Source organism: Schistocerca piceifrons, chromosome 3 (assembly GCF_021461385.2).
Source record: "Schistocerca piceifrons isolate TAMUIC-IGC-003096 chromosome 3, iqSchPice1.1, whole genome shotgun sequence".
Taxonomy (NCBI): Eukaryota; Metazoa; Arthropoda; class Insecta; order Orthoptera; family Acrididae; genus Schistocerca; species Schistocerca piceifrons.
This window is the reverse complement of record NC_060140.1, coordinates 358,342,129-358,486,307: the sequence shown is the minus strand read 5'-3', so window position 1 is coordinate 358,486,307 and position 144,179 is coordinate 358,342,129.

Below are 144,179 nucleotides of genomic sequence, written 5' to 3'. Positions count from 1 at the left end.
TGCAAAGCTAATCCTGTGACGCATTGTTTTTGAATGTAGCAATACTGGCATTCTTAGACACTGCAGTTTGCTGCTACCAGGTGCTTTGTTCCGTTGTGTGAATTACGTAAATAAAATGAAGGCACTTTGCTCCCTACATGAAGTGTGAACCAAAAGTCCGTTAACATTTGAAAATGCACTAATTCAAGGAATAACGTAGGCAGAGAGGTATAAACTGACATTCGTGCTGGAAAGGACAAGGGATTTATTGAAACAAAAAACGAGTGCAAAAACTATATGGCGCTGGACAGCGAAACGTCATTGTTGCCACATGAGAATGGAGTATAAAAAGAGTTGTAGTGGGAGAGACAGTCAGATTATCTCTAGCTTGGCTGATAAAAAACTTGGTGGCAGGTACGACTTACATGCAAGATACATTAAATGAATTTGAAATTGCGAGTATAGACAATTATCAGCTGTATAATGGAATGTCCAGAATGAAAATTTGTGCCGAACCGAGACTTGAACCTGGATTTCCTTCTTATCGCGAGCGGTCGCTTTACCGTTCGGCTGTCTGTACAGGACTTACTGCCAGACCCAAACTACCATATGTCTTCAAGCGTGTGTCAACAGCCTGTAGTCGTACATCGTTTATGTATATTCCCGTACAGGCAGAATAACACAGGCACTGCAGTATCGTATTTATCCGCCAACACCGGGCAAGTGGCTTTCAGGTAAAATGTCTCGCCTGTACGGAACATACATAACATCTGTATGAGTACAGGTTGTTGACACATGCCTGACGACATTTGAAAGTTTGGGTCTGACCGTGAATCGTGCACAGATAGCCAAAAGGTAAGGTGTCCGTTCGCGATAAGCGGGAAATCCGTGTCCAGCTCAAAATTTCACCGTCGTCATTCCATTCCAAAGATGATTGTTGTCCATATAAGCAATTGCGAATACATGTACTGTATTTCGTAACAGCTATAGTCGCCGCAGTACCTGTTCCATTGGCTGCTTGTTCATGTCCAAAGGAACTCTGCATCGTATTCAGAATAACACAGGCGCTGCAATATAGTATTTATGCAAATGGCGCTTCACCCCATATTGCTGCATGTGTGAAAGATCTCTTGTGCACATCATTTGGCAAGGATCGCGTGCTGAGTCACCACGTCCGTAATGATTGGCTTCCCAGGTCCCCAGACCTCAATCTGTTTGTGTTGGTTGTGGGGATACGTGAAGTCGTAAGTCTACCGCGATTGCCCTACCTCATTGGGGATGCTAAAAGACAACGAGCGACGGCCGTTATTCACCATGCTTACTGATATACTATACATTTCTGTTCACAACTTATTTGATCGACAGGTGATGAATGACGGCTGACATACTGAGCTCTTGCTATAGAGAACATCGTCTTTGCTACCAACAAATTGGTATGCTAATTACGGTTTTTGTATCACATTAAGCACCATTAGTTTGTCATTTTGTGCGCTTTTTTTGGTTTCAGTAGAACCTGATGTCGTTTCAGGCATGTTTGTCGATGTTTTTCCGTTAAGCATTGAATTTTCTAATGTTAACGGACTTTTGGATCACCCTGTATCCCAAGATACAGAATTTCGGAATCCCTGCTGCTAAATAAGTCACCTGGATTGGCTTGACACAGCTGCAACACTTGCGCTACAAGCGAAAATGAATTACAACAAAATACTCCACTCTGCCAGAGGGCTGCCTCATTTTGTTCTAGCCCTTTAGCGGCGTGCTGTAGTACTGTGGTGCAGTGATTTCAGTGTGTTCCAGCATTGCAAACAAACAGAAACTTAATTAACAATCATTTTACCTAGAAACTCACGCATTGGTCCACTGTCGCAAAGATAAAATAAAATAAAATGGTATTGTGGGCCTGCCTTGATGGAAAACACTTTTGTTTTATCTATTTTCTTTCCCAAACTAGTTTCAGCTACAGTATCGCCATCATCACAGGGTTATTTGGTAACCGTGATAGCGTTACGGAGATGTTTAACAAACTCAAGTGGCAGACTCTGCAAGAGAGGCGCTCTGAATCGCGGTGTAGCTTGCTCGGCAGGTTTCGAGAGGGTGTGTTTCTGGATGAGGTATCGAATATATTGCTTCCCCCAACTTATACCTCCCGAGGAGATCACGAATGTAAAATTAGAGAGATTAGAGCGTGCACGGAGGCTTTCAGACAGTCGTTCTTCCCGCGAACCATACGCGACTGAAACAGGAAAGGGAGGTAATGACAGTGGCACGTAAAGTGCCCTCCGCCACACACCGTTGGGTGGCTTGCGGAGTATAAATGTAGATGTAGATGTAGATCAGTGGGCTTTTTTCTTTATTCTAAAACATGCAAAATTAGTATCACTGGAAAAATTACAAAACGTTATTATAGTGTACTTCTTGGTTCCAAATATTGTATTCTGTAAATAGTTTTATAATACTTTATTTACTTTAAGCCACAGCAAGGCTTCTACATTTGTTGCCATTATTTGAGGTATATTTTCTGTGTTTTGTTGTCATTTCTTCGTCATTCAGCGCGTATTCCGTCGTGGGTCGATACCTAGTACCTCACTGTACTGACTGTACATGTTTTCATATACTATGTATGCACTGTTGCAGCAATAAATCTTAAGTGAATTGGAAACTTCTGAAAGGGTGTTCTAATTTTTTCACGGCAGTCTAGATGATGCCAAACATCAATACATAAAACTGACAGAATGTTCAGGCGCCCTTGATGCTTTCTCTCAGAGCTGGAACGAGATATCTACTGCATGTGACGTAGGTGGTATCCTTCCGTTTCTATGGCCCACGTTCGAAAGGACGTTCAAGATATCTCACGTGCTTGACATTGCCCCGCACTTTTGGAAAGACACCGCGGCGTCAGAAACTCGTCACGTAGCTGGTTGACCATCGACCTCAGGGCCCGTTTGAGAACGGCTTTACGGAAACAGAGGTAGGGCGGGGAGTGAGGGCTACGCGTTGCTAGGCGACGCGCGCAGAGGATAGCCGACGGCCGGCCATTACGGCGGCCACAACATCGGGCGTGGCGCTGGGCGACGTGTCGCAGGAGCGAAGACCGCAGCGGGCAGGTGGCAGCTGCGCCGACACGGCGGCCGGCCTAAACGGACGTGCTTCCTACAGCGGCGGCGCGCCCTGCCACCACGTGCCGGCCCTGCGCACGCTTCATACGCAAGGGCGACCCCGTCTGCGTCCGGCCAACCGTGGCCGACAGCCTGTGAAGGGTACAGAAATCGACTCGACTGCGATGTGAGCTGGTGCTACTTTTACAGTAGATGCTTCTAACATTTTTTTTAATATAAATACTGCATAATTGTTAGCTGTGCCCTAACTACACTATTGGCCAGTAAAATTGCTACACCACGAAGATGACGTGCAGCAGACGCGAAATTTAACCGACAGGAAGAAGATGCTGTGATATGCAAATGATTAGCTTTTCAGAGCATTCAGACAAGGCTGGCGCCGGTGGCGACACCTACAACGTGCTGACATGAGGAAAGTTTCCAACTGATTTCTCATACACAAACAGCAGTTGATCAGCGTTGCTTGGTGAAACGTTGTTTTGATGCCTCGTGTAAGGAGGAGAAATGCCTACCATCACGTTTCCGACTTTGATAAAGGTCGGATTGTAGCCTATCGCCATTGCGGTTTATCGTATCGTGATATTGCTGGTCGCGTTGGTCGAGATCCAATGACTGTTAGCAGAATATGGAATCGGTGGGTTCAGGAGGGTAATACGGAACGGCCACGTATCACTAGCAGTCGAGATGACACGTATCTTATCCGCATGGCTGTAACGGATCGTGCAGCCACGTCTCGATCCCTCAGTCAACAGATGGGGACGTTTGCAAGACAACAACCATCTGCACGAACAGTTCGATGACGTTTGCAACAGCATGGACTATCAGCTCGGAGACCATGGCTGCGGTTACCCTTGACGCTGCATCACAGACAGAACCGCCTGCGATGGTGTACTCAACGACGAACCTGGGTGCACGAATGGCAAAACGTCATTTTTTCGGATGAATCCAGGTTCTGTTTACAGCATCATGATGGTGGCATCCGTGTTTGGCGACATCGCGGTGAACGCACATTGGAAGCGTGTATTCGTCATCGCCATACTGGCGTATCACCCGGCGTGTTGGTTTGGCGTGCCATTGGTTACACGTCTCGGTCACCTCATGTTCGCATTGACGGCACTTTCAACGGTGGACGTTACATTTCAGATGTGTTACGACCCGTGGCTCTACCCTCCATTCGATCCCTGCGAAACCCTACATTTCAGCAGGATAATGCACGACCGCGTGTTGCAGGTCCTATACGGGCCTTTCTGGATACAGAAAATGTTCGACTGCTGCCCTGGCCAGCACATTCTCCAGATCTCTCACCAATTGAAAACGTCTGGTCAATGGTGGCCGAGCAACTGGCTCGTCACAATACGTCGGTGACTACTCTTGAAGAACTGTGGTATCGTGTTGAAGCTGCATGGGCAACTGTACATGTACACGCCATCCAAGCTCTGTTTGACTCAATGCCCAGGCGTATCAAGGCCGTTATTACGGTCAGAGGCGTTTTTTCTGGGTACTGATTTCTCAGGATCTATGCATCCAAATTGCGTGAAAATGTAATCACATGTCAGTTCTAGTATAATATATTTATCCTCTGAATTTCTTGTTGGTGTAGCAATTTTAATGGCCAGTAGTGTAGATCCGGGCTTCATGGACATTCGCAACCGTCGCTACGGTGGTTAAAAATACGAGGGGCCTTTAGTAAGTAACGCGACACATTTTTTCCCTCGGTCAATTTCGGATGGAAAAATCCTGAATATATTGTGGGATTTAGTTTTCTACATTTCTGACTGGTGGCGGCGATTACGCGTGGCCTTCAATATGGCGTCTGCAATGGAGGCGCGTTTCGAGCAGAGAGCTGCATTGAGTTTCTTTTGCCGGAAAGTCGTAGCATCGTAGCTATTCATAGGCCCTTCCAGAATGACTACGGAGGTCTATCAGTGCACAAAAGCTTGTTGAATCGTTGGGCAGGGCGTCTATTCACATCGCAACAAGTTCACGCAGACTTGTTCGATCTACCGCGCGCCAGCCAGCTGTACACGTATGTGACTCCTGCAATGTTGGAATGTGCGAACACTTTCATTGGAGGTGATCGACGGATCACAATCAAGCACCTCGCCGCACGACTGGACGTGTCTGCTGATACTGCTGACACACCCGTCTACCAGTTGGAGGTACTCAAAGGTGTTTGGCCTCTGCGTTCCTCGCCGCCTAACAGAAGACCATAAAAGGCAACGAAGGACCATATGCGCGAATTTGCTTGGCGTTACGAGGCTGATCGTGACAATTTTTTGTCGAACATCGTCACAGTCGATCAAGCATGAGTTCTTCGTTTCGAACTGTAAACAAAACGGCGATTCACTGAGTGATGCCAACCACCTCTCCTCTGAAGAAAAAAGTTCAGAGCCGCATCCTCATGCGGTAAAGTGGTAGCGACTGTTTTGTAGAACTCTGGAGGGGCTGTTCTCTTTCATGTCCTCACTCGTGATGCAACTATCGGCGCGCAGAGTGGCCGCGTGGTTTAAGACGCCATTTCACGGATTACGCGGCCCCTCCCGCCGCAGGTTCTAGTCCTCCCTCGAGCATGGGTGTGTGTTTTGTTCACAGCATAGGTTAGTTTAAGTAGTGTGTAAGTTTAGGAACCAATGACCTCAGCTAGTTGATCCCGTAGGAAATGGCTCTGAGCACTATGGGACTTAACTTCTGTGGTCATCAGTCCCCTAGAACTTAGAACTACTTAAACCTAACTAACCTAAGGACATCACACACATCCATGCCCGAGGCAGGATTCGAACCTGCGACCGTAGCAGTCCCACGGTTCCGGACTGCGCGCCTAGAATCCCTTAGGAATTCACAAACATTTGAACTTTTTTTTTGACGCAACTATCAACTCCGAACTGTATTGTGCTACTCTAAGGAAACTGAAGAAATGACTTTAACGTGCTAGTATCCACAAAAAAGTAATCGAATTTCTCCTTCTCCATGACAACGCAAGACCTAATACAAGTGTGCACACCCGAGAGGAGTTCAAAAAACTTCACTGGACTGTCCTTCCTCATCCAGCTTACAGCTAGGATTTCGCACCTTCCCATTTTCATAAATTTGGCCTAATAAATGATGCACTCTGCGGGAAGCAGTGCGTGGATCCTGGGGACGTTACTCGTGTAGAAAGACGTTGGCTCCGATGTCGATCAGTGGAGTGGAACCACGCTAGCATACTGACTCTCCCGGTAAGGTGGCATAAGACCGTCCCATTGAACGTAGGTTATGTTAAAAATAGATTTTCGTAGCCAAAAGAGTGGAGAATAATATGGTGTATTGGAATCATGAATAAAACCAAACTGCCAGACGCCGACGCCAGAAGTCGGCCGATTAAATTTTCCGACAGGTTGGTCACACTGCGTCCGATTTCCTTCTTGGCCGGCATCAATGAGGTTTAGGTTAGGCTACAATGTAGTCTATCAAAGTCACAATCTATTGTAACCTCCTTGGGCAGGCTGATGTCATAACGTCTGTGTTGGTCGACGAGTTCTACGTTGTGCTTTTGCTACTGAAAAGACATCGAATGAATGTGAATGAGCTACACTATCTGATCTAAAGTATTCGGACACGCCCAAAAACGTACGTTTTTCATATTAGGTGCATTGTGCTGCCACCTACTGTTAGGTACACCATATCAGCGATCTCAGTAGTCATTAAACATCGTGAAAGAGCAGAATAGGGCGCTCCGCGGAAATCACGGACTTCGTACGTGGTCAGGCGATTGGGTGTCACTTGAGTCATACGCTGGATTTCCACAATCGTAAACATCCCTAGATCCACTGTTTCCGATGTGAAAGTGAAGTGGAAACGTGAAGGGACACGTACAGCGTACAGACTCACATTGACTGTTGACTGACAGAGCCCGCCGACAGTTGAACAGGCTCGAAGGCAGACACCTATCCATACCATCACACAGGAATTCCAAATTTCATCAGGATCCACTGCAAGTACTATGACAGTTAGGCAGGACGTGAGAATACTTGGATTTCATGGTCGAGCGGCTACTCTTAAGCCAGACATCACGCCGTTAAATGCCAAACGATGCCTCGCTTGGTGTAAGGAGCATGAACATTGGATGATTGAACAGTGGAGAAACTTTGTGTGGAGTGACGAATCACGGTACACAATGTAGCGATCCGATGGCAGGGTGTGTGTATGGCGAATGCCCGGTGAATGTCATTTGCCAGCGAGTGTAGTGCCAACAGTAAAATTCGGAGGCGATGGTGTTATGGTGTAGTCGTGTTTTTCATGGAGGGAGCTTGCACCTGTTGTTATTTTGCTATGCATTATCACAGTACAAGCCTACATTGATGTTTTAAGCACCTTCTTGCTTCCCACTGTTGAAGGGAAATTGCATCTTTCAACACGATCTAGCACCTGTTCATAATGCACTGCCTGTGGCTGACTGATTACACGACAATAACATCCCTATAATGGACTGACCTGCACAGAGTCCTGATCTGAATCCTATAGAACGCCTTTGGGATGTTTTGGAACGCCGACTTCGTGCCAGGCCTCACCGACCGACATCGATACCTCTCCTCAGTACAGCACTCCGTGAAGAACGCGCTGCCATTCCACAAGAAACTTTCCAGCACCTGATTGAACGTATGCCTGCGACATTGGAAGCTGTCAACAAGGCTAAGGGTGGACCATCACCATACTGGATTCCAGCATTACCGATGAAGGGCGCCACGTACTTGTAAGTCATTTTCAGCCAGGTGTCCGAATACTTTTGATCACACAGTGTATGTATCGAAAAGAACGAGACGAATTCTATACACTTTTTCCTCAGTTATTGCAATAACCGGACAAGTTTTACGAATGTACGACATGAAGAAAGAAACTTTATATTACATGCTCGAGATGATTCGTGGTGACACTGAAGAGCAAAGCTACAAACTCTCTGCCCTTCCTCAAACAAATTTTGCAGAACAAACACATGTCAATCAACCTTCAATAACTTTCGTTTAGAAAATGTACCAAAGACAAAAACAAATTTTTGAATAAGATGATCCCTTCACTTGAACGTGGAGACACATACTCCAAATTCACAAACCATTTCATACGACATAATTACCACCTTACTACCGTGAAACACCAGTAATAATTCGTAGATAGCTAATTCCCATCTACTACAACCGAAGAAAGATTCGCTACAGTAACTTTAAGCATCAAAATTGACATACGCCACCTTTCTCAGTCAAACATATATTTTTTTGAGGTTATTATCTTGGCCTAAAATTTCGGATACAGATGTTGCCATTTTTGCTGATGCTCTTCTGTATTAAATACATACATGGATCGGAAACAGCTAAAAAGGCACAGGACATGCATAATGTAATGTAAGGTAATGTGAATTTAATTATTATTACAATTTTAAGTTATTCGAAAGCTGTGGTTTCCATCAAAGTAGTGATTTCAGGCCACAGATACCGAGACATATCCCTGGCATTATCTTTCTCATCATCAGGATTCCACAAACTCCATCTTTCCTGTATTAAACGTAAACATGCCTTTGAAGAAAGAAAAAAAGCATTTCTATAGCCATCAGTCGTAAATATGCAACTCCATTGTTTACTAGTTTCTCTTTTTACAGCCATTATCATTGGAAGAGCCAGCGGCCTTGTCGCATTGGTAATACAGGTTCCCGTCAGATCACCGAAGTTGAGCGCTGTTGGGTTTGGTTAGCACTTCGCTGGGTCACGATCCGGCTCTGCCGAGCGCTCTTAGCAAGCGGGGTGCACTCAGCCCTTGTGAGGCAAGCTGAGGAGCTACTTGATTGAGAAATAGCGGCTCCGGTCTCGTAAGCAGAAATGCGGCCGGAGAGCGGTGAACCGACCACATGCCCCTCCATATCCGCATCCAGTGACGCCCATCGGCAGAGGAGGACGTGGCGGTTGGTCAGTACCTTTGGGCCTTACGAGCCCTGTTCAAGAGGGATTTATCACTTAAAGAAAAGCAGTACGTGAGACGGACCAAAATGCATGGTCCTCACACAGGATTCATTAGCATACCAACTGCAACGATGTCTCACAATGGTATTTGAATTGCGCATGATTCAGCCAATGTTATAAATCAGGAACACAGATTGTGTGAAGGCAATATGACTTATTAACTGTCAGTAGACTTAACGGAAAGTGTTTATGTGATATGCGACAGTGGATAAATTACGTGTATTTCACATACTATTGTGAGACATCGTTGTATTTAGTATGCTAATGAATCTTGTATGAGTGTTATGCATTTTTGATCCATCTAATATACTGCTGTTCTTCCAGTGATGATGGTCGTAAGAGACGAAACCGGTAAAGAATAAAGTGGAATGTATGGTGGCAGAGCGGTTCTAGGCGCTACAGTATGGAACAGCGCGACCGCTACGGTCGCAGGTTCGAATCCTGTCGCGGGCATGGATGTGTGCCCTTAGGTTAGTTAGGTTTAAATAGTTCTAAGTTCTAGGGGACTGATGACCTCAGCAGTTAAGTCCCATAGTGCTCAGAGCCATTTGAACCATTTTTTTTTTTTTTGGAATGTATGCAACTGATGACTACAAAATTATTTTCCTTCAAATATTTACAGCTGTAGCAGGTTACCTAGGCAAAAGAATTAAAATTTTCGCACAGTCCATGTTTTTCGTTGGGAACATTGGCCAATATGGAAGAAAACGAACTGATCTGAATTCCACCAACCGTCGTCCGAAGTCTGTACGCTGGGGCGCTGAGACCCGTTCCACTGAGATCGTGTATGTACTGGTGTAATGATCTGAAAAGATCGTCCGTCTTCGGCAGCACTGTGACCGCAGCCTTACACACAAACCACAGTTTCTCAGCTAGAAACTTCTGAATTACGTAACGCTGGAGATGAAAGCTTTTATAGTTTTACTTCTGGCAAGTTCTGAGTTGGTTCTATCGAAACGTCAAGACCGAATCCGAGCTCATTCTTTTGTTATCAGGGATGACCACAGCAGCCACTCGCATATAAATCTGTATTTCATTGCAGGTCTAGGTAGATTCCAGCTAGAGTATAGCCACAATCAGTGTATTTAATAGCGAGTGACGTATGCCCAGAAAGCTTGTATGTGCACATGTTGTTAAAACGATTTTATCCTATCCATTTTCTGCGTCTAAGTGACTCTCTATCAAACACGCTGTTGATGGCTATATTGTAGCTGAAATCTTGGTACATCTGCCATAAACACTGATTTATGTGGGACTGTTTGCTAATGTTCATCCCTGCTCATAACATACTCACAATAGATAATTTACGATTCATTGGGCCCGAGGTGTAGAAGATATCTCTAAGAGATATTATGTAATAAAATCCGTATTGTACAAGATTTGGTATGTAGATCTGCTTCAGTTGTACTAATTATTTACCGAGCGAGGTGGCGCAGTGGATAGCACACTGGACTCGCATTCGGGAGGACGACGGTTCAATCCCGTCTCCAGCCATCCTGATTTCGGTTTTCCGTGATTTCCCTAAATCGTTTCAGGGAAATGCCGGGATGGTTCCTTTGAAAGGGCACGGCCGATTTCCTTCCCCGTCCTTCCCTAACCCGAGCTTGGGCTCCGTCTCTAATGACCTCGTTGTCGACGGGACGTTAAACAACACTAACCTAACCTAACCTACTAATTATTTATTCAAACCACGATCTGTTTCGAGATTTTAGAATCAAATCATCAGGTGCTGCTACGGTAGTTGATTTGTGTATTTATTGTGATGGACCCATTTCAGCTAGATTGCCATATTCAGACCATCTGCAAAATTTATAACATTTTTATTTTATTATAATGTTGGTTAATGATATTTTCGGATATACAAATTTTGTACTTAGGTCCATATATCATCATCAGTTGTCGCTGTCACTCCGTATTGTATCCAAACGAGGTGCTGGTTTCGGACTCCTATGCTACAAGCTGTATTGTAGTTCGCTCCTGTTGTTAATGGTACTTTTGTGTATTTTATAATTTGACGTTTTATCGTCAGACTTGAGAAGTTGACAGTTGTGACAGTTGGTCTAAAATGCTACATGATTATACACAATACAGCGCCCTGATGACATTTTAGATGAACAAATGGATTTAAAACTCAAACATTTCATACAAAATTTTATTGAGTTTCTAAGGAAAGAAGACGGGTAGACACAAACAACTACCCACAGACACAACGATTACAAGCATCAAACACACAGGAATGAAATTTTCACTCTACAGCGGAGTGTGCGCTGATATGAAACTTTCTGGCAGATTACAACTGTGTGCCGGGCCGAGACTCGAACTCGGGACCTTTGCCTTGGAAGGTAGGAGACGAGGTACTGGCGGAATTAAAGCTGTGAGGACGTGGCGTGAGTCGTGCTTGGGTAGATCAGTCGGTAGAGCACTTGCCCGCTAAAGGCAGATGTCCAGAGTTCGTGTCTCGGCCCGGGACACAGTGTTAATCTGCCAGAAAGTTTCATCATACATTCAGTCCGAAATCATAACATCAACACACCACAGCGGCTGTTAGCATAAGCTATAGCATCTTTAGTAAACTGTTACAACTGTCAAATTCTCAAATCTGACGATAAAACGTCAAATTATAAAAATACAAAAGAGGGCCATTAGCAATAGGAGCAAATCATAAGAAAGCTTATAGCATTAGAGTCCTAAACCTACACAATGGTGTAACACATTACAGAGTGACTGTCACCACTGATGATATATGGACACTAAGTACCAAATCTGTGTATTCAAAAATATTATTAACCAACATTGCAATAAAAAAAGGTTATGTAACTTTCGCAGATGCTCTGAAGACGGCAATGTATCCAAAATGCGTCAGTCACAACAAATATGTCATCAAACTTCTAAAGCAGAAATCTGGATATTATTACATAATTTTCACCATCGCTGTGCGCAACAGTTCCTAACGAAATCCAGCCACATTCTTTTCTAATCCAAAGGAGCGTTGGAAGATTACTGCCTATGCCTCGTCGACAATATTGAAGATGAGGCACGAGGTCAGTTTGAGGAAGAACAGGATGGGAAATCTCCCGAGTACTTTTCAAAGCAAGTACTTATTTTGCCTTAAGCGGATGAGGGAAAGCACGAAAAACTTAAAATGTGGATGCTCGGGTGGGGATTTGAGCCACCGCGCTCGTGAAATCGAGTCCAGTTATCACTGCACCACATTACTCTGTGTGTCTAATCGGAGACTGAACTTCAAATCTAATGAATTTGCTATCGATGGGAAGTTTACTCAACCTTCTTTTTCCTGGAGATATCGCACCATAGTAGTTGCACTCTTCTAGTGTACTCCTTACTTTTATTGAATTTCAATTAAAGTAACTATTTCATCGTGTTTTTATAAAAGAAAACATTCATCGTGCTTCAACCACCCACTGAGTCGATAGCCCTCCTCCTGTCATTGATCTAGTGGCCTTTCTCCGTCTCTACGGGTGTCGTAAAAGTGGCATTTTCTGATTATCACCAGAACTATGGACAGAATGAGTCGCGTATTGTAGTAAATACAATACTAGAGAAACACCCACGAAGCCGCGAAAATCAACATTGCAGGGGTCACAACACAACAAGGAAGACGGTGCCAGACTGGCAGCAAAGTAGCTCCCACACACCAGGGTAACAAAAAAATGGACCGCAGTCTGTGTTGTGCCCCGGAAGAGAAACGGTGTAAACACTCGCAGTCTCCAGGCAGTATTCCAGTAGGTAGGGGACGCTTGTAAACAAGCAGATGTTTACATCAGAGGTTGACAATACATTTCTCTCAACTCATCCAATGGAGGGAAGAAAAGACATCGGAGCAATGACAAACAATGGATTTACGAAATCAATAGCAACCATGACGGTGTAAAAGCTGGAGATACACTATGTGATCGAAAGTATCCCGACACCCCCAAAAACATACGTTTTTCATATTAGGTGCATTGTGCTGCTAGGTACTCCATATCAACGACCTCAGCAGTCACTAGACACCGTGATAGAACAGAACGATCGCGCGGGGTAGCCGAGCGGTCTAGACGCCTTGTCACGGTCGGCGCGGCTGCCCCCGTCGGAGGTTCGAATCCTCCCTCGGGTATGGGTGTATGTCTTGTCCTTAGCGTAAGTTAGTTTAAGTTAGAATAAGTAGTGTGTGAGCTTAGGGACCGATGTCCTCAGCACTTTCGTCCCATACGACCTTACCACAAATTTCCAAGAACAGAACGGTGCTCTCCGCGTCATACGTCTGTAAGCGATATTTCCACACTCCTAAACATCACTAGGTCTACTGTTTCCGATGTGATAGTGAAGTGGAAACGTGAAGGAACAAGTGCAGTACAAAAGCGTACAGGCCGACCTCGTCTGTTGACTGACAGAGGCCGCTGACGGTTGAAGAGGGACGTAATGTGTAATAGGCAGACATCTATCCAGAACATCACACAGGAATTCCAAACTGCATCAGGATCCACTGCGAGTACTGTGACACTTAGGCAGGACGTGAGAATACTTGGATTTCATGGTCGAGCGGCTACTCATAAGCCACACATCACGCCGGTAAATGCCAAACGATGCCTCTCTTGGAGTAAGGAGCGTAAACATTGGACGATTGACACACTGGAAAAACGTTGTGTGGAGTGACGAATCACGGTACACAATGTCGCGATCCGATGGCAGGGTGTGTGTATGGCGAATGCCCGGTGAACGTCATCTGCCAGCGTGTGTAGTGCCAACAGTAAAATTCGGAGGCAATGGTGTTATGGTGTAGTCGTGTTTTTCATGGATGAGGCTTGCACCTCTTGTTATTTTCCGTGGCACTATCACAGCACAGGCCTACACTGATGTTTTAAGCAACTTCTTGCTTCCCACTGTTGAAGAGCAATTGCATCTTTCAACACGATCTAGCACCTGTTCATAATGCACGACCTGTGGCGGAGTGATTACACGACAATAACATCCCTTTAATGGACTGGCCTGCACAGAGTCTTGATCTGAATCCTATAGATGACCTTTGGGATGTTTTGGAACGCCGACTTCGTGCCAGGCCTCACCGACCGATATCGATATCTCTCCTCAGTACAGCACTCCGTGAAGAACGGGCTGCCATTCCCCAAGAAACCTTCCAGCACCTGATTGAACGTATGCCTCCGAGAGTGGAAGCTGTCATCAAGCCTATAGGTGGACCAACACCATATTGAATTCCCCCATTACCGATGGAGGGCGTCACGAACTTGTAAGTCATTTTCAGCCAGGTGTCCGAATATTTTTGATCACATAGTGTATGCTAGTTTAATAAGATGACAATGCAGAGTTCGAGTTAGAGTGAAAAGTAAAATCAAGGGAGCAACATCCTATAACAAGCCTCTTGCAACGGACAGGACACTTTGGTAAGAAACGTAAGGGAAACAAGGCGTTATTGCAACCTGAATTTAGATACAGGGGTCACCGACGTCCTGCGTAGGTCGAAGGGTACATTTACTGCTTCAGGTATGGGTGCGAATTCTAACAGGATACTTTGGTAAGAAAAGTAAGGGAAACAAGCCGAGCCGGCCAGAGTGGCCGAGTTGTTCTAGGCGCTACAGTCTGGAACCGCTCGACCGCTACGGTCGCAGCTTCGAATCCTGCCTCGGGCATGGATGTGTGTGATGTCCTTAGGTTAGTTAGGTTTAAGTAGTTCTAGGTTCTAGGGGACTGATGACCTCAGAAGTTAAGTCTCATAGTGCTCTGAACCATTTGAACTGAAACGCCCCTTTGAAAAATTATACATGACTGTCCTTAAACTGACACACAATATTTTTAGCGCAACGCAATCTGTCTTTCAAAAATCCCTACAAAAGAGTGGCCCTGAGTAACATTAACCTATACCTTTCACAAATCACTTACCTCACAAAATCTTCGTTACTCGAACTACTGCAATACAGCGAGCGCCACTACTGCCAGCTAAATAAGATTCAAACTACGGAAGGCACTAACTACTGATAGGCATAGTTAGCAAATGAAAGATTTTAATATAGAACAAACAATGTATTTACCTTAATATCATCATATATATATATATATATATATATATATATATAGCAGTTCATGACAAATTTCAAAACTCCGCCATCTCTCTCCCCACATCCACCACTGCTGGCGGCTCACCTCCAACTGCGCAACGCTACGCGCTGTTCGCATCCAGCTGCCGCTGCCCAACACTACAATGGCAGACAACAATGCAAACCAGCCACAGACTGCACACAGCACAGCCAGTGATTTTCAGAGCGCTACGTGGCGTTACCAATATAAGAACCTAAACAGCCTACTTACAGAACCAAACAAGCCGATATTGTAACCTGAATTTAAATACGGGGATCACCGACCTCCTGGGTAGGTCGAAGGGTACATGTAACGCTTCAACCATGAGCTCGAATTCTAAATATGTTGTTACTGTGTCTCTTCGGTATCCATACACAGATATGTAAAAACTAAATAAAGGGGGAGACGATTACACCATAGATGGCTCATTGGAAAAACTAAGGAAAAAGATGGGTTTAGGACTCTGCTTAAGATTCAGAGGACAACAGTATCAATTTCTTCATGATATTGCAACTCTCAGCGAAAGCGAGGAAGAATCACAGAATATACTGAATGGAACGAACAGCCTACTAAGCATAGAATGTGGATTGAAACTAAACCGAAGAAAAACGATGGTAATGAGTGGCAGAAATGAGATTCGTAAATCCTTCAAAATTGGTGACCATGAGATAGATGAAGTGAAGGAAGTCTGTTTCCCTGCAAGCAAAATAATACATTTAAGAAAGAAAACATGCCCCAAAGAAGTTTTATTATATTTATTGTTCGCGCTATTAGTTAGTCGTTTTCAAGCACATTGGACTTAATACCCAGTTAGTAAGTAAAGGCATATGTGATGTGAAGCTTGTGACGAGTAATTATCGAAATTAGAAACTAGCACTGACAAAAATAGATTACATTCATTTTTGGACCATGTTTTCTTTCTCAAAATATAATGAGATTGTGGATCCCCACAAGAACAAAATACTAAAATAATATGTGGTGGACGAACCAAGGAGGGCATAAAATTCAGACTTGCACATGCAAAGATTGATTTCTGGTCAAAAAACTCCTCTAGTGTTTGAGGGAGAAATTCCAGAGACTGCACGTCTGGAACATAGCATTGTATGGAAGTGAATCATGGGCTGTGGGAAAACTGGAACTGTGACACCATAAAAGGAATGTCGATGACAAACGAAATATGTGGAAAACACTGACAAAAAGAAAGAACAGTATGAGACAGACATGTGTTTAGACTCAGGAAATAACTGCCATGGTACTGGTGTAGAAGATAAAAACTGTAGGGATGGCAGAGTCTGTAGTATATTAACCAATAATTGCCGACGTTCGGTGTAAGTGCTAGTCTGTGATTAAGTGATTGGGACTGGAGAGGAATTCGTGGTGGACCCCATAAAACCAGTCAGAGGACTGATGAACTCCCTTCCCCTCCACAAACAAAAAGAAACACAAAAAAAACCAATGACACAAAGAGTATAGGTCCAAACTACTAATCAATCCCAGGCCAAGAGATTTCGGCGGTAGGGTTCAGAGTAAGGAATGACAGTTTCTCACATTTGCACTAAGTGCTACACTCCATTAGTCTGAATCCGTAGTTATGTATAAGTGAGTAACTTTGGTTTATGTAACTAAAGCTTCAACAAGTTTCAAGCGGCACCTCACACGAAGAAATTTCAACAGCAACAAAAAAGTCTTTTGTAGTACAAAATATATTTGTAAACTGAAAATGTGTGCGGGTGGTCAGAAAGGGCATAATTTAGTTTTAAGGAGATCATTGTTATGGTGCGTTTACAAAGGCCCGACAATATTCGCCAGTTTTCCATCCACTGTTGCCCAGCAGCGTTGCTAAAATCCAATTCCGGGACAGAAGTGTTTACACAGTGCACGATATGGCCGGAAATGGATGAAACCGTCCTATTGTGAGTGAGTGCCGCTCTATTGCTTTTGCATTTCACAAAGAAAAAAAATCAAGTAAATCAAGAGAAAGAGAAACAGGGCTCTGTAGGTGTGTTCTTTTTGAATAAAGAGACTGCTTAATGAACTGATGCCGGATGTATGTCTGTATTTGTGTATATTACTTTCTACGTCCCGTTCTGAGAAAACGGGCATGGAAGTTTTCGACGTCAGTTAGATATCATTTAGCGGTCGATCAATTCAGCCCAACTGGTGGCACAGTGGCTACGGTAGCGATCCCTAACTTTTGCGTCCCGTGTTCGAAACCCAATTATTGTTTTTATTTTATTTCTTTCATTTATTCGCTCACGTCCGTAGAAGATTACTACACGAATGTTTCTTATCAAGTTAGGGGACACAAGGGCGTTACATTAATTGTAAAATTACAACAAAGGTTCACAGAAGTGTCATACCTTTATTCTATAACACATGTGTGTATGGTGTTTTCAGGCGTCACAATCTTTTTAAATTCTCATGTTCTTCTGTTTCATCCCTATTACAATTCTTACTTTTTATGTTGTATGATTATGTTTATTCTTCACGAAGATTCTGTACATTCCCTTGCATTATACTAATCGTAGAAACATTCGAAACATAGGCAGGTTTGCCGCAGCGACATTTCTTCGTATAAATATCACTCGGGAAAGAAACGTCGTTAATACTGCTGAAGATTTTAGGCGTTGGCAATAATTACGCGGCAAACCTCACAAATGGATCTCTTTTCATAAAACTGCAATTTGAAACACTAATTTCGCCATACATACTGTTAGTATGTGTAAGGGCAATGTTATTTCAGTATTCATTGGGAAACATTCGAGTAGTACTCTTCTATGGATTTGGGTAGATAAACGAAAAATAAAAAAAAAAGAATCAGGTTTCGAGCATAGGGAGCAAAACTGAAAAGCCGCAGCTGTACCACCCCTTCGGTCGCGCTTCCCATGAGCTAAAAGGCACATAGAGCAAGCCGAAAACTTTGACTGTCATTTTCTCAGAAAAGGTCGAGGATCTACCGATAAATCGAGACACGAGTTCGGTTATTTTGAGCCCTCTTTCGATGAGCCACGGCGTGACGGTATTATATTGCAAAGCAGACGAGCCGTGTTCATTCTGTATCTGTGTCGTAGTGTAGCGTCCGTTTAAAACATCGAAGTGTAAAGAAACGACCTATAATGAAAGCTATGAAAGCTGGTTCTGCGCAGCTCCTCTATTAGCAGCCGAAAGGAAGTGGCTTTCGAATAATGACAAGGCGGCAAGTCAACTGAATACTCCATCTGCAAATTCGTCTAGTGTGTCATAAACGGCGTTAGTGACGGTACGTGTGTCATATGATAGGAATCTCTTATGGACGTACCTAACTTGTACGCCTGGTGGATGAGTGAGGTATGCCTCCTTGCCCGATTTAGGTGTTCGTATGAATGTGAATGTGATCACTTCCAAGGAAACGATGAAAACATTACAGTAAGTCACATAAGCTGCAGCAAGTGAAGGCAAGAGTTTCACAATTACACAGTTTTCTCTGTGCTCTGTCCAAACATATTTTTAATCGTTTCGAAGTTGCGTTCCGTTTTGGACGTTTTGACTCTTGAATTCCTTTGTTGTAGCACCCGTATATTTGTTGTTTACACTTCTGTAAGATGTCTATTTATTATTTCGCCGGCTCTCACTATTCATGAGATTTAATTGCGACGGTAATGTATTCTTACCAACGGAAATGTTCAAATGTGTGTGAAATCTTATGGGACTTAACTACTAAGGTCATCAGTCCCTATGCTTAGACACTACTTAACCTAAATTATCCTAAGGACAAACACACACACCCATGCCCGAGGGAGGACTCGAATCTCCGCCGGGACCAGTATTCTTACCACATGACTCATATTTTATAATCAATGTATAGTATGACAGCTGCCAAGACTACAAAAGAGAATAGACATTTCAATGACAGGACAGACAGTTCATAATTCTGTAAAGAAATTAAATAAAATAAAAATAAAGGCACGAAAGTGTTTTGATCCCGCGTCGTCTGCATAGCAGTCTAACACCATGACCACTTGTTTTTCAATTATTTTTTCTTCATTCCTAGAGCTCTTCCACTTCAGGCGTTGGCCCCTAATACCCTACCCCCAAAAACCTATCTAACCTACAAGCAGAAACAATAGCTAGTGCTACCGCCACTTTCACCCTAACCACGAAACCACAGCTCTTCCACTACACCCGATGTTGCACTTGTTGACATTGGACCACTCACTGTTTCTATTTTGCTTTCTTTTTCAGACTTCAGTACACCTTCTTTCTGTTTTCATGCTTGACCTGTGTTGAGTTTTTGACGGGATATGCACTGGGCCATCTTACCACTAAATCTGAGGAGGGTGCGATGGGGAGTTTCCCTCGCTAGCATTAAACATGACACAGCACGACGACGAGAAGGAGATGCGGGCGAAGGAGGAGGGGGAAAAGGAGTTGGTCCTGTAATTTTTTTGGACTGTGGAATTGCCCCCTTGCAGTTTGTAACATATGGTGACAGGAATCGATAGCACGGGCACTGGGGAGCGCAGTCTGCGTCACGTGTCATGCGAGGAGTGAGCGCGCATGACTCACGTGACAAACAGAGCGAGAGCGGACCGTGCGCGATCTGCTGTTTGCTGACGACGCGTCAGGCTGACGACAGCGACAGACGGCGCGGCCCTCCGTCGGATACACACCTGTCACCAGACACCGGCCACCGCCCGCAGCTGCTATCGCGTGACACAGAATTAGGCGCGCGCCGCATCTGCGCTTGCTCTCCTCGGGACCAGACTGATGGCTCTGCTGGAGCTCGCCTGAGAGGGAGCCGGTCTAGGGAACGGAAACGGATCTAAGGAGGCTCCCTTATACGTCTCGAATGACGCACTTTGGCAAGGTGCTCCTGTTCGCTACTGACACCACATTCTGAGGCAGTTATTGTATAGGATACAGCGTGGTTATTACACTCATTTCAACTGTACACCCTATACACACCGATGCGCGAAAGATGCTGGCACAGACGTGCCTATTGAAATACAGATATATGTAAATAGGCAGAAGAAGGCGCTGCGGTCGGCAACGCCTATGTGAGACAAGTGTCTGGCGCAGTTGTTACACTACTGGCCATTAAAATTGCTACACCAAGAAGAAATGCAAATGATAAACGGATATTCATTGGACAAATATATTATACTAGAACTGACATGTGATTACATTTTTACGCAATTTGGGTGCATAGATCCTGAGAAATCAGTACCCAGAACAACCACCTCTGGCCGTAATAACGGCCTTGATACGCCTGTGCATTGAGTCAAACAGAGCTTGGATGGCGTGTACATGTACAGCTGCCCATGCAGCTTCAACACGATACCACAGTTCATCAAGAGTAGTGACTGGCGTATTGTGACGAGCCAGTTGCTCGGCCACCATTGACCAGGTGTTTTCTATTGGTGAGAGATCTGGAGAATGTGCTGGCCAGGGTAGCAGTCGAACATTTTCTGTATCCAGAAAGGCCCGTACAGGACCTGCAACATGCGGTCGTGCATTATCGTGCTGAAATGAAGGGTTTCGCAGGGATCGAATGAAGGGTAGAGCCACGGGTCGTAACACATCTGAAAGGTAACATCCACTGTTGAAAGTGCCGTCAATGCGAACATGAGGTGACCGAGATGTGTAACCAATGGCACCCTATACCATCACGCCAGGTGATACGCCAGTATGGCAATGACGAATACGCGCTTCCAATGTGCGTTCACCGCGATATCGCCAAACACGGATGCGACCATCTTGAATATGTAAACAGAACCTGGGTTCATCCGAAAAAATGTTTTGCCATTCGTGCACCCAGGTTCGTCGTTGAGTACACCATCGCAGGCGCTCTTGTCTGCCATGCAGCGTCAAGGGTAACGCAGCCATGCTCTCCGAGCTGATAGTCCATGCTGCTGCAAACGTCGTCGAACTGTACGTGCAGATGGTTGTTGTCCTGCAAACGTCCCCATTTGTTGACTCAGGGATCGAGACGCGGCTGCACGATCCGTTACAGCCATGCGGATGAGATGCCTGTCATCTCGACTGCTAGTGATACGACGCCATTGGGATCCAGCACGGCGTTCCGTATTACCCTCCTGAACCTACCGATTCCATATTCTACTAACAGTCATTGGATCTCGACCAACGCGAGCGGCAATGTCGCGATACGATAAACCGCAATCTCGATAGGCTACAATCCAACCTTTATGAAAGTCGGAAACGTGATGGTACGCATTTCTCCTCCTTACACGAGGCATCACAACAACGTTTCACCAGGCAACGCTGGTCAACTGCTGTTTGTGTACGAGAAATCGGTTGGAAACTTTCCTCATGTCAGCACGTTGTAGGTTTCGCCACCGGCGCCATCCTTGTGTGAATGCTCTGAAAAGCTAATAATTTGCATATCACAGGATCTTCTTCCTGTCGGTTAAATTTCGCGTCTGTAGCACGTCATCTTCGAGGTGTAGCAATTTTAATGGACAGTAGAGTAGATCGGTTACTGCTGCTACAATGGTAGGTTATCAACATTTCAGTTACTTTGAACGTGGAGTTATAGTCGGTGTACGAGCGTTGGGGCACAGCGTCTCCGAGATAGCGATGAGGTAGTGATTTTACAGTACGATCATTTCACGAGTGTATAATGAATATCAGGACTCTGGTAATACATCAAATCTCCTACATCGCTGCGGCCGGAAAAAGATCGTCCGAGATCGGGACCAACGACGACTGAAGAGAATCGTTCAACGTGACGGAAGTGCGATCCTTCCGAAAATTGCTGTTGATTTCATTGCTGGGCCATAAACAAGTGTCAAGCTTGGGAACCGTTCAACGAAACATCGTCGACATGGTCTTTCGGATCCGAAGATCCACTCGTGTACCGTTGATGGCTGCACGACACAGAGCTTTACGCCTCGGCTGGGCCCGTCAACAACGACATTGGAATGTTGTTGACTGACAAAATGTTGCCTGGTCGGACGAGTCTCGTTTCAAATTGTATCGAGGGGATGAATGTGTACGGGTATGGAGAAAACCTATAAATTCATGGACTCTGCATGTGAATAGGGGACTCTTCAAGCTGGTGGAGGCTCTGTAATGGTGTGGGTCGTGTGCAGTTCGAGTGATATGGGACCCCTGATACGCCGCCTACATTCGATTCTGACAAGTGACACGTACGTAAGCATCCCGTCTGATCACTTGCTTCCATTTATGTCCATCGTGCATTCCGAGGGACGTGGGCAATTCCAGCACGACAATGCGACATCCCATACCTCCAGAATTTCTACAGAGTGGCTCCAGGAATACTCTTCTGAGTTTAAACACTTCCGATGGCCACCAAACTGCCCAGACATGGACATTATTGAGCATATCTGGGTTGGCTTGCAACGTGCTGTTCAGAAGAGATCTCCACCTCTTCGTACTCTTACGCATTTATTGATAGTCCCGCAGGATTCATGGTGTCAGTTCCCTCCAACACTACTTCAGACATTAGTCGAGTCCAAGCCACATCGTCTTGCGACACTTCCGTGTGCTCGCGGGAACCCTACACGATATTAAGTAGGTGTACCAGTTTTTCTGGCTCTTCAATGTAATATAACATGAAACCTTTTTAAAAAAATCTGTCCGTGTGATGGAATTGTGATATTTTAAATGTGAATACATTCCACTATATGAAAGGTCGAAATTCCTGTACGCGAACAAAGTATCAAACAAACATCTGAAGAAGGCAAAAAACAATGTATAAAAATGGCGGAGCTATTACACTGAGTCAAGAGGCTATTCCGACCAGTGTATTTCAGTGTTAAAATCGCAAGCATTTGCGACAAGTAAACATTTTTCGTCCTTTTGCTTCCACACACATTCGTGAAACTATGTAGCACATTGCTGGCACTTTATCCAGATGAGCTGCCTACAACACTTGTTACTTCATGTCTAATATCTCTCTAGGGCCATAGAGCACATGACTTCTGCCTTTTATGTGTGCGAACCGTCTATAAAAATGAAACCAATAATTCCTCAGTTAAACTAGTAATTTTACTGAGCGGAAATAACCCCACGAGTACAGGGCCAAACAGCCCCATCAGCAGACATTTCGAAACATGCGACAAATCGGACTTCTGTGGAAAAAGTCAGCAATATTTGTTGATACACACACTGGGTAACCTTTGCTCTTATAGAGATAACAATAAGAGTTTAAAATTTCATGTTATTGTCCAGTATACACCTTCATTTGTTAGGCTGTTATTCCTTAACTAAGGCAATAATCCATCACAATTCGCTTACCTCTAGAGTCTGTTCTTCTGTTTTGTCAATAACGAAACAGAAAAAAAACCTTACTAAAACGACAAGCGGCGACACAGAGATACTGGTTCATATTGAAGGCAAAACGACTTTGAACCTCTGAGGAACTAGTGCACTGTTGCAACATTCCTTTATTCCAGGTACAGTACACTGCGAGCGGAATAGCCTCGCTTAAGGTGCAATCAAATGAAAATGAGAAAATAGATAAAAAAACTGGTTATCTGCGGGTAGGATAGCGCACTGAAGCTTTCGTGAACAGTTCAACCATTCTGAGAATCGAGAATCTCAACGCGTTTTTGCCTGTTTTCGGTGTAGACATTGGTAAGATATCTGTTCCAAGGAATTCCAAGACTGTATCGAAATCTCCACAGTAGTTCCTCAGACTAGTCCGGACATACAAAAAGAAAAGAACGGGGACTTCATACGTGTAGATACAGAAGATATGACTAGAACTTACCTTTTGTTTGTGTGCAGTGATTTTGTCTGTTATGGTTTTGACGGACGAAAAAATGCAATGTTTGTTCTAATAGCAAGAAGGTATTTCTTGTGTTGTGTAATTACAGTTTAAGAATTACGTAATAATTTTACTTTACTTGTACAGTGAAACCCTGCTTCTTGCCAAATTTCATGATTCTAGGTGAATGGGAAGTACACTATATGTTTCGATGAGTCAGTTTGCATCGAAATGTGTTTCATGAAGGCACTATCTTTTGACAGAATTTTCTTAGAAGCTTAAAATATTTGCAATGCCTAGGAACCATGGTCCTTAATGGGTGACATAAATTTGAACTTGATGCATGTACCTGTTCGTGAGAAACACAGTTTTTAACAGTCGGACGGACGGACAGAGAGATAGACAGACGGACGAACAACAAGCGTCCTTTAAGTGTTCCGTTTTTGTAGATTGAGGCACGGGAGCCTAAAAAGTAAGTAAACTTTCTGTTATTTCAAAAGTAATCACCACGACTGTTAACACATTTATCCCACTGTGAGGCAAGACGCACAACGCATTCACGGAAAAATGTTTGCGGTTGCCTACGGAAGGTTAATTGTATCCAGGCATGTATCCGAAGCAAAGTAACGGCCACGAACGTCTTTCTTCAGGAATCCAAAAATGTGGAAATCACTTGGGGACAGGTCATAACTGTATGCAGAATATGTGTGGGCTCCCCAGCGATACTTCTGCATGCGGGACCGCCCACATGTTGCCAAGGCTATTTCGATACGTGCTGCAGAAGTTTGGCTAGGAGGCCCTCACACATCTTCCAGACAGTCACAAACTCTCCTCGTGCGATTTCCATATGTCTTGGAACTCCGAAGAAAGACATTTGTGGCCGCTGGTTTGCTTCGGACGAAGAGGTGCACGTCTGGATACAATCATGGTTTCCCAGGCAACGGCAAGCGTATTTTTCATGAAGGCATTGACCGTCTTGTCTCACCGTGGGATAAATGTATTAACAGTTAAGGCGATTACTTTTTTCTATCTGTCTTGTTTTCATTTGACTGTCCTTACAGCAACCGAAGTGAAAACGCGGGTGGGTTGCAGATGTCGAAGTGAATGTCGGGAAAGTGGATCAGGCTCATCATTGGTTATGTAGGATTTGCAGCAGAGATAGGACGATAGTGGAACAGGAGGGGAAAATTGCTCCCCTTCAGGCTGAGCTAGATCAGGCTGCGGAAGATCTGGACAGGTTAAGGAGGGAGAAGGGCAAAGAGAGGTGGGAAGTGTCAACAGGTAACAGAAGGAACAGGCCTAGAACTAAGTCTGACAGTTTTGTGGTGAATGTCAAAAATAAGTTTGACCTGTTGCTTCAGTTAGAAACTGATGAGCCTCAAGCAGAGTTAGGTGTAGACAGGACACAACAAACTTTCAATAGGAAATTGAAAAAGAATGCAGGAAAGTCATCGAAAAGGAAGAAAGTTTTGTTGTTAGGCAGTTCTCATGCCAGAGGTGTAGGCCAACTTCTGCAGAAGGAATTAGGACCAGAATACCAGGTCACAAATTTTTTCAAACCAAGTGCTAGTCTGGATCAGGTGACAGGGGATTTAGGTTCACTCTGTAAAGGATTTACCAGGGAAGACACCGTGGTTATTGTGGGAGGGCCAGGGAACAGTATCGACAGAGATCCTGGGTACAGCATAGAGTGTGACCTGGTAAAGATTGCGTCGGCATCGAGACACACCAATGTTGAATTTGTATCTGTCCTGAGACGCCATGTCCGGCCTCATTTGAACTCTTCTGTTGGGAGAGTTAATTTGGAGTTGGAACGGCTGCTTGGGTCGGGTGCGGGGGCTTATATTGGAGTGGTTCCTGTTGATTCCCTCAGTAGGTGGGACTATACCAGGCACGGCCTACATCTCAACAGGAAAGGGAAGGGTAAGCTGGCTGGGATAATAGCAGGAAATTTAAGGGTGGGAGGCACAGCCATGAATGGTAAAATACCAGTGATTACAGGTGTTGGAGCAGCACCTTTTTTAGGATAGGTAAGACAGAAAGACGTCAAGTTCTACGAGAGGTCAGGATTGAAACAAATCTTCCGTTTAGGAAAGAAATTAAACAGCACAATTTTAGCACATTGGATCACCAATAACAGCTGTCAATTATAAATTTTCACCAATCACCAGAAATTTTATCTCCACCAAGTTGTACCTCAGTCCTAGGTAATTGCATTAATGAATTAAAGTCACCCAACCTAGTTGACATAATCTGCCTCTCTGAACACCATGTGACCACTGGTATAGGAACTAGGCCTAAGCACAATGAGAAACTCATGCAGGAGAGTACTGCAAATGTTAGAATAAGGAAAGGTTCTCATAAAAGTACAATTAAAAATAATGTAAGTATATTTCATCAAAATATTGGGAGTTTAAAGAGTAAAATTGATGAACCTCTGGTTTGTTCAGAAGATTTAGAAGCTGAGGATGAAATGGATATACTATGCCTGTCTGAGCATCACATTGTTACTGATATGGATAAGGTAAATGTAAGTGGATATAAGCTCTCTGCACATGTAATGAGAGAAAATATGGAGAAAGGAGGAGTTGCCATATATGTCAAAGTTATCATTGTGCAAAAAGTACAGAAACAAAAAAGTTTTATGTAGAGAAACATATAGAAGCATGAGCCTGTGAGCTTAAATTAAATAAAGGCGCATTTATAATTGTAACTGTATATAGGTCCCCATCGGGAAATTTTCATCTATTTCTGAAAAATTTGGACTCCTTGTTGTGCTATCTGTCAGACAGGGGGAAGCAAATTATTATTTGTGGGGACTTCAATGTAGATTCTCTGAAAAAGGGTAATAGGAAAAATGACCTTGAAGTGTTACTCGGTTCTTTCAATTTGACACCCGTTATTGACTTTCCTACTCGGGTGATAAAGGATAGTAGCTCACTGATAGATAACTTCTTTATAGACCAAGATAAGTTTAACCAGATAAATGCTCAGCCTGTTGAGAATGGTCTTTCTCATCATGGTGCACAGCTAGTTACAATATATGACATAGCTCCATTCAGCAGTACTAAACAGTCCTCCAAAGTAGTACGTTCAGTCAACGATTTAACAATTGCAAATTTCAGGGAAAGCCTACAGAAGTTAGACTGGGATGAGGTGTACCGTGAACCTGATGCCAATTTAAAATATAAATTATTTCATGACACTTTTGTAAATGCATTTGAAAACTGCTTCCCCAAGAAAATAGTTAAATATACTCGTAAGAAACCATGTATCAGACCATGGCTTACTAAGGGTATAAAAAATCGCGTAACCGGAAAAGGGAAATGTATCTGACAGCAAGAAAGAGTAGTGACCCAGAAACTATCAAACATTATAAAAACTACTGTGCTATATTAAGAAAAGTTATTAAAAATCCAGAAGTATGTGTATCATGTCTGAAATCAGCAACTCTGATAATAAAATTAAAACAATTTGGAATATTATTAAAAGAGAAACAGGTCAACATAGAGCACAGGAAGACAGTATTACCATCAAATTGAATGAAAACTTTACGAACAAAAAGTCAGAAGTTGAAAATATTTTAATAATCATTTTCTAAATGTTGTGGATATAGTAGGATCCAGGTATTCATTAGAAGATGCTAGGCTGTTAATGGAAGAGGCCATACCTATGCAATTTGATACAATTGAAATCTCACACACTTCTCCCTCTGAAATTAGGAAAATAATAAACTTGCTTAAAAGCAAAAACTCACATGGAATTGATTGCATTTCCAGCAAAATACTAAAAGCTTGTTCTCAACAAATAAGTAAAATTCTCAGCCACCTGTGTAATAGCTCTCTGGACAGGGCATTTTCCCTGATAGACTGAAATATGCTATTGTTATACCTTTGCATAAAAAAGGGGATAGATCTGATGTCAGCAATTACCGTCCAATCTCCATTCTAACAGCCTTATCCAAAATTTTTGAGAAAGTAATGTATTCAAGAGTAGCTTCACATATCTGTAAAAATGAAGTATTAACAAAATGTCAGTTTGGTTTCCAGAAAGGTTTTTCAACAGAAAATGCCATATATCCTTTCACCAATCAAATTTTAAATGATCTGAATAACCGAACACCACCCATTGGGATTTTTTGTGATATCTCAAAAGCTTTTGATTGTGTAAATCATGAAATTCTGCTAGACAAGCTCAAGTATTGTGGCATGTGTGGGATAGTGCACAAATGGTTTAATTCGTACCTAATTGGAAGAGTGCAGAAAGTTGAAATAAGCAGTTCTCATAATATGCAAAGATCAGCACATTCCTCAAACTGGGGAACTATCAAGAATGGGGTTCCACAAGGGTCGGTCTTGGGTCCTTTGTTGTTCTTAATATATATGAATGACTTGCCATTCTATATTCATGAAGAGGCAAGTGGCAAGGCGCCTACCACGCGCGGCTAAATTTCTGAGAAATATCAGTTTGGAGCACAGAATGGTACAGAAGTGATTCACGAAAAATTGGAAAACTAGTTAAGAGGTCAGGGAATAATTTCCAATGGTAATAGAGAGATTTGTGTAGGATAAAAACTGTACGGGAAGGTAGAGACTGGAATACATCCAACAAATAAGTGATGGCGTTGGGTGCGCTAATCTGATATTAAATGGTTGTTACAGTAAAGGAAGTCGTTCCGGGCCTTATCAAACCAGTCAGATGATTGAAGATGCTCAAAATGAAAAAGAAAAATGTAGAAAAGAAGAGGTAAATTGTTTCAGTACCTTTAAGGACACTGATTAACTAAATGGACATTGTAAAGAAGCAATATAGGTTCCCCTTTCACCAAATAATCAGGAGAGGCAATGAGGATAGGGTTGGTGTTGGTGTAGGGGTCTGGTTGGAGGTTGGACGGGGAGGGGGGGAGAGTTGGAGCTGGGCTATGGTATGAAAATTCTGTCGTACCGACATTACCTTAAAACTATCCGATAAATTTACCTGTAAGAAGCTAAATACTCCAGTTCGTTTTGTCATCACAGGAGAAAATTATACATAACCAACGGTAGCCTTTTGACAACCGGATAACAATGCTCGTTATGGACCTTCTTCGTAATTCTCCATGGAGCTTCCTTGGTGTGTCTGTTATACGTTCACCTGTAACCTATACCTAAGTCTCACGCCCATCTTCATGTTGGATTTTTTTGCTGTGATAACTACTTCTTCTTCATATTTATTTGTTTTCCTCTCAGTTGTGTCAATTTCCGACATGCATCTTAACATTAATCAGTGGAGAACCCTCAGTTTTTAAATTTGTCAGATGGAAAACTCCATATCTTATCTTCATTTGTCACTACTCATCTCATGGAAAATTTCTCTTTAAACCCAACGAAAACTCGGTTTTGAACAGTCTGTTTAGTTTACCAAAAGTAATCCACGCTAGTTTTATTCTTCTATTTCTTTTTATGTTTATTCAGTCATCTTGAACTTCTCTAAATATAAAACAAATTAACTCTTTCTCTGACTTCCTTGTTGTCTTTTACAATTTTTCAAATGCTGTTCATTTTTCTTTGGAGTTTACAGATCAACAGGTACAGTACTAATTTATTTGTTCACTGATAGTCATGGGATCGTAACCACAGTTTTACGATATCGTTCTCGTTCAAAGCAGCCAAGCTGTCATACTGAAATCTGACCAAATACTCTCCTTATAAATTAATGAGGAAGATAATAAGAAGTGGATTTTACAGCCTTATCGAGACTCTCCCTCTGTAGCTTCGTCGTGTTTTTACTAAATCATTAAAGCCAATTGTCGGGCTTACTCCTTAATGTGGTGACAGCCACTTCCTCCCCTTTAGATGAGATGGTGCTCTTCTTCTAACTGCATCGGCATTGAGGCCGCTGAACCGGCAAAACACGATGATAAGGCGCAATGAGATATCCAGTTGGAGTTGCCCTTGCAGCAAAATTTTTTCTCCAGAATGTGGCATGACTACCGACGGAGCCACAGCAATATAAACATAAGACTTTTGACAGAAGCTGATGGTGTAGCTATATAAATAGGTCTTTCTTGAAAAATCTAGCAGCAAAATATTTTATAAACATAAGAACTGAATGAGAACTGTAGTCATAGTTGTGTATCTCGGACATCATCGTTAACATACCACCAAGAAATAGACGAACAGTTCCCGGGAAGTTTTAGTTTTCGAGCTGAAGGTGAGTATGCAGCTTGCCACTAAGTATAGTACTAGCTGAAACAGATGGGAAAAGTTCAGTGGATATTATAGACTAGACTTCATCATCGATCTGTTTTGAAGCTCAATTGCTCCTACTAAATGGAGCACACTCTTTAATTTCAGAAGGCGTTCATAGCTCTCCAACGCATATTTTGTGCACATGTTACCAGTGTCACTGACCCTAAATCACAACAGATTTGTACAACTATTTTACGTAAGATCAAGTTGTCTAATTAAAGGACCTGGTCAATCCTCCCTCCTACCGCAACTCTCCCCCCCACCCCCGTTCTTCTCTCTGTCTTTCTGTCTCTCACTCTCGCGCGGGCACGATTGTGTGTGTGTTTTTGTTACGGGACTCGCCGTATTTTTTGTTTTGTTTTGTTTGTTCTTTTGGGAGAACTGATGGTTAGAAGGCTATCTAACGGTCTGCTGCGAGAGGATCATATTTCGTGTAGCTTGAAAGGGAGACTCGCAGCAACACGACACCGTCCGACAGAGAAAAGGGCGGCTTCGGCTGTAGGTCCGCTGAAGAAAAGGGACAACAAGAAAGTCGTAGGGTGCGCCCCCGAATAGCCGCCGTGTGGCATTCCGTTGGCCGCGCCTACTGGTGTTCACAAGCAGAAGCCTGTCGAGAGCGTACAAAGTACAAGGCCCAGGCGCAAGGTACACGTCATATATTGCGTGGTCGCTTGTGTGGATTCCATTATTCCTCCAACGTCATTATATTCATTGCATCTAGTGTTACCTTAGCTTTTATTATCAGGATAATGGATTTTTGCATGACTTCAGCATGTTCATTCATGTGATGCAGAACTATATTCGATCCTGAAATGAGAAAGGTCATTACTTCATTCCTGATCATTGACAATTATACGTCGTCTCTGTTTTAGCCATTCCTCAAGACACTGCACTAGTGTATCACGATCTCGCATGTATTCATCCACATACTACAAATGAACTCAGATGTTTCCACTGTACAATGTATTTTCCTGCTGAGCGTCGCACTTGGTACTTGGGGAGGAGTGGGGTTCAAATCCTTATCCGAACATTCAGATTTACTTAGTTTCCTTATATTTCTTAGCCGAATGTGGAATGGTTCCTTTGAATAGGGTCAAGCCCTACTTGCCTCCCTATCTATCATCCATTGTGAGCTCGTGCTGCGTTGCCAGTGTTTTTATAATCGACGGGGCGTTAACCCTTAATCTTCTTTCCTGTCAACGGGACATTTCCAAAGAGGCGAGAAGTTCATTCAGGAAGTCAAGGACAATAGCGAAAACTGATTAAATTATGTTTTTGTAAAGCGCGCTAAAGCTTTCATTGGACTGCCTGATGAATTCCTCAACACTACGTGTGTCCAACCAGCTGAAAGAAATTGAATGAAATTTTTGTGAAGAAACATACATGACAGTACCAAGACGAATTTACTCACAAGCCGCAATAAAAGCTTTTGCAAGAACATTCATAAGATTTCACATGATTATATCTTCCACGTTAATGAAGATAGGAACTTTGGGTGAATTGTTACCATCAGAGCATAGAGTTTACCTTGACGACAGTTGTAAATTGCTGGTTCACGTGGTTCTCGGTCGGGATCTCCCATGTGCAGCTACGTCCTTCGCTCGCTCATTACCCTATGTGCTTCGAGTCGAAGTGAATATAATGTCATTTTGCTTTCTCCGATTCAGCAGGCGCAATTCAGCTGCAGCTGTGTGGAGTGATTTTCGTCGACAAAACTGCACTGCTTCTCCTGACTGCCTCAACTATGGATCAACTAAAACGGAATACCTACGCCACTGGCCTCCCTTAAAATATTTAAGACATTCCTGCCGTCGTTTCCCTTGAGTGGGTACAAGAACACCCATGGTCGTCCCTTACAGCGTAGTGGAATGTGGAGTCTGTAGCAAATGCACGTCTTTTGCCCTTCAGCTGACCTATAGACATTTGTCACAGCGTAAGGTCCTAGGTGTGATAGCAGTCTCATATGTTTTTATGTTGAGCAAGTAAATCTAGTTGTGCAGCTACGTACTGATGCCTATCGTGATAAATATTGGAGTTCCAAAGGCTGCTTTCGCAAAGGTAAGTCTATTTGCATAAATTGTATCTTAATACTGTTTTCATAAATCCATCACATCGTTCTCCATAAGAACGGTAATAAGTCAATTCTAAGTTTATATATATAGGGTGGAACGGGTATAAATGCTTTTACATGTAGCATCTTAATCCGTACGCACGTCAGTGTGTTACTTGGCTTTTCTCTGCATCGAACAGTCTTCCGACAAACATATCAGAAACTTTACGACCTGATGTATTCTGCACGGCCGCAACTGCACCACCAAATGGACAAACCTGTCAGGATAGAGTACCTCTTTCTGCGCCTACGAGTCTGCACTTCAACATCTCACCCGATGCCCAGGAGAATATAAGCATTGACGGCTTGCTTTGCCACATGTACTAACCAACATACGGCTTGTAATAGTTATCATTAATAGTTTTCAAATGACGTAAATAGTGATGTAATTTTGTTCAGTACACCGGCGTCAATCACCAATAAAAGCATTGATAATGCTGTGTAAGCAAAGAGAACGTCATCCCAGATTCAAGAGAAGTGAAAACCTAGCTGACAAACAGTAGCTGCGCGTAGTGAAAATGAGCATAAGAAGAGCAATGAGAGAAGCTTTCAACGACTTTGAAAGTAAAACTCTCTCAAGCGATCTTTAAAAAACCCTAAGAGGTTTCGGTCGTATGTAAAATCAGTAAGTAGGTCAAAACCATCTATTCATTCACTCAATGACCATACTGGCATCGAAACGGAAGATAACAGAGAGGAGGCCGAAATCTGAACTCGGTCATCCGAAATTGTTTCACCGCGGAAGATCGTAACACGGTCCCTCCTTTCAATCATCGTACGAACGTCGAAATGGCAGATACTGAGATAACGGATCGCGGAACAGAAAAACAACTACAGTCGCTTAGTAGCGGAAAGGCGTCAGGACAAGATAAGATACCTATGAGATTCTACAAAGATCATGAGAAAGAACCTGCTCCTTTTCTAGCAATAATTTATCGTAGATCGATTTACTAACGAAGGGTACTCAGCGAGTGGAAGAAAGCGCAGGTTATTCCCGCTTTTAAGAAAGGTCGTCCCACATGGACCAACTGTTAATGTACTGTACTGCTGTCGCACCTTCCTGCAACGATAACTGCGATCGGCTCTTCGAGAGGAACGTTCTGAACATCTGCACGATGCATTAATTCTTCAGGACAACACGAGAATCTATATGACAGCACGTGTGCGGAATCTGCTCGCGCGATGGGGATGGGGAATGCTGCAGCATCCACGATGTTCACTGTAATTATCACCTTACGATTATGACCTCATACCAAACTGAAAGACACATTGCATGGAACAGCCTTTCGAATGTGAAGACATTTCCTCAGCAATGACGCGTGAGATCAGACGATCCGCTTACGGTGAGCCCACAGGTATTCGTCGTCTTTCACAGCGTTGGCAGTGTGTGATGGATTCGTTGGGAGACCATTTCGAGCGACTCTAAGATGTCACTGATCTGTCATCCTGCCCTGTACTATTCTGTACTGTTGCAAATGACAGTAAAACAGTGTCAAACGATAGAATTTGTTTTGTCTTTTTTCTCGTGCTGTATCTTTATTGCGGCCTGTATGTTGCCCCATCGTCCCACGTGTAATGTTTACATATGAACTAACCTTCCATTTGCGTATTTCGGAATTTTTTAATTCCTTACAATTTTTCTAGACAAAGATATTTGCCATCACTTTTGCAATGATCCTAGTATACACGTAGAGTGAACCAGAACTCCACCTACAATCTTTCAGAGAACTATCAAAAGAAAAGTGTGTCTAGGAGACATTGGCTCTAAAGTGTTTATCTTAATAGATTTGTGCACCTGTTCGTCTTCGCTACTGTGACACATCTCTTCTACTGGATGTTCTTTGTTTTTTATATTTAGAGAGGTGGTGGTATGGAGCAAGCCAAGATAAAATCTCCAGTAAACACAGTGCATACGGTAAGAGGTATGAGTACTTGTTCGTCTTCACTATTATGAAACACATCTCTCTTCTACTAAAACCCATGTTTACTGCCCTCCTTCAAAAATGTGGAAAGCAAAGAGGTTACAGTAGAAGAGATGATGTGTTTCGCAGTATCGAAACTGAACAAGTGCTCATATCATAGCTGCTATGGTACGCATTTTAGAGCGTCTGTCCACTACGCATTTTTTCCTTTTGTGTGTGTTCACTAACGTCCTAAATCTATAGTCGACTTAAGAGAGATAACAACCGAGGAAATCCATGAACGAGGACAAAAAAGTAACTTGACACTAGTACAGTACATATTTGCGAAATTCCAGATTTCTTTATTTCACTTCTATAGTATTAAAAGGTCCACAGCTCATGGTCTCGCGGTAGCGTTCTTGCTTCCCGAGCACGAGGTCCCAGGTTTGATTCCCGGCGGGGTCAGGGATTTTTCCTGCCTCGAGATGACTGGGTGTTGTTGTGACGTCTTCATCATCATCATTCATCCCCATTACGGTCGGAGGAAGGCAATGGCAAACCACCTCCACTAGGACCTTGCCTAGTAAGGCAGCGCAGGTCTCCCGCGTCGCTCCCCTATGCTCTGTAAAGAAGTATGGGACTCATCATCATCATCAGTATTAAAAGAAACACGGACAAAGAAATGTAAGTCTAATTTGTTGATATGCTGCACATATTTTAAGTTATTAATTTCAGCCCCGGCACCTCTGGAGTTCTACAGTTTGTTCGTGAATGGCGGGCGGCGCGACGACCGGTCGGCTTCAGCGAGCGGCGCATTACAAGCCAAACTTGACGAGACGTCCCAGGCTAGGGGGTGATTTGCTTCCCCTCTCTACCGGTGATTACCTCCGAATTATTCGCAAACTAATTACAGGCAACTATTAATTCTTGCCGTAATTACCACTAGAATCTGTATTTGTTGATGGGCAGTGAAACCACTCTAATGAGCTGCAGTACACAGATAGGAGCGCCGGGTTGAACAGAGGCGTGCGTTCCTTGACAAGTGAAGCACTTCAACAGCGCACCGGGGCTAATAACGCTGAGTAGCGGGATTAGAGATGGAAGCTGAGCGTAATCCGCGTGCGCGCTTTCAGATGATGGGACGGGCACAAAGGCGCCAGGAAAACTGTTGACAAGTACTAGCTACATCCACTACTGAAGCCGCATGTAATTCGATAGCTGTAACCGGACCCATTTTCTCAACATTACGATGCTTGTTCATTTTTTCAAATAGGCGTTTAATTCGTGCCTTTATTTAAATACAATGTGAAACCCCTTTGAACTCCATGCCCAACAACAAGTAAATATTTGTGATAAAACATCTTAAACCCCCTATAAAAAAAGATAAACCTCTGATCAACCCGAAGTTTGACTTCAACACCACCTAGCCTGGTGCCGGCCGAAGTGGCCGTGCGGTTAAAGGCGCTGCAGTCTGGAACCGCAAGACCGCTACGGTCGCAGGTTCGAATCCTGCCTCGGGCATGGATGTTTGTGATGTCCTTAGGTTAGTTAGGTTTAACTAGTTCTAAGTTCTAGGGGACTAATGACCTCAGCAGTTGAGTCCCATAGTGCTCAGAGCCACACCTAGCCTGGTCCTATTGGACATGGTATGCTTTTGCGTTCCTCTTAACGTTGAACTGACACCCAGCCAGTTATATGAGGGTCTACAGTTCAATGTGCACCCCCAACCGTTGTAGCACTCGCCATTTTTCACGGTGGCAAACATTAGCAGACGTGAAACGAGTGGTAAGTGACGTATAATACTAGGTCTGACCGAGAGTCGAACTCGGGATCTCTAGATCACTAAACTGGCACTACATCACTTTACTTATTTTACGTTGCACTGCTGCAGATGAAACATAATATCGACTAGTTAAAATTTACAATCACCAGTGAGAATCGAACTCTCTACTCTTGGTTTACAAGACTAGTACTCTGCCACTGTTTTTTTGTAGCCATAAAATTTGTAAGGAACAGTAGAAAAAGAAAATAAATCAGTGTGCTTCCTGTAAATTATACTCTTTCTCATTGGGCATGTTCTTGTTGTTGTGGTCTTCAGTCCTGAGACTGCTTTGATGCAGCTCTCCATACTAATCTATCCTGTGCAAGCCTCTTCATCTCCCAGTACCTACTGCAGCCTACATCCTTCTGAATCTGCTTAGTGTATTCATCTCTTGGTCTCCCTCTACGATTTTTACCCTCCACGCTGCCCTCCAATACTAAATTGGTGATCCCTTGATGCCTCAGAATATGTCCTACCAAACGATCCCTTCTTCTAGTCAAATTGTGCCACAAGCTCCTCTTCTCCCCAATTCTATTCAATACCTCCTCATTAGTTATGTGATCTACCCATCTAATCTTCAGCATTCTTTTGTTGCACCACATTTCGAAAGCTTCTATTCTCTTCTTGTCTAAACTATTTATCGTCCACGTTTCACTTCCATACATGGCTACACTCCATACAAATACTTTCAGAAGTGACTTCCTGACACTTGAATCTATACTCTATGTTAACAGTTTTTTCTTCTTCAGAAACGCTTTCCTTGCCATTGCCAGTCTACATTTTATATCCTCTCTACTTCGACCATCATCAGTTATTTTGCTCCCCAAATAGCAAAACTCTTTTACTAGTTTAAGTGTCTCATTTCCTAATCTAATTCCCTCAGCATCACCCGACTTAATTCGACTAGATTCCATTATCCTTGTTTTGCTTTTGTTGATGTTCATCTTATACCCTCCTTTCATGACACTGTCCATTCCGTTCAACTGCTCTTCCAAGTCCTTTGCTGTCTCTGACAGAATTACAATGTCATCGGCGAACCTCAAAGTTTTTATTTCTTCTCCATGGATTTTAATACCTACTCTGAATTTTTCTATTGTTCCCTTCACTGCCTGATCAATATACAGATTGAATAACATCGGGGAGAGGCTACAACCCTGTCTTACTCCCTTACCAACAACTGCTTCCCTTTCATGTCCCTCGACTCTAATACCTGCCATCTGGTTTCTGTACAAATTGTAAATAGCCTTTCGCTCCTTGTATTTTACCCCTGCCACCTTCAGAATTTGAAAGAGAGTATTCCAGTCAACATTGTCAAAAGCTTTCTCTAAGTCTACAAATGCCAGAAACGTAGGTTTGCCTTTCCTTAATCTTTCTTCTAAGATAAGCCGTAGGGTCAGGATTGCCTCACGTGTTCCAACATTTTTACGGAATCCAAACTGATCTTCCCCGAGGTCGGATTCTGTCAGTTTTTCCATTCGTCAGTAAAGAATTCGCATTAGTATTTTGCAGCTGTGACTTATTAAACTGATAGTTCGGTAATTTTCACATTTGTCAACACCCGCTTTCTTTGGGATTGGAATTATTATATTCTTCTTGAAGTCTGAGGGAATTTCACCTGTCTCATGCATCTTGCTCACCAGATGGTAGAGTTTTGTCAGGACTGGCTCTCCCAAGGCTGTCAGTAGTTCTAATGGAATGTTGTCTACTCCGGGGGCCCTGTTTCGACTCAGGTCTTTCAGTGCTCTGTCGAACTCTTCACGCAGTATCATATCTCCCATTTCATCTTCACCTACATCCTCTTCCATTTCCATAATATTGTCCTCAAGTACATCGCCCTTGTATGGACCCTCTATATACTCCTTCCACCTTTCTGCTTTCAATTCTTTGCTTAGAACTGGGTTTCCATCAAAGCTCTTGATATACATGCAAGTGGTTCTCCTTTCTCCAAAAATCTCTTTAATTTTCCTGTACGCAGTATCTATCTTATCCCTAGTGAGATAAGCCTCTACATCCTTACATTTGTCCTCTAGCCAGCCCTGCTTAGCCATTTTGCACTTCCTGTCGATATCATTTTTGAGACGTTTGTATTCCTTTATGCCTGCTTCATTTACTGCATTTTTGATATTTTCTCCTTTCGTCAATTAAATTCAATATTTCTTCTGTTACCCAAGGATTTCTACTAGTCCTCGTCATTTTACCTATTTGATCCTCTGCTGCCTTCACTATTTCATCCCTCAAAGTTACCCATTCTTCTTCTACTGTATTTCTTCCCCCATTCCTGTCAATTGTTCCCTTATCCTCTCCCTGAAACTCTGTTCAACCTCTGGTTTAGTCAGTTTATCCAGCTCCCATCTCCGTAAATTGCCACCTTTTTGCAGTTTCTTCAGTTTTAATCTACAGTTCATAACCAATAGATTGTGGTCAGAGTCCACATCTGCCCCTGGAAATGTCTTACAATTTAAAACCTGGTTCCTAAATCTATGTCTTACCATTATATAATCTATCTGATACCTTTTAGTATCTCCAGGGTTCATCCATGTATACAACCTTCTTTCATGATTCTTGAACCAAGTGTTAGCTATGATTAAGTTATGCTCAGCGCAAAATTCTAGCAGGCGGCTTCCTCTTTCATTTCTTAGCCCCAATCCATATTCACCTGCTATGTTTCCTTCTCTCCCTTCTCCTACGCTTGAATTCCAGTCACCCATGACTATTAAACTTTCGTCTCCCTTCACTCCCTGAATAATTTCTTTTATCTCATCATACATTTCATCAATTTCTTCGTCATCTGCAGAGCTAGTTGGCATATAAACTTGTACTACTGTAGTAGGCGTGGGCTTTGTGGCGATCTTGGTCACAATAATGCGTTCATTAAGCTATTTGTAGTAGCTTACCCGTACTCCTATTTTTTTATTCATTATCAAACCTACTCCTGCATTACCCCTATTCGATTTTGTATTTATAACCCTGTATTCACCTGACCAAAATCCTTGTTCCTCCTGCCACCGAACTTCACTAATTCCCACTATATCTAACTTTAACCTATCCATTTCCCTTTTAAAATTTTCTAACCTACCTGCCCGATTAAGGGATCTGACATTCCACGCTCCGATCCGTAGAACGCCAGTTTTCTGTCTCCTGATAACAACGTCCTCCCGAGTATTCCCCGCTCGCAGATCCGAATGGGAGACTATTTTACCTCCGGAATATTTTACCCAAGAGGACGCCATCATCATTTAATCATATAGTTAAGCCGCATGCCCTCGGGGAAATTACGGCTGTAGTTTCCCCTTGCTTTCAGCCGTTCGCAGTACCAGAACAGCAAGGCTATTTTGGTTAGTGTTACAAGGCCAGATCAGTCAATCATCCAGACTGTTGCCCCTGAAACTACTGAAAAGGCTGCTGCTCCTCTTCAGGAACCACGTCTTTGTCTGGCCTCTCAACAGATAGCCCTCCGTTGTGGTTGCACCTACGGTAGGGCTATCTGTATCGTTGAGGCACGCAAGCCTCCCCACCAACGCCAAGGTCCGCGGTTCATGGGGGAGGGGGGGGGGGAGGGGCATGACGTAAAATTAAATTTGTAAGTGCGGCTTAAAGCAACTAAATTACGTCTTCTTGCATGTTGAATAAAAGTTTGTAAACTAAATGGTCATATGTGTAACATGTAAAAATAGTTGTTTAACTTTTAGTTTCTTTCATTTTTTGAAAATATGATACTGTTGACAAAAAGAGCTTGTTTCTTCTCGTACAGAGACATTAATGTACCCGTTGCAGCCGGCCGGGGTGGCCGAGCGGTTCTAGGCACTACAGTCTGGAACCGCGCGACCGCTACGGTCGCAGGTTCGAATCCTGCCTCGGGCATGGATGTGTGTGATGTCCTTAGGTTAGTTACATTTAAGTAGTTCTAAGTTCTAGGGGACTGATGGCCTCAGAAGTTAAGTCCCATAGTGCTCAGAGCCATTTGAACCATTTTTGTACCCGTTGCCATGTGGCGTGACGTACTATACGGTTACGTCCGTTCATGCAGTGTGCAAGACATGCTCCCAAACCGGTCTGCACCGAGCGAGGTGGCGCAATGGTTAGCACACTGGACTCGCATTCGGAAGGACGACGGTTCAATCCCGCGTCCGGCCATCCTGATTTAGGTTTTCCGTGATTTCCCTATATCACTTCAGGCAAATGCCGGGATGGTTCCTTTGAAAGGGCACGGCCGATTTCCTTCCCCATCCTTCCCTAACCCGACCTTGTGCTCCGTCTCTAATGACCTCGTTGTCGATGGGACGTTAAACACTAGAGACTCCTCCTCCTCCTCCAACCGGTCTGCAACATAGTTTCCCGCTGTTATCGTAGGCTGTCAGTTGTATCGCAGAATGGTGCTTTTGTGTTAGCAGAAGAGCCAACACCGTGTTACGAGTGGAGACCGAAATACACGCATTTTAGCTCACGCAGGCTGGCGTGAGGAGGGAAGTATTATACTGACGTGAGGTCTGGAACATGACAAGGACTGAGAATTCAGAAAGCGAACGTAATTAGTTTGATACTTAGCTTTAATCCATTAATGATGATCGTCGCTCTTGACGGTACATGATTCACAATATTATCTGTTCAGAATACATTCTTGAAGTAATTATAGTAACTGAATGTGGCGCCTTGCTATGTCGTAGCAAATGACGTAGCTGAAGGCTATGCTAAACTGTCGTCTCTGTAAATGAGAGCGTATGTAGACAGTGAACCATCGCTAGCAAAGTCGGCTGTACCACTGGGGCTAGGGAGTCTCTCTAGACTAGACCTGTCGTGTGGCGGCGCTCAGTCTGCAATCACTGATAGTGGCGACACGCGGGTCCGACGTATACTGACGGACCGCGGCTGGTTTAAAGGCTACCACCTAGCAAGTGTGGTGTCTGGCGGTGACACCACAGGTGCATCCCTACTTTGGATGTATTTCCTGAAGTGTGGTAGCAATGAAGTGCAATGCTCCGTTTGCTTTAAAGATTAAAAACGGGAGGAGGCACAACAACCTTGCGAGATGATAAGGAGAACAACATCAGTCACAGAGTCGCTAGAAAGAGCTGGTAAATTTTTTTGAAATACCTATAATTTCGTTGACATGCTGTGAACTTGGGATAATAATGGAACCCATAATTTTTTGGTTGCTGGAGGGTAAAAATTTGATGCCATCCAAAAGTGATGATGATGCAGGAAAGTCATCAACTTGTGGGCTTCCGCTCTCACCGTCGCCGCGCACGTCTCCTTCGCCATCGCGGTCTTTGCTGGAGACAATGGGATCGATTTCTGCTGCAGCTTAAACCCCATATCGGTCGTGATCTTCTCCTTCAACTTAGTTGGATTTCTACAATCTTTGTTCAGTCTACCGGAAGTAACTGTAATAAAAAACCGGAAATCCGTTGTTTCAGAAAACGGTTATTTTGAGCGGATTTAACCGGAATCATAACTAGACATGAAAAGAAATGGCTTAACCGAAATCGGGTTTGTACAACGGTAATCACCAGCCATTGAAACGTCCCCTTAGAAAATTTAATGAAGTACTGTGCTGATAAACCTCTTACGTTATTTGATTTTCAAACAGTTGAGCAAAACTGAACGTACTCAGACATTTCTCTCTTTACTTATTCTGATCATCACTAAACTGACATACAATATTTTTAGCGCAACGGAATCTGACTTTCAATAATCCCTACAAAATAATGGCCCTGACTAACAATAACCTATACCTTTCGTGAATCACTTACCTCACAAAAATCTTTTCGTTACTCGAACTACTGCAATACAGCGAGCGCCAGTACTGCCAGCTAAATAAAAGATTCTAACTGCTGAAGGCACTAACTACTGATAGGCATAGTTAACAAATGAAAGATTTTGATAGAGAACAAACGATGTATTTACCTTAATAATATTCAAAAGTCACAGTATATATATCAGTTCATGATATCCAGTATTACAAATTCACTCTCTGATGGACACACATCCAGATCATCCGCTCTCAAAACTCCGCCATCTCTCTCCCCACATCCACCACTGCTGGCGGCTCACCTCCAACTGCGCAACGCTGCGCGCTGTTCACATTCAACTGCCCAACACCACAATAGCAAATGTTCCAACAATGGAAACCAGCCACAGACTTCATACAGCACAGTAAGTGATTTTCATATAGAGCGCTACGTGGCGTTACCAACATAAAAACCTAAACAGCCTACTTACACCATCTCTGGTGTGTGTTGCAGGTTTAATGCTCAGCGGAGTAGTGGCAGGAAAACTCAAAATTGGACTGCTCGCAGAAGTCTAACGTAATAGAGGTCTATCGTAAAGACTGCTCGGAAGTGAGCGCGCTAGCCGCGCAACGGTCTGGGCGGGACGGCTGACTGCCAGAAAACTTTGGCGACCATTACCGCTCAAGTAGACTTATTCAGCGCGGCCGCAGGAGCGGCTTATGATTACAGGATGGTAATTGGGTTTCTGCGAGGGCGATTGTCGTGGGCGGCACGAGTTGAGTTTGTGCCGGAGACAGGCGGCGTCGATGCGGGGGACGACTCGGGGCCGCGCCGTTGTTCCTGCGAATTACCCTCGCCGGGGGTGGGGGGTGGGGGCAAGAAAGCGGCCGCGGCGCTCTGAAATTAATGCCGACGTCTCGGTACTTGCGCGGGCGGGACACCCAGACGAGGAGGAGCCGACTAGTTGCGCCCTGCCCTCTTAGCGCATTGTGCCGGCCGCTTTCAGCTGTCACCGGCAGCGCCACGTGGAGGTGCCCCGCCCCGCGCAGGCTGGGGTCTGCAGGCGAGGGCACGCGGTGCCGACATTGCGCGAGCGCCCGGGAGTGGTCCCTGAAGCGCCTCAGCACAGTGCTTTACCGGCCGCCCCGTCTGTCACTCCGCCTCCTGCCCTCCGAGCACAACGAATCTCAAAATAATGCGCGGACTTCCTAATTCGAGTGCCGTCTTCTCGGAATCACACCGTAACCTACCAGTTTGGGCCGCGGAGTTTTAGGGCTCGTCTTGTTCGCTATTGTGGACGTCAAAGTCGGTTTAAGTATTCGAGGGAAGGAGTTTTTTCTGTAGCCTCGAAATAAAGGGTGCATCGTTCCGTATTACTACAAAACAGTTCGTGTCTGGACCTTCTAGGCAGATGTAGGGACTACTGACAATCGTATAACGTCACCTTTTGAAAATATACATATGATGCGTCAAAAATATGCATACACACTTTGAACTGTCATAGACAATTTATTTCCCGTTCTACAAGGTTAAATATCTGTGAGAAAGTAATGTTACGTTTCTTTAATAGGTGGCGGCAGTGGCAAGGAATTAACTGCAACATGGCGGACGTGCGTTTGAGCTTTGAAGCGCGGAAGCAGATAATTAAGTGGTACTGGAAGTTTCAGAATGTAGCTGTGGTTCGAAGACAGTGGAGAAGTGAGTATGGTACTGAACCACCTTCAAGGTTAACAGTTACACGTCTACGAGAGATGTGTGTGATGTGCATAAAGGTCGATCAGGGCGACCTCGTACAGCTACAAGTGATGATTCCACAACTGCAGTCTTGGGACTGTTTCAGCATTGGCCTCAAAAATCTTCAAGGAAGCGGCACGTGAGAGTAATGTAAGTGCTAGTAGAGTGCTACGCACTCTGAAGAAAGGCAAGTTTCGTGTGTACATTCCAAGGTTGGTGCAACAGCTAAGTGACGACGATCCAGATCGAAGGTTAGAATTTTGTGAATTGGTTCAGGAGATGGTGAGACGTGAACCGGGATTTATGGGTATCATAATTTGGTCGCATGAAGCCCAATTCAAACTCAATGGAACTGTCATGACGGGGTGCGCACGTGCAGAAGTACTGGCGGTTGTTGAGATTGTCACCCAGATGCATTTCCGTAAGTTAAGTTATTTTAACAAGGAAGGGCTATTGTGGTGGAGGGGGGGGGGAGGGGCAGAAATTGGCCAATATATATATATATATATATATATATATATATATATATATATATATATATATATATATATACAGGGTGAATCGCGTAAGATGTAACACCCCATTATTCCGGGAGCGATTGCACCTATTGACAAGCGGTGTTCGGCGAATCATAGCCGACTATGGGCCACATACTTTGGTACATGCACAATAATCACAAGGTTTATATTGACCGAGGTAATGAGGCAAGTACATGTTTTTTAAATGGGACGCTATACATTTTTTTACCATCATTCGAACGCTTTGGAAAAGACGCGTATAGTGACGTAACGCATGTTGCTATTGTGATTCAAACTTCGCTTAAAAGACGCTGGGAAATATTGTAGGATTGGAGGTCGAGGCGGTCGGAAGCGGCTGCAGACTGTAAACACGCCTAGCGTGACCCGCGGGCCGAGTTGCCGTGCTCTATGCAGCATGCACGGCCTACGCTACGTAGGTAAATCCTCATCCGCCCTCTTTTAAACAAAGTTTGAATCACAACAGCAACATGCGTTACATCACTATACCCGTCTTTTCCAGAGCGTTCGAATGATGGTAAAAAAGTACAGCGTCCCATTTAAAAAACATGCAATCGCCCCCGGAATAAAGGGGGTGTTACGTCTTCGCGACTCACCAGAGTAGTGCTGTGAAAGTTGAGATTCTACCGGCGTATAAAATTAGAAGTTAAATTCTGCCTTCAGTCCTGCTACCTCTCTGGTCAAACAACAGGGGGACAAAGACGATGCTACTTGCCCAGCCGTTGGTGGTTAATTTCTCCATCGCTAACTTCAGACGTTGGTCATTTTTCGTTTCGAGTGGGGCTACTGATTTACTGTGTGGGTGTGTTTTGTCCTTCTGCGTATGCCGTATTGTGGTTCTCGGTCGGCGTAGTAACGCATCCCGAAGTTTTAAATTTTCCTGCGCAGCACTTTCTCCACGCGTTTGTGCCTTGAAAAAGACGGGGTGTGCACGTGCAGAAGTACTGGCGGTTGTTGAGATTGTCACCCAGATGCATTTGCGTAAGTTAAGTTATTTTAACAAGGAAGGGCTATTGTGGTGGGGGGGGGGAGGGGCAGAAATTGACCAATACAAACGACTGTATTCCGTTCCTGAAGCTGAGTGTAGAACGGCCTGGATGTGAACTAAAATTCGTGGAGCAGCTTGGAGCTCCCGACAGCACGCTAGTTCAGTCAGACTGTAGCTTAATATCTTTACTGTTTATTTCGGCAGTATTAGTTTTTTACGATATTACTATCTAGTCAGCAGTAATAATTATTAAAGATTTTCATATTATACAAAGATTGATGGATTGCATGGGCTACACCAACTATCCAGTTAAAACAGGACGTTAAGCGTGAACAATAAATAAATACAAAATACAAAGGATCCATGTACTTCAGATAGTGCCAAATACTGTCCAGTTGGCACAGTGGATCGTCAGAATGTGGTTGGAAGGCTCTGCGCTTAGTGCTCCAAGCGTTCTCAGTTGGGGAGATACCCGGTGGCGTTTCTGGCCAAAGCAGCGTCTCAGGTAGCATCTGAAGAAGACAGCGAGGCACGCTGTTGAAATATCGTGCGAGAGCGACGCCAATATCCGGATGGATTCCCGAATATTCAAGCTGTCAAAAAAAAAAAAAAAAAAAAAAAAAAAAAAAAAAAAAAAAAAAAAAAAAAAAAAAAAAAAGGTTATTCGAGCGACGCGTCTGTCATCACTGCAGCAAGGTAGTGCAAACGTACCTTATTCTCTGCATACCGTGCGGTAGCACACAGCTGTGACTCCTGCAATGTTGGAACATGTGGACACACTCATTGTGATCGACGGATCACAATCAAACATCTCGCAGAATAATTAAACGTCTCTGTAGGTAGTGCTGACACACTCGTCCGTCACTTTGGATATTCAAAGGTGTGTGCCGACTGGTTCCTCGCCGTCGACAGAAGACAATAGAGAACAACGAAGGACCGTCCCAATGAAGGACGCACTCCATGGTAAGCAGTACGTGGATGATGGGGCGGTTATTGATGCAGCAATACGTTGGGTTCGACGTCGAGCAGTGGAGCGGTACAACGCGGGCATCCAGCCCTCCCAGAAAGGTGGCGTGAGGCTGTCGCACTGAACGGAAATTATGTTGAAAATAGAGTTTCGTAGAGAAAGCAGTTGGGAATAAAATGGAATGATTGGAATCCATGAAAATTTTGTGGTACCTGAAGATTCAGCTGTAGGTTCGGTATCCGTCGTTTAATAAATAAGAAATTATTGGCAAATGAAGCGGATTTTTATTCTCCCTGACGGATTTGTTACTCAGATGACATCCAGTGACTAATAAACGTGCTCTCCTGACCGACTCACTCTGCTCGTACTGCTTCTCTACTGATAACACAATTCTCGCCGCCTCCCTTTTTGGTGGGTCTGCCACTCGGGACATCTAGTGGTCACCTCCTGTTACATAGGAGCGTCTAGATACTTTTGATCAGATAATACCTACACAGCCATCGTCCGACACTAGTGGCGTCACTACAATCAAAACGTGAGAAAGAAGAAAGTAAATTTCCTGGCAGCCTCGAGATTAAAACGTTAGTTTGCTCTTGTAAAACTCTGTAAGCAGCACACAAAATATTATTGTACACAGGCATGTGTTAAACATGAGCTGACACGTCCATGTTCGTGATAGATAGCCTGTTTGTTTCACCATGCCAACAGAGGGCTGAAGAAGAGAAAAGAAAAATGAGCTTACTGTATGCCCAGAACATGTAGAAAATTCTGAAGCGATAGATGTTCTGTGCTTCTTTGTACATCGTGTAACTACAGCGACAGAGAAGTGAAATATCAGGGGTTATAGACTTGTATCATTTTCGTGTAGAGGTAACTTGGAAAGAGGAAGAGTTGCAATATATCTACAAGTCGGACACAAAGTCAAAAATATGGAAACAAATAATGTTTATGTTGGTCACAATCTAGAAGCAAGTGCTCGTGAGTTGTTACTGCAGAATACTTCTCTGATAATTGTAACAATCCTCAGTTCTGTACAACAAATATAGTTGTGCTAACAATTGATGTAGCACATGAGCAGCAGCCAGTAAGTAGGATAGAATGCTCCAAGTTTTTGGGTGTTCATGTTGATGGAAAAATGAACTGGAAGAAGCATATTAGTGAGGTTCTCAGACAGGTAAGTTTAGCTACATTTAATCTTCGTGTAACTGCTAATGTTGGGAACAAAGGTATCAACCTCTTGCCAGATTCTGCATATTTCCACTCAATAAACGCGTGCAGAATAATTTTCTGGTGTAACTCATCATTTAGAAAGAAAGTACTGATTGCACAAAAACGAGCAATAAGAGTATTCATCCACAGACGTTATGTAGGCACCTCTTCAAGGAGCTAGGCATTTAGCTGCGATCTCACAATACATATTTCTGCTACTGAATTCGCCATAAATAATCCACCACAATTTAAGAAGACCAGTGATGTACATACCTACAACACTACCGAGGAACGTTGCACAATGGTTAGCGCACCGGACTCTCATTCGGCAGGACGACGGTTCATACCCGCGTTAGGCCATCCGGATTTAGGTTTTCCGTGATTTCCCTAAATCATTTCAGGCACATGCCGGGATGGTTGCTTTAGAAGGACACAGCCGACTTCCTTCCCCATCGTTCCCTAATCCGAAGGGACCGATGACCGCTCTGTTCGATCCCCTCCCCCGAACCAACCAACCAAAGAACCAACCAAGCAACGTACAACACTGGAGAGAAAATGTCCTTTATTAACGCTGGCTGCCAGTGGCTCAGAGAGGAGTAGAATATACTGCAATTAAAATTTTTGATCGTTCGCCCAATAACATAAAATGTCTGACAGATAATGAAACAAATTTTAAATCCAATCTAAAACCATTTCTCCTAGAAAATTCTTTGTATTCCATTAACGAATTTCTACTTAAAAACTGGTAGCCAGTAAAAAATAAAAATAAAAAATTTATTTCTAGTTGCATGAGTAGGAGTAAAATGATAATGTGTGCATTAATGTCAACACTAACACACTTCTGGCTATTAAAATTACCACACCAAGAAGAAATGCAGATGATAAACGGGTATTCATTGGACAAATATATTATACTAGAACTGACATGTGATTACATTTTCACGCAATTTGGATACATAGATCCTGGGAAATCAGTACCCAGAACAACCACCTCTGTCCGTAATAATGGCCTTGATACGTCTGGGCATTGAGTCAAACAGAGCTTGGATGGCGTGTACAGGTACAGCTGCCCATGCACATTCAGCACGATACCACAGTTCATCAAGAGTAGTGACTGACGTATTGTGACGAGCCAGTTGCTCGGCCACCATTGGCCAGACGTTTTCAATTGGTGAGTAATCTGGAGAATGTGCTGGCCAGGGCAGCAGTCGAACATTTTCTGTATCCAGAAAGGCACGTACAGGCCCTGCAACATGCGGTCGTGCATTATCCTGCTGCAATGTAGGGTTTCGCAGGGATCGAATGAAGTTTAGGACCACGGGTCGTAACACATCTGAAATGTAACGTCCACTGTTGAAAGTGCCGTCAATGCGAACAAGAGGTGACTGAGACGTGTAACCAATGGCACCCCAATACCATCACGCCGGGTGATACGCCAGTATGGCGATGACGAATACACGCTTCCAATGTGCGTTCACCGCGATGTCGCCAAATACGGATGCGACCATCATGATGATGTAAACAGAACCTGGGTTCATCCGAAAAAATGACGTTTTGCCATTCGTGCACCCACGTTCGTCGTTGAGTAGACGATCGCAAGCGCTCCTGTCTGTGATGCAGCGTCAAGGGTAACCGCAGCCATGGTCTCCTAGCTGATAGTCCATGCTGCTGCAAACGGCGTCGAACTGTTCGTGCAGATGGTTGTTGTCTTGCAAACGTCCCCATCTGTTGACTGAGGGATCGAGACGTGGCTGCACGATCCGTTACAGCCATGCGGATAAGATACCTGTCATCTCGATTGCTAGTGATACGAGGCCGTTGGGATCCAGCACGGCGTTCCGTATTACCCTCCTGAACCCACCGATTCCATATTCTGCTAACAGTCATTGGATCTCGACCAACGCGAGCAGCAGTGTCGCGATACGATTAACCGCAATCCCGATAGGCTACAATCCGACCTTTATCAAAGTCGGAAACGTGATGGTAGGCATTGCTCCTCCTTACACGAGGCATCACAACAACGTTTCACCAGGCAACGCTGGTCAACTGCTGTTTGTGTATGAGAAGTCGGTTGGAATCTTTCCTCACGTCAGCACGTTGTAGGTGTCTCCACCGGCGCCAACCTTGTGTGACTGCTCTGAAAAGCTACTCATTTGCATATCACAGCATCTTCTTCCTGTCGGTTAAATTTCGCGTCTGTAGCACGTCATCTTCGTGGTGTACAATTTTAATGTCCATAGTGTAACTAACTGACAAATAGTCTATCTCAGGTGGAAAATGTCTCAACACGGATGGCCTGGTAGAACCTGAATTGACTTTGGGGACGGAAGGGGGAGCCATACACCCTCCTGGCCCGTTTCAGGCAAGCCAGTGTTTGTAGTAGAACAAATATTGCGGAAGTGATTGAACAGTGGCCTTCCGTGTGACAGAACAGTCGCAGCATTTTTCTTGAAGGCGCCTGGCAAGGGGTGGACTTGCCACCGGACCGCGCCCCCCGCGGTTCCAGACGAGCCCGAGAACTGCAGACGGCGGTACCCTCTCTGCGCTCTCCACCTGCAGCCGGCGCCGGCTCTGCCCCTGGAGGTGTCGTGGGCGCCCCACCGGCCGTAAGCTACTTAACGCGATAAATATTCATGGCGGCGTCGCGACGAAATTAAAGGGCCGCGCGATTAAAGAAACAATTAAGGAAAGTTGAGGACATTTACATATTTACAAAAGATGTCGGTTTACGGAGAACGTCGTTAGTATTCAGTATTTATAATGTATACAAGCTGTGAAAGAAAACGTAATCCAGTCGGCAGCTGCACCCGCGCCGGCGACGTAAGACGAGCGTGCCTTATCGCGGCCCGGAGTCGCCGCATCAAACGGAGTGGCCGCGGCGAATTAAGCGTGCGTGGCTGTAAAATTCCGCGGAAAGGCAAATTTACCTTCGCGGAGTGTACCCTCTGCTCTGAATAAACCGGCAGCAGTCCAAATACTGCTAGGGCTACAGAAATATCGTAGGGTTTAGTGGGTGGCTCCCGTTTCTCTAAGATTCTACTGCGTTGTTTTATACGTACGACGTAAAACGGATCATAAACAGTATTCGTATCATTTATCACCAAGTGTACAGAAAAAATAAAAAAAAATAACAACGAATTTTAATCAGGTAAACAAAAAACTGGCTTGAAAAACTGTATAGCGCAACGGACAATTTACAAGGCGCAAAGATAATTGTAGTTCCCAGAATAAGATTTTCACTCTGCAGCGGAGTGTGCGCTGATATGAAACTTCCTGACAGATTAAAACTGTGTGCCGGACCGAGATGCGAACTCGAGACCTTTGCCTTTCGCGGGCAAGTGTTCTACCAACCTCACAGCTGTGAGGAGGGGGCGTGAGTCGTTCCTGGGTAGCTCAGTTGGTAGAGCACTTGCCCGCGAAAGGCAAAGGCCCCGAGTTCGAGTTTCGGTCCGACACACAGTTTTAATCTGCCAGGAAGTTTCATAACTAGTTATTCCTTATGTCTTAACATGTTTACTTTATTTGTAGTAGTAGAAGCCAAGATCGCTTGAAGTTGGTGGGTTGATTTGGCGGAGGGCCCCAAACAGCGAGGTTATCGGTCCCATCGGATTAGGGAAGGATGTGGAAGGAAATCGAGCGTGCTATTTCAGAGGAACCAACCCGGCATTTGCCTAAAGAGAATGAGGGAAATCACGGAGAACCTAAATCAGGATGGGCGGACGTGGGCTTCAACCGTCGTCCTCCCGAATGCGAGTCCAGCGTGCTAAACATGTGCCACCTCGCTAGCTAGATCGCTTTACGTAAAATAGTTTATTTCATTACCGGTTTCCACAGTAACTAACTGTCATCTTCAAATTATCAGATCTAAATGTACGGGTAGAGTAACGGTAGTGTAGTAATTTGCATAATCGTACAATACTCATACTCAAAAAACCATAATATGTGAATAATAAAAATTACATACCTGTCGGAAATACAGCTACACATCAGTCTCGTCGACATAGTGAGAACGTGCTCCAGTTACAATACTTCAACTCCACACTAGTTTGTCAAATATATTACACTTGTTGAATAAAATAACCAAAAGCATCAATAACGAGTGCATGAGGAAAAACAGGTACATCAGTAAACATGACGCATCGACAGCTCAGGAAGACTGAGCCGATGATATGGTTTCAAGTTTGGTCGCCAGGGGACGCCACCACACTAAGGTAACTATGTGTACTTGATTATTTCGAAGATTGTAAAAGCCTACTATTTATATAAAAAAATTAAAACCGTGTTACATAACAAAATCATAGACAGAGGCGTAGGTCCAACTGGACAATAAGCACTGACGCGGCACAAGGTGCAAAACAAGTACATAACCAAGCAGACAGTAGATTAGATTACAGATAATTATGATTACTATACACAGGTATTACATTTAAACTTCACACTTAGAGCAAAAGAGACTGTTACCTTCTATAATTGACAGCCAGTAAATGCAAGCATATAAACATGGCGTTGTATTGGGCACATCCTTAGATACAATTGAGAATCTGAAGATGACAGCTAGTCACTGACGAAATTGCTCATGAAATAAACTGTTTCAAATCAAGCGATTCTGGCTTCTAATATTACAAATTAAAACATTTGATCGCCCCAACAACATGTGTAAATTTTATATCTTCTTCACCATTGACCCTTCCTTTTGTTGGTGTCCTCCACATATTTCTTTCCTGAACGCTTGCCGCGCGGGGTAGCCGCGCGGTATAGGGCGTCTTGTCACGGTCCGCGAGGCTTTTCCCGTCGGAAGTTCGAGTCCTCCCTCGGGCATATATATATATATATATATATATATATATATATATATATATATATATATATATGTGTGTGTGTGTGTGTGTGTGTGTGTGGTCCTTAGCGTAAGTTAGTTTAAGTTAGATTAAGTAGTGTGTAAGCTTAGGGACCGATGACCTCAGCACTTTGGTCCCATAAGACTGTACCATAAATTTCCAAAATATTTTTCCTGGACACTTCTATAGCGAACCTTCACATTTATTATTTTCACATAATTTTCAGCATGCTGTGACTGCCACATAAAGCTTTGCGATTTTGTTTCAGAACTGAGATGGAGAAATGCATGTGTGGTAGTGACCGTTCAGATTTGATACAACTTGAAAATGTTGAAAGGTCTTGATGGCACAGTTCTTTATTAAGCGTTACTCGTTTCAAAATGTCATCAGACATATGCTGTGGTGCCAAAAATTAAGGATAACAAATACATACATAAGCATGACTGCTATTTCAACATTGCACAAGCTAACGAATCAATTTTTGACAAACAATGATCCTAACACTACATACTCACCCATAACATGCATGGATGTTATTTGGTGTCCTCACCCATCTACTTCAAGCTAGACTGCTATTACGGCCCAATATTACACCATCACGCTTTAAAAAAAATTGGAAAACATCTTTTTAATTCTAATAATAGCTTCTACTTTACTTCAAGTTTTGTTACTCATTTACGCGTACCTAAGTGGTTGTTTACATTGTCCTAAACCAGTTAATGGTTGCAAATACATCTTCTGCTACAGTTACTGACTAACGAGTATCTCTGTTATGCCATTCGATGTTACTTTACGACGCACATTTCATGCTATGTAAATATCTCATGTAAACATGTGAGTTTCTTCTCTACAAAAATAACATAAATGTAGTTTCGTCGCTATGTATAAAAAGAAATTATCCGTTGTCAACAGATGTTTTTCCTTTTATAAATGCCTTCTAATACATTACACTGCACAGAATGGTTTTCTTGTAAAGTTACTGTTTCATTTCATTTCTGTGGTCAACGCTAACGCCGCCTATCGGCCTTCGTTTACTTCTCAGATAGCGTTTTCGTCACCGTCTGTTTGGCACTGTTTCTCGTCGAACAGATAACGGCACTGTCAAATACATTTATATAAGATGGCATCTGTATTACATTCTGTCTATGTGCTCACTTTCGCGAGCCTTTTACTAAAATTTGTTTTAAACATGATATTCATTGTAAAAACTGAAAATTCTATACAGCGATCACTAATATGCATGAATATGAATATATTTGCTGTCGTTAATTTCATTGTACTATTTCAGTCTGACGATGAAATCTTGGAAGTTGTAACGCTTAGTTAAGATTTTTGTGCTATAGTTAATTTGCGAGCTTGGTACATTTTGCGGGGAACAGAAAGTATTAGATTTCTCGCCAGGGGGGTGTTTGTTGGGAGAGCTTGGCGGTCTCACAGGTTTGGTGGAATGCTTTGGACAGAGTCTCAGAAACAGGGACGGAGTGTCTCCTGGGTGGCACCCAGTCTTCGCGCAGATGGTCCTGTTTCCCGAACTGCTTCTTGTTGACAGTATGGGCTTGTGGGTCCGCCTCGAAGCAAAACACTAATGTTTATTTTGTTCCCCAAACCGGACACTGCCTGGCGTCTCCACTCGCCACAGCTTTCCCCTGAGAGTGCTCGGCGGTGAAATTTGCAATTCTGTCCGCACATCAAAGAGGAGTCCACCTACCTACACTTCCATCGTGTGAGAAAGTTCGTTGCTTCCCTCCAAAATTACGGACTGTCCAATCCAAAGTAACACTCCTGCCAACAGAGGTACCGCGGGCGCTGCTACCGACAAATATAGAGAAACTGTTCGAAACTAGTACTTACCTCAAGAATCGTAATGACGCTTTTTGCGATCTTTGAGTGGGAAGTTTCCCTGCTTTTATATGGTAAAAGGGAACATCCTTCATTCGTCAGATTGGTTGCAGCACTCAGCCTCCCCTGCAAGTGGAGTTTGGGAACTGCGGGAGTTCAGGGAAGTACTTCGATTGCAGAGGATTTGCTTCCTGGCTCTCGTCTGGTGGTGGCTGGTGCCCTCTCACTGTACTTGAAGAACGTAAGTTTCGCTCAGGCGGTAGCATAATCCATCTTCTGAGCAACTTGTATTTAGCTGATTTCGTTATGCGTCTTGAACGCTCAATTGCCTACATTAAATATTTCGTCACTTATATTGCTTTTGTGACCTGTCAGTATGTAGAAGTCTTATTCACTTTTGCGTCATGCAGTCTCCCAATTAAATGCAAATCCCACGGAGCTTAGAAAAAAAAATGGCTCTGAGCACTATGGAACTTAACATCTGTGGTCATCAGTCCCCTAGAACTTAGAACTACTTAAACCTAACTAACCTAAGGACATCACAACCAACCATGCCCGAGGCAGGATTCGAACCTTCGACCGTAGCGACGGAGCTTAGAGTCATTTGATTTTAGTCTGTTACTGTTTTCAGAACTTTGTTGTGTATTATTCATAATAAATTGTTCGCTTGTTTAGATTGAACACAAGTTTTGTGTTCCCGATTTGATTTACATTTTGAGGACCCTAATGTCCTACATCTTCCACATCGTTAGGTAATCCTTAAATAATAAATATAACAGGTGCCTTTTTGGGATGTTTACTTCATTGTGATGAGTTTTCGTTGTGTGCAGTGGCCAAGCACTACATGTTAAAGCTATGAGATGCAGAGGTGATAATGAATGTCAAACGTTCACATGTTTCATAGCTGGAGTAGTTGGTGAACAAGCTATTGAGCCTAATTTCTACCTCTTACAAGTCTGTGAACTTCGTCACTATTCATGTCAATTGTGCCATGCATCCCACGTAGGGACATTTGACATACTTCACATTTAATTTCTGCAGGCAGTAATTTAATTATACGTCCATATACGTCATCTTTACAGCAAAAAGCATTTCATTTTCAGTCCTTCCATAATATCACATCTAAAACGCTTTGATTCCGTACAATACTGTGCTCCTGGTATACATTCTGAGAAATTTATTTATCAAATTATGGCCAGTATTATATACTATAACTTACTTTCACGTGCAGTGTTCTCTTCGTGTCTGCTAGTGCTCTTCTTACGTCTCCGTTTCTTCGTCGGTAATGTACATTCCATTGTTCATCTGCATTGCATGTATTTTTAAAATGACAACCAGTTTCGGTTCTAGGCAAATAATCTTCAGACCTGAATATGTTGGTTACGTTGTTGTTGTTGCTGTTGTTGTTGTCGCCGCTTTAAGGCGCAGAACAGCTGTGGTCTTAAGCGCCCGTACCATAACTTTAAATGCTCAATTACTGGATGAAGTTGGAGTCAATAATACTCAGAGGTTAATCGGCTGGAGTAGAGGGATAGTTAAAAACGATCACTTCCCCTTTGAGGAGGATGTTCAAACGGTTGAAAATTAAATTTCCTTCGCCATATTATTACGACGAGTAAATTGTAAAACGCGATCTACAGCTCATCATGTAGCTGCTAACACATATTAAAACGTAAACGGTTATAAAATCGGCATTGCATCAGAAAATGGCGCACTGTCAATGTTTGGTTGCAGTAAGCACAAACTGTTGCGGTGTCTCCACTCGGTTGCAGTTTATCATATAATTTACTTGCTAGTTCATGAAATGATATGACAGATTGTTCTATAATGTAGCATGTAAATACAAAATATTTTTGTGTCACGTAGAATGTAAATCTGCTGATGAATTGGAAAGTCAGTTCTTCTAATGGACATATTTACATCTGAAGACGTCTTGAGTAGAATCGAAACTGGTCACAACTCTAAAAGTCTAGTACAATTTAGACGCATAAAAATTCTATTGTCCGATAATGTTCGAGGTTTTTCTCCGAAGAAAAGATCAAACGTCAATTTTTGTATCGCGCTTAGTGGTTTATTTTGATTCGAAGGTCGCAGACCTCCTGTATTTTGTATAGTATGGCTTCCCTAATTTTGGTATAAAGTTTGTCGATAAACTCATTTTCGAAGCCCTGAAAATCAATAAAGAACTATCACGCAGTTCACATTTGACACGAAATGACCAAACATAGCTCTGTATTTCCCTCTCCTAAACTTCACTTAAGCTCCACATATCTCCATCCCTTCACACACTGTCTGTCCCAGGCTATACTTCCATTTTTCTCTATATTAGAGGGAGTCAAATGAAAACAATGGAAAAAACTAAGTCAACTGTTTATTATATCATAAGTAATCGCCGTAACAGTTGAAACTTCTGTCTCACTGAGATAAGACGGTCAATGCCTTGATAGAAAAGCGTTTGCGGTTGCCTACGGAGACATGATTGTGCCCAGGCGTTCACCTCTTCGTTCGAAGCAAACATGTTGCCAAGGTTGTTTCGACTACGCTGCACAAGTTTCGCTCGGTATCCCTTGCACATCTGTCGTACGCTCCCTATCTCTTCCCTGCGGTTTTCATATTTTTGGAGCCCTGAAGAAAGGCCTTCGTGCCCTTTGATTTGCTTCTGTAGCTTTTACGATAGATGTTCACAGGGTCACCTACAAGCGAAGTGGGTTTCGAGTTGTGTTTAGAGTTTCAGCTGAGCATTGCCATGAAAGTGTTACGCTTGCTGGAGCAGCTAATTCTCCGTAGAGATTGTGAGTTGTGTATGGGCTGTTGAATGTGATCTCTGTTTTACCTAAAGGCCAACAGGCGCAACAAGTGCGGTTTGTGTCATTTGGCATTTAGGATAGATTTTGCCGTATTGCTTAAGGATTTTCATGGTAGTGAAAGAAGGGACACTGCAAAAGAACAAACGTTGAAGTTTATAGTTTGATTCGTAAACATTTGTCAGCCTTGGTGTTGAGGTACGTCGCCGATTAATCCACTTCAAATGTCTAAAAATGTTTTCAGCCATTGTTTTCAAGTCTGCGTTTTGAGTAGTATAGTGTGTTTTGTTTTGGCCGAGTGCCGTCAACTTTCGTTTATTTATATTGATGACCTTTGATGCCGTGTATCTAGAAACTATAAATGAGTGGGTACTTTCATCCTTGTAAAGTTATTTAATTGTTTTAAAAAGAAATATATTTTTATAGGTCCGCTCTTAGTTGAGACTGGTGATCTGTTTTCCCTAAAGAGAGAGATTTTGACTAGCCTTTGATTCATGTCATGTAAGGTGCTTTTGAAATCATATTATTGGAAAATGGTTTTAATATTTCAATGCCTGATATTTTATTCTAGCATTGGTAAATATCTTCTTATTTAACTCATAGGTAGGAGTAGAATTATGATCCATGTGGCTCCTCATTTAAGATCTCCTATAGTACTTTTGCTTGGTTTTAGATTACATTACACGAGAAAGTGTTCCTCCTCCTTTTCGAGAGTAAATGCAATAGCTGCTTATTGCATTTTAAGACATGCATTATAATTGTTTCTTATGCGTGTTTTACATCACTGGTAAGTTTCATCCCCAGTGTATCATAATTAATCTGTTTGAGACGATTCACGGCATTCTGGGTGGCTGGACCCGACGGTTATTCTTGAATATTTTGTACACCACAAAACTGTACATCTGTTTAAAAAAATTGTTGTTTCCGCTGGTGACCTCTTTTTGGTTTTCAGCTTTTTTAAGCTGGCGTCTTTTACTAGAATTATTTGATAAAATAAAATTATAAAAAAACAGTGCGTGTTCGTTTCTTAGTACCTTCCACTACTGCACTGAGTGTAGAGGGTGGTTTGGTAAGTCTGGTATACTTCAATATTTACGTGGCGCCTTTGTGGTTGGTAAACTTATTTCAAGAATTGTATAGAGAATTTCAACAATGTACAGCTTGTAGTTTATTGCTGACAGCCGTATGAATTGGTCGGTGTGTCGAGTGTGATTGAAAATGGCAAAAACCGAATTTCGGGCTGCTATTAAGCATTTTCATTTGAAGGGTTGGATTGCAGCACAGATAAAAACAGAACTGGAAGAATTTCGCGCGGTCCCTGCACCATCATTGAAAACCATTTACTTTTGGATTAATGAAATTAAACGTGATCGGACAAGCACCGAAGGCAACGCCCGCTCCGGCTGTCCAAATGAGTCACCACAAAGGAAACCGTTGACAAAATCCGTGATATGGTAATGCAAGACCGCCGAATAAGAATTTGTCAGATTGCTGAGACTGTAACCGTCTCAAATGAGCGAATGCATAATATCCTGCTCTGGGAAATGACTATGGAGTAACTGCATGCAAAGTGGGCGCTGCGATTGCTCGCAGTCAACCAAAAGTGCATCTGACACAACATTTCAGCATCATGTCTGACACAGTTTAATCACAATGTGCTAGACATTTTGCGCTGATTTGTGACTGTTGATGAAACCTGGATCCATCATTTCACAGCGGAGTCAAAACGGCAGTTGAAACACTGGATAAAGTCTAGTGAAAGTGCACCAAAGAAGGCAAAGATAATTTTGTCAAGAAGCAGTGGAAATAAAAACATTGCCAGTGGGCATTGATTTATATCAATGGGGCAAGTTGAAAATTTGTGCCAAACCGGGATTCAAACCTGCATCTCCTTCTTATCAGGAAGATGTACTGACCACTACTCCATCCGGACACAGACACAGTGGTCACCACAACCACACGGACTACCCTAGCACGCCTCAGATACAAATTCTCAACTTATATCACACACTACTGATGTAGAGCCCCGCTCATTAGCCTCATTACTCGCGGCATCTCGCCGATTTCCGTCGAATTCGACGTTGGTGTGCGTCTGTACTGAAGGGATCATTGGCCAGCACCGCCTTAATTACGTACGAGCATGGGCAATACATCACGTTGTGTAGTAAAGTTGAAAATTTGGGTCTGATGGGAGGCGTGTTAGGGCAGTCCATGTGGCTGTGGTGACTACTGTGCCAAGACGGCGTTGAGGTCAGCACATCTGTCAAGTGAGCAGGAGCCCTGGGTCAGGGTCCCAGTATGGCAAAAGTTTTCAACTTGCCTCATTGACAGAAATCAAGGCCCACTAGCAGTTAACGTCTTTAATTCCTCTGTGTCTTGATTCGCAGTGACTGCAGAATCAAATTGGTGTGTGTTATTTGGGACATGTCCGAAGGAACAAACGCTGCCGGTCGCGGTGGTCTCGCGGTTAAGGCGCTCAGCCCGGAACCGCGCGACTGCTACGGTCGCAGGTTCGAATCCTGCCTTGGGCATGGATGTGTGTGATGTCCTTAGGTTAGTTAGGTTTAAGTAGTTCTAAGTTCTAGGGGACTGATGACCACAGAAGTTAAGTCCCATAGTGCTCAGAGCCATTTGAACCATTTTTTGAACAAACGCCGTATATACCATTTTGTCAGCTGGTAAGGTGATGGCCACTTTGTTTTGGGATTCCCAATGAATAATCTAAATAGACTGAAAAAAAAGGTGGAACCATAGCTGGACCCTATTATGCTTCATTGTTGGATCGTTTGAAACTTGAGTTGGTTGAGAAAAGACCGAACTTGGCACGCAAAAAGCTCTTTCACCAGGCGAAGAGTATGAATTGGACTTTGAATTGGATCCTCAACCACCTTGTACACCAGACTTACCCCGAACTGACGTCTTCCTATTCCCTAATGCGAAACTTCGGACTGCTGGGAAGAAATTTTCGTCAATTGAGGACGTGACAGTTGTAATCGACGAATATTTTGCAGCGTTCTACAGAACGTATTTTTTCGATGGAAATAAAAGCTGGATTGTCCCTGTACCGAATATATATCTCTCAAAGGAGACTACGTCGAGAAGTAGGTGAGTTGTTTACGAAATATTTTTCCTTTTTTTGTACCAGACGTCTCAAACCACCCACGTCCAGTCTCCCCGTAATTTTGAGATTGCTCAAAAGAGACATATCGTCCGTTCGGAAGTAGTGCCTCAGCCCATCACCCACCGTATGTTCTCGTTGACACACACACACACACACACACACACACACACACGAACTGCACACGCTTCGGCCCGGCCAGCCCGGGGCGGCTTTTACTTGGCGGCCTGCCACCGGCCAGTTGCACACAGGCGGTGCCAGAGACGGGGTTTATTAAGCCGGGGCATTTGCCACGCCACTGTGTTGCACGCGTGGGCGTGGCCGCGGAGCCTTTTCACATGCAGAACACTGCCGCGCGCGAGGCACCGCCCCCGCCCCGCCCCGCCCCCGCCCGTCTCGAGATTAAACACGGCCAGGTAAACAAGGAGCAGGCCGTGGCTGTTGAGGCGCGCCGGCCAGTTCAAACAGCGGGCCGCTGTTTGTGCAACCCCCGCGCGCGGGCCGTGTGTGCCTGCCGCCCGCACAGAGGAACCGAGCCGAGCTCCGCCCGGCCCTGCCGTCCACCCCTGCCGCGTTATTTCATCTCGCCGGGGTGAGCGAGACGTACAGATATTGCCCCCCGCCTTGCCTGCCTGTGACACGGCTAATTGTCGGCTTTTTCAGTTTTACACAGCAGGCACTCTCCAATAACTTTTTGCCCCCGCGTGCGAGACCTGGCTACAGCCATCTCTCCCGTTCTCCCCCCCCCCCCCCATCCTCCACCTACCCCTCCCCCATCCCACGTACACCACCACCCCAGTCTTCCATCTACAACGTGCCGACCCACAAAGGAAATTTCGGTCGCTGTCGACGTAATAATGCATGGACGAAATGCGGAGCGCAAGAGAGTGAAAGGCGCGCACACTGCGGATATTCCGCTCGCTTGCCCGTCGGCGGCTTTTCAGAGGGACCCGACAAGTCCGACGTCACACTGACGGGTTCCCTTTTCTCGTCGTTTCCTCTATGTACCTGCGTGCTTTTTTTTCCAGAATCATATATGTTTTTCCCTGTCACTTTCAGTAGCTTATCCCGTGTGGATGATCGTTGTCCTTCATGCTTCCTTTGTGGCTTCATGTAAAACGATTCCGTGGTGGCGCGTTGAATACGAACTATCAAAAAATCTGTGAGTGTATTTCTCGCAATACCTGTCAGTATAGTATAAAGGGTGTTACTCTCTTGAGGTTGTAGAAGGGACTTAGTAAATCAAGTTTCACATAGGAACCCATATCCGGGAACGTCATCCAACGACGCTACAGAGCATCAAAATCATAGGCGATGGCACCTGTAAATGTATGTATATACAGGATGGTTCCGTGAATCCATTACAGGAGCCGGCGCCTATTAGTCTGACGCTCTGTAGAGTCGTTGGATGCCGTTTCCGGCCATGGATTCCTCCGTAAAACTTGATCTACTAACTCCCCTCTACAACCTCTACAAGTCTGTAACACGAATTGTGAAAGACCCTGTCTATTTTGTGCTGGTGGTTTGCAACAGTTTTCGCGTACTTGAAAATATAAGAGACAGTTAAATGAAATCGAATACCCTCCATATCACACAGTCCGCGCGACAGGTGGCCCTACTGCTGTTATGTTTCGATCCTCTCATCACTGTGGTAGCGGAACGGAATAGTGCTGCATCACAGGTGCACGCCGTTATTATGTTATGATCTTGGTTGTTGGAGATTCGGTGTAATGTGTTCGTCCATCTGTTGACATGGGGGCAAGCAGAAAAGAGCGGAGAGCTGTGGTTCGCCAAGAGTGCTAGAGTAAGCGAAATTCATTGTCGCATGTCCGCTCTGTGCAGTGAACACTGCATGTCGCCAATGTGTACGCACGAGTCGCAGGGAAGATCCCGCGAAGTGCGTAACATCACTGCAAAATGATCCGGGCCCAGTACAGGTCCATCGGGCCATTACCCCTGATTTGATGAGGCTTTACGTGGGGTGGACAGCCTCACGCCTAGGAGATAGTGGTAAAAAATTTCACTGCGTATTCTAAAAAAGAAGAAAAAAAGGAGAGTGAGAGTCACGATGCTAGTTTCTGTTTTGAGAATTTCAGGCTTGGGAGATCAGCGTACTGACTGTCGCTAAGACTTAATTGAAGAAAGGGAGGTTGTCACTTAATTGTATAACAGTAACATACGGAGAATACAGCAGACTGACTAACGCTATAGATCTTTTCCAAAGTGGGGAGTTAGTCTATTAAAAATAATATAATTTACCAGCGTTCAGAGGAGCTTTTCCATTGGGGAAGGAGAATTAGTTGCACTGTGCAGAGAGCCGAGATGAGTCAGTCGTTGCACAGTCCAGCGGACTTTGGGTCTTCAGCCTGGGTGGAACGCACCTTGGTCTGTAGGTGGATGAACTATACTCTGTTCATCATAAGAATAAACCTGATGTAAACATTACGCCATGTATTCTTCCGCGTTTGCTTGAATCTCATTGGATTTCGTATCACTTGGAGCGGAAATTTTGTGGTAAGATCCTATGGGACCAAACTGCAGAGGTCATCGATCCCTAAGCTTATACTCTACTTAATCTAACTTAAACTAACTTACGCTAAGGACAACACTTACACCCATGCCCGAGAGAGGACTCGAACCTCCGACGGGGGGAGCCGCGCGCACCGTGACAAGGCGACTTGAGGCGCCGCTTGGAGCGGAAGCGAAGTTGTCACCAGTACAGTCAAGTACGATCACAAGGATACGTTTTATGCTGTGTTACACGCACATAGATTCAGCGATAATATGTGGGACAACGGCTTTACCAGCGCATTAAGCTTGGACAGGACTGACCAACCAACGGTCGAACTAGCCTACAACGATGTGAGCAGTTGCAGTTCAGACGTAAAAAGAGACGGGACAAAGAAACAATATAGCTTCGAATGTCATTTAATTTTTAAAGAGAACGAAATAATATTCGGCAAAACTCCAACACTACCGCGCGCTTCTTAGGTGACCAGGCGGAAAGCATAAAATGCTCTCGTAATCACTTGACATAGTCTTATAGTCACAAACAAAAGTAATGAAAATTCCTAACCTAAACACAGCGAAATTTTTCTAAGCAAGCCACGTGTGATGCACAAGTATAATGCAGGGATTTCACCGTGTTGTTGAACACTGATGTCACCGAAGATATTGATTACAGTCAGTTGTCTGGTAATCTGTTAGCTCCTTCCTTATCCGAATCCGAGAAATACATTTCAGTACTGGAACTGTCATCTGCTACGTTGACAACGAGTCGATCAACAACAGAATTCACGAAGCCACCCAGTCGCCGCATTTTCTCCTCTTCTTTTATGACGTGTCACTCTACATCCCGCCAACGTTCGGCAGCGATATGAACAAGCTGCGTGCGTTAGACCCAATAAGTCTGGTATCTTAACAGTCTTGTTATTTTTTCGGGCCAAATGCCTTAACTTGGCTCCAGATCTTTTCTGTTGGGTTCATAACTTAATGATTCAGTGGCAAATGTAAAAACGCAGCACTTGTATGGTGTGCTCGGTGCTGCGCCTGGGCGCTCCACGTTAGAGTTCGTGGTGGTTAGCGTTCGAACTTCGTGAGCCCAACGTGTATGAGACGATGGTTCGACTCCCTCCGAAACCTTCATTTTTGTAGCACGTGTGTAAATTCTGTTATAATCAAAAACTTTACACCTGCATTATTCGTTCTTGCTACGTTAGCAACGTCTCACCACTACGCAGGTCAACTGCTAAATGGGGCCTGCCTCTGTGTCTGCAGCTCGAAGCGTCGAGGTACAAACTAGTTTCGAGTGCCTAACCAGATTCCATGTATAAGAGATTTCGCAAACCACGGCAGGCACACTTTTTCAGAAAAACTCTATGCGTTTCTTCATTTAGTTGTCGAATGCTATAAATATATTTTTCCAACAATTAAATTTAATAAAAATAGTAAACAGTCATATAATATGAAATTTACTAAAGTTTCATGCAAATGGACGTGGTCTTTTGAAATTATATTACCTCTCAAATGTTATATAAATTAAATTATATGACTAGTGATGAAAAAAATATAGGTTAATAATTAAGTTTGAGTGGCAGTTGAACCGCCGCTTCATACACGTTCGTCTTTCGACACTCGAACGCTAACCAGCCGACCACCGTGAGCTCTAACGTCCGACAGCTACGCATTGATATATCAGTTACAAAACAGACGCGTGAAATTTATCTTGCGATTTTATCTGAATTGCCAGCGTGGTGCACATTACTGCTTGTACATTATGTTGTTTTAATGGCCTACGAAAAGTGTACAAATTCTGAAGTAAACGTAATAGACGCGTAAAACTTCTCTTGCGGTTTTCTCAGAAATGGCGTAGTAGTGCACCTTATTAACTTGCACATTATGTTGTATTAATAGTCTACTAAAGGTGTACAAAGTCTCAAGTAAATCCGTGATCCCAGTGACGTGGCTTCCCCTTCTTAATTTTTTCGTCGTGGTTATTTTGTGAAATAAAGAAGTAATACGAGGGCGTACTGAAAAACAATGCCTCCGAATTACGTATGCGAAAACTCTGAAAGCAGTTTAAATAAAACAACATGGTTAACATTCTACATATTTATTGTTCATGCCTACATATTTATTTCTCAACTTAGTCTTCCAACGGAAGACCAGTTTGTTGATTCTGTCACCTCTGCTTGGACCGCTTCGCCACAATCAAAATGAAAACCTCAAAGGTGTTCTTTAAGTTTTGGAAACAGATGAAAATGGGAAGGGCCAAGTGGGGACTGTATAGAGGATGATTGATCACTGTGGAGCCAAGGCGTCGGTCTGTTGCAATTGTCGCAGGGCTCGTGTGTGCTCTGGAATTGTCAGCTGGAGTAGAGGGTGTTCCTTGTGTAGACGAACTCTTCTAATTCGAAACTCGATTACAGCACGCTCTTTCTCACGCATCGACGTACTTATGATACATACCGCCATGTTACACGCTACAGTTCAGATCCTCTAACGTCAGAGGGATGCAAATACGTAGACTGAAGGATAAAGACGTAGAATGTTAAATATGTTTGTTTTATTTAAAAGGCTTTAAGTGTTTTCACATAAAAAAATCGGGGGCATTACTTTTCAGCACGTCCTTGTGTGTTGCTCGAGTGTTCCCAGAACGTACCCTCTTGGAATTTCAACAGTAATCCTCTCTTTGTTGCAAAACGCCTACCTTATAGCGTCTGTCACAGGAGCTGGTTCCGTTGTCTCGCCGCCTAAACGACCCCATGATGAAAAGGGCCACTTTTCGTTGTATTTTCTCTGCCTCTTCTGTTAAGCCACTTCTTTCGTGGATGAATTACATTTCCTTTCATTGAATCTCAGCCCTGCATATGCTTTTCCTAAGATTAACTTCATGTGGTCATTTCATTTCAGGTCGCTCTGGAAGATTACTCACAGATATTTTACGGTAGTTGCTGTTTCGAGTGATGTGTCGCCTTTAGCGTAGTCGTACAATAGTGGATTTCTGCATCTATCTATGCGCAAAACGCTGCATTTTTTGCATTCAGGGTCAACTAACAGTTCCTGCACTTGTATTCTATACGTGGTCGCGAGTGAGACCTTGCGCGGCGTCAAAACATCACCGACTACGAGACTACAGGGCATTTCAGTAGTGGCTTCAAAAAGTAAAAAAGTCTGTCAGACAGTATCGCAAAATGTGAATTTAAAAACAGTGGTATTTTGAAGATTTTCGCGGCGTATCAATGCAACAGTCTTCACGAGGTTCTTGTCGTATAAGATTGCAATATAAGCGCGCCGTTATGGAAACACTACACTCTCTTTCCATATTCTGGCGATGTATAGAAAATGTGTAGCCCTTCCGAAATGTCGCGGTCACAGAGAAACCGACATCGTCCGAAGATGACCGACTTTTTCAAACCAGTACGCCACTACGTGGGCAATTACAGTGCAACCGATCTCATCGTCTTAATATACAGATTTAGAGCGAGAATAGGTGACATTGAAATCTGTTTGTTTTCTTCGGTCGAATCGGCCAACGTACTCACGCACGACTTTGAGTAACTGATAAGTTTAGTCCATCCTAAGGATGAAAAATATCATAATCGGGATATAGCTCGGAATCTATGGACTGAAATAGCGGCTTTACTGGAAACCACAAGTACCGTAGACAAAATCTCTATCGAAAATTTTTGTCATAAATTATAATCTCTAAAAATGATTTGTTCAAGCGAGAAGGGTGGCGTATTTTATGTTTAACGTCATTGTAGGGGTTTTGGGTGGAGGTAGGTGGGCATTAGCTACCTACGAATTATTATTAATGCTTACTTGCCGTTTTATGCCAGGAGAGTGGTGGTAGTTTCAAACGTGGTCTATGAGTTTGTTGCACTTTACATTGCTTTTTGGTGGGGGGGGGGGGGTGAGAGTATCTTATTCTAAAATCTATGTTTGTCTCTCACGTGTATGCTAAATAATACTCATTTAATTTTAGTTGATGTATGTCTGTTTTTCTGACTTTATTTAAAGTTATACAGAGTTTTTATAATCTTGCTTTTCAATGTCACCACGAATGATGTCGAGCATGTGATAGAACGTTTGTCCCTTCATCTCATATGTTGGTAAAACTTGTCTGGCTATTCCAAGAACTGACGAAAGACCTTAGAGTACTCTTCACATTCTTTGCGAGCCACATGTAACTCATTCACACGAATTCGGCGTATTTTTAATTGCAAAAGCCACAATGCAGCACTCGTCGGCAGGCACAGAGGCTCAAGGTGGTTGAAACAGATTCTATCCTCCTTGACAGGAAAGATGCTATCCAAACCATCCTGCTTCACCCCGCCGAAAAACGAGGAAGGAAATGGTTCAAATGGCTCTGAGCACTACGCGACTTAACTTCTGAGGTCATCAGTCGCCTAGAACTTAGAACTAATTAAACCTAACTAACCTAAGGACATCACAAACATCCATGCTCGAGGCAGGATTCGAACCTGCGACCGTAGCGGTCGCTCGGCTCCCGACTGCAGCGCCTAGGACCGCACGGCCACTCCGACCGGCGACGAAGGAAATCGGACACACTGTGACGAAGCTGTCGGGTGATGTTATGAGCCAACTTATGGCAACGACGTTTGGCGACCGTTGTCGGTGCTGCTGTGAACGCAGCCTGATGCAGGAAGAAACCCGTGAAGGTTTTATTGGACAACGTAATGAGTCCTACTTTCTTAGTCATAGTGCGGCAGTTCCATTCCTGTGCTGCCTCAAGCGTGTGTCACGCATCCATTCCTTGTCGAGCGTCCCACGCATCAAAAACCGGTACCCTCGTACTGAGCCCAGCAGATATAACATCCGTGGAGGGTCGTCGCCAGGTATCGGCTCTTCCCGGACCGCTCGCTAGGCCGCCGCCGAGACACCTCAGCTCAGCTCACCTGCTGCGAGCCGCGAATAATGACTCAGCGCTTCCCGCGTTCGTCGTCGTAGCGTGGCCCCTCGCCGTACGCCATTCGTCGCTCAAAAGAATGAGGCGGCGGAGCAGGCACTGATACGAAAAAGGCGGGGAGACAGAAAAGGGGGAGGGGGGGGGGGGTCGCCGGGCGCAGAAAAGAAGATCCCAGATATTCAAAATGAAATTGAAAAGCAAAGAGGTAGGAGGGCAAGGCGAGGAGGGAAGCGCGAAAGGGGACGGGGCTACGCCGTCGCAAGGGTACAGCGCAGTAGGGGAGTGCAAATCAAGTAAGACACAAAGGGAAGATTAAGAGATCAAATGGCGGCAGCGCGCCGAGTGGCGGATTACTCTGCTGGGCGTACAGCCTCGCCGCGCTGCACAGGGCTGCCTACCTGCTGACGCTCCGGGGCAACACAGCTGTCACCAACAGAGACACTTGATCGCCCGTTTTTCGCGTATCTCCTGGCGGTTTCCGGAAGAACGACGAGCTCTAAGGCAGCAGCAACGAAACAGTGGGTAGTGGTTGGTGGATTAGAGGGGGTGGGTGAGTAAAATCTTGTTTGATGTTGCCCGTCACAATTTCCTATCCTACCCCAGGTTTTTCAGCACTTACAGCCAGTTTCCTCAATATTCATTTTATATATTCCAGTCTCCTTCGAGTCAATTACACCTGTTTAATGGCATCCCTTCCGCTTATCTGTCAATGTAACGATCAGCTAGACCCACCGGAATTTTCCATCCGGCTGCAGATGCGTCCCAAGATACCGCACCATCATCCTTCCCCTGTCTCCTATGTACAACCTAGGTCCTTAAACTACAGCCTGCTGTGTATCTACTCCAATAGGCTGAAGACGTCGCCTTTCTTGCCGTCCATCTTACCTGCGCCCTCGAATCATCCCGACGACCACGCCAAATCAATCTCTACTTCACCTCCTAATACTACCAGTGGTAGTCCATCACTCCTGCGAATACTCAGGCTATAATTATAAAAAAAACCTACCCGAATAATCTATCCCAGACTCCTATACCTGAAAATCCATAACCGTCTACTTTACCTACCTAAAACACTAAAATATCTAGTATTAACACTCGACAAAAAAACACAACATACTGAAACTACTAACTGGCACAAAATTGAGATTAAATCTGCGAGTTGGTGCATAAGTCCGTAACGTTTCTTCATAGATTTAATAAACGCAACAGGTACGCATAACAGAGAATTTAGTCATAAGTAGTATGTTCTTTTCACTAATCACACAAGTCTCCCAATGCTGGAGTAGCTTTTCAATAATGCAGCTGTAGAAATCTCATGGTTTTGAGGCGAAGAACTCGTCGAGCCATGTTCGGAACACATTTTTATCCGGAGAGGAGGTTCCTTGAAAATTGTTCGATAGAGAGCGGAAAAGGTGAAAATTTGACGGTCCAAGATCAGGTGAATAAAGTTCGTGCGGAACGGTTTTCTGTATAGTGATTTTGTCCGTCTAGCAGAATGCGGGAGGGCATTATCGTGGAGAAGCATCACTTGACGCAATCTTCCTGGTCGTTGTTCTGGGACTGCGTACGCAAGACTTATCAGATGCTGACAGTAAATGCCAGTAGTGATGGTTACACCTCGGGGAAGCAATTCGTAGCACACCACACCGTCGCTGTACTACCAGATACATAACATTATCTTTTGTGGATGCACGCAGGTCTTTGCATGAGGAACTGCTACCACGTTTGGGCTCAACCATACCTTTCTCTTCCTTCTGTTACCATAAAAACGCCATTTCTCATCACTAATAAAGATACAGGATAGGAAAGGTCAGTGTTAATCACGAACCAATTAATGAAAAGAAACCAGAGATACATATATGTTCACCCACTGATTATTGTAATTTTAACTCAGAGCATTCAGTACTCATACACCCGATATCTGACCCTTCCCCACTGCATGCAAATGTCGTACGATGGTGGAATTATCACAGTTCATCATATTTTCCAGTTCTTGAGTATACTGACATGGATCGTGGTGGATTGATACTTTTGAATGATCTTCAAACTTCGAAGGTCTTCCTGAACCTTCAGTCTGGAACCGCGCAACCGCTACGGTCGCAGGTTAGAATCCTGCCTCGGGCATGGGTGTCAGTGATGTCCGTAGGTTAGTTAGGTTTAAGCAGTTCTAAGTTCTTGGAGACTGATGACCTCAGATACTAAGTCCTACAGTGCTCAGAGCCATTTGAACCAATCTTCCTTAACGTGAAGAGTAACTGACGTCAAAACGATCCTTCTTAAAATGAGAAAATGATTTTCTTGCCGTCCTCGGCACAAATGTTTCTGGCTGCCTCCGTTGTTGTCACCCCTCTATTCAGCTCGGACACAAGAATATGTTGGAAATGTTCCGACTTCTCCGTTCGTCACTGCATTTTCTGGCGTCTACAAAAATAAAAATCGCCCTAATCTGCATGGAACACATGTTTGCTTGAACGCACCAAACAAGGTAGCTTAGCATTTAACACATCGGACAGGCATCCGTCATGAATGGGTATTCTGAAGTTCATCCAACTGTCGTTACTTGCATTTTGTCGTTGAGTTTTTTCAGTTACGTTAGGATGATTTCTTAAGGAAGGTAACGAACGACTCCGAACCTAGTACTTCTTCAGTTGTACTAGCGCTGTCTCGTAGAGTCGATTCTCCTTATGGCCTGGGTTGCGATAAGCTACAACTCTCGTTCACGTTCGCCGTTTCTGGAGGGGACGTTAGCCAGCTCTCGGTACGTGTAGAGTATTGTTAGACCCGTACTTCTGCCGTTCTTGTAACAGGAAAGTGATGTGTTCTTCCAACAGGACAATGCTCACCGCACAATGCCGTGAAGCTCAAAGTGCTCTGGAAAACGTGTCAGCACGGTCTCCGGACTTGTCTCCAACCGCGCACGTGTGGGATGCGATGGGACGAGAAGCGACTCAAGCCAATTGTCAGCCAACAACTAGCCGTGCGGTTCTAGGCGCTTCAGTCTGGAACCGCGTGACCGCTACGGTCGCAGGTTCGAATCCTGCCTCGGGCATGGATGTGTGTGATGTCCTTAGGTTAGTTAGGTTTAATTAGTTCTAAGTTCTAGGCGACTGATAAACTCAGAAGTTAAGTAGCATAGTGCTCAGAGCCATTTGAACCATTTTCAGCCAACAACTCTTATAAAACTACGTGAACGGGCCCAACACGCGAGGAGTAACTTATCCCAGGACAGTATCCGACATCTGTACGACCGACTGGATGCCAGAGTCAGCGCAAGCACTGCCACCTGTGGGGGCTAAACCACGTACTAATATAGGTGTTTCAGCATGGGTCGACACCTGGTACCTCAGAACCGCTTGTATTACTGTCCTGTATACGTATCATTTCATGAATGCCGTATTCGCTGTTGCAACAATAAATCTTAAATGAATTGCAAACCACTAAAAGCTTGTATTAATTTTTTTCTTGCAGGGTATCCCTCCTAAGAGTTGTTAGGCGCATTTTCTCTGGTGGTTCGCCAGATATTTTCGATTATATTTTTGCAATGTTCAACTGGAGTCAGCCAAAAAAGAAGCTATTCATCAAATATTTCATGCTACTCCCAGTGCTGACAGAAAGCGTCGGTTCGTATCCCGTTATCATAAAAATGATTTTCGAAGCGGAATTTTACATGCTGAGGCGTAGCGCCATATAACGATCCTGCCTTGGAGGCGGCTAAGTGGGAGATGTGTCTCAGAGCTGGATAGTGACAGATGGTGACGTGAGACTGGATGCGCACGTAGTTTATGTATCAGCCGATAGAGGACAGTATTGGATAGGGGACTGATTTAGTTTCGATTGTGCCCAGTAGAGTGCACTAAAATAATAGAATGTTTTTCATAAACTGTTCTGGTATTTTCATAAAGTGTTATTATGTCTTTTTGTGTATGTAAAATGTTATAAATGTGTTTTAGCAGTATGAATGATGCGTGAGTGTGGATTAATGTTAATATGAAGATAATTGTTTAACGAGTTATGTAGTAGGATTTAGTGTGGGAACATTTCGAAGAAGTATGGATATGGACAAAGGGGATTTTTGAAGAATAGATTTGTAAAGTAAGTTTATGGTAAAGGGAAAGTTAGTTCAGGTATAAATAACAATAGTAAAGAACTTTATGCATAAACAAAACTTCAGCATATTACATAATTATGTCGGTAAAAGGTGCAGTCGTTAGGTTTACTATTTTGCCATTGGTTCTTGATGAAAAGCACGGATTGACACGGGAGAATGTTGTTTTGCTATTGGCTGTTGAGTAAACTGACTAATGGTAAAGCAATATTCTTCGCGCGCCTTTCTCTTCTGGTAGAGAAGACTTAGAGTATTCTAGAGAAGAGTGGGAGCCTAGCCATGAAACAGATCTGACATGTGTAGTAGTAGTTCCGATGGAAATGATAAGCTGTCGGATCTAGCAGTGTTTCATACATCAAAAGTGTTGGAAAGTGACGGCATAATTATTCCGATGAGTGTGTAGAAATTTCGGAATTTTTAAGTGAATTTTGTGACAAAAAAAAAAGACATATATTCCGCGTGGCGTATTGAGCAGGTCGGTGGTTAAAAACTGTGACTGCATTTGGTACCGACAGACTTAATATTTGGCGAGCATTATCAATCAAATACAATCAGTATTTCTGTAGCTATTACGTTTTCGGGAAATGCAACACCATAAACTTGCTAACGTGAGTGAAAGGGATTGTGAGTGACTGTGTTAAGACTAGCATGGGCTTGGCAGTGATACATGTTCACCTAAGTTTCTGAATATATTAATTGAGGACAAAATTTCCAACCTTTCATTTCGTGTTTCTCCCGAAACATAGATTAGTGACTTTAATTGCAGCCTGGTTCACGTCGAAGTACAGTAGGTTTCACTCGGCTTCCCTACTGATGAAATGCTGAGACAATGTTCACAGGTAGGTGCAGGTCTGTCGTAAAGGGACGGAAAGAACCGCGCCGCCACAATGCTCATTCGATAGATCTGTCCAAAATAATTTCAGTGCGATACTTGTTTTATTGGTGCGTATTAACGTGGGAAGTAAAACACGAAGAGTAACTGTTACTCCAGGAGCGGCTGAAAAGCGCTGCTGCACGGCGGTAGCAGTGCTGTCGCTGCTGGACTGCTGGTTACGCTTCTTGTTTTACTGTCCCTATTGATACATATCGGCAAAACGGGGTAGACTGATTTGGGACGACTCAATCGAAAAGGCACGTACAATTCCGCTTTAAAAATCATTTTGCCCTAACGGAAACAAACCGACAAGCTCTATCGATGCTGGACGTCGCACCAGAGGTGTGAAGTTCGAGCTGATTCCAGCTGCACACTGCACAAAGCAAATGGCAAATATATGGCGAAACACCACAGAAAATGCTCCTGACGATCCATAAGAAAGACACACTGTATGTGTAAAACCCTCATCCGCTCTATCCTTACCTATACTTCCCGCCTCTTTTCAATTTTTATCACTGCTTCAAATACGTGGAGGGACATGCCCTCCGCCTTGCTTTTCGTATCCGACGACCGCCTTCTCATTACCCCTCTCCTACCACGTAAATTTCCCACACCGCCTCAAACAATCTAGAACACTTTAGCCTCTTCTACGTCTCTCTTAACGCTGAGTCCCAGAAGCCTGCAGTCACCCCCCCCCCTCCCCCCTCCTTGAAACACTGGTTTGCTGTCTCGCATCTACCGCCACATTATACCAACACCTTCCTTTCATCTCCTCATGCTCTCTCCCAACGCATTATCAATCATGCTCTCTCCCAACGCATTATCAATCACCATCCCCTCCCAGAACACGAACTCATCCCTCAAATCTAACCATCAGAAATGAAGGTCCGGACCCACCCTGTCATTGACCCTCTGACCCACAAAAGGCGAAAGATGACGTGGTATCTGTATTCAATGTTGTTGTTGGGCTCACCGTTGTTGGGGCATCTCGCTCTGCTGTCGCGGGCTCACCGTTGATGAGGCATCTCGCTCTGCTGTCGCGTCAAAGGAAGCCACGACACTGTTCGCCGTGCTGAAAGCTGGTGGTGCAGTCTCCATGTGCATGTTTGTTTAGCTGCAAACAAACCCATTGCCTGACTCAAGGTAAGTGCCGTGAGAATACGATCCTTCACTGCCGAGCGAACGATACATCTGTCTGCTCGGGTGCAAGTTACGCGAGGACATTGAAATCATGCAGGGGGTCGAATATAGCTCTCCTGAAACCATCCCCATTCCTATGACAGTGTGGGCTCCAGACTGATGTGAACAGCAAGGATGCTGAACGGTAAACGGATGTCTCGTCAGAGCACTATCCTGCTACTATCGAACTGCGACACGCGCTGCTAGGAGCATCTCCTTCATTCTCTGTAACATTTCTTACAAGCAACCAACATACCTATACGATTTCTGAATGGAAAGCCAGCTGCATAGTCTTCCTATGTATATACCGACTGTAGGTGGCGTTACTGTTACAGTGCAGTTGCGCTGTAATGCTGATAATTTGCGTATCGAAGCATGTAATACACGTTACGCCAGCTTCACGTTGGTCGGTTGGTTAGTTTTGGGGAGAGGGTGGGGGTAGAGGTTTAAGGCACGAAACAGCGAGGTCCTCCGTACCTTGTTCAAGAGAGAGTCCAAATGGACTTACTTCTTTGTGACGTCTGTTGCAAATTTGATCAAATGGTGGGTGTAGAACCTTTGTAGGAGTGGTAAAAGCGAAGCGTTGAAAACTACATTGATACCAGAGAAGAGAAATAATTTAAAGAGAAGTCAAAGTATTCGAGATGGGCCGGTCTGCAGGTCAGAGGCCAGACGAGGGCTCCCTAGGGATCATACTTGGCGAGAAACACGTCACCTGCCAACCCGATGAAGGACCAGGACAGTACGGAATTAATGTCTTCTGGTCAGTATATTCGTAATAGTGACAGTGAGAATGCTAAGAACATAATGAGTTCCCGTTCGATGGATAAAAGTGAAATTAGGTAAGAGAAGTAATCGGTTCAGTGGGTGGGTGAAGGCAGTTAAGTATCCCCCAGAACTCAAATTATGATGGGAGGCGTCCCTCTCACAACCGTTCCACTGCGATCCGCTATAATCAAAGTGTTAAAGGCGGGAATATAGCCCCTTCTCTCCGTTGAAGTTGCTCTTTCATCATCATCATCATCTCCTATCTCTCTCTCTCTCTCTCTCTCTCTCTCTCTCAGTGTGTGTGTGTGTGTGTGTGTGTGTGTGTGTGTGTGTGTGTGTGTGTGGTTTGTTGGCGCTAAAAGATGAGGTTGCCAGTGCCCTTACAAATATTACTAGCCACGAATGTGCTTAAATTGGCGTGGAACAAAGAAGAGTAATATACACAAATATATGCACTCTCTCAGAACCTCAGTCACTAACTCGCATCCATTAAAATAGCGTAAAAATAGGCAGATGTTGTAAACTTGGCAAGTAAACGTCATGAATTATAAGAGAAAAGCTAAAATAATTACAGGGAAATGTGACTGATCATATACGTATAAAAAACATGGATGAACTAGCCACTTTGAAAATACATTAGAAATTTATCCCTAAAATTTTAGGACGTACCGCCTTCTTGTGATTGTCATTTAAAATATAGGTCTAGCCTGCAAATGAGTTGCAGCCCTCTTGACTGAATATAAACAACAGTCCATTAAAACGTGGTGCACCGTAAACTGTACGCCACAGGCAGCAAACATTGGGGGAGAGGGGTTGGGGGGGGGGGGGGGGGGGAGTCCTCTCGCTCGAGCAAGAAGCCATGCGTCATGGAGCTGTGGCCTATGCGAAGACGACTGACAAAGATGTCATCCAGTCTGCGTGGCTCGGGAAAGGTACATGTACTCCACGACTGAGTTGTTGACTTTACCAGATGCATCTTACTGTCAGTCACTTCCAGCTACTCTTCTCCCATCGACACGTGACACTGTACCTCAACAGCGAGGTGACAGCAAGTAGAGGGATGGCACACTGGACTATAGCGGCATGCCCCCTTAGCTGTTACAGCTATCACTTCGTTCCCCTTAATAACTATATGCGCCGGTACCTACGAGAAAGACACCTCTTTCCGCAGCCGTCGTTGGTGGAGAAGGGAGTTCTGGATATTCTAGACTACTTTATCTGTCAGATTTCCGGGTAAAAGTATTGTAGAGTGTGAAGGGCACTCAAGGAGTCGTAAAGGCGAGGAATTAAGTAATCGCAACACGTCTCACCTGTACCCGGAACTACAAGAGCGCCTATAATTCCGCGTAGAAGACAGTGATATCATGACGCAATCGGATGTTGAGGACACGGTGAGCGAAATCAACACAACAGCCAACAGAATCCCCCTCTGTTTCGACCCTCCCGTTTCGTAATCAATATCATTCGAGTCTTGCCTTTATCACCAATCTGGCGCTTGTTGCTTACCATCTTCATGGTACTGCAATTAATGGACAGCAGTGCATTTTCACCAACTGTATGTAGGCTGTTTAGGTTTTTATGTTGGTAACGTCACCTAACGCTCTGTATGAAAATCACTGACTGTGCTGTGTGCAGTCTATGGCTGGTTTGCATTGTTGGAATTCGCCATTGTAGTGTTGGATAGTTGGATGTGAACAGCGCGTAGCGTTGCGCAGTTGGAGGTTAGCCGCCAGCAGTGGTGGATGTGGGGAGAGAAATGGCAGAATTTTGAGAGCGGACGATCTGGACGTGTGTCCATCAGAAAGAGTAAATTTGTAATATTGGATATCATGAATTGATATATGTATGATGACTTTGGAACATTATTAAGGTAAATACATTGTTTGTTCTCTATCAAAATCTTTCATTTGCTAACTATGCCTATCAGTAGTTAGTGCCTTCAGTAGATGGAATCTTTTATTCAGCTGGTAGTATTGGCGCACGCTGTATTGCAGTAGTTTGAGTAACGAAGATTTTTGAGAGGTTAGTGATTCATGAAAGGTATCGATTATTGTTAGTCAGGGCCATTCTTTTGTAGGGATTATTGAAAGTCAATTGCGTTGCGCTAAAAATATTGTATGTCAGTTTAGTGATGATCAGAATAAGTAAAGAGAGAAATGTCTGAGTACGTTCAGTTTTGCTCAGCTGTTTGAAAATCAAATAACGTAAGGAGCTTATCAGCACCGTTCAAAAATGGTTCAAATGGCTCTGAGCACTATGGGACTCGACATCTTAGGTCATAAGTCCCCTAGAACTTAGAACTACTTAAACCTAGCTAACCTAAGGACATCACACACACCCATGCCCGAGGCAGGATACGAACCTGCGACCGTAGCAGTCCCGCGGTTCCGGACTGCAGCGCCAGAACCGCTAGACCACCGCGGCCGGCTATCAGCACCGTGATTCAATAATTTTTGTAAGGGGACGTTTCAATCTCTCTCTCTCTCTCTCTCTCTCTCTCTCTCTCTCTCTCACACACACACACACATACACCACATTCAACACACACACACACACACACACACACACACACACACACACACACACACACACACGGACAGAGAGAGAGAGAGAGAGAGAGAGAGAGAGAGAGAGAGAGAGAGAGAGAGGGAGAGAGAGAGATACATAGTGGACTCGATTGGGCAGGGGGACGGAATCGCTCGATTTTCCTTACCGTTTTTCCGATAATAATGAGCAGTATTATGGAAAGTAGCGAGCGAGCCCCTGGTCTGCGCGGCAGACACACATGCCCGCCGTAATTGCCGGGCGCGGGTTCCGCCCGCGGAGGAAGCGACGCACTTTAATTGCGGCGCACGCAGGGGCGGCCGGTTGCCTTGGCAACGCGCGCCGGGGAGGCAGGTTGCGAGGCGAGGGCGGGCAGGGCGCGGCCGAGATTGCCGGAAATAACTGGCGTGTCCCGGGGTCAGGCCGGCGCCCTCCTCCCCGGACCCGGAGGAAGCTGCGCCGTCTTGTGGGGCGGCGGCCGAGCTTCCGGTCCGGCCGCAAGCACCGTGTACTACACCCCGGCTTACAGCGCGTCCGAGAGGAGCGCCTCGCGTCGCACACAAGGACCGAGGGACCGCCGGCCACTCTCTGCGTCGCTGATGCAGCCCATTTACTTCACCAAGTCCTCCCAGGCGGGTGTGTTCAGGACTACCATACAGAGTGGCGAAGGGACCTTCTAATTCATCCAGTAACGCACAGAAGAAGAATAAATTGATGACGGACAGCTCAGCAAAAATACTGATTTTTTCTAAACAGAAGGATTTAGTCCACTGTATACCAACTCTAGGGATTGATCGAGGAGAGGATACGGAACATAAAAGTTCTAATGAACTTACGTCCGGAAATGCATGGTTTCCATGGTAGAGACCATTGCCAGCCGATGTGACCGAGCGGTTCTAGGCGCTTCAGTCTGGAACCGTGCGACCGCTACGGTTGCAGGTTCGAATCCTGCCTCGGGCATGGATGTGTGTGACATCCTTAGGTTAGGTTAGGTTTAAGTAGTTCTAAGTCCAGGGGACTGATGACCTCAGATGTGAAGTCCCATAGAGCTTAGAGCCATTTGAACCATTTGAGAGGGCGCTAGGGCAAGACTTATGAGGAACAGTAGCACCCTACAGGAGGAAACAGTGTATACTGTAACTGTAGATGCATGGTACAGCGCGTATTAGACCGCAGTGTCTGTAACAAAGTATGTTAGAATAAACGGTCTTTAGCATGGAAATCATGCATGGCATTTACGGACATAAGTTCATTATACCGTTTTTGGTCTGTATCCTCATATCGGTCAATCCCTAGAGTTTGTACACGCTGGAAAAAATCACCCTCCAAGATGTTACTCCAGGCAGGTGTAAAAATGAATGTGTGCAAAGGAAAAAACTGAAAGCGAAACTCAAGATTTGGCCATGTCTGACTACCCTCTGAAGCAGATCTTAGGGTCTCTTAGTTGTGATATTATTTCGTCCATCTTCCTCTTTAACATATAAATTACAACACGAACATAAATGCATGGTTAAGGGAACTAGTAACTAGAAAGTGATAAATGTTGTTTCTGCTTATACATTTATTGTAGATTAAAATTCCTTTATATATTGCAAACGTTTATATATCAATGTTCAATGGACAATGAATTTCCTAACTAATATTAATTTCCTAACTAATATGAATTTCCTAACTAATATGACTGATCAAATTGGCCAAATTTGCCCCTTTTATGATTACGCAATCTAATATAAATAACGCGAGATGACAGATGTCATCTACGTACCAAACACTACAAGATGATATACAGTGGTGTGCAGCCTAAGTGGAAATACAAATTACGTGATCACAGTTGTTTAGCTATATAACCCTAATAAGCCAAAGCGATTAGCAATATCACCGCATGTACTGCATCAGGTGCGTCGGAGTGATGATTCTCGTACACGTCTGCGGCGATGGAAGAACTCCAGCCAAAAAATAAAAAAACTCTTTCAAACACTAGGACAGAAGTCTGACTAGTCTGAGTAGTATAATCTAATACCGTCTTCTCCTCTCTGTGTTCTACAGAGAAGAAAAGCTAACTCCCAACCACAAGGACGGAATTCAGATAACATCTCAACGTGAGTAGACACAGAAGAAGTGCTCCCAATCACTGAATGTTGCGTACTCAACGACGACTCCCTACCTGGAGGCGATCATATAAGTTCGCAACAGTACTGTCCCTAACCGTTCTAACTATAAATTCTCCTGAGAGCAAAGACAGAAAGTCCATCTGTACCAACAAAAGCTGATACTGTCAAACAGGGGCGCTCAAAACGGAAGACCTCTTTCTCTCCACCTATGGCTTTCCAGCAAAGCTCAGCTCCCCTCCCTCGTAACTGTAGAAGGCGAATCATATTCTCGAAACCACGGAATATTCTCCCTCTCCACAGATTATTCCGAACGCTGACCAACGATATTTCAGACCTGTGTCGTCCAGCGTGGAAAGTTTGCGAGGAAATACCTATACCTGTTACTTAGGAATTCATACAATGGTATGCTTCTCAGAGTAAAAATCCTCGGAAATAACGCATCCTGTGTGCTTTCCAAGGTAACGCTTCCTCATTCCTCTCTGTGGCATCCAAGATTTTCAGAGTTTCCGAAGCACTGTCCAGTTATCCTTCCGACCCCGCTACAGTACCAGCTGGCTGCCGCTGTATTGTGCTTCAGCGCTCAGGTGCCCAGACCATCCGTTCAAAATGGTTCAAATGGCTCTGAGCACTATGGGACTTAACATCTGAGGTCATCAGTCCCCTAGAACTTAGAACTACATAAACCTAACTAACCTAAGGACGACACACACATCCATGCCCGAGGCAGGATTCGAACCTGCGATCACGCGGTTCCAAACTGAAGCGTCTAGAACCGCAGGGCCACACCGGCCGCAACTGGTAAGACAAATTTATTTCAGTTGATAAGGTAGTGCAACCAATGCACATACAATCTTTACTATACAGGGTGTTACAAAAAGGTACGGCCAAACTTTCAGGAAACATTCCTCACACACAAAGAAAGAAAATATGTTATGTGGACATGTGTCCGGAAACGCTTACTTTCCATGTTAGAGCTCATTTTATTACTTCTCTTCAAATCACATTAATCATGGAATGGAAACAAAAAGCAACAGAACGTACCAGCGTGACTTCAAACACTTTGTTACAGGAAATGTTCAAAATGTCTTCCGTTAGCGAGGATACATGCATCCACCCTCCGTCGCATGGAATCCCTGATGCGCTGATACAGCCCTGGAGAATGGCGTATTGTATCACAGCCGTCCACAATACGAGCAGGAACCGGGGTTGCGTAGACAAGAGCTTTCAAATGCCCCCATAAATGAAAGTCAAGAGGGTTGAGGTCAGGAGAGCGTGGAGGCCATGGAATTGGTCCGCCTCTACCAATCCATCGGTCACCGAATCTGTTGTTGAGAAGCGTACGAACAGTTCGACTGAAATGTGCAGGAGCTCCATCGTGCATGAACCACATGTTGTGTCGTACTTGTAAAGGCACATGTTCTAGCAGCACATGTAGAGTATCCCGTATGAAATCAGGATAACGTCCTCCATTGAGCGTAGGTGGAAGAACATGGGGCCCAATCAAGACATCACCAACAATGCCTGCCCAAACGTTCACAGAAAATCTGTGTTGATGACGTGATTGCACAATTGCGTGCGGATTCTCGTCAGCCCACACATGTTGATTGTGAAAATTTACAATTTTATCACGTTGGAATGAAGCCTCATCCGTAAAGAGAACATTTGCACTGAAATGAGGATTGACACATTGTTGGATGAACCATTCGCAGAAGTGTACCCGTGGAGGCCAATCAGCTGGTGATAGTGCCTGCACACGCTGTACATGGTACGGAAACAACAGGTTCTCCCGTAGCACTCTCCATAAAGTGACGTGGTCAACGTAACCTTGTACAGCAGCAACTTCTTTGACGCCGACATTAGGGTTATCGTCAACTGCAAGAAGAATTGCCTCGTCCATTGCAGGTGTCCTCGTCGTTCTAGGTCTTCCCCAGTCGCGAGTCATAGGCTGGGATGTTCCGTGCTCCCTAAGACACCGATCAATTGCTTCGAACGTCTTCCTGTCGAGACACCTTCGTTCTGCAAATCTGTCTCGATACAAACGTACCGCGCCACGGCTATTGCCCCGTGCTAATCCATACATCAAATGGGCATCTGCCAACTCCGCATTTGTAAACATTGCACTGACTGCCAAACCACGTTCGTGATGAACACTAACCTGCTGATGCTACGTACTGATGCTAGTACTGTACAGCAATGAGTCGCGTGTCAACACAAGCACCGAAGTCAACATTACCTTCCTTCAATTGGGCCAACTGGCGGTGAATCGAGGAAGTACAGTACATACTGACGAAACTAAAATGAGCTCTAACATGGAAATTAAGCGTTTCCGGACACATGTCCACATAACATCTTTTTTTTATTTGTGTGTGAGGAATGTTTCCTCAAAGTTTGGCCGTACCTTTTTGTAACACCCTGTATAAACATATTTATGTCATGGCACATATTAAGTTTATCATGGCAGTTAAGGGTCCCTGGAATGACGGAAACATCTGGGCGTGAAAATATTAAATGATGATGGTGTGTTTATTACTGTGCTCTTTGGGCACACACAAAGCATTCCAGCAAAAATGCAAAGAAAGACACCAATGAAATGATTTAAACACACAATTCACTTAACGTACGCACTAAGATAAATAAATCGCTATCACGACTAGCAAACAATCCTTCAAATTAATGGAAGATCCACGTAACTGACGACGACAGCTTGCTACTGAAGCGCAACCCGCTAACAAATATCAGTAGAAAGTGACTGAAGCAGTAGAAATTATTTCATAAATTCAGAATGCACTTGCAGAAAACTCCATACAAAACACGGATAAATTTAAGTATAACATTATCTGTTTGGCACACTTGGCGAAGAATAAAAATGTTCGTATCACTATAAACAGACCCAGTGTAACTATGTTTTGACTTTTTCGACAGGCTCAATACGCCTCCGCGATCGCGAGGGTCACGCTGGCAGGGGCGGAACTCCGCCGGCTGGGTGTCCACAACTCCGCCGGGAGGAGTTGGTGCGGCACGCAGAAGTGAGGTCGGTCGGCGTCGGCGGGCACGTGGGCCCAAGCTGCGGTAATGTTATTCAGCAAGTTTGTAAACTACGCCGCAGCTTAAACGCCGCGGCAACAAGAAGCAGCTGTGACTTCCCAGACGGCGGCAGACTGCGCGCCCGCCGCCCGCTCTCGCTGACAGCGTCAGTGTAAGTTTCCGCGCTACCCTCCCCTTCCCAACCCTCTGCTGCATCTGTACGGCCCAAGGAATGTGTTTCTTACTCACGGCGGGGGATTCCGTATCGAGGTTGAAATTTAGCGTAAAGTAGTAGGCGGGCAAGTTGCTGCAGTAGCGGGGAAGCAACTCTTAATCGACGGCGGTACAAAGTTACTGGAGCGCTGGAGGGTACGAATGTGGCTCACGCACAGAACTCCTGATCAGTGTGTTAGTGTGTGCTTGAGTATTGCATTTTGTCGTTCATATTAACATCCATCCACATGTAAGGTGCACAAAACGAGGTGGCAGTTGATTCAAAACTAAAATTCTGAAAGGAAGAGTATCATTTCACGTGGTGTTATCGACATCATGAGAGCTCGGGCCTACAACGGAGTACAAAATCCGGAACTCTTAAATCAAGTCAATCATCTGCTACAAGTCTGCATCCACATTCGGCAGAGCGTCTTATGGCGTGTGGGTATTTCGTCTACCACACCCCATTCGGAAATGCTGCTCGAGAAGATTGGCTGTCGGTAAGACATAGCATCAAATCCAGTTTTCTAATCCTACCGTCACGTCTATATCAAGAGCTGTGTGCTCGTATTTGGCTTAAGCGATTCCGTGAAACCACAGTAAATCAGAATTCGAACGACCAGTCGGACAACTTAATCCTTCATTGCGAATGGGGTGTCTCTTCCTTCTTGCTCACTACAGCGACACATTGCTAACAAGGCGACCGGGCCTTCTCGTCATCGCCCAGGTCGTCCAAGTTTATAGTATACTAGCTGCAGTGTCCGGCGTTGCCCGGGGTGTTTAATATCCGCCACACAAAGTGATTGACCTGTGCGCTTTTTGATACCCATAGCGAATACAAGTCGCACAGAAAACTGAAATCGTTTTAAGTCGCTGGGCATCGATGGAATGCAAGAAATAAATATGTCTTCACATGTAGTATATCCCGTGACGATGGTGGTCTGTATTATTTTCGCCTGTAGGTTCATCATGACCATTCTTGTTCCGTGGCATCTGTAACGACGGCAACTAATCAATAAATAAGAGTCTGCAATCACGTTTTTGTGAAATTGCCCATCTTTCGCTCGTCCTGCGATCTAGCAACGTCTGATGGTCCTATTTCCAAGATGAGTATGGCCGCTGTAATTTATTCTTGCGATATGAATTATACTCAGTTTACCACGAAATATTTCGCGTGTTTGACATTTAAATTTTCGTTGATTTTTTCATTGTTTCATCCGAATGTAGAAATTATCTGTAAGTTGGTCAATAACTTTTAGAGATTTTTGATAACCTTTCCCCTTTGTACACTGACTTTAATGCCAGAAAATCACGACCACCTACCTAATTGTAGATATGCCCACCTTTGTCATGGATAATAGCGGCGACGCGTCGTGGTACGGAAGTAAGGAGGCCTTGGTAGGTCACTGGAGGAGTTGGCACCATATCTGCCCCACACAAGTCACGTATTCACTCGAATTGCGGGGGAGCAATGAACTCTGACGCCACGTTCTATCACATCCCAGATGTGTTGGATTGGCTTCCGATCTGGCGAGTTGTGAGGCCAAAATATCAAACGGAACTTGCCTCTGTGTTTCTCGAGCCACTCCATCACACTCCTGGCCTTGTGACATGGTGCATTATCTTGTTGAAAAATGCTACTAGCGTCGGGAAACATTATCGTCGTAAAGGGGTGTGCGTGGTAGATACTCCTTGACAGTCATGGTGCCTTGCACGACCTCCACTGGACCCATGGATGCCCACGTGAATGTTCCCTGGAGAATAATAGAGCCACCGGCAGCTTGTCTAAATCCCTTAGCACAGATGTTCACCAGCTGTTCCCCTGGAAGATGCCCTGCCCTGCGCCCTGCCATCGAGATAATGAAGAAGATATCTGGATTCATGACCATACAACGATCTGCCACTGCGCCAACGTCCTGTGCCAATGGTCATTTGCCTATTCCAGTCGTAGTTACCTAGGTCGTGATGTTAACATTGGTAGATACATGGGTCCTCGGCTGCGGAGACCCATCGTTAGTAATGAAATTTCCAGGCAGATTAAAACTGTGTGCCGGACCGAGACGCGAACTCGGGACCTTTGCCTTTCGCGGGCAAGTGCTCTACCATCTGAGCTACCCAAGCACGACTCACACCCCATCCTCACAGCTCTACTTCTACCAGTACCTCGTCTTCCACCTTCCATCGCTAGTAATGTTCGGTGCACTGTGTGTTCAGACACCCTTGTACTATGTCTGGCATTACAGTCTGATGTTAGTTGCGCCATAGTTCGCCACCGGTCCTCTTTTACCAGTCTGCTCATCTTACGACGTCCGACATCTGTAAAGAGGGGTGACCCCTCAACCGCAAGCCGTATGGTTTCGCCAAGTGCTACATACACTCACCATAGCACTTCTCAATCACTCGACAAGTCGTGCGGTTTTTGAAATGATCGTACCGACCCCACGGGCCATCACAATCTGCAATTGGTCAAACACAGACAGATCGCGCCTTCCCCATTCTACGCATGGACAGCGCGCTTACTGATACTACATGCACCGAGCGTGTGTCTGACTAGCAGTCATTCCTTCATAATATTCTGGCTGATCAGTGTATGAGCGTATTAGATTTGTATATGTTTCAAGTCAGATTACGAAATCTTATGTGAAAGTGAAGTGAGAGCGACAGATGACAAAACGTTAAAAAAATAGAATTATTGGTATGAGTTGGGGTGGTATCAGTCATTAATGATAGCGATACAGTACGGTGGTGGGATCGAGTCCCCACATGGAAACATTTTTTCTTAATTTTAAATTTTTCCATTACTTATACTACAAATAAATCAAAATAACGCTCACTATATTTCGTTTATTAATATTTTCATGAAAGGCATGAAAGGGAAAGGCGAAGGAAAATTTGCGATTGCAAATAAATTTCCGAGGAAAGATTGTACGTACAGCGTCCACGAGGATACTGCAATTAACTTTCCAAGAACGGATTGCAATTAAAACGTACATGACTTCGTATTCCTTTCGTTTCATTTTGACCTCCGAGCAACCCATGGCAGCTAACGCAACCCTGCGATGTGGACTTTTATCGTCAGATAAAGAATTTGATCAAAGAGTTTCAAAACTGCTCTTTTGTCATCGGGACGACGAGAAGACAGTATCAAAATACATTCCATTGTACATCACCAATTACACTCCCCAGTATTTAGCGAAATAATGAAATTCGCATTGTTTACTGCTAAACTTTGCGATGAGAGAGAACTTTCAAAAAAATGGTTCAAATGGCTCTGAGCACTATGGGACTTAACTGCTGTGGTCATCAGTCCCCTAGAACTTAGAACTACTTAAACCTAACTAACCTAGGGACATCACACACATCCATGCCCGAGACAGGATTCGAACCTGCGACCGTAGCAGCAGCGCGGTTCCGGACTGAAGGGCCTAGAACCGCTCGGCCACAGCGGCCGGCGTTACGCTAACTGTTGCCTGAAAATTAGGCTAACAGAAATGGCTGAAACTTCACCGGAACCACACAAAAAATGCTATTTTTTTATCTAAATGCTGGAGCTCCAACCTCTGTCACTTTCATTTCTATACGTATACCCGTAAACTTGGACTTAATCGGCGATGACGATTAGGCGCTGTTCGCTTGTAAGACGGGAGAAGTGTGCCAAATGAGCATAGGTCAGGGTCAGGTTGCTCCTCCAGCTATGATGCTGACCCTCGTATAGCTACACAGTATGGCCGGAAATTTTTATATACGTTGTAGCACTTATTACATCTACCTCCCATCAGATCCGCGAGCGGAGCGTGAGAAGAATGACTCTTAAACGCCTCTGTACGCGCTATACTTAGCCTCATCTTACCTTCGCGATCACTGATGAGAGATACGTAAAGGGTTGTAGCATATATCTAAGTCCGTCACTCACAGTTAGTTCATGAAACACGTAAATACGCTTTCACGGGAGAGATGTGGTTATCTTTATGCGTCTGCCAGTCCAGGTTCTGCAGCACCTTATGACACTCTGCCATGGATCGAACAAACATGAAACTGCCCTTAGTTGTATATGTGCTAAATCACCAGTATTACATGAAGGACGAAAAGTTACGGTTTTGTCCTGTGTCAGACATCTTAATCTATAATATCTGTTGCCGGCCGGAGTGGCCAAGCAGTTCTAGGCGCCTCAGTCTGGAACCGCGCGTCCGCTACGTCGCAGGTTCTAATTCCGCCTCGGGCATGATGTGTGTGATGTCCTTAGGTTAGTTAGGTTTAAGTAGTTCTAAGTTCTAGGGGACTGATAACCTCAGCTGTTAAGTCCCATAATGCTCAGAGCCATTTGAACCACTTGTAATATCTGTTCCGTATTTTCCTGTTGATTGTGGGAATTAAATGAGGACTTACGGAGAGGAATATAGACATATTTGCCTCACTCGATACACAGATAAAATACGACTGAAAACAGCTAATATTGGTTCAAAGCAGCGTCCGCCATGCTCTATGTCGTGTCTTGAGGAGCATACACTGGGTGATTCAGCTAACCATACGGCTTTGGTCTTATGCAACCCGTGGTGTTATAACTCGCTTTCGTAAAACACGCGTGAGATTTTCAAATTCTTTGTTCGCTACGCTCAAGCTATTAGTCGTACAGAAAAAAAGAGCAAAATCTTTTTGTAGGAAATCTAACGTAGTTAAACTTTGTAATGCGATACGTTCTCGCTGGAGGCCACGGTATTCGAGTTATTCAAGAAAAACATACAATAAGACCTTCAAATGCACCTCGACCACATTGTCATTCCTCACCAGACAGGATTTGTAGTAAGCTGAAAGTGGTATTCCTACCACTGTACATAAATTTCCGACCACACGAACTATTCCCGATATTAGACCATTATTGGTCTTCGTTGACTGGCACTACTGCACCACCGGCTTAGTCGAGCACTTAAAAATTGTAAAACAGACGTTTGTGTAAATTTCACCTAACAGTTTTGTGTATTTTAACAGCATAAAGTAAACGATTACATCGTTGAATTTCTCAGACCTTTTGACTAGCAAACTACTGCGCATGCGAGGGTTAAGTTTGAATCGGATTATTAACGCAATTAGTTTTAGCGTAGAGTTTACAAAAGAGATTTTTCATTCACTGCCCTCACGGTCACATTTAAATTAATAATGTTAACGAAGTAGACGACTGTTCTGGTGGTGTAATAGCAGAGTCAATGAAGACAAAAAAAGTCTAATATCGGGAGAAGTTCGTGTAGCCGAAAATTTTTGTACTGTGTTAGGAGGAGTGTCACGAACAACACACTAGAAATATTGACTGTCGAGGGATGAGTTTGGGGTGGAGGTGCGTTTTTCCTGAATAACATGAAAACTGTGGCCTCCAGCGAAAACGTATCCCAGTGCAAAATTAAACTAAATTAAATTTCTTACATGAAGCTCCTGCTCTTCCTTTTCTGTAGGACTAATAGTTTGCGCGTAGCGAGCGAGAGTACGCTGAAATCTAACGTGTAGTTTATGAAGGCAAGCTGTAACCTCGTGGGCTGTATAAAACGATAGCGGCAGACGCCACTAGATCATCCTGTATAAAGGGAGTCAAATGAAAACGAGACAGATGGAAAAAAAGTATGTAAACTATTATTTCAAACATATTCGCCGTAAGTATTATTACCCGTACACTTATACCACTGTGAGACATGTCGATCGATGCCGTCATGGGAAAATGTTCGCCGTTGCCTACAGAACTATGATTGTGCCCAGGCGAGCACCTTTTCGTCCGAAGCAAACCGACGCGCCCGATTGTCTTTGTTCAGCGCTCCAAAAATATGGAAATCGCACGGGAGAGATCGGGACTTTACGGTGGATGTGTACGGGTTTCCCAGCGAAACTTCTGCAGCGTAATCGAAACAATGTTGGCATTACCTGCGTGGGCATTGTTCTGCAGCAGAATGATGGAGTCTGTCAACATTCCTGGGCGTTTGGACTTGATGGTGCGCTTCAGTTTTTGCAAAGCGTCCATGTACCGCTGCGCTTTAAGTGTCCATGAGCAGAGGGCCCTTGCAGTCAAAGAGAAAGATCATCATGAGTTTCCCGGAATCCATGAGCTTCCATTGTTGTCTCTGACGTTTGGTCACCGGCTCAAAATGATGACACTACATTTCGTCTCCCGCGACAGTAGGGTACAGGGAACGATATTGTTCATCGTGATACCGTTCCAGGTGCTGCAGTGATGTCGGCGTTCTGTTCAACTTCGGCCCCTGCGTCAGGCTGTGAGGAATCCACTGCGCACAAATTTTCCGGAACTTCTGATGCTCTGTTATGATGGCGCGATCGATACCGTGAATGGCAGACAAATGTCTTCTACCGTCCGCCGCCGGTCGTTTCTGACGGTAGCATCTACCGCAGCAATGACAGAAGGGGTAATGTCACGATGAGCCTGTTCTGGCCAACAGCTGTATTTCATTGACACCCGACCTTTTCGAAATCGTTTACTCCACGCATACACATGCGTACGTGACATACTGTATTCGCTGCACACAGCAGACATTCTGAGAATTGCCCTTCATGACTTTCCTTCCGCGCTTAAAAACTGAACTACACCTCTCTGTTCCTCTTTCCCGGCCTCCATAGTGAAGTCGGAAGTAAACGTGGCTCGCTGACATCACGTCGAACACGCCTAACAGGTAAATGGTACAACTGTGAACATTCACGCTGTTCCTTCCTGATTTCCAGTACAGGTTACTTCTGTACAAACACACACACACACACACACACACACACACACACACACACACACACACACACACCTACCTGCGTTAACAACGTTCGCGCCTTGCTCGTTACACAGTCTTCCTCGTTTTCATTTGCCTGCCCCTTATACTTAGCTGCGGAAAAAAGAAAACGAGTTAACCAGAGTAATACTTTGTTGTTGTGTGTAGAACAAATTCGCTTTAAACGGACCACTTAGACACATACGCTGCTCTGCACTTCGTGTTTATATCTCTCTTAACATGTTCCAATCGTGTAGACAGCATCAAGTAACTAATCTTCAATAAAAACTTGAGATTTCTGTGGGTTGCTAAGCAAATATGCGAGCAAGAGAGCGTTCTTCAGAAAATAAACTCTTCTACTCCTCCCTGCCCCCACCCCCCGCCCTTTCCCCATAGAAAAAAAACGTTATTACCAAACTCGCATCCAGTCATAGCCAGTATAGTAAAAGCTTAAAGAGAACATATAAGCCCTAAGGGATACCCAGTACCAGATGCCCCCAGAGATATTTGACGTACAATTTCGAATCTATTTCACAGTTCGCCGCTACTTTCCTTGAAACTAAAAATACCTCAGGTTTCGGTTCCAAAAGGATTCAGGGACGTTCCACCTTTAATTCGCGATGATTTTTCTCATGTACCAAACGTCGTCAAAAACTAATAATAACGTGAAATATAGAAAGTATCCACACAGCCCTGAACGTCACCTGCTTGGCAGCAAAACAATATGTGCAAATATGATGCAAGATATATTCTCTCGGTCAAGAATATTGTACGTAGTACGTGCCTATCATAAAGTGGTAACTTTAGTCTTGGCGACTAATAAAGTTTTTAGTTGCTCCTAGTTTTATATCGATGGAAATTGTACTTTGTTTCATCTACCCCTTCCGCAAAAGCATTTTGAGCTTCGCCACTCCCGTAGCTGTTGATGTGAACTCAAGGAAACCTCGGAAAATTCGACTTCAAATTTCCGTGTGATGCTAAGCTAATTGGCCCACAGAAAGAGGGCGATCTCAATAAAGACTATTTCGCCATAGAACTTCCAAAATTAGTTCTCCATCACTGCTGGTGTCAACTTGTGATTATAAATGCGTAGATGCAGCTTAAATCACAAAGCGATACAGCATTCGGCACAACCTACTGATAGGAGGGATCATGCGATCTCCCTGACTCAAGTTATGTGAGTGGAAGATGGGACGACACCAATTTACCTATTGATAGAAATATTCGATAGAGTCAATGCATTTTATCTCACGTCGTAACTTGTGAAGATTTCGGTTATTGTGTGACGTTACGACGTACTATGCGTCGCTATAACATAGTTCTACTGATGTAATCTTTGATTTTGTTCCTTTTCAGTGATGTAACCTTTTTATTTCTTTGTTGTGTGTGGTCACTTTTAATATCGCAGTGAATATATACGAGGAGCGTTCAATAAATAATGCAACAACTTTTTTTCTGAAATCAGGATGGTTTTAAGACACAAAGGAACTGAAGACATTTCTGTGCTTTGGCACTGATTTAAATCGATGGGTAAAGTTTAAAATTTGTGCCGGATCAGGATTTTAGCCCGGTTCTCCTGGTTATTAGACAGTTGCGCTGACAACTACACCATCCAGATACAGTGCAGTCATTGCAACAGCACAGTCTAGCACCGCTCCCGTCAGACCCAAATTCTCTACTTTTCCACACGCTACTAATGTAGTACCTCTTGCCCATTGTCTTCATTAATCGCGCTATTTCGGCGATTCCCTTAAGAGTTCGAGCCTGGTGCGCTTCTGCACTGAAGAGAACATGAGCTGTCCTCGCTCTAATTACACTCCTGGAAATGGAAAAAAGAACACATTGACACCGGTGTGTCAGACCCACCATACTTGCTCCGGACACTGCGAGAGGGCTGTACAAGCAATGATCACACGCACGGCACAGCGAACACACCAGGAACCGGGGTGTTGGCCGTCGAATGGCGCTAGCTGCGCAGCATTTGTGCACCGCCGCCGTCAGTGTCAGCCAGTTTGCCGTGGCATACGGAGCTCCATCGCAGTCTTTAACACTGGTAGCATGCCGCGACAGCGTGGACGTGAACCGTATGTGCAGTTGACGGACTTTGAGCGAGGGCGTATAGTGGGCATGCGGGAGGCCGGGTGGACGTACCGCCGAATTGCTCAACACGTGGGGCGTGAGGTCTCCACAGTACATCGATGTTGTCGCCAGTGCTCGGCGGAAGGTGCACGTGCCCGTCGACCTGGAACCGGACCGCAGCGACGCACGGATGCACGCCAAGACCGTAGGATCCTACGCAGTGCCGTAGGGGACCGCACCGCCACTTCCCAGCAAATTAGGGACACTGTTGCTCCTGGGGTATCGGCGAGGACCATTCGCAACCGTCTCCATGAAGCTGGGCTACGGTCCCGCACACCGTTAGGCCGTCTTCCGCTCACGCCCCAACATCGTGCAGCCCGCCTCCAGTGGTGTCGCGACAGGCGTGAATGGAGGGACGAATGGAGACGTGTCGTCTTCAGCGATGAGAGTCGCTTCTGCCTTGGTGCCAACGATGGTCGTATGCGTGTTTGGCGCCGTGCAGGTGAGCGCCACAATCAGGACTGCATACGACCGAGGCACACAGGGCCAACACCCGGCATCATGGTGTGGGGAGCGATCTCCTACACTGGCCGTACACCACTGGTGATCGTCGAGGGGACACTGAATAGTGCACGGTACATCCAAACCGTCATCGAACCCATCGTTCTACCATTCCTAGACCGGCAAGGGAACTTGCTGTTCCAACAGGACAATGCACGTCCGCATGTATCCCGTGCCACCCAACGTGCTCTAGAAGGTGTAAGTCAACTACCCTGGCCAGCAAGATCTCCGGATCTGTCCCCCATTGAGCATGTTTGGGACTGGATGAAGCGTCGTCTCACGCGGTCTGCACGTCCAGCACGAACGCTGGTCCAACTGAGGCGCCAGGTGGAAATGGCATGGCAAGCCGTTCCACAGGACTACATCCAGCATCTCTACGATCGTCTCCATGGGAGAATAGCAGCCTGCATTGCTGCGAAAGGTGGATATACACTGTACTAGTGCCGACATTGTGCATGCTCTGTTGCCTGTGTCTATGTGCCTGTGGCTCTGTCAGTGTGATCATGTGATGTATCTGACCCCAGGAATGTGTCAATAAAGTTTCCCCTTCCTGGGACAGTGAATTAACGGTGTTCTTATTTCAATTTCCAGGAGTGTATATATCTGCATCTATGTGTCTGAAAGAACAGACACCACAGATACAGGTTAGTTTTATTCAGGATTCCTATACACCATATTGATCTCCACACTTTTGGCTACAAAACCCTATGTTTCAACATAATCTCCGTTAAGTGCGACGGCCTTACACCTTCTTACCGGGAGGACCTATATGCTCTCATGGTATTACTCTATGGTTGACGTCGGATCCAGCGTCTTACTGCATCAGTAACCTCCCCATCATCTGTGTACTGCTTCCCGCGGGGAGCGTCGTTCACTGGGGCAAACAAATGGAAGTCGGAAGGTGCGAGCTGTGGGGTGGATGACGAAGAGTCCAATGAAGTTTTGGAGACCCTCTCGGGTGCGCAGACTTGTGTGAAGCCTTGCGTTGTCATGGAGAAGAAGTTCGTTTGCATTTTTGTATTGACGAACACGCTGAAGTCGTTCCTTCAATTTGCTGAGGGTAGAGTTGATCGTTGCCCCATGAGGGAGTACATCAAACACAGTAGCCTCTTCAGAGTTCCAGAAGGCCATCGCCATGAGTTTACCGGCTGAGAGTGTGACATTGAAATTATTCTTCGAATGAGTGTCCGCACGTTCCAATATCGCAGGAGTCACAGATGTGTGCCGCCGGCCGGCACACGGGAGATCGAACAGGTTTGACCGACCTCGTTACGATGATGACAGACGCCTCGCCCAACGATTAAGCCTGTTTTTGGTTACTGTCAGACCTCTGTAGACGTGTCCAAGCGCCTATGAGTATCTGCGATCTTCTGCTTTTCTGCCAAAAGAAACTCAATGACAGCTCGCTGCCTGGAACGCACCTCCGTTACGGATGCCATTTTGAAAGCTACGTATAGCGCCGCCACCTGTCGAAATTCATGAAACTATAGAGACTGAAGCGGACATATTCCACGATGTCTCACAACAAATCTCGCATTTTTTTTCCACCGAAATTTGCCGAAGAAAGCAAGTGCTGCATTACTTACGCGTACATTTATATCAACTCCTTGTGGTTGCGAGAGCCACTGCACCTTCCTAGGGCCACAGTGCGCTGGGACTTACTGTATAATGATGCTTCAATAAGAATAAAAGAAAGAGTACTGTCTGGCCGCAGCAACTGTTCAAAATGGTTCAAATGGCTGTGAGCACTATGGGACTTAACTACTGAGGTTATCAGTCCCCTAGAACTTAGAACTGCTTAAACCTAACTAACTTAAGGACATCACACACATCCATGCCCGAGGCAGTATTCGAACCTGCGACAGTAGCGGTCGCGCGGATCCAGACTGTAGCGCAGCAACTGTAAGGAATATTTGTGTCTGGAAACAAGACATAATTGTAATTGCTGCCACTGAGCTACTACTTATCAGCCCAATTCAGACTTTTAGCTTTGTAAAAGATCTATCAGAGTTTTGAATGATTAGGATAATATAATTTTTACGTTAACTTTAATTATAAATTCATAGTCTTCATTATCTCAGGTCACTGTTACCAGGAGTAGCACCCACGTTCTATTATCCTGTGTTCCGGGTGTCAAATTGTTAATGAAATATCTGATTAATGTTGAGAACAGTAATGTTTCCAGAATGAGATTTTCACTCTGCAGCGGAATGTGCGCTGATATGAAACTTCCTGGCAAATTAAAACTGTGTGCCCGACCGAGACTCGAACCCGGGACCTTTGTCTTTCGCGGGCAAGTGCTCTACCATCTTTTTTTTTTTTTTTTTTTTTTTTTTATATAAAACGTTTATTAAAAAAAAACAATGTTACACATTGCAAATACATACTAAGTTATACATACATGAAGTTATTTAAACAAAGCGGTTTGTTCATTTCAATTGCGCTGACATTAAGGAAAGACAACAGAAGATTGTGTTACTGACTAAATCACCAGAAAGAATTAAATTAAACATAAATACTTGAGAATGGCGGAAAGGAGATATATAATAAAGTTGACTAGCCTTCCAACTACACTTTCTGGACATTAATTGAATCTAAGTATTTCAAGTGATCAGATCTATATAATCAGTCTTTCACTGCAAAAATGAACAGGCCAATGTGCCAGCCATTGAATATTACATTTATCGGATAGAATCTTATGGTTTTAACCAATCGATAAGGAAATTTCTATAAAAAACTGTCTGTTTCCAAATTTCTAGTATAAGCCAATAATGCACCTTTCATGTTTTGTGTTTGGCACTATTAGACACACAATCTCAATGTCACATAAGTTCTGTACATTAGCTTATAAATTTCAAAAAACTACTCTCTGAAGTAGAGAAAGCACACATAATAAATATACTGTAAAATCTTAAATAGTATCCTTAAGGTAACTATAATACATCACTGTCAACACAGTCTTCTTTTTTATATTAACCAATGCCCTTTCTTTCAAATACAATTTTTAGCATATTACCGAACTTTTTCTTGTGATTCGAATAGCTTCTAATTTTGTGGAACTCACACAGCATGTGTACCTTGAACTCTATGATGCTATCGGATCCTAATTTGTTAAGGACGTAGTTAACAAAATTTCCCAGCAACCAGTACACAGCGTTATTTTTTGCTTCTGGGAAATAGCGTGCTTCAGGCCTGTTTATCAATGACAGCGATATATACTCAGGGGATGTTCTTGTAATCAGAGCTATTTGCTCCCGGATCCACTTCCAACTATTCATGTGACCACTGCAAGTATATCTATGAATTACTGTGTCAACTAGATGGCATTGTTGACATAAATTTGTTTCACAGAGTCCGATTGCGTGCAGTCTTTCATTGGTGCTAACTATGTTGTTAACTGTCTTGTACCATGACGTTTTTATGTTAGACGTGAGCACATTAGAACTAATGTTCTTCCAAATCTCAGTCCACTCAATGTTTGGAAACTGTCGTTCTATTTTGTTTCTTCCTTCGCTTTTCTTTCGTTCCCGCATTATGGCTCTCGATGTTAAGTGTCGGGACTGCCTGAGTTCGACACTGACATAACTAAACTCAACATAGAAAATCCTCACGTGCTGTAAGCGACTGTTGATATTCTGCACGTCAATCGGGGGAAGCAGGCTTGGAGGTTTAATGATCTCGAAAAGTTGGCTGGTTATGCTTTCTCGCGAGTCTCTTATTAAATTAACTTGCCTTTTGATAAAAAGAGCAGAGGCTTTATCCGTTATGTCAGTTAATCCTAGTCCACCATTTTTAGGATCTAAAGTGGCTACTTCAGCAGGTACTCTGAACACTTCACCTCTCCACAAAAATTTTGTGATTTTGGACATTATTCTTCTCGCTATCATTCTCGGTATTGGAAACAGCTGGGCAGTATAATAAGCCTTAGCAAGGATGCATGAGTTGATATACTGTGTTCGTTGAACTTGGTTCATATATCGAGTTAAATTCTCTACAATGGCTCCTTGCACTTTATCTGCTGCAACTTTCCAATTTAAAGCCGTCATTTTCATAGGGCATGCTGTCAGGGTGATCCCAAGTGTTTTATGTTGTCCGACTAATTTTGCCCACTCGACGTTGATATTAGCAAAACCTCTGAGATTTAACATCTTACTTTTTTTTCCGTTTGCATTGGCTCCAGATGCTCTACAGTACGAATCAATCACTTTTGCTAGCGTGGTTACCTCGTCATTATTCCTTATAATGACCCCTATATCGTCAGCATAGGCTCTTATAACTGTTTTGTTTCCTGATAATGTTAAGCCTTTTAATGTAGCATGGACGTGTCGGAGGAAAGGTTCCAGCGAAATTGCGAAGAGCGACATGGACAGAGGACTTCCTTGAGGAACACCTCGTTGTATTTGCATCGGCCTGGATTGTTGACAATTCACCGCTATTTTAGCATTTATTCCAGTTGCTATGTTCTTAATCAACTGGATAACCCTATCGTTGAAACCTATTTTCTTCAATGTCTGTAGAAGATATTCATGGTTAACTACATCGAACGCCTTATAAAAATCTAAAAACAATAAAGCACACTTTATGTTTGTTACAGAAGTTATTGCAATGATATCCCTGAATTCCGCTAGATTTTGAAAAATGGTTCTGCCTTGCGCACAGTTCTGATGTTGACTAATAATTTTATCTGTAAGGCATGAAATTCTCTTGTTTATTATTCTAGCTATTAATTTATAATCAGAATTCAGCAGTGAAATTGGACGAAAATTATTTAAATCTTTGTTTCCATTATTTTTTGGCACCAGAACAATTTTACTCTCCTTAAACTCAGCCGGAATCATTTTACCCTGAATAACCTCATTTACAATGTCCGTAATTTTCGCACCTACTATTGGCCAGTAACGGATGTAAAACTCTGCTGGCAGACCATCCGGTCCTGGGGATTTTTTTGGTGGCGAGGCGCACAGAGTCTCATACACGTCTTCTTCACTGACAACCTCGAGAAAATTTTCGTTGTCATCTTCTGTCAGCTGTGGGGCTATGATGTCAAGGAATTCTTCCAAGGAAGTATCACTACTTTGATGTACAGAATATAGCTCGCAATAATAGCGATAAATCTCGTCCATGATATCCTGCTGGGTTCTGAGAATCGTGCCGTGTTTTGTTCGAATTTCTTCAATAAAAGTCCTTCTCCCGTTTTTCGTATGCTTCACTAAATGATATAGGGAAGTAGTTTCATCTGCTGACACCGAATTTGCCTTCGATTTTATCTTCAACCCTTCCATTTGACTTCTCTTGATATTAAGTAACTTGGCTTTGACTTTTTTTATGTCTGCTATCCGAAGTGAGGAACCTGCTGAGACTTGATCATATAGATCTCTCAAAACAGAATAGTAATACTCTATAGTGCATTTCATTTCCCTTGCGCTCTGGGCACTGTATTGAATAAGAACTTTCCTCAACTTTGGCTTTGCCATTTTAACCCACCAGTCAATAGCAGTGGCATATCTACTACGGGCTCGCAGGCATATTGCCCATGTTTCTTTAATCAGATCTTCTAAATCATGATTAACTAACAAGGAAGTGTTCAAATTCCACTGATTCTTGAATCGGCGAACCGGCTGTCTTGTTAGATTTATGCAAGCTAGACACTTGAATGGTCTGAAAAGTACGTAGGAACGGTTTCTACTTTTGTCACGGAAGTTACAAGATTTTTAGAAATATATAGTCTATCAATCCTGCTACGTGATGTTGCCGTGACATAAGTGAACTCAACAGAGGAGGGGTATTTGATTTCCCATATATCCTTTAATTCTAAACCAGTAACTAATTGTTTTAGTTCACTTGAGAAATTAAAATTAGGTAACTGATCTTTTCGATTTAAAACACAATTAAAATCACCTCCAAGTAATAACTGTCTTGGTGATTTCCTTAACAAGTATATCAGGTCATCTTTGAAGAAACGTGCCCTGTCAGCTCGATGAGAACTTCCTGAAGGGGCGTACAAGTTGATGATAGTCACATCATAGATGTTTAGTCCTATTCCCCTTCCGGATTCCAGTCGTTCCAACTCGCTTACTGTAATCCCTTCCCTTACCAAAATAGCTGTTCCAACACTTGTTTCGGGAGACACATTTATGTAACTGACAAAACCGGGAATTACCAAATCTGAAATTAGAACTTCTTGTAACAGGGCAATATCAGTCGCGGATTCGTACAAAAATTCCTTAAGGGCCGATAATTTCAAACCGGTCGTGATTTTATTTATGTTTATAGTGGTGACAGAATAAGATTGCGTCATTGTGCTGTCACTATGTAGTTGTTTTGTTGAACTAATTTAGTTTACTGTGGTTCAGGGTTCAGTTAAGCTGTAACAGTTTTCTCGGAAGGCTGAACATGGAATAACACTTCAATCAGTTTATTAGTTACTGTCCCGTTTTTTTCTACTTCTGATGTTTTCTCTTGTGCCGCAAGCAGACTGATTTCCTGGTAAACTTTCTGATTTTTCCTCCAGTGATTCGTGTACGACCGTTTCGGACTGAACATTCTTTGGGCTTGGGTCGCCCCTACTGGATTTTCCCTTCCCTTGGTTACGAGCTACATTCTCATTTGGTTGCGTCGGTATTTTACTTCGCGGCTTATCTGGAGCAGCAGCAGACGCTTTCGCAATTTCGGTTGCCGGCGCCTGCCCTGAGGTGTTGACCGTGATTTCAGTTTGGCCACCACTTCCTCGTTCTTTATTAATTTCACTCACTTTCTGATCGAGGGAAACAAATGGAGACTGCAGTTTTGCATCCTCTCCCTGAAGTTGTTTATTAACAGATAGATTCTGATCTTTGCAATCGGCTACTGCACCTGTTGTTTCTTGCAAATTAATGCTACTTACACCCCTTTCATTTTCTGGTACCGTATGTGTATTACCTTTCTGTTCATTAGTTTCCATTCGCATTTTGCCATCAGGTTCCTCTGCCTTCTCATCGCACTGTTTTTGCTTGCGAAGTGAGGGAGTGGGACAAGACAGCTCGTCCTCTGAGCAACTATCAGTTAGCTCCAGAGGTCGTTTTTTCGGTTGCATTTCAGTTTCACGAGTAGTGGCAACGGGGTTTCCTTTTGTTGTTAACGGGGGAAATTGACTGTTATCGTGAAGGGAGACATCAGCTTGTCCCGCTGCGTAAACATCCTCAACCAGTTGTTCCGGGCTATTCTTTGGTAACAGATCATTTAAGGTAAGCTTCTGACGCTGTATCATATTACTTTTAAGCACAACAGTTCGCCGCGGACATTCCTGTCTGAAGTGGCCGGTTTCGTTACATATATGACATGTAGCTTCCTGACCTGTATAAACAATTTGTGCCTTATACCCACAAACAGTTATGTGAGACGGAATATTCGTCTTAACGTCCATCTCTACACAGCGGACCCCGTTAAAACACTGCAGTTTAAAGCGAGGCGACCATCTTTCATTTGCAATTGATTTAACGTCTCCGTAGTTTGAAAGAGCTTCCTTAACCTTATCATTTTCAATTTCAATGGGGAGATTCAAGACACGAACGGTTTTGTAATGAATGTCCGCTCTATAGATGGAAACCTTACTTTTATAACCATTTCTATGCACAAAATCTACTTCATAGCCCCACTTTCGTAACACTTTATCAACAGTCGAAGCACTGATTAACTTGACAAAAACACAGTATTTTTCCTGATCCAGTTGCCAGGTATGAACGGTTTCAGAATTTAGACCAATTACCTGTGTAATCCAGTCATCAATTTCCAGGGATGTCGGCTGAACAGGACGGGATTCTTTGTCAAAAGCAAATACCAGAGTATTCTTCCTGAGGTTTGTAGCCATGGTTAATCCAGCGAAGCAATTTCGGTTAAACAACCGAAATTCCAAGTAGCAGCAGCAAGACCAGAAAGAGCGATCAGATCACAAGGAACAGGAACGAACACGGAGATTAACGGACAGACGGCACTCGGCGAAGCACAAGTACAGCGATGTAAACACTGAAGCGCAGCGCAACAGTTAACAGCGGCCACTCGCGAGCGCGGCTGAAACGGAACTGTGTGTCCAAGCGCCTATGAGTATCTGCGATCTTCTGCTTTTCTGCCAAAAGAAACTCAATGACAGCTCGCTGCCTGGAACGCACCTCCGTTACGGATGCCATTTTGAAAGCTACGTATAGCGCCGCCACCTGTCGAAATTCATGAAACTATAGAGACTGAAGCGGACATATTCCACGATGTCTCACAACAAATCTCGCATTTTTTTTCCACCGAAATTTGCCGAAGAAAGCAAGTGCTGCATTACTTACGCGTACATTTATATCAACTCCTTGTGGTTGCGAGAGCCACTGCACCTTCCTAGGGCCACAGTGCGCTGGGACTTACTGTATAATGATGCTTCAATAAGAATAAAAGGAAGAGTACTGTCTGGCCGCAGCAACTGTTCAAAATGGTTCAAATGGCTGTGAGCACTATGGGACTTAACTACTGAGGTTATCAGTCCCCTAGAACTTAGAACTGCTTAAACCTAACTAACTTAAGGACATCACACACATCCATGCCCGAGGCAGTATTCGAACCTGCGACAGTAGCGGTCGCGCGGATCCAGACTGTAGCGCAGCAACTGTAAGGAATATTTGTGTCTGGAAACAAGACATAATTGTAATTGCTGCCACTGAGCTACTACTTATCAGCCCAATTCAGACTTTTAGCTTTGTAAAAGATCTATCAGAGTTTTGAATGATTAGGATAATATAATTTTTACGTTAACTTTAATTATAAATTCATAGTCTTCATTATCTCAGGTCACTGTTACCAGGAGTAGCACCCACGTTCTATTATCCTGTGTTCCGGGTGTCAAATTGTTAATGAAATATCTGATTAATGTTGAGAACAGTAATGTTTCCAGAATGAGATTTTCACTCTGCAGCGGAATGTGCGCTGATATGAAACTTCCTGGCAAATTAAAACTGTGTGCCCGACCGAGACTCGAACCCGGGACCTTTGTCTTTCGCGGGCAAGTGCTCTACCATCTGAGCTACCGAAGCACGACTCACGCCCGGTACTCACAGCTTTACTTCTGCCAGTATCTCGTCTCCTACCTTCGCAGGTTCGCAGGAGAGCTTCTGTAAAGTTTGGAAGGTAGGAGACGAGATACTGGCAGAAGTAAAGCTGTGAGTACCGGGCGTGAGTAGTGCTTCGGTAGCTCAGATGGTTTAACAGTAATGTTGTCAGAAAATAAAAAGAAATCTTGGAGTAGTTGAAAGTAAGCACAATATATTTTACTTCTTACTTAACTATATAAATTATGTTCAGTGATATCGGTGATTATGTGTATCGATATCTCTGCTCTCGTATTCCAGCATTTCCATGATCTTACACTGTTGCTTTGTAGTGTTTAACGTTTGAATAATACAATACTGAGAGTGATTTTTAAGCGTTTGGAAAAGTTTGCCGATCAAAATGCGTACCAGTAAAGATTATATGGTGCGTTGCGTGCTGCTGTAATAATCTATTCAGTTTATGTTTTATCATAAATACAAATGATGCTGACTGTTACATGAACCTAAGTCTGATTAGAACCACTTGGTTTCACGCATTAAGGACTGAAGACTGGATGATTTCATTCCATGATTGTAATTTCACTAAAATACAAATTTGGATAAATAAATTGATCTTTATAACTACTCTTACTTGCGTTCAGTCTTTATTAAGGTAGCGTATTCACTTGCCGTATTTCGCTTGGTTATTATCTTCGGTATCGCTGCCTTTCTGACATGTAATCACGCTCCGTTATAGCGTATACGAGATGAAGTGGGAAGTCTGCAAGTGGACTTAGTACGGAAAAAGGAAACCCATGTACTGTTAGTACTGGAATGTTAGTGAAGTAACAAATCGATTCAGAGAAACTGCTGTTTTCTGGTTTGTTGTATGAAAAAAGAAAGATCAACATCAAATCTGGCAAATCAAGGGCAAGAACTAAGGAAAAATTGTAAAATTAAGGAAGTGCTCCTTTTGGCATGCTTTTCACAGACCGTCAGGTAATTTGAGCACCACCTAAACCAAAACAAAACTCCGCGTTTTGAATACAGACCAATTGAGGTTACAAATGTCGTCATTTCGAACAGTTTTGAAGGTAAACACATTTGTTGTTTTCAGTTAATCAGTCAACGTAACGCCAACGCCAGGTGCGGCATAATGACCATGCAAATGAAAACAAATTTGTATATCGAGGCAATGACATCAATTATGCAGCCAATCACGCAATCAATAAACAATTAAAATTACAAATGTTCCGTTGTTTACTTTATATGCTAAAAATCTGTAAATATTCGTGATCAGCAATAATTTTATTCAAAAACATTCATCGGCTGCACCCCAACGCTGTAAGGTTGTTATAGTGCAAATAGGATACATAAGACTTATGTAAAGTTGGTATGAGAGTAATTATAGTACGTGGGACTAGTTACGATGAGGGTTAGAGAAAGAAAACATGATATCTTTCTTAATTTATGAAAACTAAAATACACTGTAGCTATGTGGGGAAGAAAGTGGACAGTGAAGTTGCTGTCAGCTTAAAGGAAAGAAAGTGCCGTAGACTGAAGTGACAAAAGCCATGTCATTTACAGACAGCGGTAGTATTGCGTATAAAATGTATGAAAGGGCAGTGCATTGGCAGAGATGTCATCTGTGCTCAGGTGATTCATGCGAAACGGTTTCCGACGTGATTAAGGCTGAAAGACGGGAATTAACAGACGTTGAACGATGAATGGTAATTGGAGATTGGTTTGGTTTTGCTTTAGGGCGCAAAAACAAATGAGGTCATACGCGCCCAAGTCAAAACTATAGAACACAAAGACAGAGAGGAGTTAAAAAACGAGTATACGTCAGTCCAACCTGACAAAAGAGAAGACAGCTATAAACAGGGACGTGGAGAAAGGGCTAAAAAAGACACCCTACAGAAACGGAGGTCCTAACCTAAAAATTAAATGGCCTTCGCCATATTGATTTGGCGGATAAAAAGTAAAACGCGGTCGACAGTCCGCGTGTCATTTGCTAAAACGGGCGATAACTCAGACGGTAAACCCAATCGGGAACGTAAACGGTTAAAAAATGAGCATTCCGTCAGGAAGTGGTGGACAGTTAAAACTTGGGCGCAATGTGTGCAAAGTGGTGGGGTAGGGCGAAATATCGAATGACGATGGCTAAAAAGGCAGTGCCCAATACGCAGCCTAGTTAAAAGGACCTCCTCCCGGCGGGAGATCCGAGAGGGGGTCGTCCAAGTGTGACGTCTCCTGGCAAGACATTCACAAAATCGTTGTAATATACGAAAAAAGAAACATTTATCTGCATTATTATTATTATTATTATTATTTCACGGTTGTCGATTATGTAGACTCTGTAAAAAAGAAATAATCTTTTTTCATTTTTATGTTTCTGCAATAATTAAGGATCTATATTTTGCAAATAACGACTGTGGTCGGCAAGTGTAGAAATCGAGACTATGATAACTGAAAAAGATAACAAAGATGCATATTAAATTGCCTATAAATAGTATAGGTTAAAACATTACTCTCTTTGTCTTCTTGTAGCCGTCAAAGTTGTAAGAGCCTGTAACGCTCCATTGAATGCTTGGTTAGCTTTCTTTTGTTCCTTATTCGAGAAAGAAGCCATTGGAGGCTGATGAATGGAAAAAGTGTGTACTTTGAATTTATGTTGATTTTTGAATATAGGAATTGTTAAAAATACTTGTAATAATTTATTGCTAGCTTGCCCAGTATTTCATTCCACATTTTTAGCCGTTTTCAGCATACTTAGAATTTTGAATGACGCAGAGCTTTGCAGCCATCGCGGGAGCCGCCGCCACTGCAAATTCAAATGAAATTGAATGAAAGCAGTTTTCTCGCAATTTAGCGAGCAGGTAACGGTAAATTAAAATTATTTCTTTCAGCTTCCCGGAGAACGCAGAGGTGAATGGTGGATTTCATTATGTCATTTTCAGGTGGACATGGGCAACTGCTATTAAAATATCGGTGACGTAAGTAATTTAAGTAAATCAGTGCAATGAAATTTTACTTGTGTGAGACATCAAAGACTGCAGCGATGAAACCTGTTCTGGCTAATAATACAAAAAGCAAATTTCATTTTTAGTCTCATGCTGTCGCGTTAGTCGTGGGAATCGATAGTGTTCATATATTAAAAAGTCCACTGCAGCTTTTACGTTTAGCGAACATAGCATACTGTAACATAACTAATGAGGAGGTATTGAATAGAATTGGGGAGAAGAGGAGTTTGTGGCACAACTTGACTAGAAGAAGGGATTGGTTGGTGGGACATGTTCTGAGGCATCAAGGGATCACCAATTTAGTACTGGAGGGCAGCCTGGAGGGTAAAAATCGTATAGGGAGACCAAGAGATGAATACACTACGCAGATTCAGAAGGAGGTAGGGTGTAGTAGGTACTGGGAGATGAAGAAGCTTGCACAGGATAGAGTAGCATGGAGAGCTGCATCAAACCAGTCTCAAGACTGAAGACCACAACAACAACAACAACAACAACAGCATACTGTAACTTCTGTACGTATAATAAGAATAATTTTAAGTGCATTTCAGAGATGAAAATAGCGAAGGACATATTTAATTAATAACATAATTTGTTACAGAACTAATACGGTGTTCCATTTCTAACAAGCCAGATCAGGGTTACATAAAAATAGTTTGCAAATTAAAGATCATACGTGCACAGCAGAAAATCTTTTGGTGTTGTGCGAATCCCCGCGTAATAGGTCAAGGTGCACAAAGTTAAAATATTTTCAGCTGCTGAAACTAATAGTGAGATCGCATTTTATCTGTTGTGCTCGCAACAATAAGCAATGTACAGTTAATTAAAATATCATGCCATATAAACTGCGTATAAAGTCAAAAGCGCGGTGGGGATGACATATCACAAGCCGCTGGGAGAGGCTCAATATGGCAAAGCTTATTGCTGTGAAGGGAAGGCCATTGGTGATGCCAAAGGGACATCACCTCCTGACAGACGGCAGACGCGTGGGACATTCCATTTCGGAAATCGTTAGAGAATTCGGTATTCCGAGATCCAGAGTGTCAAGTCTGTGCCGAGAATACCAGCTTTCAGGCATTACCTCTCATCATGGACAACGCAGTGGCCTAATGCCTTCAATTAATGACCAAGAGCAACGGCGTTTGTGTAGAGTTGTCACTGCTAACAGACAAGCAACACTGCTAGAAATAACAGCTGAAATCAATGTGCATCGTACAACGAACGTATCCATTACGATAGAGTGGCGAAATTGGGTGTTAATGGGCTGTGGCGGCAGACGACCGATGCGAGTACCTTCGCTAACAGCGCGACATCGCCTGGAGCTTCTCTCCTGAACTGGTGACCATATCGGTTGAACCCTAGACTACTGGAAAGCCTTGGGCTTGTCAGATGAGTACCGATTTCAGTTGGTTGGTAAGAGCTGACACCAGGTTTCGAGTGTAGCGCAGATCCCACAAAGCTATGGATCAAAGTTGTCAATAAGCACTGTGAAAACTGGCGGTTGCTTCATAATGCTGTGCGCTGTGTTTACTTGAAATGGACTTGGATCCTCTGACCAAACTGCTACTTGGAGACCATTTACAGCCATTCACGGATTCCATGTTCCAAAATAACGATGGAATTTTTACAGATGACAACCGGACGAAAATACGCCATTTCATCGGACCGCAATTGTTCGCGATTGGTTTGAAGAATATTCTGTAAAATTCAGGCGAATGATGTAACCACCGACATCACTCGACATGAATACCATCTACTATTTATGGGTCATAAACGAGAGGTCAGTTCGTGCACAAAATCTTGCCCCTCCAACGCTTTCGCAATGGCTGTAGAGACAGTATGGCTCAACATTTCTGCAGGACACTAACGACTTGTTGAGACTACATCGCGGCGAGTTGCTGCACAATGCTGCACTACACCGGGCAAAAGGGGGGCCGATACACTATTGAGAGGTATCCTATGCCTTTTTTCACGTCGATGTATGTTGTCGAGGGAACATACATATATTTTTAGAAATGAATATATGCTAAAGTGCTGACAATTTTCAGCAAATGCTGTTCAAATGGCTCTGAGCACTATGGGACTCAACTGCTGAGGTCATTAGTCCCCTAGAACTTAGAACTAGTTAAACCTAACTAACCTAAGGACATCACAAACATCCATGCCCGAGGCAGGATTCGAACCTGCGACCGTAGCGGTCTTGCGGTTCCAGACTGCAGCGCCTTTAACCGCACGGCCACTTCGACCGGCAGCAAATGCTGTCATTGACAGGTATGTTCAGTAATCAGTATGTATAGAGTTATATCGGGAATATTTCATCTACTTCTTTCTCTTTGGCTTTTTTTCCACCCATGTCAGAGTCCACGAAAGACAGTTTATAAGCGACTCAATACATTTCGAGCGGGCATCCTATCCTAAGGAGGGAAGTCGGTGTGCCGCGCGGTATTAGCCGAGTGGTCTCAGGCGCTGCAGTCATGTACTGTGCGGCTGGTCCCGGCGGAGGTTCGAGTCCTCCCTCGTGCATGGGTGTGTGTGTTTGTCCTTAGGATACTTCAGGTTAAGTAGTGTGTAAGCTTAGGGACTAATGACCTTAGCAGTTAAGTCCCATCAGATTTCACACACATCAATTTGGGAATAATGTGAACTTTGTTGTGTGTATTTCAACTGTCTGTTGTGTGTATGTCAACTGTTTATGGATTGTGTTTCGGAAAGCAGGATGGGAGCCATTCCACCATTCAACCTCAGGGAATGGTGCCAAATGTAATCAATCTCAGGCGAGTATTCGATAGCTCAGGCTTTACGATGAGGTCAGTTGAAACGTAAAATATATCAGAAAACAAAACTACCCCTCACAGATAACCGAGCGTGTTAACGCACCGCTTGCGAGATTCGGGGAGACGAGCCTTCTCCGGATCGAATCCGCCTCGTGGATTAACAACGAGGACTGCTGGGCCGGCCAGTCTGGTTGTTGTGTTTTAGGCAGTTTCCCGCATCCATCTAGCTAAATAGCGGGCTGTCACCTACGCCCTACCTCAGATACAAGCTTCGCAAATCTCTCGAAAACTTTGTCATAGTTGATGCATGTACTCCAGACGCAGACAGCTGGGGTAGACAGATAAGCGTTCCGAAGGGATGAGTGGCTTCAGAAAGGGCACTTGGGCACCAACTGTCTCTAAAATTGCCAAAATCCACATAACAACGCCGACCCCTAGAGAAAGGAGAAGAAGACTCAGAAAACGAAATTAGGTGCATAGAAAAAAAAGATCAACGAAGTTAATTTCAGTCTGCACGTTGAAACTAAAGAACTGATCATTTCGTGGGGAGCGGGGTGAGGGGGGGGGGGGGGAGGGATTGAGAGCATCAATTACTATTACACTACACTCATCACCGTATCACTGTGCGATTTCAAAATATATGTTTCATGTTTCGGCAATTTATACCCAGTTACTCAGTGAGCTAGAGCATGTTCTCATCAAAGTAAATCACAGCACTCACTGTGAAAGCGCGTATACTTGTGCGAGCCGAGCGGCTCATTAGGGGCTCCCAAGCGTGGACGTTGCTTGCGAGGATTTTGCTACAGGTTTTTCCGGTCTGCTCAAAGGATCGCACAGGCTCATTTAAGGACAATCGGCTGCGGTAGGGTCCCAGCGAGCACGCAGAAGTGCCACAGCACGACATGGCATGGACGCGACTAATATATGAAGTAGTGATGAATGGAACTGACACCATTAATCCCGCAGGGCTGTCCATAATTCCGTAAGTGTACGAGGGGGTGGAAAACTCTTCTGATCAGCACGTTGCAAGGCATTCCAGATACGCTCAATAATGTTCATGTCTGGGGAGTTCGGTGGCCAGCGGAAGTGTTTATACTCAGAAGAGTGTTCCTGGAACCAATCTGTAGTAATTCTGGACGTGTAGGGACGTATGTGCAATCGCCAAATGGACATGAATGGTTGCAAGTGATCAGTCAGGAATCTTACGTGCCTGCCAGACTCGTATGTAGACGTATCAGGGGTCACATATCACTCCAACTGCACACGGCCCACACCATTACAGAGCCTCCACCAGCTTGAACAGTCCCCTGCTAACATGCAGGGTCTATGGATTCATGAGGTTGTCTCCTTACCCGTACACGTCCTTCCGCTTGATAAAATTTGAAACGTGACTCACCCGACCAGGCAACATGTTTCCAGTCACCAACAGTCCAATTTCAGTGTCTACGGGGACAGGCGATGCGTATAGCTTTGTGTCGTGCAGTCATCAAGGGTGTACGAATGGGCCTTCGGCTCCGAAGTCCAGTATCAATGACGATTCGTTGAACGGTTCACACGCTGACACTTGTTGATGGCCCAGCATTGAAACCAGCATCAATTTGCGGAGGGGCTGCAGTTCTGTCACGTTAAACCATTCTCTTCAGTCGTTGTTGGTCCCGTTCTTGGGTCCTGTCTTCCGATCGCAGCGGTGTCGGAGATTTTATTTTTTTATCGGATTCCTAATTTTCACAGTACACTCGTGGAATGGTCGCACGGGAAAGTCCCCACTTCATCGCTACCTCGGAGATGGTGTCCCGTCGCTCGTGCGCCGACTATAACGCCACGTTCAGATCACTTAAGTCTTGATAACCTGTCATTGTAGCGGCAGTAACCGATCTAACAAATGCGCCAGACACTTGTTATCTTATATAGGTGTTTCCGACCGCAGCGCCGATTCTGCCTGTTTATGTATCTCTGTGTTTGAATTCGCATGCCTACACCGGTTTCGTTGGCGCTTCAATGTGTATAGGATGCAATTTTAATGGACAACTGTGTATTACAGCTCCCATACCGATAGCAGCATTCCGATCGCGGCAATCGAGTCCTCTGAGCAAAGCGAGCAATAGCGCCTAACGGGGTGCCGTGGCACAACACAAGCGTCGAGATCTGGGCTCGGCTCGTAGCGGAGGTCCCGTGGCCTCTCGTGCGGCTGAGGGCGGCGCCCGCACAATGGCGGCTCGGCTCGCGTTTCGGGCAGAATGGCACAATCAGCCGCCCCTTCCCTTCCCCACACCCAGCAGCGGCATTAGCGTCGCGACGCCGCCAAGCGCCAGCTGGCCGGATGATCCTGTCGCTGCGTAATGGGAGTCCACTGTGCTGACGTCACACGCGCCGAAAACCCGTCCTCCAACTGACAAGCAGTGCCCCGCTAGTTGTTGTTCTGTCTCGTAGCGATCTCTCTTTCATACCCTCTTCTTTCTCTCTGGGTACACAACTTATACTAATGATTTTTTCCCCCCGGAATGAGGCTGTTTTCGAGCTTGAGGCAATCAGCAGCAAGAATCAATTAGGCTGGTGCATACGTTCGTACTGTTTTTCCGAAACACTACGGATACGCAGCCGGCCGGAGTGGCCGTGCGGTTCTAGGCGCTACAGTCGCAGGTTCAAATCCTGCCTCGGGCATGGATGGGTGTGATGTCCTTAGGTTAGTTAGGTTTAAGTAATTCTAAGTTCTAGGGGACTGACGACCTCAGAATTTGAGTCCCATAGTGCTCAGACCCATTTGAACCATTTGAACGGATACGCTTAACAGAGACTTTAGTCATCAATAGTATATGCTCCTTCACTGTTTACAAGAGTCTGCCGACGCTGGGGTAACTTTTCGATTTCAGGACTGTAGAAACGACCCGGATTTGAGGCGAAGAACTGGTCAAACCATGTTCGGAGCGCATTTTCATCCCGACTGGAAGTTCTTTGCAGGCTGTTCGTCAGAGAGCGGGCAAGGTGAAAATCCGAGTGTGCAATATGAGGGGAATAAAATGGATGTGTAATGACTTCCAAACTCAAATCATGATAATGGTTTTTGTGATATTAGCAGAATGCGGGTGGGTGCTATCGTGGAGTAGCATCACTCTACGTAGTCCTCCTTGTCGTTGTTCTTGGATTGCGTCTGTAAGACGTCTCGGTTGTTGGCAGCAAATGTCAGCAGTGATGGTAACACCTCAGGAAGCAATTCGTAGTACGCCACACCATCGCTGTTCCACCAGATGCATAACATTATCTTTTGTGGATGCCCTCAGGTCTTTGTACGACGAGTTACTACACTACTGGCCATTAAAATTGCTACACCACGAAGATGATGTGCTACAGACGCGAAATTTAACCAACAGCAAGAAGATGCTGTGATATGCAAATGATTAGCTTTTCAGAGCATTCACACAATGATGGCGCCGGTGGCGACACCTACTACGTGCTGACATGAGGAAAGTTTCCAACTGATTTCTCATACACAAACAGCAGTTGACCGGCGTTGCCTGGTGAAACGCTGTTGTGATGCCTCGTGTAAGGAGGAGAAATGCGTACCATCACGTTTCCGAATTTGAGAAAGGTCGGATTGTTGCCTATCGGGATTGTGGGATATCGTATCGCGACATTACTGCTCGCGTTGGTCGAGATCCAATGACTGTTAGCAGAATATGGAATCGGTGGGTTCAGGAGGGTAATACGGAACGCCGTACTGGATCCCAACGGCCTCGTATCACTAGCAGTCGAGATGACACGCATCTTATCCGCATGGGTGTAACGGATCGTGCAGCCACGTCTCGATCCCTGAGTCAACAGATGGGGACGTTTGCAAGACAACAACGATCTGCACGAACAGTTCGACGACGTTTGCAGTAGCATGGACTATCAGCTCGGATACCATGGCTGCGGTTACCCTTGACGCAGCATCACAGACAGGAGCACCTGCGATGGTGTACTCAATGACGAACCTGGGTGCACGAATGGCAAAACGTCATTTTCTCGGATGAATCCAGGTTCTATTTACAGCATCATGATGGTCACAACCGTGTTTCGCGACATCGCGGTGAACGCACATTGGAAGCGTGTATTCGTCATAGCTATACTGGCGTATCACCCGGCGTGATGGTGTGGGGTACCATTGTTTACACGTCTCGGTCACCTTTTGATGGCACTTTGAAAAGTGGACGTTACATTTCAGCTGTATTACGACCCATGGCTCAACCCTTCATTCGATCCCTGCGAAACCCTATACATCAGCAGGATACTGCACGACAGCATGTTGCAGGTCCTGTACGAGCCTTTCTGGATACAGAAAATGTTCGACTGCTGCCCTGGCCAGCACATTCTCCAGATCTCTCACCAATTGAAAACGTCTGGTCAATGGTGGCCGAGCAACTATCTCGTCACAATACGCCAGTCACTACTCTTGATGAACTGTGGTATCGTGTTGAAGCTGCATGGGCAGCTGTACCTGTACACACCATCCAAGCTCTGTTTGACTCAATGCCCAGGCGTATCAAGGTCGTTATTACGGCCATAGGTGGTTGTTCTGGGTACTGATTTCCCAGGATCTATGCACCCAAATGGCGTGAAAATGTAATCACATGTCAGTTCTAGTATAATATATTTGTCAAACAAATACCCGTTTATCATCTGCATTTCTTCTTGGTCTAGCAATTTTAATGTCCGGTAGTGTATATGCTCCTTCACTGTTTACAAGAGTCTAACAACGCTGGGGTAACTTTTACATTCCGAGACTGTAGAACAGAGCCGGTTTTGAGGCGAAGAACTGGTCGAACCATATTCAGAGCGCATTTTCATCCGAAATGAAAGTTCCTTGAAGGCTGTTCGACAGAGAGCGGGAAAGGTGAAAATCCGAGTGCGGAAAATCAGGTGAATAAAATGGGTATGGAATGACTTCTAGCCCGGATCTCGTGGTCGTGCGGTAGCGTTCTCGCTTCCCACGCCCGGGTTCCCGGGTTCGATTCCCGGCGGGGTCAGGGATTTTCTCTGCCTCGTGATGGCTGGGTGTTGTGTGCTGTCCTTAGGTTAGTTAGGTTTAAGTAGTTCTAAGTTCTAGGGGACTTATGACCACAGCAGTTGAGTCCCATAGTGCTCAGAGCCATTTGAACCAGCCAATGACTTCTAAACCCAAATCCTGATAACAGTTTTTGTCTGTTTGGCAGAATGCGGGTGGGTACTATCGTGGAGTAGCATCACTTTACGTAGTCCTCCTTGTCGTTGTTCTTGGATTGCGTCTGTAAGACGTCTCAGTTGTTGGCAGTAAATGTCAGCAGTGATGGTTACACATCAAGGAAGCAATTCGTAGTACTCCACACCATCGCTGTTCCACCAGATGCATGACATCTTTTGTCTATGCCCTCAGGTCTTTTTACGAGGCTTTACTACTTTGGTTGGGCTGAACCATTCCTTTACTTTCCTGACATTAGCATAAAGGCACCATTTCTCGTCACCGGTAACAATACAGGATAGGAATGGTCCGTGTTGTTCACGAGCCAATTGATGACAAACACGCAGAGATGCACGTATGGCCACCCGCTGATTTTGGTGATTTTATCTTAGAGCATACGGTACCCATAAACGAGATCATTGAACCTTTCCCACTGCATGCAAATGGTACATGGTGATGTAATGATTACATTTCATCACATTTTCCAGTTCTCGAGTACCGTGACGTGGATCATTGTATATTAATGCGTTTAAACGATCTTCATCAAACACCAAAGGTCTTCCTGAACGTGAGGATCATTAACGTCAAATGGATCCTCCCTGAAACGAGAAGACCACGTTCTTTCTATGCTCTGTCAAACTGCATTATGCCCGTACACGGAACAAACGTTTCTGGCTGCCTCTGCTGCTGGCAGCCCTCTGTTGAACTCAACCAGAAGAATATGGCACTCCCTTTTCTAGCATGCACAGCTTGACTCACTAACTCCAAATGACAAAATGACAATATGTAAATCAAATGGCAACAATGAACTACAAATAAAATATGACAATCGATAAATAAAATACAGGAACCAGAGTATCACATGCTAAACGAAAACACTACGAACTTATGCACCCAACTAATATGAAGAATTTTTGCAAAGCAGTCTTAGCCGGCCGCTGTGGTCGAGCGGTTCTAGGCGCTTCAGTCCGGAACCGCACTGCTGCTGCGGTTGCAGGTTCGAATCCTGCCACGGGCATGGATGTCCTTAGATTAGTTAGCTTTAAGTAGTTCTAAGTCTAGGGGACTGATGACCTCAGATGTTAGATCCCATAGTGCTTAGAGCCATTTTTTGAAAGCAGTCTTAAGCACAAAATACCCCACACACTTGGGCCACAAGTTTCGAGAAATGTCCAGGCGCAGGTTTTACCTACAAATATTACAGCTGAGAGGCTAGACGTCATTATCAAAATCGAAACAACACTCACTAAGAAATATAAAATCAAACTGGATCAACTTTTGGCGATGTGTACAGTGCTGAAACGTATATGGCATACATACATCCATGAAAAAAACACCGTTTGGACCTGACTGAGGAGAAGCCACCTTGAATACGATAAATGTTGACCAAGCTTTGCAAACAGGTCGGAAAATTTTACCTGAGGCTAAACACAATGCCTTTGCTGGCTTTTCAGTACTCTGACTTTTGTTTCGCCAACCTCATATGCAAAGATATATTGCAATTTATCGACTTTTTTTAAAATGCTACATTGGAGTCTCTCATTACACTTAGTGCACAATTCTCTGCGTGTGATTCTCGAGACAGGTTAAGTGTCGAAAATGATGATGAAGAGTCCGCATTTAAGACAATAACACACTCAGCTGATGGAACAGGGAAGTAGAGAGATCATATGAAGTTAAAAAGAAAATAAATTTAAATTGATGACTGATTTGACGCTACGTACGAGAGTGCAACAGAGAAAAGCGCTGTTTGGTGTACGTCTGTACTTTTTTAAACAGTAAACGAATAAAATGAAATGTTTTACATTTCACGTGTAGTCTTGTTATATATCCAGCTTAATTAACAAAAAGATGGATTCTTCACAACAAATACGATCAAATCTTTCAGATAATTAACATAAACACCAAACGACCACTTTCCTGTAACCCAAACGAAATTGTTGTTTTAGGAAAACAAACATTTATTCTGAGGCAGTTATAGCAAGTATGCCGTTTAATTTCTCAATTTACATCTACAATCACTTTTAACGTGACATCAGAATAGTAAAGAAAAACTGTTAAGCAAGAAGTAGCTAAATACATTACGTTGTTAAAACATATTTATATTATTGTAGATACAATATTCACAATGCCACTGCCTTCTTTTTTGGCAACTGATTTACTAATTTATGCCTTGCTTAATGTAAATAAGCTGATGGATGTGCTGATAATGATTCAGCTTCACGTGAACATAGCATTGTACTGAATGCTTTAGATAAAAATGTGTTCCAGAAGGAAACGTCTTTGACTAGTGATTAAAACTGCCTTCGTATCGGTTTCGAGTCCAGCCGCTAGTTATACTTGGGATAAAAATCTTGAGCAATGTCGGCCTAAAACTTTAGGTACAACGAGTCACCTTCGGTCAGTCAACCGTCTTCTCAAACAGAGCGGAGGAGCGGAAAGTGGTTCGGGACACCCTCTTGCTCTTGGGATAAGAGGGACTGCCTCCTCAGAGGCGGGAGAATCTACAGTGGTCTGCGGATTAGAACACAGAAGGCAATGGGAGTCAATGAATGAAAGGCACATCATGTAGTCTGTAAGTGAAGAAGTATCATGATGATATCTCCATTTGCAAGAGATTCCAGATTAGTCTCCCATTCTGATTCCCGAGATGATCAAGAGAAAAAGACTGAATAACCCGAGAATGATAACCCACTACGAGTGGGAGCGTGGGATGTCAGAGGTCTAAATGTAGTAGGGAGCCGGCCGGAGTGGCCGTGCGGTTCTAGGCGCTACAGTCTGGAGCCGAACGACCGCTCCGGTCGCAGGTTCGAATCCTGCCTCGGGCACGGATGTGTGTGATGTCCTTAGGTTAGTTAGGTTTAATTAGTTCTAAGTTCTAGGCGACTGATGACCTCAGAAGTTAAGTCGCATAGTGCTCAGAGCCATTTGAACCATTTTGTAGCAGTGAAGCTAGAAAATCTGAAAAAAGACTCATCTAGGTAAAGTTATGGTCCGCAAAATAAAGATGAAAGAAGGTAAGAATTTCGGGCCACACAAATATACAGAGTAATGTCAACACTAGCAGAAAATGGTATAACTGTAGCAGGATTCGTCATGACGAGGAAGGCGCGGTAGAGCGTAAATTATTGTGAATTATTGTGATAGAATTGTTCTCCTCGGAACTGACAACAAACTAAAGCCGCAACGATAGCTCTCTTATACACGCCAATGTTTGCAGAAGAAAATGAAGAGAGAGAGAGAGAGAGAGAGAGAGAGAGAGAGAGAGAGAGAGAGAGAGAGAGATAATTTGAGAATACTGTACATGAAATTCAGAACGTAAAGGGAGATGAGACTCTAATAATCATCTGTGATTCTGTCGCTGTATCGGTGGAAGAAATAGTTGACACAGTAACGGGATAATATGGGCACGGTAGTGGTAATGAGGGAGTAGAAAGAATAATTGAGTTCTGCAATAAGTGGTGTGTATGTGGCAGTCGGTCGTATAGAATTAGTCTAATAAACTGGAGCGACCTGGAGAAGAAAGAATGTCAGAGGACATATCGTGCTTAGACATGTCATTGATCACACCTGAAAGAAGTTGCCCGATTCGTTGGAGTATCCAAGTGGACCGACCACCCAACGTGCCTGCAATGAACAATGTTCCACTCACAGCCATGTAAACCGGCGATATGCATGCAAAATAAAAGATCTTAACCGACAGTGACTGGAGACAAGTATCAGGCCTTATAAGTATTTTTTTGGTTTCAAGCCAGACAGGAATTGTTGCTGTCAGTGAATGAAGATCCATCTCGACCAGTTTCCGAGCAAACACTGGGAAGGGAACTGCATGGGGTGGACATTAGTCTGGTACCTAGAAAAAGGCCATTGCTCACAACAAAACATGTAATTTGGGGTAACCTCGGAAGATCTAAATATTGTTTTCCAGGATCTTGGACAGCGCACCTCATCACTCAGTAGGAATGTGTACAGTTATAACAAACGTTTGTTGAATTATTGCTGGTCACTACGTATCTCTTCCAACGCTAATCAATTAGAAAGGCATAGAAAACAGTTAATTCCGATTGCAGTGACATTGAATACATTTCTCAAATTTTCATAGAATGCAGCAGGGGACGTACGAAGATATCTTAATTATTCTATTACTAACGATTAAAACAGCATTAAAAATCACTGAAGTGCTAAATTATTTTTTATTTTTGTTTTCCTGTTTTGTTCTTCCAGAGCTGACGTTGTCGAAAGGTCAAGATTAAAATAAAAGAAGTGTCTGTACAGGATGAGTCAGCTGCCCCTACCTCTGGTTTTAGACAGCCCACAACACCTTCAAATATCATGTCAAGATTTTCATATTCTCTCGCACACTACATGTGAACTATTAGTCCTATAGAAGAGCAGGATATTTTTGTAGGAAATTTAACGCACTTCAATTCTGTTATGGGTTACGTTTTCGCTGGAGGCCACAGTCTCCTTGTTATTCTTGAAAAACTCATTTGACGGTTACTTTTGTACATTTTTCTTGAATAATGCGAAAACTGTGGCCTCGAGCAAAAACACATACCGTTACAAAATTTAACTATGCTAAATGTCCTACAAAAAAACGTCATGTTCACTTGTTTCTGTAGGACGAATTATATGCGCGTAGCGAGCGAGAGAATATGAAAATCTCGTGAGTGATATTTGAAGGCGTTGTGGGTTGCATAAACACTGCGTTAGGGGCTGGCAAACCACCCTGTATATTTTCTACCATACATTCTACATTAAGAGTGCGAAACATTATAGATCTCGATCTTTCTTAAGTTAAAAATCTGTTTACTTACTGCCAACTCGAGTACTTGCACAGTAACATCATACGTACCTGGAAAAGAAGAAGAAACGTGTATTAGAATTTTTGAATCAAGAATTCGCAGACAAAGGAAGATCTTACGAAAACAATACTGCTCAACGCATTATTTGAGATGTACAACTTGTGCTACATACGAAACATCAGCTAATTAGACTACCTTAAGTTATAAGGAAACAATTATTGTAATAATATACAGTGGTGAGTCACCTAGAATTTGCGCTGCAAATATTGCGGAAATGGAAGTTGTTCAAATGGCTCTGAGCACTATGGGACTTAACTGCTGTGGTCATCAGTCCCCTAGAACTTAGAACTACTTAAACCTAACTAACCTAAGGACATCACACACATCCATGCCCGAGGCAGGATTCGAACCTGCGACCGTAGCAGTCGCGCGGTTCCAGACTGTAGCGGCTAGAACCGCTCGGCCACTCTGGCCGGCGGAAATGGAAGTTGCTGTTGATGTTTGGTGTTCACATAATAGATTGGTAGTCAGAGGCTCTTATTGTTAGCCAATTAATAGATTGTAATAATACTTAGGAAGTGTATTTTTTGTGCAGACACACATTTTCTTAAATGGAACAATGCCTATTGACACTAACAAACTGAAAGTAGGGTAAATTTTAATGTCATTGGTATTTTTCGCAGGATTCTATTGCGAGTCGTTTACGAGTTAACGTATTTTGAGCAGTTCCCATACCGACACTTGTACAATACTTGTGGTAGCACACACTAAAGAAAAACGCAAGTGCATACACGAGTTATGTGTATTCTGACCAGTAACGAGACGACAAACCGTCGCAGCTTGTGTTCAAAACGACCACCTGCAGCAGCAATACACGCTCCGAATCCGGTATGGAGCGACTGATGTACAAGTGTTATCATTTCAGCAGATATGTCCGAGCACGCTCCAGTAATACGTCTTTGCATATCATCGGGTATAGTTGTTTGTCCTTCTAGACAGTGTCTTTCAGCTTCCTCGACAGAAAAAAAAAAAAATTACGGGCGTCAAATCCAGGGAACGGGCCGGCCAAGGTACATGTCCTCTGCATACTGTGCAATGATCTGGACACAATTCGTGAAGACATGGCGTAGTACTTCGAGCGTTATGCGCTGCACAGCCATCATTGTGATACCACAGGTTCCTCCTAGTCTGCAGAGGAACGTCCTCTAGTACCCGTGGAAGATTGTCTGTGAGGAGGCTGCGATCCTTGTGCGCATTCAATGTTTTGTCTATGAAAAACGAGTCTACGAACTGATGGTTCACCATTCAAGACCAATGGAATGGTCAATATTGAGGAACATGAGAGGAACGATCATTCTAAGGAAAAAAAGTCTAATAATCAATGGCTCTCAAATGCGCACCTTAAGAGCAGTTCTTGATCTTCGATACTGTGAAACAAATCTCATCTATTAAACAAGTGCTCATAACTCTTAAGATATGCATTTTAAACCCCACGTTTACTAGACTTTTTTTCTTCGAATGATCGTTCCTGTCGTGTCCCCGAATATTGACGGTTACTCCTGGGACACCCTGTACAAGTGCAACGGTATTGTGCGAAAGTGTCGAGATGGTTGCCTGAGTACTACAGTAATCGTAAGAAAGAGCCCTCGTGCTACAAATCTGCCGATAAGTTAGGCCAGCTATTTTTTTGAGATAGATCGTCAATGTCTTGTTTGTGCAGGGACACTACGGAATTTACGAGGCGGTGACGGGTCGACGACCAACGCAGCTCGCTCGCGGGCCGGGAGGACCGAGAGGTAACGTAGGATAGCATTTCCAAATGGGAGGAGACAGCGCGGATTCTGATATCGAAACGCAATTTCAGCCGGTGCCGAGTGGCGCACTCGTCGGTTGAGCCGCCGCCGCCAGCGAACAAACAAGCGGCTCGGCCCGCCTTTGGCAGAAGGGGAGGGGGGCGGAGAGGGGAGGGGAGAACGGAGAGGAGACGTCACCGGCTGCGGCTGTGGGGGCGGGGCCTAGCTGCTGCTGCCGCCGCCGCCGCCGCCGCGCCGTCTCCGCTCCGGCAATAAGTGGCAGCGCGAGCAAACAAACAAGATTAGACGCCGGGCCGGCAATTTGCATGTGGCGGGACACGGCAAAGCTCTCTTCCCGCCTGCGGCTGCTCCCGCCAGCCAGCCTATGGCTTCCAGGTCGCCTCACGCTCCTGGCGCACCCAACTGCCGCTCCCGAAGGAGCTGTCTTTGCACGGCACCTGGATCCCTGGATCGCAATTTTTATTTCGTTTGGGTTTGGGTGCGACTTGCTGTGACTTCCCCCCCTGTGCCAATCTCCATTTCGAAACAGCACAAAAAATGGTTGAAATGGCTCTGAGCACTATGGGACTCAACTGCTGAGGTCATTAGTCCCCTAGAACTTAGAACTAGTTAAACCTAACTAACCTAAGGACATCACAAACATCCATGCCCGAGCCAGGATTCGAACCTGCGACGTAGCGGTCTTGCGGTTCCAGACTGCAGCGCCTTTAACCGCACGGCCACTTCGGCCGGCTCCGAAACAGCACATCCGATATCCTCAATTATTTGAGTTACAGAGAGATGGACAAAAATACGGAAAGGCCCAAGAAACACAACACATTACCATGCCTAATACGGTGTAGGACAATCGTTGGCATTCAAAACAACTTCCAGTCGTCCCCGAATGCATAAATACGGGTCCTGTATGGTCGTGAGGCAGGGATGTAGTCTTTCGCCTCTACTTTTCGTCTATGCTTTGAAGAAACAATGACGGAAATAAAACAGAGGTTCGGGAATGGAATTAAAATTCAAGGTGAAAGGATATCAAACAGTGCAGACTACCTCTACCAGTCATACGGACATACCACTGTGCGCTCTTCGAATCAGTACCCAGCTTCGCAGCTAGCACGTGGGCACATTGACTGAACGTGGTCACCAAGAAAGCATTGGTCAGACGAGAGCAGAGAAGTGTTCTACTTAGGCTATCTGGAGCCTTCTGTACCACCTCAGCGGATGCACTGTGTGTGGTGCTCGGAACATGCCCCATAGATATCACGATCAAATACAGAGCTGCAAGGTACTGGTTCAAGGTGGGGAGACTAGATAAAGTACACACAATAACCGGTGTGCCGATAGAGACGATACGTCACCTTAAAAGTTGGCGTTTGGATACATGGCAAGGTGAGTGGGATGTAAGTGATAAGGGACGTACACTGCACGACTTCCTCCCTGACATAAGGGAGCGGTTGAGAATGAGACATATCGATCCCAGACGCGGTATGGTACATTACTTAACCGGACACGGACCTTATCCCACCCACTTAAACCGCGTGAGTCTGAGGCAGACACCTACATGCACATGCGGGAAAGAAGGTTCCCCAGAACACACTGTCTTTTTCTGCGGGCAATACAGGAACAATAGATATACACTACACATGGACTACACAGATACAGAAATTGATATACAGAGTGTTACAAAAAGGTACGGCCAAACTTTCAGGAAACATTCCTCACATACAAAGAAAGAAAATATGTTACGTGGACATATGTCCGGAAACGCTTACTTTCCATGTTAGAGCTCATTTTATTACTTCTTTTCAAATCACATTAATCATGGAATGGAAACACACAGCAACAGAACGTACCAACGGGACTTCAAACACTTTGTTACAGGAAATGTTCAAAATGTCCTCCGTTAGCGAGGATACATGCATCCACCCTCCGTCGCATGGAATCCCTGATGCGCTGATGCAGCCCTGGAGAATGGCGTATTGTATCACAGCCGTCCACAATACGAGCACGAAGAGTCTCTACATTTGGTACCGGGGTTACGTAGACAAGAGCTTTCAAATGCCCCCATAAATGAAAGTCAAGAGGGTTGAGGTCAGGAGAGCGTGGAGGCCATGGAATTGGTCCACCTCTACCAATCCATCGGTCACCGAATCTGTTGTTGAGAAGCGTACGAACACTTGGACAGAAATGTGCAGGAGCTCCATTGTGCATGAACCACATGTTGTGTCGTACTCGTAAAGGCACATGTTCTAGCAGCACAGGTAGAGTATCCCGTATGAAATCATGATAACGTGCTCCACTGAGCGTAGGTGGAAGAACATGGGGCCCAATCAAGACATCACCAACAATGCCTGCCCAAACGTTCACAGAAAATCTGTGTTGATGACGTGACTGCACAATTGCGTGCGGATTCTCGTCAGCCCACACATGTTGATTGTGAAAATTTACAATTTGATTATGCTGGAATGAAGTCTCATCCGTAAAGAGAACATTTGCACTGAAATGAGGATTGACACATTGTTGGATGAACCATTCGCAGAAGTGTACCCGTGGAGGCCAATCAGCTGCTGACAGTGCCTGCACAAGCTGTACATGGTACAGAAACAACTGGTCCCCCTGTAGCACTCTCCATACAGTGACGTGGTCAACGTTACCTTGTACAGCAGCAACTTCTCTGACGCTGACATTAGGGTTATCGTCAACTGCACGAAGAATTGCCTCGTCCATTGCAGGTGTCCTCGTCGTTCTAGGTCTTCCCCAGTCGCGAATCATAGGCTGGAATGTTCCGTGCTCCCTAAGACGCCGATCAATTGCTTCGAACGTCTTCCTATCGGGACACGTTCGTTCTGGATATCGGTATCGATACGAACGTACCGCGCCACGGCTATTGGCCCGTGCTAATCCTTACATCAAATGGGCATCTGCCAACTCCGCATTTGTAAACATTGCACTGACTGCAAAACCACGTTCGTGATGAATACTAACCTCTTGATGCTACGTACTGATGCTAGTACTGTACAGCAATGAGTCGCATGTCAACACAAGCACCGAAGTCAACATTACCTTCCTTCAATTGGCCCAACTGGCGGTGAATCGAGGAAGTACAGTACATACTGACGAAACTAAAGTGAGCTCTAACATGGAAATTAAGCGTTTCCCGACACATGTCCACATAACATCTTTTCCTTATTTGTGTGTGAGGAATGTTTCCTGAAAGTTTGGCCGTTCCTTTTTGTAACACCCTGTATTCACAGCAATAAGAGACGAAGAAAAATGGGCACAATTAAAAGCACTGACAAACAGTATTTCAAAAACAACACATGAAGAGTACATGCGGACACGACATAGCAGACACGCCTATGTGCAACGTAACAACAATCTCCTGAGGGTGGCAGCGATACCCACAGTGACAGCGAAAATAGTGACAATGGGGAAGAACAGGAGGAGGATGCTAAGATGTGACAGTAAATAAGCATAATGTGCTGGCGATGTAGCAAAGAAATCACCAAATGCTGTACATGGATGGGCACCTAAAGTAGTTACTACATAGGATTAGTAATAAGTAAGATATGCCATATTATGTCTCTACTAATAAACAGTGTGTGTGTGTGTGTGTGTGTGTGTGTGTGTGTGTGTGTGTGTGCGTGTGTGTGCGTGCGTGTGTGTGTGTGTGTGTGTGTGTGTGTGTGTGTGTGTGTGTACAACTAGCGGTCAACGGCTCGAAGAAACCATTCAGAGGTATTCACCGTCAGTCACATTCGGTGATGGTACTAACAAATCTCTCCTCTATCCTATCATCTTTTTATATTCTTCTTAAAAAACAACAAAATTTTATTCATATTTCAACATTAAATTATTGTTATTTTGAAAAGTATCATTCTTTGTAAATTCTGTAGATAAAACAAAAGAAAACTGTAAAAAGATGAAAAAAGAAAATTGTAAGATGTACGACCTGTTTTAAACATCAGGTAACAGTTCTATAATTTGCAAGAAACAAATTAATATCAATGATTCGATTTCCCGATGCCATTGCTATCCTCAGCGAAAGTGAAGAAGAGTTACAGGCTCTGCTCAATAGAATGGACAATCTAATAAGTACAGAATACGGCTGAGAGTAAATCGAATGTAATCAGAAGTAGCAGAAATGAGAACAGCGAGAAACTTAAGGTCAGGATTAATGGTCACGAAGTAGATGAAGTTAAGGATGGACGCAGCAAGGAGGATATAAAATGCTGAATAGCACTGACAAAAAGGGCATTCCTGACAAAGAGAAGTCTACTAGTGTCAAACATAGGTCTTAATTTGTGGAAGAAATTTCTGAGAGTCTACGTTGGAGCATAGCATCGTATGGCAGTGAAACATGGACTATGGGAAAACAGGAACAGAAGAGAATCGAAGCATTTGAAACGTGGCGCTACAGAAGAATGCTGAAAATTAGGTGGACTGATAAGCTAAGTAATGAGGATATTCTCTGGAGATTCGGCGAGGAAACGAATACATGGAAAACACTGACTACGAGAAGGGTCAAGATGGTGAGACATCTGTTAAGACATGACCGAATTACTTCCGTGGTAATAGCTGTAGAGGCTAAGCCGTTGTGGAGGAAAACAGAGATTGGAATATATGCAGCAAATAATTGAGAACGTAGGTTGCAAGCCCTATGCTGAGGTGAAGTGGTTGACACAGGAGGGGATTTTCTGCCGGCCCGCCTCAAACCAGTCGGAAGACTGATGAATCAAAAGGGTTGCAAGGGAGTCTTCCTGAAAAATAATGTCTAGTTCAGGTATCTCCAAAGAAGACCACAAATGGTTAATAGTATTGAGTTCTGGTGACTGCGGAGGCCCGGGGACTTGCGACAATGCATACCCGTGCTCACAAGACTAGCATTGGACATTGCGAGCTGTGCGAACAAGGACCTATCGCCTTGTAACATAGTATCACCACTGGGGAGCAAACATTGTACCATGGGATGGACCTGATAATTCAAAATGGTCACATGACCCCTGGCAGTATTACCACTTTGCAGAGTAATCACGGAGACCATGCAGTACCACGATATGGCTGCCGAAATCATCAGCGAATCTCCGTCGTGGTTCACTCTTGGTTCCCAAATTGGGGGTAATTACGACCTGAAGGGTAAACGGAGGTTTTCGGAGACTAGCCGCGCTGTCTAGGGCGCCTTGTCTCGGTTCGCTCGACTCTCCCCATCGGAGGTTCGAGTCCTCAATCGGGCAAGGGTGTGTGTTTTGTCCTTAGCGTAAGTTAGTTTAATCTAGATTAAGTAGTGTGTAAGCTTAGGGGCCGATGACCTCAACAGTTTGGCCCTGTAGGACTTACCACAAATTTCCAGTTTTTTTTTCTGAGCGGTAAAAACAAAACGATTCGTTCGTGTTTCGGTCGCGAAAGTAAATTATTTTTAAAACAGCTTTACTATTATTACTATGTAGCAAGACTCTAGGGCTGGTTAGGTAAGCCATGAATAATTACATATTTTTAATACAAGCCTTTCAGCATGTGTGACAATGTGAAGGACGTTACAGCTCGTGATACGAATGTATGAACATCATCTTCGTCTGATAACCCATCCATTAGACACACACACAGTATTTTCTACAATGCATCTATGACAGTAACATTGAGACATGTATATCACATATGTTTATGTATCTCATGGAAGTGCCTTCTCCGAATTGTTGGTAGTTTCTGCAATTGATCAGAAATTGCTTCGTCATAACTCCACAACAAATAAACGCACTAACTGACAGCACAACAGTTGCGATGCATTGATGTAGGCCCTAAAAAGTATTATTATTGTTATCGTGAAGTTTTCGTCTTTCTGTCAGTTGAGAAATAAGGAATTCCACAATCAAGTGATTTACAAACTAAGTCTAGTGCGCTGAGAATTGCTTCATAATTCTATAAAAAAGAATGTTAGAAACGAGAAGTACCAATTGTCTCATTGAATCAGTATTTCGTGGTTTAATACGACACCTACAAAAACAAAATATCATTTATTTTTCGTCATTTTATAAGTAATCTGAAAGACCCTGAGTTAGTGTGGCAGCAGAAATTATCTTGATGCCTCCATCTCCTCTGACCTATGTCTCGAAGCTCAACAGTGACATAATTTTATTTTCATAGTTGAAGTTCCTTTTTAACACTTTTGCAATTTCTGCTTAAGGCAGTGACTTCACCACAGCGTTGAATACAATTAAAATGAATTGAACAGTTTCGAGAACGTGGTTCTTGAACGAACACTTATGGAAGTATGGAACACGTGGAAGAATTCATTAACCGAAGACAAAAGGGAGGAGGATAATAGATTCGTAAGATCCCAGCAGTAATCAGAGGTAATATATAATGATCAAGAGTTATATACAAAATTACATACCTTACGTGCAATACAGTTTCACAGACCACATGTCTTTACATTCTCACCGCTCTCAATAGACAGAACGAAATCGTTGCATGTATGATTAACTGCTGAAACATTCCTTTACGAGTGGAAGAGCATTGAGAAATATCTCTTGAAATCTTCGATGGCTGAGTGAATAACCGATATTGATATCTACTTATTTTAAATATGTTGAAAGTGCAAACAAAAACCTGACATTCCCCACGCCAAAAACGACTGAAAAATGTATCGCTGACAGAAAAGTAATTATTTATCCATGACATGGTAAGCGTATCGTCTATCAGTGTTACAAATAAGTTGTAAGAAAAATTTTTACAACGTATTATCATCAGTGTTACAAATATGGCAACATATCTCTGCCGAAACCGTTCATCCAATGAAATGCCCCCCCCCCCCCTTTTTTTTAAGCGATCTTGTTCTGTGAAGTTTCCTACAGTTACCACAAATCTTATGAAGCAAAGTCAGCAACAAACTCACCATCTTCCAGAAAGAAGTTGGATGAACGTGCCCATTTCACTGTCACAAGACAAAGCGTCTATACTACGAAGGAAACTGGTACATCCAGTCCTCACGGCAAAAGGAAGGAGGAAATAAAGCCTTTGTGTGCGTTCCACGAGGTCTCCCAAAACGAATTCTGACACCTTGTGTTCCACTGGATGACTCCAAAACTCGCACGCACATGCCTTGCCCCCCCCCCCCCCCCCCTCTCCCCACGCGACATATATTGCGCTATCGGATATCGGACAGATAAGTAAATACATCTGTTTGAGGGAGACAAGTGACTGTCGTAGTGCGCACAAATACTTGCCATGAAAGGAGATTCCTTCCAATAGCAGATGCCTTTAAAACTGAGGAAGATGTTTGCGAAAGCATCCATTCGGAAAAAAGATTACTTTAGATCTGAAATAGTGACGATCGGTAATCCGAGGATGAATAAACTGAAAGCATTTGAAACGTGTTGTGTGGTAACATTGAAGAATGTTACAACTTAGTGCTCAGATACAGGAGCGATTGAAGATGAGCTAAGCTACGGTCGCAGGTTCGAATCCTGCCTCGGGCATGGATGTGTGTGGTGTCCTTAGGTTAGTTAGGTTTAACTAGTTCTAAGTTCTAGGGGACTAATGACCTCAGAAGTTGAGTCCCATAGTGCTCAGAGCCATTTTTTTGAAGATGAGCTAAACCGAATAGACAAGAGAAAAAGTCAAATGGAAATCTCAGACCAGATGAAGTGAGAGGTCATTTGGGACACCTGCTATAAAGTACAGCGATTGTTAGCATGGTGCTGGAAGGAACAGTGCACTGTAAACGTAGTAGTGGCAGACAAAGACAAGAATAGGCAAAAGAGGTTACAGAGAGGGTTAGCAGCTACGTGAGATAGAAAGAGTAGGAAAGGATTGTAAAAAATGGAGGACAGCAGTATAGTCCAAAGACTAACATAAAACTGTAAATGTGATTCACGAACAATAATGTTATTACAAAGACTGACATAAAACTGTTAATGTGATTAACGAATAATAATGTTATTACAAAGTTTACGCTAAGCAGTATGGTTCCAGTCATTTTAGGCATTTATTTCAGAATGCTATGTTAATTATAACGTTCGTACTGGAGATACCAGAGACAGAATTCCGAACATGTGCTTTGTAGTGGAAGAAAGAATAATGGAAAATCAGGTCCGGATACTGGTTTAGTACACAGTTTTAAATGGTCAGTAGGTTTGGAAATAGGATGTTTTCACCATATCTGTGGGCCTAGGGAAAGCCTTCGAAAATGTAATATAGATTAATGTGTACGAAATTACGAAACGAACTGGAATAAAGCGTGGAAATATACAAGCAATCTACAATATCTACAAAGGCCAACTGGGTATTGTGAAGAAATTTTTGCGATGTAGATGCGGAATAGTGACTTCGCCATCTCCTTTTGAACTTCAGGCTACACACGTAACGATGCCTGTAGGGGATGAAACAGGAAGATTTTCGCGAAGATATTTGTAGGTACGTGTATATCAATGCCAACTTTTCACGGAATTTAGGTATAAACATTGAGTTATACTTAATAAAATAGTATCTACACAGTCATTATCTCTAATTTTAGCTTAATGATCACCCTACTGGTCGAAATAGGGAAGAATACATGTCAATATGCACGTTAATGGATCCACAACCAACAAATATTTCAGAACTGAGAGAGCAGTTTAGCAAAATAAAATACCAGTACATCAATAATATCAGAACTTCAGGTCCTGAAAATGGCCAAGAATGACTTGATTCTCAGTATTTCTGTAGTCAAGTGGTTGATTAAATTATTGTCTAACAGAACACGCAGTAGACTGTAATAATGCCTAAAATAGCTACCAGTGTAAATGCAACTAGTCTTTTTTTGTTGCACCAGCTAATGACATATTGTGGTTAACGTAACACTAATATAAAAAAACGATGACTAATGAATAAAATTACTTCGATTCAGAGACAGACTGAATAGTTGTGTTAGCTAATATTTAACAATGATAGTTACTAGTGGTCATCAGATAACTGTAAAGTCGGACGGACTGCAGACTGCCTTACATGCTAAATTATGCATCTTGTCTTTTATTTTTGCACATCGCAAAAAAACCTTGTATGTTGATTGTAACCAGCAATGTAACCTCCACAATGCGGGTGTAGCCCAACGCCAGGAGACTATGAATAAATTCTGTGCCCTCGAGTGTGATGTAGCTCCGAAACTGCATGCAAAGACAGTATTTCATGCAGGTCGCATTTTTAGCGCTGCTTACGTATGCAGAACAACGTCGGTTTTACCCGTGATGTATAACCCAGTTGTGCAAGGGGGAACATCGTATGTGCCCTCTCACGCAGTTGGAAACCAGACGTAGGAGAACAGCGGATTTTATTCTGTACAGAATTCATGAGCCCAATGGGGCCTGATGTGAACTAGGAGAACCGCTTTTAAAGTATCAAGAAACGACACAGATTTCGAGAAGAAATTGCTCCCACGCATACCTCGGATATGTAGAAATTCTCCGTTCTGAACGATAATTGTAATAACAAAGCACTACAGAAAAAGCAGTTTTCACTCCCCAAGCATTGCGTACGATCTCTCAGCACAGTCAAGTGAGCTGCAATTAGTACAGCTTTGTAAGAACACGAAAAGAATCATAGAACGTAGGCTTTCAAGGTCGGTATTCGCGCTATTATTGGTATTTGTTTTATGGGCATTAGGTAGTGGTCTGATGATGTCTCCAGCATTGGAAGTCGAAACATTGGGCAGTGGATAATATCCAGACCTTAAACAACCATATAAAACAAAGATCCGCAATAGTGAAAGGAATCCCATGCTCTTCGTTACTTTTGTGTATGACGGGACAAACAGCAGACAGGTAAAGAGAATTCACCTGAGATGCAACATATGGAAATGGTTATCGTTGAATTACTTGGTCACAGGAAACGCAAACGTAACGAAATCAAGCAACTGTGGATTGTCATGTCATGCTCACGTTGTTAGACATGCAGTTTATCTATCACTGAGGGAAGGAAGAATATCTATGTGTGTAAACTGAAGCTGCTTGCCTGTGTCCGTCTGTACATGAATACTAATTTCAGGAACTGTTGTAGCGGGTCTGATCCGATTTTGACTAATAGATACACTGATTCACGAGGAAGATTTTTGTGCGTAATTTATAAATATTTCACACAATATAAATCCTCTGAATTACGATGAATTAAAGTCATTGTATGAAAATGATGTTGCGCCAGCGAAAAGTTGCGATGACTCGATAGAGCAGCAGCGCCTCGAGAATGCAGCAAGCAGGAGCAAATTCGCGTCTGAAGTAGTGTTCTAATGGCAGAGCGCGTCGCGAGAAACCAGAAGTTTGTGCGATAGTATCTAGGCTGAGTCACTTTTTTTTCATTCTTTAATCGTAGCATTCATTTCTCAACGATGTGAAGCTAAGCATTTCAAAATCTGACGACAGTGTGAAACTGTTAATTTCTGTATTCATAAGAATAGCAGTCGTAATTCGCTCTTAAGTAACTGCAAATTCTTCGAACAACGGCCGGTGAATTACTCAACTTTGAAGTATCGTAATAAATCTGACCCAAGAAAGGAAAAGATAATCACCTCATAATCAGGCTGTGATGTGAGATTTACGGTATGAAATAATCAATTATTTTTAACGAATAGTTTCCCTGCAACCGTTTGAGAACAGCTGCACAGCGAAAAAAACATGCCAATCCAAAATACTGTTTCAACAACTTTGCTTCGTTTACACACAGTACGTTCTTTCAGAAGTGCAGAAGATGACTCAGCATTCAGTTTCTGTCTTCCTTGAATCAAACCTAAATGTAAACACCATTCTTTGGGTGGCACAGTGAAGTAATCTGCCTTAACGAGTCCAAGAACAGAAGTGCGGCAATGAACCTCAAAAATGCATTACAGTGCCTACTAATCTTCACAAGAGGAGTGCTGTAACACAAGATAAACATGTACATCACGCGTGTTTTTCTCATTTTCTTTCCTTATATTTGTGGTGAATGAGCCAGCCTCCGGTGCACACTGAATCACTCACACACACACACACACACACACACACACACACACACGCAACCATGATTCGTATACAACATTTACTTTGGTTGTAAATATATTACATCACGATTTGCCATGAGATGTCAATCCAAGCGCCAATTCAATATGGAACATACAACATTCATGCCTCCAGACAATTTTCGTGCCGTAGCCTGCTTACATCGCGTTAGATATATGAAAGTTAATATATTCAGTCACTTAACGTTGTTCTCCGAAATTTATTCCTAGCTCTGCGCAGTGGTCAGCAAACAAAATACGTTACGCCAAACAAATTGTCTGGCCGTAGATGCTCTATGCGTAGCCGTGTAGTACTTTGGTACGTGAACTTTTGCTTTGCGTGCTTTGTGTTCATGTTATATAAAATACCCTGTTGATATCAGAGATTATGATCTAGAATAAAAAAATTACATTCACTAGAAGGGAGAGTGTGAGAGAGAAGACTTACATGTATGCTGCGAAGAAGTGATATTGCTTTCCTCTACTAAAGTTTCAAGAGCCTTACTTCGGGCTGCGTCCAGTATTACAGATTTACAGCGCATGCAGACGTTAATGAGAGAGATTACTTAGTGTTCAGGGGTGTGAAGCGAACATGAAATGAATAACGAGGCAAAAGTACTGAAACAAACGATTCTTCACAGTAGCTTTTACTGGCACGAAGGTATTCTCATCACTGACCCGTGAGTACTAATCTTAAAAATATTCCCTTTGTTTTGTGTAAGGCTGCTTCCTAGGTATGCTCTTCGCTGTATTAGCCAGATCTTTATTTTATTATAACTCCAGTCACAAACCAGACAAGTTTATTAATTAGTTAACTGAGTGGTAATGCAGGCACGGTAGCTCAGCGTGTTCGGTCAGAGGACTAGCTGCCCTGTGTAATAATAATAATAATAATAATAATAATAATAAACTGAATGAACCAATCAACGATATCATGGGGAGTCAGCCCCAAACGAATACAACGAACAAAACGAGATTTTTTTTTTGAAAAAGTGGCATAGTGTTTGCCTACCATACAGCGAGCCCGGGTTCGATTCCCGGTCGTGTTGGAGATTTTCTCCACCCGTGAACTGGGTGTTGTATTGTTCTCATCATCATCGACGCGAAACTCAAAAATGGTTCAAATGGCTCTAAGCACTATGGGACTTAACATCTGAGGTCATCAGTCCCCTAGACTTAGAACTACCTAAACCTAACTAAACTAAGGACATCACACACATCCCTGCCCGAGGCAGGAATCGAACCTGCGACCGTAACAGCAGAGCGGTTCCGGATTGAAGTGCCTAGAACCGCTCGGCCACGGCCGGCGACGCGCAAGTCGCCCAATGTGAGGATTGCACTCGGCGGCCGAAATCTCCCGGACGGGGCCTTCCGGCCCACAGTGCCATACGATCATTTTATTTTTTCCCCAATTACGTAAAATACAGGATGAGAAATCATTATTAAAAAACATGACAATATTTCCGATCCTGAATAAATCTGTTGTTGTTGTTGTGGTCTTCAGTTCAGAGACTAGTTTGATGCAGATCTCCATGCTACTCTATCCTGTGCAAACTTCTTTATTTCCATGTAACTACTGCAACCTACATCCTTCCGAATCTGCTTAGTGTATTCACGCCTTGGTCTCCCTCTACGATTTTTACCCTCCACGCTGCCCTCCAATAGTAAATTAGTGATCCTTTGCTGCCTCAAACATGTTCTACCAACTGATCCCTTCTTCTTGACAACTAGTGCCACAAATTCCTCTTCTTCCCAACTATATTCAGTACCTGCTCATTAATTACATGAACTATCCATCTAATCTTCAACATTCTTCTGTAGCACCACATTTCGGAAGCTTCTATTCTCTTCTTGTCTAAACTATTTATCTTACACATTGAACATCCATACATGACTACTATCCATAAAAATTCTTTGAGAAAAGACTGCCTGACACTTAAATCTATACTCGATGTTAACAAATTTCTCTTCTCCAGAAAAGCTTTTCTTGCCGTTGCCAGACTACTTTTTATATCCTCTCTGCCTCGATCATCATCAGTTAATTTGCTCCCCAAATAGCAAAACTCATCTACTAATTTAAGTGTCTCGTTTCCTAATGTAATTCCCTCAGCATTCCGTTCAACTGCTCTTCCAGGTCCTTTGCAGTCTCTGACAGAATTACAATGTCATCGGAAACCTCAAAGTTTTTATTTCTTCTCCATGGATCTTAATTCCTCCTCTAAATTTTTCTTTTATTTCCTTTACTGTTTGCTCAATGCATAGATTGAACACCTTCGGGGATAGTCTACAACCCTGTCCCACTTCCTTTCCAACCACTGCCTCCGTTTCATGCCCCTCGACTCGTATAACTGCCATCTGGGTCTTGTACAAATTGTAAATATTTGACCCATGCCGCCTTCAGAATTTGAAAGAGAGTATTTCAGTCAACATTGTCAGAAGCTTCCTCTAAGTCTACAATGCTAGAAACGTAGGTTTGCCTTTCCTTAATCTATCTTCTAATATAAGTCTTAGGGTCAGTACTGCCTCACGTGTTTCAACATTTCTACGAAGTCTAAATTGATATTCCCGAAGGTCGGCTTCTAACAGTTTTTCCATTCGTCTGTAAGAATTTGTATGAGTATTTTGCAGCCGTGACTTATCAAACTGGTAGTTTGGTAATTTTCACACCTGTCAACACCTGCTTTCTTTGAGATTGGAATTATTATAGTCTTCTTGAAGTCTGAAGGTATTTAGCCTGTCTAAATACATTTTGTTCACCAGACGGTAAGTTTTGTTAGGGCTGGCTCTCCCAAGGCTATCAGTAGTCCTAATGGAATGTAATCTACTCGCGGGGCCTTGTTTCGACTGAGATCTTTCAGTGCTCTGTAAAATTCTTCACGCAGTATCAGGTCTCCCATTTCATCTTCACCTACTTCCTCTTCTAGTATACTAAAAAGTTCGTGTCTTGCGAAGTCATAAATTTTAATTACCGTGGACATCATTGCAATTTAAATACTAGTAGTGTCATTTGACCCCTTACAGACGAAAAGCTGTGGGAGACGAAGCACTAGTACAACTCAAGAAGAAGGAGATTCGGAATCGTTCGTTACCTTCCTTAAGAAATCATCCTAACGTAACTGAAAAGACGCAACGACAAAATGCAAATAACCTGATGTCTTAAATACGACGCTGATTATCTGGTGCGTTCCAGCGAACAGCTGTACCGTGCAGATTAGGGCTAATGATAGTGCGTTTTTCAGGTATGATGCTTATTATTTTAAAGAAGTATCCCGATACATCATTGCTCAGTTCTACCTGCACTCTAGATTCCAGGATAAACAAAACTGCGAGTTAGAGCAAGAAACTGTAGTAAACTTTCAGTTAATTACATTAATTACTAAGTTTCATATGACATTAAAGAGTGTATTGAATTTACTGCAATGGCCACTGCCATTCGTTGCTAAATTTTGTGCAGTGGTCGCACTTTACAATATGAAAGCTGAATTCCGCACTCTGAGCCGGGCCTAGGCAAAATCACTAAATATGTTGGCCGCCACACAGCTGTTAATTAAAGGATACAGTGGGATACGCAGTGCGGCGTTTCATTATTATACCGCGGTATTCAGATCAGCAGCTGAACGGAGGCAAAACCTGCTACATGCGCCAGATGTACAGGGCCGACACGTGCGCCTGGAGATAAAACCGGGTCAATGGAGTTCCGATAATATGGAAATCCTGCCAATTAAAATGTCGTCATTGTAATCTTCTGTCCTACATTACATGACGTCCAGGCGTTGTCCTGCCGCTTTGTGGTCAAAATAACTATACGTTACCTTTCCAGAACGAAAGTTGAACACTGCGTCAGTTTATGCACTGTTTTGAAAATGTGCGCTGGAATCTCGCCTTGCCAAACGGCAGTTCGTGATTAGTGCTGGGACAGCTCAACCAGGAGCAGTGGCCGCGAAAGGCGAAGTTCCGGGCTCAGTTATTGGTTCGACATATCGTATAATGCGACAGGAAGCCTCAAAACAGCACATGCTGCATTGCAGAGTTAAAGAATGTATCATTTGTGGCTTTTGTATCCATAATTATTGTTATTTAAAACACTGCAGGAGGGAGTTGGCATCAGAATTGAAAGGGAACAAAATTTTAGTGACTGGAGAGAAATCACGAGGAGATTCCCACAAGGTTCAGTTTTGGGTCTACCTCTGTTCCTCATCCAGTATATGCGACTGATGTTTACTTAACATCCATCAAGCAGAACTGACACTATTTGCAGGCGATACCTCGTTTTTTGAATCTCGCTGACTGGTTTGATGTGACCCGCTGATGATTCCTCTCTCGTGCCAACCTCTTCTGTTTTATTTCTGAGTAACATTTGGACTACAAGTTCAAAAATGGTTCAAATGGGTCTGAGCACTATGGGACTTTAACTTCTAAGGCCATCAGTCCCCTAGAACTTAGAACTACTTAAACCTAACTAACCTAAGGACATCACACACATCCATACCCGAGGCCGGATTCAAACCTGCGACCGTAGCGGTCACGCGGTTCCAGACTGTAGCGCCAAGAACCGCTCGGCCACACCGGCCGGCGCACTACAAGTCTTCAGTACTGGCTTTAAATAAATCCCATAAAAGAGAATCCAATAGAAGAGATTGTTAGCTAAGTTTTTCAAAGAATTATGGTTCTCTGAAAATGGACTCTCCTATAATTTTGAGAAAACACGCATTTTTTTCAGTTGTGTAAGACAAATAGAATTATACCAACAATTGATGTGAAGCATGAACACGAGCCTGTAAAAAGGACAGATTCCTCCAAATTTTTGGGTGTTCAGATTGATGAAAACTTGAACTGGAAGAGGCATATTGTTGAGCTGCTCAGACATCTATCATTCAGATTCTGCAAACTGGAACTATTGCAAGTTTTAAGTTAAAGGGACAAATAAAAACGAGCTGAGTTTTGTGTAGAAATGTTTAACAAAATGCAGACTGAAGACGATTTTCGTGATGAAATTGTGTTCAATGATGAAGCTAACTGCCACATAAGTGGTAGAGTGAATCGGCATAATGTTCGGATTCGGGGTGATCAGAAACTACGTAACTTAATCGAATACGTATGGGACTCATTTAAGATAAACGTTTTTTTAGCGCTGTAAGCTGTAAAAAGGTTTACAGTCCTTCCTTTTTTCCGAGTAAGCTGTAACTGGCATATCTTGTCTGGATATTATTGAACATTTTTAACGCCTCAGTTACAACAGGATATGGGCACAGAATTTATTTTCCACCAAGATGGCATACCACCACATTATCATCCTGAACTTGGCCCGTATCTTCGCAGGAATGTGCCGACTTGGCCTGGACGTGGTGAAACGAAATTCTAGCCACCGCGATCACCTTGTTTAACCCCAATGGACTTCTGTGTATGGGGTTGCATCAAACAGACAGTGTTTTTCCTTCGCTTCCGGGAAACTTCGACGATCTGCGACAACGAGTAACAAAGGCAGTTAACACAATACATTAAGTCTTGCTTCATGGGATGTGCCAGGAAATTAATTACAATGGGACGCTTATAAATACAGCCACATTTAAAATTTGTTAATGAAACTTGATGATATACTACATTCAGTGCTGTATCAAATATTTCTGTAAGTTATTTACCTTTTCCACATTTAAAAGATCATTTTGTATAACTAACTTATAGACGCCTTGTATATTGCACACACCTCATCCTCCCCTTTTTGCAGTATCCCCCCGGTCTTCCTACCCCCCCCCTCCCTCCCCCTGTCTCGCGGTCCATCTGATTCTCCCATACCTTTGCCAATCTCCTCCTCCCCCCCCCCCCCCTCTCTCTCTCTCTCTCTCTCTCTCTCTCTCTCTTTGCCTCTCCGTATCCTCCTCCCCTTCTCTTTGTGAAACTCGTGCAACCCCTCTCTCCTCTCGTATATTCCTCCCGTCTCCCTCTGTCCATACATCTCCCCTCTCTGTACATATCCTCTTCCTCCTCCCTTTGCACATTTTCTCCTCCCCGTCTGTCCGCTCTCTCCAGCCCCCTTTCTCCCTATCCATTCCTTCTCCGCCCCCTTCTCTCTTTCCAGCATCTCCTGCCCCTCTCACCCTATCTATCCACTCCTGCCCCCTCTCTCTGTTCATCCTCTCCTGCCCCCTCTATCTGTCCGTCACTTCCTCAGTTCTTCTGTCTTCCCCTATCCGTGCCCATCCACACGTGTGGCCCCCGCAAAATAACGCTATAAAACAGTCCTATACTACTGGAAAGCACACATATGCGTTTTCTGAGTATTGGGTGCCAGGCGGTTCTTGTCATAACACCCTGTGAAAGCTCTCAGTGATGTTGCAAGGCTATCTTCTACTCTTTCAGACCTCTTTGATTGGGTTGCTAAAGCAAATTCGTCTGCGTATACAGGGTGAGTCACTAAATATTGCCACCTAGAATAACTCCGAAAGTATGGTAGTAGCTGAAAAGTTTGTAGGATAGATGTTGCATGGGAGAACGGGGGTCATAACATGACGTTAGTTGTTTGTTGCTAGGTGTGGTTGCCTCAGAGTTATGAAGGTCAACTTCGTTTCTATAAATGTGATGCTATAGTTTGGTAGTTATTTTCCGATAGCGGCTATCGAGTCGAATCCAATGGTGTGTTACAGTAAGGTCTTTGAAGGTCAACGAAGGTCAAAAAGGTGACGTGAACGGTCATTTACAGAAGGTGTTCGATATGATGACCATTGGTATCAATACGGGACTGTAATCTTCTTAGCCGGCCGGAGTGGCCGTGCGGTTCTAGGCGCTACATTTGGAGCCGAGCGACCGCTACGGTCGCAGGTTCGAATCCTGCCTCGGGCATGAAAGTGTGTGATGTCCTTAGGTTAGTTAGGTTTAATTAGTTCTAAGTTCTAGGCGACTGATGACCTCAGAAGTTAAGTCGCATAGTGCTCAGAGCCATTTTTTTGTAATCTTCTTATCATGGATTGAGTGGTATTCCTTATCACTTCGGCACTTATCGAAGCACATGCTCTACAATTCTCTCTCGTATGTCGTGCAAATAGTAAATATTCGCCGAATAAGGCGTATCCATCTAACGTGCCACTGACATGTAAACACCATTCGACGGTTTCGCAATACAACACTAAGAGGAACGGTAGGACTAGTATCGTCGAATCAAGCGAATGTGAATGATGTATTCCTTCGAAGAACAAGTCGATATGCTTCTCATTTACAGAGAATGCCAAAGAAATCAGTGAGAGCTAGAGACTTATACGCTAAAAGATATCCTCAACGTACTCACCCTACACGTTGTACATTTAAATATGTGTATGATAATTTGAGAGCAACTGGATCTTTAACGCATCGGGAACATATCCGGCAAAGGAAAGTTACTAACGGGGAAACGGAAATTGGTACTCTTGCCACTGTGGTTCGAGATCCTTGTGTTAGTTAGCGTCAAATCGCAAGGGAATGTGGCATGAGCCACAGCAGTGTTGTTCGTGTTCTGCATCGCCATAAATATCATCCTTTCCATATCCGTCTCCACCAGGAATTAGCTGGTACGGATTGTAGGCGCTATGGGACTTAACATCTGAGGTCATCAGTCCCCCAGAACTTAGAACTACTTAAACTAACCTAAGGACAGCACACACATCCATGCTCGAGGCAGCATTCGAACCTGCGACCGTAGCGGTCGCGCGGTTCCAGACTGAAGCGCCTAGAACCGCTCTGCCAAACTGGCCGGCGAACAAATCCTGTAAGCGGCGGTTAGTAATAAGAACAACATTTGACTGACCTTTTCTGCCAAAGTCCCGTTCCTAATTCATTACACATGGAAACGTTACTACACGCCTTTCTTGCATTCACAGCACCAGATTTTCACCTGGTGGCCAAAATTGGAACTAATTTTATGTCCAACGGTATCGGTTCCTCATTGAGGCATTTAGAATATCTTACAAGTTTCTCCACCATACGATAATTACACACTGGATCTCTGTGAGTAGTTCTTCTTCAGTTATGACCACCCGGTGCTTATTGCGGCTCTGTGTATCGTGTAATTGCCTTCTGCCTTTGAGGACACTTCGACCCTGCAGACAGCGAGTGTGTACGACGCTGCTGGCGTGTCTGTGGTATGCCGGACACGCCCGCCCGAAACGCGATTGTGCCGCATCGCACCTGGATTTCCCTGCCGCAGGGCTCATCCCAGATACAAACACAGGCCGTTACGCGCGAAATATGTATGAGGGCGGGAGCCTGGCGGCCGCTGAAGCTGGCGCGCTTCCAGCACCTTTCCCACACTTGCCTGTATTTACTGGCCCGGGCCGGGCCGCCTCGTCTGCCTGATTGCGCCTCGTGGCCGCCGTCTGTATGTATGTGTGTGTGTGTGTGTGTGTGTGTGTGTGTGTGAGTGAGAGAGAAAGAGAAAGAGAGAGAGAGAGAGAGGCCCACAGTGATTGCGGCGGCGCCGGCTCGCGCGGCCCGTGATTCAAGGCACCTGCTGTGTGTGGCATGTTTACCGCGACGCGATGTGCGGTCCACTGCCGCCGCAGCCGCTGCCACCGGCGATAATAAACTAAGCTCGTCGCCAACCAGGCGGCGAGATCTACCTGGTCGTCCATTCATTCGTCCTCCCGTTTTCCACTGTGCATTTCTGGTCTGCAGCATTAGTTAGGTGAAATTTGACATTTAAAACTACACTACACGGCGGCGGTTTTTTTTACTTTTTTTTTTTTACGACTGTCTTTGATCGCATTTGGTTGACTTGCGACAGCTTTCCGGTTCCGCTTTAGTAGTCTGTCACTCAAGAGACCCGTCAAGTCGTCATCTAACACCCCTTGTGGTCACTTGAAATCAACTCAATTGACAACAATGGGCGCTAGATAACTATAGGATAAGTGGCGGTAAATCTTCGCGATTTACAGTTTTTGTAATATTGTGCTCAATGAGGAGTAGAGTTTTTGCGATTTCAAATTCAAGTCATAGACCGAGTTGTTACCTGTAAGTCATCCAAATTTCAGTTCTGTCTGATTATTAACTACAGAAAAATTTACAATTTAGGTGAAACAAAAATTGTGATCTTTAACTCACAAAATGGGGTGCAGTTTTTTGTTCCATTTGAGATTAACAAGCCGGTCGGTGTGGCCGAGCGCTTCTAGGCGCTTCAATCTGGAACCGCGCTACCGCTACGGTCGCAGGTTCGAATCCTGCCTCGGGCATGGATGTGTGTGATGTCCTTAGGTTAGTTAGGTTTAAATAGTTCTAAGTTCTAGGGGACTGATGACCTCAGATGTTAAGTCCCATAGTGCTCAGAGCCATTTGAACCAATTTTTTTAGATAAACATGAATAAAAATAATAAATAATAAAACCACCTGAAATAACACTTTGTTTTATTGTAGCCAAGTTACGCAACACCATGTTTAACTGAAATGTCTCATAAATTTGAGAAAAAAAAACCCAGTACCCGGGCAGAGCTAATTCCCGACCCGGCTTGGAATCGAACCCGGGACCCCGTAACCCAGAGGTAGCAATGCTTTTTTTTTTAATCTCATTTTATTCTATATTGTTCGTTGACTTTGTTCGGAGAGGACGTCCGACGACACTCGTGCAGGTTGTTCGTTGATACGTTCACTCAGTTTTTTATTACAGAGGGTACCTAAACGCTGTGACCGAACACGCTGAGCTACCGTGCCGGCTAGCCACTAGACCACGAGCTGCGGACTGGAGTAACCTGATGGAGTTCAGCTAATGAGGCTAAGCGTACCTAGTGAACAGGATACTTTGTTTGGTCCTGTGATTCTTCCTTGAACTTGTTCGTCGGATGCTGCTTTGCCAAATCGTAAGTCCATAGCTACGGGCCGTTTCACAACTCATGTTACACACTTCGAGAGTCTGTAAAGGGGACTAACTAGATCAAGAATTAAATTGGACCTAAAAAGGGAACCTGAGGACCTATGAGCACTTGTTCAACAGAGGAGACGTGTTTCACTTTAACGAAGATCAACAAGTGCTCATAGCTCCTCAGGTATGTATTTTTGAGCCCATGTTAACCAGACATTTGTTCTTGTCTTGGTCAATACTACCAGCTCGGAATGTGGATACCCTACATTCTTAGCAGCAACGGTAATGGTGCGTGTATTCCATTGTCAGAGGTTTCAGAATGATTTTCCTTGTAAGCTTCGTTTCCAAACCAGGGACCCCTACCTCAAATTGATACATTTATTCTTCTCTATCTCCCGAGTAAATGTGAAAAAGAAATTAAAGGTTAGGAAGAAGGCATAAATACTTTGGCGTTTGGAGACTTCAGCGTAATTTTGTCGGGGACGGCAAGGGTCTTACAAGAGCAGTTGAACGGAAAGGACGTTACGCTGTTTGAAAAGAGGTTACAAGATAAACATTCATAAAAAAAACAGGTAATCGATTGTAGACGAATCAAATCAGGCGACGCAGAGAAAATTACATTAGGAAATGAGATGTTAAATGTAGTTGAAGAGTTCTGCTATTTAGGTAGCAAAATAGCTGATGACGACCGAATCAAAATGCAGACTGGCGGCAGCAAGAAAAACGTTCCTGAAAAAATGAAATTTTTTAACGTCGAACACAAATCAAAATGTTAGGTAGTCTTTCGTGAAGGTATTTTTCTGGTGAGTTGCCTTACACGGAACTGAAACACGAACGATAAAGCGATCTGGCAAGGACAGAATATATACTTTTGAAATGTTCTGCAACAGAAAAAATGCTGAGGATTAGATGGTTAAATGTAATGAAGAAGTACTGAACGTAATTGGGGAAAAAATGATGGCTCAACGTGACCAAAAGAAGGGATCACTTGGTAGGCGGGTAAAACTTGTAGAGGAAGACCAGGGTTCGAATTTTCAAATGGATGTACGCTGCAATATTTACGCAGAGATGAAGAGACTTGTAAACGATAGGCCGCGTGAAGAGCAACACGAACCCACTCTTCGGACTAAAGACAACAACAACGAAAACAACAAAACAGCAACATGTTGTTAACCTGGTCATTTTTCACTCCTCTATTTCTTTTTCTTTCTGTCGTTACGGTTGCCACTTTAATCACCCTAAATACAAAGACTTCTTCCTTACTTCATTCTCAATTGTTAGAATTTTTCAGATTCGTTAATAATAATTCTTGAATACCCTGACATCAGCCGTATTAGGTATAGCTTTACTACCTATTAGCAACATATGAAAATATGTGCGGATCGGGACCCGAGTACGAACTTCCCAGTTATCGCAAGCGGTCCGGTCGCCTTAACCACTTCAACTATCCATGAATACTATCCGGACCGACAGAACCTCCATATGACACACTGATGCTGATGCCATAGCCCCCTATATTATTTTGTACAGCTCCGGATCGTCAGAAAAATCTATTCTGTCAGTCATACAAATACAGTGGTAATTTTACATTATGCTAGTCTAGCTATAATTAATTGTGCCCTAGTTTCGAGTGTGTTTTATTTGTTCCACGAATTGTTGAAGTTTATCTGCAACAGTAGCGCCGTCAATAAATCGAGGAGATCGAGATATATTCCAATAACTCGTACTCCTTCTTCATTTTTCCCTCTTTAAAGATCCGAAAACTTCTTCGTGATCTACTATGAGTCGTCTCGGAATTTATTCAATCCCTCAGTATCATTTTTAACTGAGTTTGTTGTAGGGATTTTCGTATATGTTTTAAATATCGGGATGTGTTGTATCTGCCTAAGCTACCAGTACTGTTCACCGTATTTGCATCGGTTTTGAAAAATTCTGTGCCCGTTATGTATGTATTTAAAGATGTGAAACAGAGATACCGCAAATGCTTTGCATCTTTGCAGAAACGCCGAGAACATTTCCTTTTGTCAATGCCAACAGACATCGAGAACGAAAACAGAGCAGTTTATATGGATATAGAAGCCCGACCGTAAATCTCAAGGGATGCAGCGAGACGCTATTGGTGTGGGATATTGTAGAGTTCGGGATCCTCGTCTCACGCACGTTGGCCTCAAAGAGGCTCCCTTAGATAAACCACCTCTCACTGCTTTTATGTGCATTTACCTCAAGGAGCACAGGCAAATGTAGCGGACGGAGCACAGTTTTTTTTTTTTTTTGCGATTTCTGATCCTTCGCCTCGCGCACTGCACATAAATGCATTTTAATGCGGTTACCTAAGGAGCGCATTACGCGTCACGGGGGGAGAGTGTTCGGAAGAGAAAATAAAATTCGCCTCATAAATTGTTGCTGGGTTTCTGCGACGTATCAGCAGCCATAAAGTAGAATAAAGTATCCCGCACTGTGAAGGATGGTCCGTAGTCGACCTAGCGTGCTGACACTGGATTTATTTGTCGGGGAGAGTCAGACACTTGGTATGTATATTTGCGCATAAAAGAGTGAATCGTATCTTTCTTCCATCCTTGGAGTTTAAGCGGCCACAATCCCCATACTCTCTCATCGTCGGGCGGCGAGCGAGACAAATCATTACGCGACGTACGGCTGTACGGATTTATTAATTCTCTGCCCTGCCATACAATTATGGCAGTCTAAATAAGAAACGGCCACCTCGCTTTGACACGCGCGGCGCGGTTAAACTTCTACACTCCCAAGTCGATGATTAATACCCTGTAAATGTCTAAATACTCTCTGGAAGATGCCGAGATGCGATCAATGGATTGGAATATGTACACCAGTGACAGCTAGAGTTGCAAAACTACCTAGGGCTATCATAGACTACGGCAGTTTCGTAGCAGCTTCGGTCAGTTAAGCTCGTACCTGTATTACCTGTATGTTGGATATGTTGCATACGCATCAGGCGTCACCCATAATTATCGTTTTCTTTACATATGCGATCAGTATCTTACCAGGTTACCCTAAAATCCGGATTTGGTGAACCATCTACAAACTGAGTGAGGACATATAAAGCGCCGGGTAACCTACAGAACATTTTTCGTTTAAGTAGTTATCCTCCTGCATGTTGCTTACGAATAAACAATACTTACAGCAATCTGAGCCAGTCAATGCTTAATTCAGGTTTTATGCGAGAACTGTTGACTTGGAATGTGAAACAGAGGGGTGATGTAGTAACAATAAAGAAAACAATACAAATTTATCACATATCGCTAGGAACGCAATTTCAACAAAAATTGAAATTAAAAAAAAAAAGAATTAAAAAACGCAGAACCAAAATATATCAAACATCGTTTCAATCCATTGTCAGACTTATACGGTACATGCTTTTATTTTTAACACACAACTTTCGCATTTGTCAATAATAACTGCAAACTCTTGCCTTTAATCATGATGAAGAACTTTCTACTGAGTACAAAATAATAACAATGATCATAAATATTTTCTTGTGCATGTAAACTGTAGTTGCAACAAAAGTAAATGTTTTGGTTACATAAAACGCCGAAGTTACACACACAATGTACTAATACTTAATGACGTGCGGTTCTAATTATATGAAAAAAAGAGAAGTCGTCAGCTCTCATTTTCTCCCTTACACATTCATTTGTGTTTCTTCCCTACCAGTTCTACCAATACTGCCGGTAAACCTATCAATTACTACCTCATCAATTACTATTTCATTTATGAAGTGTACCAAAACTACAGAACCGTAGTTTTAATAGAGTTACGCTCTACTAACAGCTCATATACAACTTGGTAACTAGCTCGTAATAACACCTGTCATTAATCTCTACACTACAAAACAGTTCAGTTCGATCTTACTAGTCCAAAAGATGCCGAGAAACACAAAGTACAAGTTTCCACGGAAGAAAATAGATATGATATCTAAAGCACGATGTAATCGCTCTGCCTGAGTACCTAGGCAGCAACTTCCCGGCTCGTCTGAGAGCGTGCGCGATCTCTACCGCGCCGACTTAACTAAACCGCTGCGCCCGCGAACTCACTCCCAGTGGTTTACCACGGGCATCCCAGAGCAAGTGCTAGCGGCCGTGTGGAACATGGACGCTACGAGCAATTGCCGAATTTGAATATTCAGAGAATGTGTGAGTCGCTGTTCCATCAGCTACCATTCCCGAGAAGTGAAACAGAGGGGTGATGTAGTAACAATAAAGAAAACAATACAGATTTATCATATATCGCTAGAAAACGCAATTTCAACAAAAAGGTAAAATTAAAACGGATACATGTCGGATTTGGTGGAATACGGCTTTGGAACTTGGTCTGCTGAAAGGTGTTTACAGAATTCACGGGTAGAGTGGGATTACTGGACCGTAGTCATCTGTGCTTGTTAGACTTGTTTGAAGAGCTGTTTAGTTATTTGGGAGTTATATGTCCGCTGTGCTGTGGGCCTCTTTATACTATGTGTATTAGGTTTGGTTTAACCCTTAATTTATCAGAGAGGTTTACCAATTCCAACTCGCATAACTTGCGTTATTAAACGTTTCTTGCCTGTTTATACAATAGTTTTTCCTGTTTGGCGGTGCTGAGCCCAGTTGTTGATGTATGAATACTGTTTGTTCTGGTTTTGTGTAGTTTATGTTGTACTCAGAATTAATCCTAGTTCAATTTTACTACTTGCTGTTTTATTAGAAAGTAATGTGTAAGTATTATTGATACATTCTTTTATGGAGCTAGCTTGAGAGATCTGCATTCTACTTAAATTCCATGTTTTGTTTTTAATAAGAAAGTCGTTACAAACTTATAGGAATTCAGATAACATTTCTCTGTCTAATGTGGAGCTTACATTCACGATACTTCAAACGCTGTCCATTGGTTTCTGCGTTCTCTGCTCTTCTTACAGCTCTTAACTGATGGCTTAGCTACACGAATAGTCATTCTTCGCTGTTTTTCCTTTGCAACATGTGTTGCGTTAAATTTTATTTGTCTGTTTGACTAAAACCTGAATTCATACGACACTTTACTGAATTTATTTGAGGTAAAAGGTCTACGTAATGTCAACATTGCCAGAACACGAAGTTCGTGTTTCATATTATGGTAGCCTAAAAAGTACATATCTGAAACAAGAAGCTTTCCGTTGGTACGAAGCTTTCTTCGGACAGTGTTCCGTACCACAAGAACGTCTTTTTTAATATGTAATCAGGCATATTTTTTCTATTTCAATCAATGTTTGTCCTAAATTTAGAAAGCCTTTATACTGCTAAATGGAATCAAGCCCTCAGCCCACATTTGTACTCACTTTTCAGCCCATAGGCTTTGTCCTCTGTTTT